At 41.1% G+C, this 105,436-nt stretch overlaps 1 protein-coding gene across 1 annotated transcript; it reads right to left on the reverse strand.

Moving 5' to 3' along the window:
- Window positions 1–2,192: 2,192 nt before the first annotated feature.
- On the reverse strand, window positions 2,193–94,371 carry SVOPL (SVOP like). The gene is made up of 14 exons (XM_052639047.1): window positions 94,290–94,371; window positions 94,022–94,113; window positions 92,178–92,276; window positions 90,196–90,267; window positions 88,305–88,429; window positions 68,816–68,879; window positions 64,120–64,245; window positions 62,911–63,039; window positions 55,082–55,155; window positions 52,071–52,276; window positions 51,163–51,274; window positions 50,288–50,369; window positions 48,119–48,208; window positions 2,193–2,327 (listed from the first exon to the last, which is right to left on the reverse strand). Exons 1-14 carry the CDS (start codon window positions 94,369–94,371, stop codon window positions 2,193–2,195), a joined length of 1,488 nt encoding a protein of 495 aa, XP_052495007.1.
- Between the last annotated feature and the right edge of the window lie 11,065 nt (window positions 94,372–105,436).

The raw sequence follows: 105,436 nt of genomic DNA on the forward strand, positions 1-105,436 counted from the left end.
TTTTAATTGTTTACTAGGTTCATCAAAATAAGTTTTTAAAGTAATTCTAAAGTGAAATTACTACTATTAACTATTGGCCAGGTTGGTTCATTCAAATTATTTGGGATGCTGTTGAAAGGTAAAATTTGAGGCATGTTTTAAACATTTTTAGAAGTTTTACTGTATTGGTTACTAGACAGCTTCATATGTTAAGTGCTCACAACACTGAGATATAGACATACACCTTCTGAGATTGGCCTGAAGACATACAGCCATTGAGTGGCAGAGCCATCAAAGGCTACATTCCCACACAAATATATTTATTGGATCTGCATATGAAAGTTGTAGGAACTGATATTAAGTCTTATAAACAGACATGTAAAATAATATCATTTCAATCAACAGAAAAGGGAATGGTTTTTGTCACTGGCTCATATGACTTGAATCGGAAATCCATAAAGCACGTGAGATGATGAGCCAGATTTCATTTTATATATATTATTACTACTTTAAAAAACCACCACCATAGAAAATTAGCATAAGATTTAGCACCACTTAATTTTGCAATCTAGTTTAAATTCCAGTCCCTCTGTATTTAGCATGTTCCTTTATACAAGTTTTGGATTTCCCTTGTGGCTTAGACAGTAAAGCATCTGTCTATGATGCAGGAAACCCGGGTTCGATCCCTGGGTTGGGAAGATCCCTTGGAGAAAAAAGTGGCAATCCACTCCAGTACTATTGCCTGGAAAATCCCATGGACAGAGGAGCCTGGTAGGCTACAGTCCATGAGGTCGCAAAGAGTCGGACATGACTGAGCAACTTCACTTTCACCTTTATACAAGTTACTTAACTTTCCCTTGCCTTACTTTCCTCAACTGTGTGAAGAGTGTGATAATCCTATTATTTAAGATTCAAAGGAAACATCTGAATCACCCAATACAATCCCTAGTTTTAAGGATTCAGTGATTAGGTCACCTTTCCAAGTAAGGAACCTAAACGAAGCCCTAAATTTCTAATTACTTAGCAAGTTATCTAATCTGTGATTAAAATGCATATTACCTTAAAGATTAAAAGTTAAAGGGAAAACAGAATAACACATCTTGAATCTAGAACAAGAAAAAATTGACACTAGCGTGTTGTGCTTTCCCTCTCTTTACTCAGTAGTGTTTTCCAACTACTCAGACAACAAAACACATCTGTACCAGGACAAATAATTAACATGTGCACATGATTCACTATAAATAGCATATGGGAGAGAGGGCAGGCTGCATTCAGCCAAACAAGCACGATGATTTCACAGTCCCATTTAGATGGGGCAGCTCAGATCAGCCAAACTACAGTTAACTTTCAAACAGCATGGGGTTGAATTGTGCAGGTCCACTTTTATGTGGATTTTTTTCCAACTGTAAATATTCTAGTACTGTATAATCTGCAGTTCATGGTTGGTTGAATCTGCAGATGTGAGGAACTGTGGACACTGAAGACTAAGTTTTTAATACTGCAGGTTTTGACAGCCTGGAAGGTTGGTGTCCTAACCCCTGTTCAATGGTCAACTGTATACACTAACTTCAGCTGTTCTCCCGCCTTTCCCATGTGTGCGTGTACACACATGCCCTTGCCTGCCAGCAATAAGCTTTGTATTTAAGGCAGGGAAACAGAGCCAACTGTAAGGGCAGAGGGCTAGGAGGAGCTGTCTCTCATACAACTTTGCCCCCGGGAGCACACTTTATACTTCTGGGATATCTTTTTATGTACTTTTTGTCTGACTGTCAGTATTGGATGGCAGCTGGTGCTGTGTGGAAGTTTTTGCCTCTACTCTTACCACGGGCAGTTGGTAAAACGGGGAAGATAGCGGGACCAACAGTAAAGACTCTGTGATCCTACAGGCAATGCAAACAGCTGTTTCTGACCCTATGGCCACATTTAGCTCTGCAGCACTGCTTCTATACAGAAGAAAAGTGGAAAGGGTAGAATGCTGAAGTATCAGTAATACTCATTTAGTCCCAGTTCAAGCTTTACAGGAAGCAAAGATTTGAAGTGAATAATCAGTATGCTGCTCAAAGTTACATGGAAGAACACTGGATACCCAATTTTTCTGCTGGAACCTGCTAAACAAATGTACCCTTGTGTGAGCACAGGCTTGGGCATTATCACCTCTACTTAAAAGAATTTTCATACTCCAGGCTCATTTCCTTTGGTCAAAAGGAGAATCCTTAGATTCCCACATCACTTACCTGTAGGGCCCGACCTTTGGTCTCAATGGGGAGAGTAAATGCAGAAATGGCACATACCACACAGACAGATGAGAAGAGACACAGGGCCCCCAGGAATGATGCACTCATAAGAACCTGAAAAGCACAAGGAATAACTCAATATACTGCACCCGAGTCACTTTTCAACTGATCTTCATGCCAAAGGGAAAATAAGGATTCATCCCACCAAATACATAAATGAAAGGCTTTGCAGCCATTCTGTAAATTGTGCAATTCTGACATCTTAGATCTAGTATTTATTTGGGCCAAGCTTTTGTAGGCATTTTGTGTGACTCTTCCAGAAGCTGGGAGTGATGTTAACATGCACCGGCCAGGTCAGACTTCTCCCTGCACCCACCCCTTGGCTATCACTGGAGAAACCAATACCTGGGGAAGATGAGAGAGCTGCCTGTTGTTATCCTACCCCTTCTCCTACCAATTCAGCTCGCTTAACCAGTAACCCTCTCCTTTCCTGTAATAACCCCCTCTGCTAAAAGTCAACTTGCCCTCTTCAGTTCTGACAGGATGAACCAAGAGGAAGTCTTTTGGGAATAGATGTAGTGTCTAGGTCCTGCCTTTACTGCCACTTCTATTTTAACACCAAAATTCCTACCACCTCCTGAATAATTCTAAACTAGCTCTACTTCATATCCTTTGCACCAGATTCAAAGTCCAAGATGGTGTGAGACCCTGCTGGGTTCAGTTGAGGTCACAGAACTGTGCTCCACAGCTAGAATCAGGGAGAGCAATTCCCTAGAGGGTTTTGGGCTCTGCTTGCTAGTGGGACTCCAGCAATCCAGCCAGTGTTACTGGATATTCTTTCAATAAAGTCTTCTATGCCTAAGTTAACCCAAGTCAATTTTTATTGTTAGCAAGCAAGAACTCTGATACCTAATTATAAAAATGGCCAAAGAGGAAATGCTGATGGCTAACAGGCACATGCGAAGATGCTCAACATCACTAATTATCAGGGAAATGCAAATCAAATCACAGTGAGATATCTCCTCACACCTATCAGAATGGCTAGCCTCAAAAAGCACACAAATAACAGATGTTAGCACAAATGTGGAGAAAGGGGAACTCTCGTACACTGTTGGTGAGAATATAAGTTGGTGCCACCACTGTGGAAAACAGTATCAAGATTTCTCAGATAACTAAAACTAGGACTACCATATGACGCAGCAATGTATTGTTGATATATATCCAAAACAAAAAACACCACCAAACAAGTGAAAAATACTAAAGATCATCTGGGAACTTCGTAGAAATGAGTCTTCAGGCTTCACTCCAGATTCACTGTATTAAAAACAAAGATCTCAATGTATGGCAAAACCAATACAATGTTGTAAAGTAAAAATAAAAAAAATAAAAACAAAGATCTGTAAATCCCTACTTCTAATAATCAGCACACACCAGGTACAAAGAGGGATATTACACAGTGATGAAAGATTCAGCCCAACAAGACAGCAGTCCTAAAGGCTGATATACTGAAGAGCTTCAAATTACATTCTTTCAGTAAAAACTGAAAAAGCCACTGTGGTGATTTTTCAGTAAAAAACCACTCTCCACAGTTGACAGAACTGCTAGACCAAAGATCAGCAAGGATAAAAAACTTTACAATACCATCAACCAACGGGAGTTCACTGACACTTATGGAACACCCCACCTAACACACAGCAGAATACATATTCTTTTCTAACCATGAAATATTCACCAAGAAAGACCTCATTCTGGGCCATAAAATTAACCTCAAAGGAATTAGAAGAACTGCAACCATAGAATGTGTTCTCTGACTAAAATGCTATCAAAGCTAGAAATAACAAAGATAACAGCAAAATTTCCAAACTCTTAAACAATCCATGTGTCGAAACATTAAGAAAAATAAAAAGTAACATTGAGGGGAATGAAAATCCAGCATATTAAGTTTGTTGGACACAGCTAATAGGAATACAAATAAAGTATTTAGAAATAAACTTAAGAAATGTGTAAGACATAAAGACTAAAACTCTACTAAGGGACATGAAAACTAAATTTGTTCTTAAATAGAAAAACACTATTGTTTTAAAAAGTAGTTCTCGAGGTAATCTGTAGTAACTCTAATGGATCTCAAGTAAAATCCCAATAGGATTTTTGAGTCAATTTGGAGGGGAAAAAAAAATTATTCTAATCATTAACATGTTTAAAACGCTCAAGAAACTTCTGAAAACATGTGTGGGTAAGGGAATCTTGAGGTGATTAACCCAAGAGCCACTAAACAAACTTCCAATCATTGGCAATATGATATTGATGCCAAAATAGATCAGTAAAGCAGTGAGTCACAAAATAGATCCAAGTATCTATGGAAATTGAATTGCCACAGTAGAAGCACGTGAATCAATTGAACTAGACAAATGCTTATGGGCCAGGAAAGCAGCTAAGCATTGTGTTGCTTTTTAAAGCTGGATCTTTAGCTCAGAGCTGAAGCATTAGTAAACTGTAAATAAAGAAATTAATGTTTTAGATGAAACACTGAAAGGCTTTGCTGTTTTAGAAATGTTTTTAGAAATATGGTTTAGTGGGTGCTGAAGGCCATTCAACATGACCCAAAACACTAACTCTCTAGGTGAAAATAACTGTTAAGTTGACAAAAAAAAGTTTTAATTTTATATGTCAGAAACTTGACTAGTAACATCTTAAGGCAAACCATGAACAAAGAAAAAATATCTCTAGTATAATAAATAGTTCATGGCCTGCAGAAATTCTGCAAATCACATAAATAAGAAAATTACCCCCAAAAAAAATACAAATGGATAATAAACAGAGGAGAGATGCTCAGCCTTACTAATAAAGTACACATTAAGACATGATATAATTTATTGTCCACCAATATCAAAAAAGGTTAAAAAGGGGATTTGACGGTGGTCAATGACAACCTAGAGGGGTGGAATGGGGCAGGAGATGGGGAGTTCAGGAGAGAAGGGAATATGTATACCTATGGCTGATTTCACATTAATGTATGGCAGAGGCCAACACAATATTGTAAAGAAATTATCCTCCAATTAAAAAAATAGAAGCAAAAAAACACTCAACATGAAAAAAAGGGGAGGGGTTCGTGATGATGGAAAGAAACAGATGCTTTAAGAGTGTGTTACTTATCAAGAGCATATAAATTTTTTAAATGAAAATAATTTGACAAGATTCATTGCAATTAAAATATACACACCCTTTGACCTAAAAATTATTCAATACACTTTTTCTACACAAGAACACTCTTCCTTAGACATCTGTGGTCACTCCCACATGACTCTGCCCTATTATAAATGCCCTCCCTAACCACCCTACACCTTATCACAGAAAATGAACCAATCTGATCACATGGCCCACATCTTGTATAACTCAATGAATCTATGACACATGCCATGTAGGGCCAACCAAGATAGATGGGTCATGGTGGAGACTTCTGACAAAACATGGTCCACTGGAGAACAGAATAGCAAACCAGTATTCTTGCCTTGAGAACCCCATGAACAGTATGAAAAGGAAGAAAGATAGGACACTGAAAGATGAACTCCCCAGGTCGGTAGGTGCCCAATATGCTACTGGAGATCAGTGGAGAAATAACTCCAGAAAGAATGAAAAGACCAAAGCAAAAACACCACCCAGTTGTGGATGTGACTGATGTTGGAAGTAAAGGCCAATGCTGTAAAGAGCAATATTGCATAGGAACCTAGAATGTTAGGTCCATGAATCAAGGCAAATTGGAAGTGGTCAAACAGGAGATGGCAAGAGTGAACATCGACATTCTAGGAATCAGCAAACTAAAATGAACTGGAATGGGTGAATTTAACTCAGATGACCATTATATCTACTACTGTGGGCAAGAATCCCGTAGAAGAAATGGAGTAGCCATCATAGTCAACAGAAGAGTCCAAAATGCAGTACTTGGATGAAGTCTCAAAAATGACAATGATCTCTGTTTCCAAGGCAAACCATTCAATATCACAGTAATCCAAGTCTATGCTGTGGCCAGTAATGCTGAAGAAGCTGACGAACAGTTCTATGAAGACCTACAAGACCTAGAAGTAACACCCAAAAAAGATGTCCTTTTCATTATAGGAGACTGGAATGCAAAAGCAGGAAGTCCAGAAATACCTGGAGTAACAGGGAAATTTGGCCTTGGAGTACAGGACGAAGCAGGGCAAAGGCTAACATGGTGTTTCCAAGAGAATGCACTGGTCATAACAAACACCCTCTTCCAACAACACAAGACTCTACACATGGACATCAACACATGGTCAATACCAAAATCAGACTGATTATATTCTTTGCAGCCAAAGATGGACAAGCTCTATACAGTCAGCAAAAACAAGATGGGGACCTGACTGTGGCTCAGATCATGAACTCCTTATTGCTAAATTCAGACTTAACTTGAAGAAAGTAGGGAAAACCACTAGACCACTCAGGTATGACCTAAATCAAATCCCTTATGACTATACAGTGGAAGTGACAAATAGATTCAAAAGATTAGATCTGATAGAGTGCCTGAAGAATTATGGACAAAGTTTCATGACAGTTGTACAGGAGGCAGTGATCAAGACCATCCCCAAGAAAAAGAAATGCAAAAAGGCAAAAGGGTTGTCTGAGGAGGCCTTACAAATAGCTGTGAAAAGAAGAGAAGCCAAAGGCAAAAGAGAAAATAAAATATATACCTATTTGAATGCAGAGTTCCAAAGAATAGCAAGGAAAGATAAGAAAGCCTTTCACAGTGATCAATGCAAAGAAGAGGAAAACAATAGAATGGGAAAGACTAGAGATCTCTTCAAGAAAATTAGAGATACCAAGGGAACTTTTCAGGCAAAAATGGGCACAATAAAGGACAGAAATGGTATGGACCTAACAAAGCAGAAGATATTAAGAAGAGGTGGCAAGAATACACAGAAGAACTATACAAAAAAGATCTTCACGACTCAGATAATCATGATGGTGTGGTCACTCACCTAGAGCCAGACATCCTGGAATGTGAAGTCAAGTGGGCCTTAGAAAGCATCACTACAAACAAAGCTAGTGAAGGTCATGGAATTCTAGTTATTTCAAATCCTGAAAGATGATGCTGTGAAAGTGCTGCACTCAGTATGCCAGCAAATTTGGAAAACCCAGCAGTGGCCATGGAACTGGAAAAGGTCAGTATTCATTCCAATCCCAAAGAAAGGCAATGGCAAAGAATGCTCAACCTACTGCACAACTGCACTCATCTCGTACACTAGTAAAGTAATGCTCAAAATTCTCCAAGCCAGGCTGCAACAGTACGTGAACTCTGAACTTCCAGATGTTCAAGCTGGTTTTAGAAAAGGCAGAGGAAACAGAGATCAAATTGCCAACATCCGTTGGATCATCAAAAAAGCAAGAACGTATACACAATGGAGTATTACTCAGCCATTAAAAAGAATACATTTGAATCAGTTCTAATGAGGTGGATGAAACTGGAGCCTATTATACAGAGTGAAGTAAGCCAGAAAGAAAAACACCAATACAGTGTACTAACGCATATATATGGAATCTAGAAAGATGGTAACGATAACCCTGTATGAGAGACAGCAAAAGAGACACAGATGTATAGAACAGTCTTTTGGACTCTGTGGGAGAGGGAGAGGGTGGGATGATTTGGGAGGATGGCATTGAAACATGTGTAATGTCATATAAGAAAAGAATTGCCAGTCTAGGTTTGATACAGGATGCTTGGGGCTGGTGCAGTGGGATGATCCAGAGGGATGGTATGGGGAGGGAGGTGGGAGGGGGGTTCAGGATGGGGAACACATGTACACCCATGGCGGATTCATGTTGATGTATGGCAAAACCAATACAATATTGTAAAGTAATTAGCCTCCAATTTAAATAAGTAAATTTAAATTTTAAAAAATAAAAATAGATTTAAAAAAAAAGACATGTATTAAGCAATAGTCCTAAGGTGAACCTTTGGAAAACCAAAATTCAGATATTAAGGAAATAATTTTGTTGTACCAATTCTGAATCATTCTAAAGCATGACAAATAGTTTTCTCTGTTGATTTATTTTTACATCATTTTATTGTCTCCAGCAGTGTCATCATTTAAAAACCAAATTAAACATAACTATGGGACAGCCAAAAGAAAAAGCAAGAACATTCCAGAAAAACATCTGCTTTATTGAGTATGCCAAAGCCTTTGACTGTGTGGATCACAACAAACTGGAAAATTCTGAAAGAGATGGGAATGCCAGACTATCTTACCTGCCTCCTGAGATATCTGTACGCAGGTCAAGAAGCAATAGTTAGAACTGGACATGGAACAACAGACTGGTTCCAAATAGGAAAGAGAGTACGTCAAGGCTATATATTGTCACCCTGCTTATTTAAGTTATATGCAGAGTACATCATGAGAAACACTGGGCTGCAGGAAGCACAAGCTGAAATCAAGATTGCTGGGAGAAATATCAATAACCTCAGACATACAGATGACAACACCCTTATGGCAGAAAGCAAAGAACTAAAGAGTCTCTTGATGAAAGTGAGAGAGGAGAGTGGAAAAGTTGGCTTATAGCTCAACATTCAGAAAACTAAGATCATGGCATCTGGTCCCATCACTTCATCGCAAATAGGAGGAGGAGGAGACGACAGAGGATAAGAGAGTTGGATGGTATCACCGACTCAATGAACGTGAATTGAACAAACTCAGGAGTTTGTGATGGACAGGGAGGCCTGGCGTGCTGTAGTCCGTGGGGTGGCAAAGAGTCGGACATAACTGAGTGACTGAACTGATCTGAACTAAACAACACTACACACCAGACCACCCCCACCACCAACTCTTTCCTCTGCTTTGTGTGTTTATATACATATTTTATATATTAGCAAACTGTCTCTTGCCTCTAGAATATCACTTCAAAGAATCTGAGGCACAGTTTTTACGATATTTGGAACATAAAAGAGCTCAATGACTAACACGGTTACACAGGAACAAAGGTTTGCGTGATGTTCAGGGGCCCCGTTGTTTGTAAAAGCAGAAAGAAAGAACATTAGAGTCAATTTCATCACCAAGGTAATGGCCATCTAATTATGTACATCTCTGCAATGGAAGTCTACACATCTACATAAAAGAATGAAGTTGATCTACACATACTAACATAATTATTAACGAGGAAAGACAGTTGCAATATGGAGATCTGTATATGGATGTGTGTGGATAGACTGATGGATGGACAGCTGTGTATAATGTTTGAACATGGACCTGTCTACATGTGTACTCACAGATGAGAATATATAGTGTAAAGAAGAGTCTGACTCCACTTCATGACAGCTGACAGCCATTAAGCCTCGCCCTCCTCACTTCCCTTGTACTCTAGCTCCTGAACAAACTGAAAAGAAAGACGGTGCTTCATCTTCGGTGCTAACAGGAGATTCAAGGCACACAAGCCCCTGACCTCACATGGGAACCCTCAAATCTGGCTGCAAAAAAAACCAACCAATCGCCTTGCCTGCTCCCTCAGAGACCTCAACTATGTAACTAAGCAATAAACCTTTCATACCCTCTTGGTATATGTATGTGTCATCAGCCTTGTTATGGGGGGCAGAGTTGGAGGGTGGGGGTGGAGTTCCATCTGTGTCTGCAGGTGACCATAACATGTAGATATGTAGAAAGATGTACATATTTATGACATATTTCTATCTACATATATAGAAGTATCTATGTATAATACATATGTAATAAGTTTATAGATGCACACATACAAACTGATATAATAACAGATAAGAGATATATCCATTAAAAAGGCATCTGGAAAAATACACCCCAAACTGTTACGAGATACAGCAGTTATCTCTACTGATAGAATTACAGGGAATTTTTCTTTTCTCAGTTACACATTTCTGTATCTGAAATTTTACAAGCAGCGAAGAGTACAGATGGGGGTCTCACCGCTAGAGTCCTGTAGTCCATGGTTGAGGATTTTGGTATTTATCACTGAGGAATGGCAAGGACAAAATGACAAAGGGTTTAAAGCATAAGAACAATATAAGATCTGCACAGATGCAGGGAGGAAAATGAAGGAGGTGGCTCAGACGGTAAAGTGTCTGCCTGCAATGCGGGAGACCTGGGTCGGGAAGATCCTCTGGAGAAGGAAATGGCAATCCACTCCAGCACTCTTGCCTGGAAAATCCCATGGATGGAGGCGCCTGATAGGCTACAGTTCATGGGGTCGCAAAGAGTCAGACACGACTGAGTGACTTCACTTTCACTTTCAAGAGCATGGAGAGACCAGGCAGGCTGCTATATTAGCCATCCAGTGAAAGGTGATAGTAGTCCAAACCAGAGTGGTACTGGTGCAAAAGGAGAAATGATTAAGAATTTTGCATCTGTTAGGATGTAAAACCCAGTGGCTTGGGGACTGGCTATGACAATGGGAGAGAATGGAACGGAGGACGGTTTTCAGGGTAGATACAGATGCCAGGCACCGATGGAAACTGTGAAGAGGAGTGGATCTGGGGAGAGATGTTACGCTTTTAATGCTGGCCTTGGTGAATTTAAGATGAGCTTGAGATATTCAAGCAGAAATGTTGAGGGGCAAATGGATGTGTGAATGTGCATCTCAGAGGAAAGCCCTGATCCTGAGATATAAAGTCGGGAGCCATGTGCACATAGTTGGTAATTAAAACCACAAAACTGGGTGAAATCACCTAAGTAGAGAGTAAAAATATGAAAAGACAAGGGTCTAATGTTGAGCAATAAGAATTCTCAATAATAAATTGCAGAGGCGGGGGTACCATGGATTCAGAAAGAGCAGCAGAGATGCAGGAGGAAGACTGCAGGTGATGGGTGCCACGGGAAGGGGAGGGCATGAGGGCATGGCCATCAGAATCTATGAGACGGAGCCATCCCGTGAGATGGAAGGTTAAAATGACAATTGTATTTGCAGATGTGGAACCAGATAGACCATAGCAAGAAGCATTTTGGTGGAGTCAGGATGATTGCAGCCAGGTTGGGACAGGAGGAGTGAGCAGGGGGAAAGAAATGAATACAGTGAAGAGAAGGAGTAGTGTGGCTGGAGAGAAGAGGAAATGGAGTTTTACAGTCTGCAAGCTATGGAATCTTAACATGCTGACCAAAGATTCAATGTGGAGGGATAGATTGGAATCACATGACACGTATAATGATAAACCTGAAAAACTCATGAGAATCAAATGAAAACCCATTGGAATGAGTTCAGTAAGCTGTTTGAAAATCCATAGACAAAAAACTTAATTGCCTCTCTAACTACAATTAACTAATTAAAATGTTAGACTAGAAGTTATAATGAAAAAAATCATTTATTTCCAATAATAATGAAAAGCCTTAAAATGCCTAAGAATAAACATAACAAGATGTACAGGATCTATTTGAAGAAAACAATAAAATCCCTGCAAGGAACATAGAATAAATGGAGAGAAAAACCTTGTTTTTACATGGGAAGGCAACATTAAGAGAAAAAAGTCAAATTTTCCCAAATTAACTGATACATTTAATGAATTAACAATTAGAATCTTAATAGGATTTGGGCAGACAAGGGAGGCACATTGCAAATAAATGATTCTAAAGGTTATCTGAGAAAGAATAGCAGTGAGATGGGGCATACACAGCCAGATTTGAAAATATACTATAAACCCCATCTGACTAATGAAAAGAATATGACAATGATGAAACCAGACAGATCAATGGACTAAAATAGCAAAGCTAGAAATAGACCAAGTAATTGTGGGAATATAAGTAGACAGTTCTAATCCACGAATAAAAAATAGGGTATTCAATAAATAGTGTCAGGACAACTGGGCTGCCATTCAGGAAATCATAAAGTTGCTTCCTGCATTTGACCTCACACTTTGATACTATAATGGCCTGAAAGAGGGCACATCAGATCAGGGATTTCTGGGTTAGAATCTGGGATGCATATCACTTTGTTAAAATGAAGCTGTAGACTTAATGATTTGAAACTTTTACATTTTATGTTGTGGGGGCTTCAAAGGTGGCTCAGTGGTAAAGAATCTGCCTGCCAATGCAGAAGACACAGGTTCGATCCCTGGGTCACGAAGATCCCCTGGAGGAGGACATGGCAACCCACTGCAGTATTCTTGCCTGGAGAATCCCATGGACAGAGGAGCCGGGTGAGTTACAGTCCACGGGGTCACAGAGAGTCAGACACAACTGAGCACACATAAGTATATTCAGTTCAGTCGCTCAGTGTCCGACTCTTTGCGACCCCATGGACTGCAGCATGCCAGGCCTTCCTGTCCATCACCAACTCCTGGAGTTTACTCAAACTCATGCCCATTGAGTTGGTGATGCCATCCAACCATCTCATTCTCTGTCATCCCCTTCTTCTCCCACCTCCCATCTTTCCCAGCATCAGGATCTTTTCCAATGAGTCAACTCTTCGCATGAGGTGGCCAAAGTATTGGAGTTTCAGCTTCAGCATCAGCCCTTCCAATGAATATTCAGGACTGATCTCCTTTAGAATGGACTTGTTGGGTTTCCGTGCAGTCCAAGGGACTCTCAAGAGTCTTCTCCAACACCACAGTTCAAAAGCATCAGTTCTCCAGCACTCAGCTTTCTTTATAGTCCAACTTTCACATCCATACATGACTATTGGATAAACCATAGCCTTGACTAGAGGGACCTTTGTTGGCAAAGTAATGTCTCTGCCTTTGAATATGCTGTCTAGGCTGGTCATAACTTTCCTTCCAAGGAGTAAGCGTCTTTTAATTTCATGGCTGCAATCACCATCTGCAGTGATTTTGGAGCCCCCAAAAATAAATCTGCCACTGTTTCCCCATCTATTTGCCATGATGTGATGGGACCAGATGCCATGATCTTAGTTTTCTGAATGTTGAGCTTTAAGCCAACTTTTTCACTCTCCTCTTGCACTTTCATCAAAAGGCTCTTTTTAGTTTTTCTTCACTTTCTGCCATAAGGGTGGTGTCATCTGCATATCTGAGGTTATTGATATTTCTCCTGGTGATCTTGATTCCAGCTTGTGCTTCCTCCAGCCCAGCGTTTCACATGATGTACTCTGCATAGAAATTAAATAAGCAGGGTGACAATATACGGCCTTGACGTACTCCTTTTCCTATTTGGAACCAGTCTGTTGTCCATGTCCAGTTCTAACTGTTGCTTCCTGACCTACATACAGATTTCTCAAGGGGCAAGTCAGGTTGTCTGGTATTCCCATCTCTTTCAGAATTTTCCACAATTTATTGTGATCCACATAGTCAAAGGCTTTAACCTAGTCAATAAAGCAGAAATAGATGTTTTTCTGGAACCCTCTTGCTTTTTAAGTGATCCAGCGGATTTTGGCAATTTGGTCTCTGATTCCTCTGCCTTTTCTAAAGCCAGCTTGAACATCTAGAAGTTCATGTTTTATGTATTGTTATACTTCAATAAAAAGTTTAGAGACTTTCCTGGCAGTACAGAGGTTAAGACTCGTGCTTTGACTGCAGGGGGCCTAGGTCTGATCCGTGGTGGGGGAACTAAGATCCCATATGCCATGCAATACAGCAAAACAAAAAATTTGTAGGCTTACACACCCTTTCTCCCAAAAAAACCACAAGGCCAAAGAAAAACTGGAAGAAAAGAGATGTGTATCCTTACCATTCTAATCACAGAACCCAGACACTGCAAATAAAAATATTGATATATTTGAGTGCCTATGAACTTTAAGTTCCTATACAAAGAAAGGGGAGCATAAATAGGAGTGAAAGACAAATGAAAAATTGGAGGGAATATCTGCAGTATGTCAGAAAAGTGAAAGACTTTATAGATATGAAGGACTGTCACAAATCAATGTTTTAAAACTGAATTTAAGATAGACAAGGAGTGGGCAAGCTAAAGTAGACACCCAATTAAAATATGAAAGGAACATTCAGTTTCATTCCTAACTGAAGAAATATGAATTATAATAACAAAGGGATATCATTTATTGTCGGTAAGGTTGGCAAAGATGAAAAAGATGAACAAAACCAGTTGGCAAGTATGTGAAACAGTGGGGCCTACCACTTTGGCACAGTCTTCCTAAAGAGAATTTTAGCACAGTGTATCAAAATGGAAAATGAGCAGACCCCCTGACCTACCAATCCAATTTCTAAGAATTATCCTAAAGAGATAATTGCATACTTTGATAAAAATGTAAGCACAAGGGAGCTTATAACTTGTTTATAATAGATATCAAATAGTCTAGACATTTACACAGAACTGATAAAGTGATTTAAAGTAACATTTGGAGTACACATATAATGACATTTTTCAGCATGAAAAAGGGCTTGACTTTTATTTTCATTGGCATGAAAAATGACTGTAACATATTGTTGCATGCCAAAAGTAGGCTATAAAAAGTTCATGAAGGTTTGGGTTCAAGATGAACTTGCCTCCTCTCATGGACACACTGAATCTAAACTACCGGCAAAACAATATCCTCTGAAAGAAACCCCAAAAGTAGCTTAATGACTCCTACACATCAAGCAAAGAAAAAAACCCACATCAAAATGGGTAGGACAGGCTGAGACACAGTCTTACCATGAACCCTCCCCCAGTTCATGCTTAGTCGCTCAGTCGTGTCTGACTCTTTGCGACCCTTTGAACTGTAGCCTACCAGGCTCCTCTGTCCATAGGATTTCCCAGGCAAGATAAAAGGAGAACTCACAAGTTTGAGCTTCTCCATGAGGAGTGATGGGTTTGAACCCCACATCTGGCACCACAGCTTTTAAGACCAGCACCTGAGAGATGAGCCCCCAAAACATCTAATTTTGAAAGCCGAAAGGGCTTGCATCCACGAGGCACATGAGACTGGGCTATCATAAACTGAGCATTGTTGTTAGAGTGCTCCCAAGGACTACCTAGCTATCCACCTGAAGCTCACACAGAGGTAATTTAACAACATCCATCTAGGAGCCTACTCTGCAAAGATACTCCGTAAACATGGAGGCTGGCAGGTGCCATCTCTGTGCTTTCTCTGTCTTGCTCCAGATCGCTGGTATCTCCCAGAAAGGAGCTTGTGTACATGTTCAGTGCAGTTCAGTTCAGTCGCTCAGTCGTGTCCGACTCTTTGCAACCCCATGAATCGCAGCACTCCAGGCCTCCCTGTCCATCACCAACTCCCGGATTCACTCAGAATCACGTACATCGAGTCGGTGATGCCATCCAGCCATCTCATCCTCTGTCATCCCCTTCTCCTCCTGCCCTCAGGGTCTTTTCCAATGAGTCAACTCTTCACATGAGGTGGCCAAAGTATTGGAGTTTCAGCTTTAGCATCATTCCTTCCAAAGAAGTCCCGGGGCTGATCTCCTTCAGAATGGACCGGTTGGATCTCCTTGCAGTCCAAGGGACTCTCAAGAGTCTTCTCCAACACCACAGTTCAAAAGCATCAATTCTTCAGCGCTCAGCTTTCTTCACAGTCCAACTCTCACATCCATACATGACCACTGGAAAAACCATAGCCTTGACTAGAAGGACCTTTGTTGGCAAAGTAACGTCTCTGCTTTTGAATATGCTGTCTAAGTTGGTCATAACTTTCCTTCCAAGAAGTAAGCATCTTTTAATTTCATGGCTGCAGTCACCATCTGCAGTGATTCTGGAGCCCAGAAAAACAAAGTCTGACACTATTTCCACTGTTTCCCCATCAATTTCCCATGAAGTGATGGGACCAGATGCCACGATCTTAGTTTTCTGAATGTTGAGCTTTAAGCCAACTTTTTCACTCTCCTCTCTCACTTTCATCAAGAAGCTCTTGAGTTTTTCTTCACTTTCTGCCATAAGGGTAGTGTCATCTGCATATGTGAGGTTATTGATATTTCTCCTGGCAATCTTGATTCCAGCTTGTGTTTCTTCCAGTCCAGCGTTTCTCATGATGTACTCTGCATATAAGTTAAATAAGCAGGGTGACAATATACAGCCTTGACATACTCCTTTTCCTATTTGGAACCAGTCTGTTGTTCCATGTCCAGTTTTAACTGTTGCTTCCTGACCTACATATAGGTTTCTCAAGAGGCATGTACCGTGCCCCAGTTTTGTGGCTACTGCCCAGAGGACACCACTTGATTGCCTGGCTCTGGTGGCCAGGAGAGTTTGTTTCTATGTATGTCCCACAAGATTATAACAAGCAGAGAAAGAATTCTTAACTACCTACACCGCAGGGCACAGCAGCAGAGACTCAGCAGACTGAAACATCTTTCTGGAAAGAGGGCCATTAGCTTATCTTCATAGCTGCAACCTGAGCGGCAGGCTTCCAGTTAAACACACACCTAGGGACCAACTTTAATCCTCTCCAGAGACTTAGAGGCTGGCTGGCACATCTTCCTGCTCTCCCTCTGCCCACTCCAAAAGTAATAAAAAGTAACTACAATAATGTGTTAGTGGATACACAAGACAGAAATACATACACTGTCATATCAAAACCAAAGCGTGGGTGGGAGTGAAAAATGTAGTGCTTTGGAAAGCATTTGACCCAAAATCACGATCAAACAAAGATAAAGTGTTGTACCTCTCAGATGTCTTATGTAAGCCTCATCATAGCATAAAGCAAAAAAGGTATTCCATGCTAATTGAAAAACCAAAGCTAAGACAGCTAGACTCTTATCAGACAAAAAAGAAGTCACAAAGAAGGTCATTACATAATAATAAAGGTGTCAGTCCTATGAGAGGATATAACATCTTAAATACTTATGTACCTGATACAGGAATACCTAAATATACAGAGCAAATGCTAACAGATCTAAAGGGAGAAATAGATGGCAATACAGAAATAGTAGGGGACTTTAATACCCCATATCCGATGAATGAAGAAGAATATCCAAAATATAAAAAGAACTCATACAACTCAATAACAAGAAACAATTCAATTTAAAAATGGGCAGAGGATCTGATAGACATTTTTCCAAAGATGACATTCAGATGGCCAACAAGTATATGAAAATATAGCCAACATTACTAATCACCAAAGAAATGCAAATTAAAACTACAGTGAGATATCACCCCATACATGTTAGAATGGCTAGTATCAAAAAGGCAAGAGATCACAGGAGTTGGTAAGGATGTGGAGAAAAGGGAATACTTTTGAACTTTAACACCCTATATTCACCAATGGTGGGGCTACAAATTGATGCAGCCACTATGGAAAACAGTATAGGAATTCCTCAAAAAAATTAAAAATAGAACTACCGTATGATCCAGCAATTGCAGTTCTGTTTATTGAAAAGAAGCAAAAACACTAACTCAAAGAAATATCTACACTCCTATGTTCATTGCAGCGTTACTTGCAATAGCCAAAATACAGAAACAACCTAGTATCCACCAGTGGATGAGCATATAAAGTAAATGTAGTATGTATATATACAGTGGGATATTATTGAGCCATAAAAATCAAGGAACCTGGGTCCTCCTTGGTGATTCGGTGGTTAAGAATCCACCTGCAAATGTAGGAGACACAAGTTCAATCCCCAGTCCGGGAATATCCCACATGTTTCAGGGCAACGAAGCCCATGCATCAAAGCTACTGAGCCCACTTGCTGCATCTACCAATGCCCACGCACCTGGAGCCAGTGCTCCACAACAAGAGAAGCCACAGCAGTGAGCCTCCACACCACAGCGAAGAGTAGCCCGCCACCTGCTGCAACTAGAGAAAGCCTGTGTGCAGCAGCAAAGACCCAGCATAGCCAAATACATAAATAAAGGCAGGAAGGAAGGAATTCCTGGGACTTGGAACAGCATGTATGGACCGAAGGGCACAATGCTCAGTGAAATAAGCCAAATAAAGACAAACACTGTATCATCTCCCTTATGTGAAATCAAAAACAAACACTCTCACAGATACTGAGAACACAGTGGTAATCGCCAGGGGTAGGAGGTAAAAGTGAAATGGGTTGTTGTTCAGTCGCTCAGTCATGATTCTCTGTGACCCCATGGACTGCAGCACGCCAGGCTTCCCTGCCCTTCACTATCCCCTGGAGTTTGTTCAAACTCATGTTCATTGAGTCAGTGATGCCATCCAACCATCTCATCCTCTGCCGTCCCCTTCTCCTCCTGCCAGCATCAGGGTCTTTTCCAATGGATCAGCTCTTCACGTCAGTTGGCCAAAGCATGGGAGCTTCAGCATCAATCCATCCAAGAATATTCAGGGCTGATTTCCTATAGGATTGACTGGTTTGAATCCCTGCCATCCAAGGGACTCTCAAGAGACTTCTCCAGCATCACAGTTCAAAAGCATCAGTTTTTCAGTGCTAAGCCTTCTTTATGGTCCAAAACGCACATTCCCTACATGACTACTGAAAAAATGATAGCTTTGACTATATGGACCTTTGTCAGCAAAGTGATATCTCTGCTTTTAATGGCTAGGTTTGTCATAGCTTTTCTTCCAGGGAGCAAGCATCTTTTAATTTCATGGCTGCAATCACCATCTGCAGTGATTTTGGAGCCCAAGAAAATAAAGTCTCTCACTGTTTCCATTTTTTCCCCACCTATTTGCTATGAAGTGATAGGGCTACATGCCATAATCTTAGTTTTCTGAATGTTGAGCTTTAAGCCAACTTTTTCACTCTCCTCTCTCACTTTCATCAAGAAGCTCTGGAGTTCTTCACTTTCTGCCATAAGGGTGGTGTCATCTGCATATCTGAGGTTATTGATATTTCTCCTGGTGATCTTGATTCCAGCTTGTGCTTCTTCCAGCCCAGCATTTCTCATGATGTACTCTGCATATGTTAAATAAGCACAGTGACAATATATAGCCTTGACATACTCCTTTTCCTATTTGGAACCAGTCTGTTGTTCCATGTCCAGTTCTAACTGTTGCTTCCTGACCTGCATACAGATTTCTCAAGAGGCAGGTCAGGTGGTCTGGGATTCCCATCTCTTTCAGAATTTTCCACAGTTTATTGTGATCCACACAGTCAAAGGCTTTGGCATAGTCTATAAAGCAGAAATAGATGTGTTTCTGGAACTCTCTTGCTTTTTCCATGATCCAACGGATGTTGGCAATTTGATCTCTGGTTCCTCTGCCTTTTCTAAAACCAGCTTGAACATCTGGAAGTTCATGGTTCATATATTGCTGAAGCCTGGCTTGGAGAATTTTGAGCATTACTTTACTAGTGTGTGAGATGAGTGCAGTTGTGCGGTAGTTTGAGCATTCTTTGGCATTGCCTTTCTTTGGGATTGGAATGAAAACTGACCTTTTCCAGTCCTGTGGCCACTGCTGCGTTTTCCACATTTGCTGGCATATTGAGTGCAGCATTTTCATAGCATCATCTTTTAGGATTTGAAATAGCTCAACTGGAATTCCATCACCTCCACTAGCTTTGTTCATAGTGATGCTTCCTAAGGCCCACTTGACTTCACATTCCAGGATGTCTGGCTGTAGGTGAGTGATCACACCATCATGATTATCTGGGTTGTGAAAATCTTTTTTGCACAGTTCTTTTGTGTATTCTTGCCACCTCTTTATATCTTCTGCTTCTGTTAGGTCCATACCATTTCTGTCCTTCATTGAGCCCAACTTTGCATGAAATGTTCCCTTGGTATCTCTAATTTTCTTGAAGAGATCTCTAGTCTTTCCCATTCTGTTGTTTTCCTCTATTTCTTTGCACTGATCACTGAGGAAGGCTTTTTTATGTCTCCTTGCTATTCTTTTGAACTCTTTTAAGTCAAAGGCTTTAGAATAGTCAATGAAGCAGAAGTTGTTTTGCTGGAATTCCCTTGCTTTCTCTATGATCAAACAGATGTTGGCAATCTGATCTCTGGTTCCTCTGTGTTTTCTAAATCCAGCTTGTACATCTGGAATTTCTCAATTCACAGAATGTTGAAGCCTAGCTTGAAGGATTTTGAGCATTACCTTGTTAGCATGTGAGATGGGCACAATTATACAGTAGTTTGAACATTCTTTGGCACTTCCCTTCTTTGGGATTGGAATGGGTGAAGGGGATCAAAAGGTACAAACCTCCAGCTGTAGAATAAATAAGCGTAGTTCAGCATGGCAACTATAGTTAGTACTGTATTACATACTTGAAAGTTACCAGGAGAATAAATCTAAACAGTCCTCATTATAAGAAAAGAAAAATGTATATGTATGGTGGTGGTGATGGATTTTAAACTGATTGTGATCATTCTGTAATACATATATGGAATCACTATGTTTGTACACCTTAAATTAATATAACATTATATGTCAATTATACCTCAATTAAAATGTTCATGAGGATGGGATCAAGATAGTGGAGGAGTAAGACGTGGAGCTCACCTTATCCCACCAAAACATTAAAAATACATCTACAACTGAAAGGATTCACCCAGAACATCTGCTGAATTCCAGCAGAAGACCTTAGACTTTCAAAAGGGCAAGAAACCTCCATTAACCAGGTAGGACAAAAGGGAAAAGATAAAGAAAGGAATTTGGGCAGGGCTTGCACCTTATGGAAGGAGCTGTGAAGGAGAAAAGGTTCCTACTCCCTGGGAAGCCCCCTCCATGGTGGGGGAGATCAGCCTGGACCAGAGGAGAGCTTGGAGCCTTGGAGGAGAGCTCAGAAACTGGTCATGGAAGGCAAAACTGAGAGCAACCTGCAGAGAAGGTCAGTATTGCTGCCCTATGCTTCCCAGGCTGAGATGCTCATCTGTCAGTGAAAGTGAGAGCTGGATGCTGAAGCTCAGGCTTCAGGAAGAGGACTGGGGATGGATGAGGAGAGACGGCCTGAAGAGGCTGGACTGTTGCAACTGAGGGTGTACCCTTAAAGAAGACTAGGCCTGCCATAGAGGCAAAGTGCCATTATTGGGGGACATAAGAGGTGAGGGGGCAGGACCACCATAAGAGCTTCTTTCCCCATGAGCATTCTCAGGCAATAGGCTACTACCTACAGGAGCTCCAGGGCTGAGCATGAATCTTTGCTACCATCATGGGCTCCAGAGGTGGGCATGGAACCGCTACAACTGGATTTCCACTACGAAACCCATGAGCAGGCACCAAGGACTGCCCCCACTAACCCAGGAGTGTGTGAACCACAGTCACCCCTAGGAGATCCATGAGCAGAGGAACCACCAGGGAATTTGGTTTTGAAGGCCAGTGGAGCTTGAGTGCAGGAGCTCCACAGGACTGGGGAAAACAGAGACTCTACCCTTGGAGGGCACACACAAGGTTTCACATACACTGGGACCCAGCACAAAGCAGTAACTCCATAGGAGCCAGGGCTGGACCCACCAGTCTTGGAGGGTCTCCTGGGGAGGTGGGAGTGGGCTAGGACAGTTGTGGCAGAGGCCCCACAGAATACTAATTGGTGTGAGCTCTCCTGGAGGTCACCATTTTGGCATCAAGACCTGGCCCTATCCAACAGCCTACAGGTTCCAGAGCTGGAACACCTCAGCCCAAACAATCAGCAGGTTAGGAACACACCTATCAGCAGACAGATGGCCTACAGCCATACTGAACACACAGCCACTTCTAAACACACTCCTTGACATGACCCTGTGCAACAGAAGGACAAGATCCAGCTCCATACATCAGTGGGAAGGCACCAGTCCGTCCCACCAAGGAAGCCTGTACAAATCCCATGACCAACCTTCCCAACCAGAGGGCAGACACCAGAAGCAAGCAGAGCTACAATTCTGCAGTCTGGGAAAAGGAGACCACAAACACAGCAAGTTAAACAAAATGACCTGGCAGAGAAATATGCTTCAGATGAAGGAACAAGATAAAAAACTCACAAAAAAAACTAAAAAGTGTAGACATAGGCAATTTACCTGAGAAAGAATTCAGAATAACAACAGTAAAGATAATCAAAGATCTCAAAAAGGGGATGGAGGCACAGATTAAGCAGATACAAGAAATGCTTAACAAAGGGCTCAGTTCAGTTCAGGCGTTCAGCTGTGTCCAACTCTTTGCGACCCCGTGAATCACAGCACGCCAGGCCTCCCTGTCCATCACCAACTCCCAGAGTTCACGCAAACCCATGTCCATCGAGTCGGTGATACCATCCAGCCATCTCATCCTCTGTCATCCCCTTCTCCTCCTGCCCCCAATCCCTCCCAGCATCAGAGTCTTTTCCAATGAGTCAACTCTTCACATGAGGTGACCAAAGTACTGGAGTTTCAGCTTTAGCATCATTCCTTCCAAAGAAATCCCAGGGCTGATCTCCTTCAGAATGCACTGGTTGGATCTCCTTGCAGTCCAAGGGACCCTCAAAAGTCTTCTCCAACACCACAGTTCAAAAGCATCAATTCTTCAGCGCTCAGCTTTCTTCACAGTCCAACTCTCACATCCATGCATGACCACTGGAAAAACCACAGCCTTGACTAGACGGACATTTGTTGGCAAAGTAATGTCTCTGCTTTTCAATATGCTATCTAGGTTGGTCATAACTTTCCTTCCAAGAAGTAAGCGTCTTTTAATTTCATGGCTGCAATCACCATCTGCAGTGATTTTGGAGCCCCAAAAAATAAATCTGCCACTGTTTCCACTGTTTCCCCATCTATATCCCATGAAGTGATGGGAACAGATGCCACGATCTTAGTTTTCTGAATGTTGAGCTTTAAGCCAACTTTTTCACTCTCTTTCACTTTCATCAAGAGGCTTTTTAGTTCCTCTTCACTTTCTGCCATAAGGGTGGTGTTATCTGCATATCTGAGGTGATTGATATTTCTCCCAGCAATCTTGATTCCAGCTTGTGCTTCTTCCAGCCCAGCATTTCTCATGATGTACTCTGCATATAAGTTAAATAAGCAGGGTGACAATATACAGCCTTGACGTACTCCTTTTCCTATTTGGAACCAGTCTGTTGTTCCATGTCCAGTTCTAACTGTTGCTTCCTGACCTGCATTCAGATTTCTCAAGAGGCAGGTCAGGTGGTCTGGGATTCCCATCTCTTTCAGAATTTTCCACAGTTTATTGTGATCCACACAGTCAAAGGCTTTGGCATAGTCTATAAAGCAGAAATAGATGTGTTTCTGGAACTCTCTTGCTTTTTCCATGATCCAACGGATGTTGGCAATTTGATCTCTGGTTCTTCTACCTTTTCTAAAACCAGCTTTAACATCTGGAAGTTCACAGTTCACGTATTGCTGAAGCCTGGCTTGGAGAATTTTGAGCATTACTTTACTAGTGTGTGAGATGAGTGCAATTGTGCGGTAGTTTGAGCATTCTTTGGCATTGCCTTTCTTTGGGATTGGAATGAAAACACCTTTTCCAGTCCTGTGGCCACTGCTGAATTTTCCAAATTTGCTGGCATATTGAGTGCAGCACTTTCACAGCATCATCTTTCAGGATTTTAAATAGCTCAACTGGAATTCTGTCACCTCCATAGCTTTGTTCATAGTGATGCTTTCTAAGGCCCACTTGACTTCACATTCCAGGATGTCTGGCTTTAGGTGAGTGACCACACCATCGTGATTATCTGGGTCATGAAGATCTTTTTTGTACAGTTCTTCTGTGTATTCTTGCCACCTCTTCTTAATATCTTCTGCTTCTGTTAGGTCCATAACATTTCTGTCCTTTATCGAGCCCATCTTTGCCTGAAATGGCTAGAATATTTAAAAAATAAACAGAAGAAGAATACAATAACTGCAATGAAAAAATACACTGAAAAATGGAAGGAATACAATGAAAAGTAGAAGGATAGCACAATAGCACAATAAATGAGGGAGAAAAACAAATAAGTGAGCTGAAAGACACAGTGGTGGAAATCACTTCCAAGGAGTAAAGAAAAAACAATAAATAGAAATGAGGATACTCTCAGAGACCTCTGGGACAATATTAAATGCACCAACATTTACATCCTTCAGCCTATTATGTGAAGGAAAGAGAAAGAGTTTGAGACAATATTGAGATTTGAAGAGATTATAGCTGAAAACTTCCCTAACATGAGAAAGGTATGTGGTACGTTCATGCTCAGTCATGTCCGACTCTTTGCAACCCCATGAACTGTAGCTTGCCAGGCTCCTCTGTCCGTGGATATTCTCCAGGCAAGAATATTGGAGTGGGTTTCCATTTCCTCCTCCAGGGGATCTTCCCCACCCAGGGATTGAACCTGTGTCTCCTGCATTGGCAGGCAGATTCTCTACCACTGAGCCACCTGGGAGTCCCAACATGAGAAAGGAAACACTCAAGTCTGGGAAGAACAGAAAGTCTCAAATAAGATTAACCCAAGGAGGAACATGCTGAGACACATATTAATCAAACAAACAAAAATTAAAGACAAAGAAAAAATATTAAAAGCAACAAGGAAAAAGCAACAAATAACATACAAGGGAATCTCCAAAAGGTTATCAGCTATTCTTTCAAAAGAAACTCTGCAGGCCAGAATGGAAGAGCATGATATATTTAAAGTAATGAAAGGGATAAACCCACAAGCAAGACTGTTCTACCCAGCAAGGCTGTCATTTAGATTTGACCAAGAAATCAAAAGCTTAACAAACAAGCAAAAGTTAAAAGAATTCAATGCCACCAAACCAGCTTTACAACAAACCCTGAAGGAACTTCTCTGGGTGGAAAAGAAAAGGCCACAACTTGAAATAAGAAAATTACAAACAGGAAAGCTCACCAGTAAAGTCAAACTTAAAGTAAAGGTAGGAAATCATCCACACACACAAATATGATATCAAAACCAACAATTGTAAGAAGAGGAGAATACAAATGCAGAATATTGGAAATGCATGGAAATTAAGAGACCAGCAACTTAAAACAATCTTGTATATCTTATATATATATATATATCTTGTGTATATATATGTATATATATATGTGTGTGTGTGTGTATATATATATATCTTGTGTGTATATATATATATCTTGTGTATATATATATACATATAGATATATATATACATATAGATATATATATACATATATATATATATATATATAGAGAGAGAGAGAGAGAGAGAGAGAGAGATGGCTATATCAAAAACCTCATGGGAGCCATAAACCAAAAATGTACAATAGATACACATACAAAAAACAGCAATCCAAACACAACATTAAAGATGGATATCAAATCACAAGAGAAGAGAAGAAGAAGAGAAGAAAAAAGACCTACAAAAACAGATTCAAAACAATCAACGAAATGGTACTAAGAACATACATATCATAATTACCTTAAATGTAAGTGGATTACATGCTTCAACCGAAAGATATAGACTGGTTGAATGGATACAAAAAAAAGACCCGTATATATGCTGCCTATAAGACACCCACTTCAGATCTAGGGACACATACAGACTGAAAGTGAGGGGATGGAAAAAGGTATTCCATGCAAAGGGATATTAAAAGAAAGCTGGAGTAGCAATTCTCATATAAGACAAAATAGACTTTAAAATAAAGACTTATAAGAGACAAAGAAGGATATTACATAATGATCAAGTGATCAATCCAAGAAGTTATTACAATTCTAAATATATATGCACCTAGCAAAGAAGCACCTCAATATATAAGACAAATGCTAAGATCCATTAAAGGGGAAACTGACAGTAACACAAAAATAGCGGGGGACTTTAACACCCCACTTACACCAATGCACAGATCATCCAGACAAAAAATCTATATGGGAACACAGGCTTTAAATGACACATTAGACCAGACAGACTTAATATGTATAGGACATTCCATCTGAAAACAGAAGAAAACACTTTCTTCTCAAGTGCACATGGAACATTCTTCAGGATAGATTACATATTGGGCCACAAATCAAGCCTCAGTAAATTTAATAAAATTGAAAATAATAGAAGCATCTTTTCTAACCAAAATCTATGAGATTAGAAATCAATTAAAAGGGGGAAAAACTGTAAAAATCAAAAATGTATGGAGGCTAAACTATATGTTATGAAACAATCAATGGATCACTGAAGAAATCAAAGAGGAAAAATAAAAAGTACCTAGAGACAAATGACAATGAAAATTAAATGATCCAAAACCTATGGAATGCAGAAAAAGCAGTTCTAAGGGAGGAGTTTATAGCAATACAATCTTACCTCAAGAAACAAGAAAAATCCCAAATAAACAGCCTAATCTTACACCTAAAACAACTAGAGAAAGAAGAACAAAAAAAAATCTTAAAGTTTTTGAGGAATGGTAATAAATCATATTAGAGCAGAAATAAATGAAATAGCAATGAAGAAAACAAAAGATCAATGAAACTAAAATCTGGTTCTTTGAAAAGATAAGCAAAATTGACAAATCTTTAGCCAGATTCACCCGAAAGAGAGAGAACTCAAATCCATAAAATCAAAAATGGACACCAAAGAGTTAAAATGGACACCACAGAAACAAAGGATCATAAGAAACTACTACAAATAACTATATGCCAATAAAATGAACAACCTAGAAGAGATGGATAAGTTCTTTGAATAGTACAACCTTCCAAGACTGAACCAGAAAGAAATAGAAAATATGAACAGACCAATCATAGATATTGAAATTAAAACTGATTTTAAAACTTCCAACAAAAGTCCAGGATCAGATGGCTTCACAGGGGATTTCTATCCAATATTTAGAGATGAATTAATACCTATCCTTCTGAAATTCTTCCTAAAAAATTCCAGAGAAAAAAGGAACACTCCCAAGCACATTCTATGATAGCACCATCATCTCAATACCAAAACCAGACAAAGATACAAAAAAAAAAAATTATGTATCAATATCACTGATGAGCACAGACACAAAAATACCCAACAAAATACTAGCAAACTGAATCTGACAATACATTAAAAGGATCACACACCATGATCAAGTGGGATTTATTCAAAGGATTCTTCAATATCCACAAATTAGTGTGATACACCATATTAACAAACTGAAGAATAAAAACCATCTGATCATCTCAATAGATGCAGAAAAAGCTTTTGACAAAATTCAACACCTGTTTAGGATGAAAACTCTCCAGAAAGTGGGCATAGAGGGAACTTACTTTAACTTAAAGAAGGCCATACATGACAAGCCCACAGCTAACATCATTCCCAAAAGTGAAAAGCTGAAAGCATTCTAAGATCAGGAACAGGGCAATGATATCCACTTTCATGACTTTTATTCAACATAGTTTTGGGAGTCCTGGCCACAGCAATCAAAAGAAAAAGAAATAAAAGGAATCCAAATTAGGAAAGAAGAAGTAAAACTATCAATGTTCAGAGAAGACACAATACTATACATGGAAAATCCTAAAGATACTACCAGAAAACTACTAGAACTCAATTAATTCAGTAAACTTGCAGAATACAAAATTAAAAACAAAAGAAAATCTCTTGCATTCCTATACACTAACAACAAAAGAGTGGAATGAGAGATTAAGGAAGCAATCCCATTTAATATCGCATCAAAAAGAATAAAATGTCTAAAAATAAACCTACCTCAGGAGGCAAAAAAACCTGAAAACTATTAACATAAGACACTGATGAAAGAAATCAAAGATGACACAAACAGATGGAAAGATATACTATGTTCTTGGATTGGAACAATCAATTGTTAAAATGACTATACTACCTCAGGCAATCTACAGATTCAATCAAACTGAATTCAATCAAATCTACAGATTCTATCAAATTACCAATGGCATTTTTCACAGAACAAGAAAATTTTAAATTTGTATGGAAACACAGAAGGCCCTGAATAGCCAAAGCAATCTTGAGAAAGAAAATTATAGCTGGAGGAATCAGGCTCTCTGATTCAGACTATACTACAAAGCCACAAATATCACAACAGATGGTACTGGTGCAAAAACAGAAATGTAGATCATTGGAACAGGATAGAAAGCCTAGAAATAAACTCACACACCTTTGGTCAACTAATCTATGAAAAAGGAAGTAAGATTATACAATAGATGGGTCTTCCCTGGTGGTTCAAAGGCTCCCAATATAGGAGACCAGGTTTGATCCCTGGCCAGGGAACCATATCCAACATGCCCCAAGTAAAAGTTCACACACTACAACTAAAGATTATCCACACCTCAACTAAAAATTCCACATGCCTCAACAAAGACCAAAGATCCTGCATGCCACCACTAAGACTTGGCACAGCCAAAAAAGAAATAAACAAAGAAAATACAATAGAGAAAGGACAGTTTCTTCAATAAATGGTATTAGGAAAACTGGACAGCTACATGTAAAACAATAAAATTAGAATATTTTCTAACATCATACACAAAAATAAACCCAAAATGGATCAAAGAGCTACATTTAAGACTGGATACTATAAAAACTCCTAGAGGAAAACATAGGCAGAACACTCTTTTACACAAATGACAGCAATAACTTTTTGATCCACCTCCAAGAGTAATGAAAATAAAAAATAAACAAATGGGACCTAATTAAACTTAGAAGATTTTTCATGGCAAAGGAAACCATAAACAAAATGAAAAGACAACCCACAGAATGGGAGAAAATATTTGCAAGTGAAGTGACAGACAGGGGATTAATCTCCAAAATATACAAACAGCTCACACAGCTCTATGTCAAAAAAACAAACAACCGAATCCAAAAAAAAAAAAAAAAAGGGCAGAATATCTAAGTAGACCTTTCTCCAAAGAAAATATACAGATAGTGAAAACCACATGAAAAGATGCTCAACATCACTAATTATTAGAGAAATGCAAATCAAAACTACAATGAGGTACCACCCCATACCAGTCAGAATGGTCATCACCAGAAAGTCTATAAGAATAAAGGCTGGAGAGGGTGTGGAGAAAAGGAACTGTTTTACACTGTTGTGATAAGTCACTTCAGTCATGTCTGACTCTCTGTGACCCGATGGACTAGCACTACAGGCTTCTCTGTCCGTGGGATTCTCCAGGCAAGAATACTGGAGTGGGTTGCCATGCCCTTCTCCAGGGAATCTTCCTGACCCAGGGTGAAAATTGGTGCAGCCACTAAGGAAAACAGTATGGAGATTCCTCAGAAAACTAAAAATATAATTACCATATGATCCAGCAATCCCAATCTTAGTATACAGACTTAGTCTTATATACAGACAAAACTATAACTCAAAAAGATACAGGTACTTCTATGTTCATAGCAGCACTAGTCACAGTAAACAAGAAACGGAAACAACCTAAATGTCCATCTACAGATGAATGGATCAAGATGATGTGGTGCATATAGACAATGGAATACTACTCAGCCATGAAAAGAACAAAATGCCATTTGAAGCAATAGGGATGAAGCTAGAGATTATCATACTAGTGAAAGCAGACAATAAATATCGTATGTGGAAACTAATTTTTAAAAATGATATAAATGAAGTTATTTACAAAACAGAATCAGACTCACAGATCTTGAAAACAACCTTTTGGTTACCAAAGAGGAAATATGGAGGGAAGAGATAAATTAGGAATTTGGGATTAACATACACACATGTACTACTATATATGAGACAGATAACCAATAGAGACCTACTGTGTAGCACAGGGAGGTCTACTCAATCTGTAATAAACTATACTGATTAAGTTATTATGAAAAAAATCTGAAAATGAATATATGTGTATATATAACCAAATCACTTTGCTGTACACCTGAAACTAAGAATAGTATAATTCAACTACACTTCAATAAAATTTAAAAATATAGATTTCACAATGTAGAGTCATCCTATGAATAATGCCATCATAAATAGCATGCTAACAACTGAAGAATTATTCCACTAAAGTATTTTAAATACATTAAGATACAAAAAGTATACCAACTATGATCATATTTGAGTATACTGTATATGCATATTTATATATATACACGCTTATACATATAGCAAGGGCTTCATTAACATATTTATATTTGTTGTTATCGCTACTAAAATATTAGGTAGTAATATTTTATTTCTTCTTTGTACTTTCTGTGTTTTCAAAGCAGAAGGAAAAAAAATCACATATGGTCAAAACTGCTGCTGAAATCTCTTAAATCACTGAAAATACAGTAAGTTCAGTTCAATCGCTCAGTCATGACTGACTCTTTGTGACCCCATGGACTGCAGCACATCAGACCTCCCTGTTCAACACCAACTCCCAGAGTCTACTCAAACTCATGTCCATTGAGTCAGTGATGCCATCCAACCATCTCATCCTCTGTCATCCCCTTCTCCTCCTGCCTTCAATCTTTCCCAGCATTAGGGTCTTTTCCAATGAGTCAGTTCTTCACATCAGGTGGCCAAAGTATTGGAGTTTCAGCTTCAGCATCAGTCCTTCCAATGAATATTCAGAACTGGTTTCCTCTTCTCCAACACCACAGTTCAAAAGCATCAGTTCTTCAGCGCTCAGCTTTCTTTATAGTTCAACTCTTACATCCATACATGACTACTGGAAAAAACAGCTTTGACTAGACAGGCCTTTGTTGGCAAAGTAATGTCTCTGCTTTTGAATATTCTGTCTAGGTCGGTCATAACTTTTCTTCCAAGGAGCTACTGTCTCAATTTCATGACTGCAGTCACTATCTGCAGTGATTTTGGAGCTCCCCAAAATAAAGTCTGTCACTGTTTCCCCATCTATTTGCCATGAAATGATGGGACCAAACACAATAAACACAGACGTATTTATGAACCAGGCTTCCCTAGATGTTCAGTGGTAAAGAAACTGCCTGCAATGCAGGAGTCTGCCTGCAATGTAACAGACCCAGGTTCAATCCCTGGGTTGGGAAGATCCTCTGGAGAATGAAATGGCAACCCACTCCAGTATTCTTGCCTGGAGAATCCCATGCACAGAGGAGCCTGGCAGGCTACCGTCCATGGGGTTGCTAAGAGTCAGACACAACTGAGCAACTAACCCTTGCACTTGCATGAATGCATAATTCGCTTTTATATCTTTGACAACATAGTTTCTCAGTAAGTTTATTGCTTACTAGAAATGACTTAAAGATTTGATTAAATTGTGTTCCCTCCCTGTTATTTGACCTGAGGCCAAACTATGTGGAGGGAATGAAGATAATGGCAACCTCCTTCCAAAGATCCCATGCACGCACTGCTACACTCAGTGCCCCCAACCATGCAGCAGGCCATGGCTGACCCACGCCTTCCCCGGAAGCTCCTGTACACTCACGGGCAAGTCTGGGTCAGTCTCTTGTGGGGTCACAGCTCCTTTCTCCTGGTATGCACAAGGTTCTGTTTGGGCCCTCGAAGAGTCCATTTCCCCTGTCCTGTGTAAGCTCTGGTGGTTCTATGGTGGGGCTAATGGTGACATCCTCCAAGAGGGCTTATGCTGTACCCCATCTACTGCACCCAGAGCACCTGCCACTGCAGCAGTCCACTGCTGACCTGTACCTCCTCAGGAGACACACAAACACAGTTCTGTCTCAGTCTCTGTAGGGTCCCTGGATCCTGGTGCACACAAGGTATGTCTCAGCCCTCCCAGTATCTCTGGCAGGTATGGGATTTGATTTTAAACCTAATTTAATCAAATCTTTAAATTGGATTAAATATTTACTGAGCATGGCCCCACTCATCAGAAGAAGATGCAGTTTCCCCCTCAAGCAGTCTCCCTCACCAGGAAGCTTTCATAAGCCTCTTATCCTTCTCCATCAGGGGGAAGACAGACTGAAAACCACAATCACAGAAAACTAACCAATCTGATCACATGGACCACAACCTTGTCTAATTCAATGAAACTACGGGCCTTGCCATGTAGGGCCACCCAAGACAGATGGGTCATGGTGGAGAGTTCTGACAAAATGTGGTCCACTGAGGAAGGAAGTGGCAAACCACTTCAGTATTCCTGTCTTGAAAATCTCGTGAACAATATGAAAAGGCAAAAAGATAGGACACTGAAAGATGAACTCCCCAGGTTGGTAGGTGCCCAATATGCTACTAGAGATCAGTAGAGAAATAACTCCAGAAAGAATAAAGAGACAGAGCCAAAGCAAAAACACCACCCAGTAGTGGATGTGACTGATGAAGGAAGTAAAGTCCAATGCTGTAAAAAGCAATATTGCATAGGAACCTGGAATGTTAGGTCCATGAATCAAGGCAAATTGGAAGTGGTCAAACAGGAGATGGCAAGAGTGAACATTGATATTTTAGGAATCAACAAACTAAAATGGACTGGAATGGGTGAATTTAAATCAGATGACCATTATATCTACTACTGTGGACAGGAATCCCTTAGAATAAATGGAGTAGCCATCATAGTCAACAGAAGAGTCTGAAATGCAGTACTTGCATGCAATCTCAAAAATGACAGAATGATCTCTGTTCATTTCCAAGGCAAACCATTCAAAATCATGGTAATCCAAGTCTATACCCCAACCAGTAATGCTGAAGAAGCTGAAGTTGAATGGTCCTATGAAGACCTACAAGACCTTCTACAACTAACACCTAAAAAAGACGTCCTTTTCATTATAGGGAACTGGAATGCAAAAGCAGAAAGTCAAGAAATACCTGGAGTAACAGGCAAATTTGGCCTTGGAATATGGAATGAAGCAGGCGAAGGCTAACAGGGTTTTCCAAGAGAATGCACTAGTCATAGCAAACACCCTTTTCCAACAACGAAAGAAAAGACTCTACACATGGACATCACCAGATGGTCAATACCAAAATCAGATTGATTATATTCTTTGCAATCAAAGATGGAGGAGCTCTACACAGTCAGCAAAAACAAGACCAGGAGCTGACTGGCTCAGATCATGAACTCCTTATTGCTAAATTCAGACTTAAATTGAAGAAAGTAGGGAAAACCACTAGACTACTCAGGTATGACCTAAATCAAATCCCTTATGACTACACAGTGGAAGTGACAAACAGATTCAAGGGATTAGATCTGATAGAAAAAGGGCCTGAAGAACTATGGATGAAGGTTTGTGACATTGTAGATGAGGCAGTGATCAAGACCATCCCCAAGAAAAAGAAATGCAAAAAGGCAAAATGGTTGTCTGAGGAGGCCTTACAAATAGCTGTGAAAAGAGAAGGCAAAGGCAAAGGAGAAAAGGAAAGATATAAGCATCTGAGTGGAGTTCCAAAGAATAGCAAGGAGAGATTTAAAAAAAAAAAAAAGCCTTCCTAAATGTTCAGTGCAAAGAAATAGAGGAAAACAACAGAATGGGAAAGACTAGAGATCTCTTCAAGAAAATTAGAGATACCAAGGGAAATTTTCATGCAAAGATGGGCACAATAAAGGACAGAAATTCTATGGACCTAACAAAGCAGAAGATGTTAAGAAGAGGTAGCAAGAATACACAGAAGAACTATACAAAAAGACCTTCACGACTCAGATAATCATGATGGTGTGATCACTCACCTAGAGCCAGACATCTTGGAATGCAAAGTCAGGTGGGCCTTAAGAAACATCGCTATGAACAAAGCTAGTGGAGGTGATGAAATTCCAGTTGAGCTATTTCAAATCCTAAAAGATATGCTGTGAAAGTACAGCACTCAATATGCCAGCAAATTTGGAAAACTCAGCAGTGGCCATAGGACTAGAAAAGGTCAGTTTCATTCCAATCCCAAAGAAAGGCAATGCCAAAGAATGCTCAAACTACCGCACAATTGCACTCATCTCACATGCTAGTAAAGTAATGCTCAAAATTCTCCAAGCCAGCCTTCAATAGTACATGAACCATGAACTTTCAGATGTTCAAGCTGGATTTAGAAAAGGCAGAGATCAAATTGCCAACATCAGCTGGATCACAAAAAAAAATCAAGAGAGTTTCAGAAAAATGTCTACCTCTGCTTTATTGACTATGCCAAAGCCTTTGTGTGGATCACAACAAACTGTGCAAAATTATTCAAGAGATGGGAATACCAGACCACCTTACCTGCCTCCTGAGAAATCTGTATGCAGGTCAAGAAGCTACTGTTAGAACTGGACATGGAACAATAGACTTGTTCCAAATCGGGAAAGGAGTACGTCAAGGCTATAATATTGTCACCCTGCTTATTTAACTTATAAGCAGAGTACATCATGCGAAATGCTGGGCTGGATGAAGCACAGGATGGACTCAAGATTGCTGGGAGAAATATCAATAACTTCAGATATGCAGATGACACCATCCTTATGAAAGAAAGTGAAGACAAACTAAAGAGCCTCTTGACGATAGTGAAAGTGAAAAAGTTGGCTTAAAACTCAACATTCAGAAAACGAAGATCATGGCATCTGGTTCCATCACTTCATGGCAAATAGATGGGGACACAGTGGAAACAGTGGCAGACTATTTTGGGGGGCTCCAAAATCATTGCAGATGGTGACTGCAGCCATGAAATTTAAAGATGCTTGTTCCTTGGGAGAACAATTATGACCAACATCAGTTCAGTTCAGTTACTCAGTCATGTCCAACTCTTTGTGACCCCATGAATTGCAGCACTCCAGGCCTCCCTGTTCATCACCATCTCCCGGCGTTCACTCAGACTCATGTCCATCGAGTCCATGATGCCATCCAGCCATCTCATCCTCAGTCGTCCCCTTCTCCTCCTGCCCCCAATCCCTCCCAGCATTAAAGTCTTTTCCAGTGAGTCAACTCTTATCATGAGGTGGCCAAAGTACAGGAGTTTCAGCTTTAGCATCATTCATTCCTTCCAAAGAAATCCCAGGGCTGGTTGAATCTCCTTGCAGTTCAAGGGACTCTCAAGAGTCTTCTCCAACACCACAGTTCAAAAGCATCAATTCTTCAGTGCTCAGCTTTCTTTATAGTCCAACTCTATATCTATGTTATAGACACCATATTAAAAAGCAGAGACATCTTGGCCAACAAAGGTCCGTTTAGTCGAAGCTATCGTTTTTCCAGTAGTCATGTATGGATGTGAGAGTTGGACTATAAAGAAAGCTGAGCACTGAAGAATTGATGCTTTTGAACTGTGGTGTTGGAGAAGACTCTTGAGAGTCCCTTGGACTGCAAGGAGATCCAACCAGTCCATCCTAAAGGAAATCAATCCTGAATATTCATTGGAAGGACTGATGCTTAAGGTGAAACTCCACTACTTTGACCACCTGATGTGAAGAACTGACTCATTTGAAAAGACCCTGATGCTGGAAAAGATTGAAGGCGAGAGGAGAAGGGGACGGCAGAAGATGAGTTGGTTGGATGGCATCACCGACTTAATGGGCATGAGTTTGAGTAAACTCTGGGAGTTGGGGATGGACAGGAAGGCCTAGAGTGTTGTAATTCATGGGTTCACAAAGAGTCAGACATGACTGAGCCATTGAATTGAACTGAGGAATCACTTATGAACCTGGAAAATTGATAGATTTTTCATCCCCATTAACTGGTGAAGTTCCATGTATCATCTGATGTGTTGATTCAATGTGTTTTCACGCCTCTGGAGTGTCAGGTATTCAACAGGCCAATAAAAATCATTGAATTGTGACGATTCAATTAGGGTTTTTTTGAAACCCTTAAAAAGTAAAGGTTTGTTTTTCATCCTTATCTTGTTTTTTTTGTTTTTTCCTTGGACAGAACTTTTAAATTTGTACATAGTCTTTCTACACTATCAGAAAAAGGGTGTTCCAGAATTCTGTAATCTCCTATTTCAGATGAGTACCTTATGATAAGTCTGCTCCCCTCTTTCTCTCTCCCAATCCCTTGTCAATTAACCCTTTAGCAACTAGAGTGCTCTTTTTAAAATACAAAAGCTGGTCACATTGCTGCTTAAAACCCTTCAATTACTTCTCACTTCTACAAAAACAAATCCAAAGTCTTTAGTATGCCTGGGAGACAGGTGCTAAGTCTTTTCAGTCATACCTGACTCTGTGATTCTATGGACTGTAGCCTGCCAGGCTCCTCTGTCCATGAATTCTCCAGGCAAGAATATTGGAGTGGGTTGCCATTTCCTCCTCCAGGGGATCTTCTGGATCCAGAGATCAAGCTTGCGTCTCTTGCATCTCCTGCACTGGCAGGCGGGTTCTTTACCACTCACTCCAACAGAGAAGCCCTGACTCTCCCATATCTCAGCATTTTGTTCACCATAGCTATCTTCTATTCCAAGAACACACTGAGCTCTTCCTGCTCCAGGACATTGGACCAGCTTTTATCTCACTTGACTGCTGTTATGCTTTACAAGCTGTTAGCTTCTCACACTTCAGGTCTCAACTCCCATGTCATTTCCCCAGAGAGGCCTTGTCTGTTCCTATAATTTTGTCTTATTGAAGTATAGTTGATATACAATACTATTTAAGGTACAGGTGCACAATTTTTAAAGGCTACACTTATACATACTATATAATATTGGCTATATGAAGCCTTGACTTTTATAAAGGACTGTCCCTAATGGAATGTATGGATTTTAATTCAATTTATCTTTCAGGAAAGTAATTTTGAGCCAAAGGACAGAGTGTGTGCCAGGGAAGGGAAGGCCTGTCATTCCTTATCATTGCCTCCAAATTACCTTCCAGTTGAGTGCTTTACAGCTATTCAGATAATTAAGATATACCAATAATTTATTTGACTCATTTTGATTTTTCTCATATATGTAAAGTGTATGTGCACTACTCACTCTGTTGTGTCCAACTCTTTTCATTTCCATGGATTGTAGCCTGCCAGGCTCCTTTGTCCATGGAATTCTCCAGCAAGAATACTGGAGTAGGTAGCCATTCCCTTCACCAGGGGATCTTCCCAAGCCAGGGATCGAACCCAGGTCTTCTGCATTGTAGGGAGATTCTTTACCATCTGAGCCACCTAGGAACCCCAGTTATAAAGACCCTCTTGAAATTATGCCTCTTGAGATCAAGAATCTTGTGGTGGCGTGCTGCCAAATGTTTAACAGGCTTTCCAAAAACAGTCCTAATATAGTATTTGCCTGTGGACATGGGATAAATACCACCACCATGCTAATTTCGAACTGCAATGTGACATCAACTAGATTGCAAAATTACTCCCTAAAAATTTAACAGTTTTCACAAGCCAGGGCAGGCCAGTTCTGGCACACCACTGGAACCTGGTCTGGCTTATTTACTGCTTTAAATAAAGAGAACAATGCCAGGCATAGAGTAAGCATGCAACAAATGTTGGTTGAATATTAAATTGGAATAAATTCTTTTTTTTTTTTTTTTGGCTGAGCTTCGTGGCATTCAGGATCTTAGTACCCAGACTAGGGATTAAACCTATGCTCCCTGAAGAGGAAGGACAGAAGTCCCTTATAAATCCTTGCTTCTATTCTATCAATTATAAATTGTAGCTTATGGAGTCCTTTTTGCATTCTAAATGCCAAACTATGAAGTGAGTACCTAGAGTTTGTAGAGAATTACTCTGAAAATAACTTGTCAAATGAGTCACCAAAGTAAATGAAAGACAAAAGACAAAGGAGGAGAGAGGGAAGGGGAGTTGGAAGGGAAGGAAGAGGAGAAAGGAATAGAAAGAAAAGGGAAAGTAAAGCCAAACTTCTCGTTGACTGCCACACCTCTCACTGGTCCACAGACCAATGACACTGGATTCCCTCTGTTAAAACTATAGGTGATGACTCTCATATTAAGAATCAGAATTTCTGGGTGAAGTCCAGGAATCTTCATGTTATCAAGTTACCCTAGTAATTCTGATAGGCACCGAAGTCTGACAACCACATCCAAGTGTACACTGACTAATGAACTTATGAGAGTGACACCAAGCTCTACTGTCTCCTTGGAACAGTCTACCCCACCCCAAACTCAAGGCAAATATTCTACAAGCGATCAAATCTTCCTAGATTCTAACTTCCCATTCTAAACCTGGTAAGGAAAGAAAAACATTCCAATTTCATTGTGATCAAAATAACTCAACTAGACCTGGAAAGTATTTTTGTTGTTGAAAAATACTTGTTTGAATATTTAATATCTTACATTGTCAGGGGACGTTCAGCTTTAAGGGATCCAATATGTTATTTTCTTTTGTGTGCTATTTCTCAAGGACTCTCTATTCCTTATCAGTTCCTGGAAAACAGGAATGAGCAGAGCTGCATGCAGTTCTCAGGACTGAGATCATGAGAAAGGGCACCTGCTTGGATTCCTTTCAGTGACTCCCTTCAGTGACCTTTTACTTAAAGGTAATCTGTTCAGTTATGCCCCTCTTACTCAGGATATGGAATGCTTTCTGGCCCTTTGAAGACTGTTGTTTACATGGCTTTGTTTTTGCTCAGTTTTTTTTACTGCCTAAAGCTGCCGAGGTTAAACCATCTGACTCCAATGCAGGAGACCCGGGTTCAATCCCTGGGTCGGGAAGATCCCCTGGAGAAGGAAATGGCAACCCACTCCAGTATTCTTGCCTGGAGAATCTCATGGACAGAGGAGCCTGGTAGACTACAGTCCATGGGGTTGCAAAGAGTCGGACACGACTGAGCGACTTCACAAAGCTGCCTTGTATAAAGATAAATGAACATGAGTTTCTGCAAATAAAGCACCCTTGTTACACTCGCGACTTGGGTCCCCAGCGTCCTTCTCATTGACTCCAGTCCCCAGGTCCCAGTCTACAAAGACCGTGACAGGTGGCGCCCGAACAGGGACCTGGTGAACGCCCTTGGCAAGTGGGCGGAGTGACTGTTAGGACCTACGGAGGTCGGTAAGGGTGGGGATATAGTACAAACAGCTGGAAAGCCCCACCACTTTTCTACTTTACTTCATTATTTATTTAAGGCTCAAGGACTTTTGGTTTTGCATCAACAGATAGAGGCTTGTCTCCAAACAGTGGTTAAATATAATCCCTGGTTCCCTGATGAAGGCAGTTTTGATTTAGAAATTTGAAACCGGGTTAAAGAAAATGTTGAACAAGTCGCAAGATGGGGAGAAAATATTCCAATAAATTTCTGGCCCTTGTGGGCCCTCATTAAAGCCACAATCTTGCCATTTCAAGGCAATTCTAGCCCCCCCTGATATTCGTCAACAAGCAGAACACTCATTATAAGAATATAAATTAGATGATGACTTTACAGAAGGCCCAATTAGAGTAACATAAAATGTTTCAAAACTTTCCCACCATCCCTGCTCTGGCTGTCCCAAGCACTCCTCCTCCTTCTCTTTTAATGGTCATGAAACTGAAGGTCCCCTCAACTAGAGGACAAAATGAATCTGATGATGATTCTTCTGATGTTCTCTTTGACACTAAAGCCAACAATACTTTTTTTGATGACAGTGATAAGCCCCTAACACACACTCATATTTATGAAAACAGATGACCCACTCATTTTCCTTCACAATGAAGGCTTTGCAATCTCTAGTCTCTGAGGCCGATGATCTTCTAGCCTTTCATGTGTTAGGAAATGTTTATCCTCAAGGGCAACTAATACCTCAATATGAAGGCATTGATTTTTCTCACATGCAACAGATGAAAAAGGCTGTAACTATATACAGCCCTCATTCACCTTTTACTAAAGAACTTCTCAACTCTATGGCATCTTCTACTGAAAATTTTATTCCTTATGATTGGCGAATTTTGATAAAAGCTCTTCTTAAACCAGAAAAATATCTTCAGTGGATAATGTGCTTTCATGATGTGACCTAAGATCACGCCAATTCTAATGCTCAAGCTGGCACTCCCCAAAACCAAACTACTTTAAAAATGTTAACCGGTATGGGGCAATTTGATTCAGTGAAAGCTCAGATACAATGCCCTCCTTTGTTGCATGAACAATTGAAAGAAGGTGCCCTTAAAGCTTGGGATCAAATTACTCCTCAAGGGGAACCTAAAAGTAACTACACAAAGATATTACAAGGGCCTAATGAAACCTATGTTGATTTTTTAACTAGACTGGAAGTTTCTATTTCCCATAATATTGTCAGAGAAGAGACAAGAGTACAATTAGAAAAACTGCTTGCATATGAGAATGAGAATCAGGAGTGTCAAAGAGCCATCACTCCAATTCGTGAGACTGGGAATGTTATTGATTATTCGAAGGCTTCTCGCAACTTAGGATCAGAAACTCAGAAAATGCAAATGTTAACTGAAGCAATGGCTGCTGCCTTTGAAAAGGGGATGAACAATGTTTTGTTTGTGGAGATAAAAGCCATTTTAAAAAGGATTACCCTAAAAAACACACAGAAAAAATTAAAACTACTAAAAAACCTCCAGGAGTCTGCCCTCAATGTCATAAAGGGGTACACTGGGCTAAAAAATGTCTATCTAAGTATGATGTTGAAGGGAACCCTATTTTGGGAAATTCAAAGATGGGGACTCCCCGGGTCCCCATCAACAAAAACCAGGGGCAAACTCCATCCTTTCCCTCAAAGCTTCAACATCCAGCAATGCTGCCATTGATATACCAGCCCTAAATGATTTTCTTCTTTTTCCTCAAGCAATCACTTCTAAAATACCTACCAGACTTTATGTACCCCTACCCCCACAAACCTTCAGCCTTATACTTGGCCAATCTAGTCTGACTTCTAAAGAAATTACTATTCACCCTGAAATAATTGATTCAGACTATAAGAAAAAAAATTCAAATTATGTCATCTCAGATACTATGACAATTTAAAAAGGGGGACAAAATTGTCCAATTACTTCTTTTACCTTACATTTATATTAACTCCTTTAATGGTATATGGACAGGTGGATTTGGTAGTACAGATCAAAAGCAATCCTTATGGACATCAATAGTATCTGAATATGCATGACCAAATATAAATAGCAAAATTAATGGCAAAAGATTTTCTGGTCTTCTTGATACTGGATCCGACATTACCATTATTTCCAAACATTTATGGCCCAAATCTTGGCCTATACAGAGAATTTCTTGCCAAATTGCAGGAATTTCTCAAACCAAAATACAAGAGGTTTATCAAAATGTCCAAATATATCCATACGAGGGACCAGAAGGCCAGCCTGCAGCCTTACAACCTTATGTGATAGATGCACCCCTTAATTTAATAGGAAGAGATTTACTTATGCAATGGCAAACTCAAACATATATTCCACATTTTCCCTAGGGGCCACTGCTCATTTAACAAACAATACAATTATTAAAATAACTTGGAAAAATGATGAGCCAATTTGCACAGAGCAATGGCCCCTTACAAAAGAGAAATTAGAGGCTGCTAAGGAACTTATAGATACACAATTGAAATTAAAACATATTGAGGAATCTTGTTCCCCTTGGAATTCTCCCATTTTTTGTAATAAAAAAGAAATCTGGCAAATGGCATCTTTTAACAGATCTTTGAAAAATTAATACATCTATGAAACCTATGGGTGCATTACAACCAGGAATTCCATCACCTACCGCTATTCCTCAAAACTGGCATATTATTACTATAGATATACAGGATTCCTTTTTTACTATACTTTTACACCCTCTAGACCAAGAGAGATTTGCTTTCTCTTTTCCTTATCATAATCATATCGGGCCTCATAAACAGTATCAATGGACTATGTTGCCTCAAGGAATTATGAATTCTCCCACCATGTGTCAATATTATGTAGCCAAAGCACTTGAACCTGTGAGGAAACAATTTCCTGACTTTCTTTTTATTCATTATATGGATGATATATTGTTTTCAGTTCCATCTATTTAAGAAACTCAACAGATGTTTGACATAGCTCAACAATGCTTAAAAGCTTCTAAATTAATCATTGCCCTTGAAAAGACTCAAACATCTACACCTTACTATTACTTAAGATTTGTTGTTAATAGACAACATATTACTCCCCAACTAACACAGACTCGTGTTAATAAATTATCAACCTTGAATGATTTTCAAAAACTTTTAGGTGATATAAATTGGATTAGACCCTCTTTAGACATTACAGATTATCAACTGACTAATTTATTTAACACTTTAAAAAGAGATCCCAATTTAAATAACCCTCGTTCACTTTCACAATAGGCATGAGAAAAACTCTAATACAAAATAAATTGCAAAAACAATTTCTTACTCGTATTAGACTTGATTTACCTCTAGAATTATTTATACTCCCCTCTCTCCATTCTCCCATAGGACTTCCTACCCAACAAGAATACCCAGTAGAATGGCTCTATACCCATGTTAGAGGGACAGTCACTTACACCCTATCTTGATTTGATCACTCTAATCATTATCAATGAAGAAATAGAGCTAAGACTCTAATTGGCTCTGATCCTCATAAAACTGTAGTCAGTCAGTTCAGTCACTCAGTCGTGTCCGACTCTTTGCGACCCCATGAATCACAGCACGCCAGGTCTCCCTGTCCATCACCAACTCCTGGAGTTCACTCAAACTCACGTCCATCAAGGCGGTGATGCCATCCAGCCATCTCATCCTCTGTTGTCCCCTTCTCCTGCCCCCAATCCCTCCCAACATCAGAGTCTTTTCCAATGAGTCAACTCTTCACATGAGGTGGCCAAAGTACTGGAGTTTCAGCTTTAGCATCATTCCTTCCAAAATACCCAGGGCTGATCTCCTTTAGAATGGACTGGTTGGATCTCCTTGCAGTCCAAGGGACTCTCAAGAGTTTTCTCCAACACCACAGTTCAAAAGCATCAATTCTTCATATTAATAAATTTCAATTTGAGAACGCATTACAAACTTCTACCAATTTCCAAATAGCCTTTCTGGAATATTTTGGAGAAATTCCATTTCATTATCCTTCTAACAAACTCTGGAATTTCTTTAAAAATACTGAATTTATTCTCTCTCACATTGTCACATCACAACCTATACCTCAAACTGATGTCTTCTATATAGATGGGACTAAAAATGCCAAAGCCTCATTCTGGTCTCTCAAAGAATATAAAGCCTTTTATACTAAGTTTCACTTTGCTCAACAAAATGAATTATATGCTCTCATTCAGGTTATTCACCTACATTCTTACCCTATTAATATAGTTTCTGACTCCTTATACTCAGTTTTTGTATTAAGAAATATAGAAACTTCTACCATAAATTCGAATCAATCTATTATCCAACAACTTCTTCTTGAACTACAATCTATTGTTAAGAACCGCACTTCCCCCATTTGTATTACCCATATTCAAACACATTCTTTCTTCCTGGCCCTATGGCTCATGGCAATAAACAAGCTGACAAACTTGTCTCTTTTGCTACTCCTGAAGAGCAACATGCTCTATTACACAATAATCCTGGCTCATTACATCAAATTTGGAAAATTCCATACCAACATGCTTTAGACATTGCTCTACTTGTAGGCCCCTACATCTTTGACCCATTGCACAAAGTATCAATCCTCGAGGATTACAAGCCAATGAACTATGGCAAATGGATGTAACTCATTGCCCTGAGTTTTCTCCCTCTTCCTTCTTCCCTGTCTCAATATAAATTCTTCTTTTATATGGGCCACACCTCCCTGAGGTGAAACTACAGAACATGTTATAACTCACCTATCAACTTGCTTTACAATAATGGGAACACCTAGTTCTATAAAAATAGACAATGGCCCTACCTATATTTCTAGGCAATTCAAACAATTTTTGTGATCATTTTCTATTAAACATATTACAGGTATTCCTTATAATCCACAAGCACAGGGCATAATTGAACAAGCACATCACACACTGAAACTACAAATAAAAAAATTTTTAAAGAGGGAACACACAGGAACACTTCTATCTTCCTTATCCAGAGCAGACTTTACTAGATTCCAATGCAATATATTCTTTATTCCTATAACTATTGTTAATACAGCTTTGTTTTAAATTTTTTAAACTTACTGCAAGGAGATAGTTTGACAAAAGCAGAAAAACATTTTGAGGCATTAAAGGATACCTCCCTTCCTCTGCCCATTTGGTATCAAGACAGGTTGACTAAACAATGGAAATCTGGAGAATTAATATTACAGGGAAAGGGGTATGCTTGTATTTCTCCAGATGGAGCCAACGAAATCAGTTGGCTCCCTCTTTGGAAGATCCACCCCAGGGGAGCCACCTGCATTCAAGATAGAGAAGAAACGGCAAAATCCCCAGGAGGAGAAGTTTCCAGTACAAGCCATGGTGGCTTTAAAAATTTCCAAGAAATGCCGCACTTGACGTCATTGACCTTATGATCTCCCTACTTGGGGACAGATAAAAACCTTTACTAATCAAGCTGAAAATCTGGTTTCTCAACAGGGAATGCCGAGGAATCCTAAAAACATTTTTGTCGCTATGCTTGCTTTTGCTTCCTCCACTCAGGCTGACTTGATTAATCACACTTATTGGGCTTATATACTTAAACCCCCTTTATTGCAGGTTATAGAATGGACAGATACAGTACCGATCGTATCCACTAATGACTCAGTACGTATGCCCCCTCCTTGGAGCTTGGAGGGGCCCTCTCATCCTGAGGAAGAAGGAAGGCTAATTAATACTTCTCTAGGCTATGAAATCCTTCCTTTACGCATGGGCCCAGCAGAATTATGTATTAATGTTAGTCGACAAACATGGGCTTTCGTCCTGCCTCCAAAAAAGAACTTCCACATTGTTTAGACTGTTTACTGCCCTGTCCTTTTATGAGAACCATGTCAATACTACCAAAACTCTAGGAAAAGGACAAAAGTTGGAATGTAAGGGGTTTACTTTTAAGGATTTTAAATATACTCCTGTTTATTGAGACACATGTCAAGCTAAATGTTTGTGGCCAATTACACCACTGTTGATTGGAGACCCTATGGTATGTGGTTATCTAACTGCTCAGATGATATTAATAGTACTATGTGTGATTATGTTACTCAAGTAACATGGAAAATTACCAACAGTTCAATGGAACACTTCCATGACAAAGGACTCCTTGGCTGGCTTGACGGCGGAATGGCACCTCCTTGCCCTCAAATCATCCTCAATAAACGAATTGGGCCTGAACAATGGGACATCTGGAAGCTTGCTACAAGTACTGAAAAACTTGGAACTTGGACTAGATATTTCACAGGAACCAGTCATAGTCATAGTAACTATTCCTTCCATTATAATCATTCATATTTTATACAAGCTGTGTTCCCCTTCCTTTTGTTATAGCCATAGGAAACTTACAGTTTAATAAGACTTTACGTTCTGTGACTTGTATAGATTGCAAATTGTATACTTGTCTTAATTCCTCTATTTCTCTAAAAAACAAATCCCTTTTGATTCTTCTATCTCGACGTAGTCTGTGGTTGCCAGTAGATCTCCACTGACCCTGGAAAGAGGGTCCCATGGCAAGACTTGCCTCCCGGTTACTAAATTACTCCGACGATCTAAGCAATTCATTGGATGGTTGATTCTTGTTTTGGGGGGGTTAATAGCCATTTGCACCACTGCTGCTGTTGCAGATATTGCTTTACAAACTTCAATTCAAACACAAACCTTTATTCAAAATTGGACTGAAGATGCTCATACTATATGGGTTACTCAGGTTCAGACAGATGAAAAAGTTCAAGATAAAATTCAGGAATTAAAAACAGCCATCCAATGGGTTTGAGATCAATTAACAGATTTTCAAAAACAAGTATTATTAAATTGTGATTGGAATTCTACTCAATTTCGTATCACTCCTTTTCAGTTCAACCATAGTGCTTGTAACTGGGAACAAATCAAATTTCATTTGCAAGATACACATAATAACGCTTCCTTAAATGTACAATTCTTGCAAAAGGAAATCCTTGAAATCTTCTCTAAGAGTCTACCCTTTTCCAACAACTTGGAAACCTTAGCTGAACAGCTAGCTGATCAATTATCTGGGCTAGACCTTCGAAGATGTTTTCAAAGCATTACACATAGTATTGGATCTGGAACTATAATGCTGATAATTATCCTGGTGATTATATTTGTAATATACCAATGCCTTTCAACTAAAATTGTTCAAACTAAACAAACTCAATTGGTCAGATACTTTTCACAAAGTATCTACAGTCACCCCCAATTATGAAAAAATAAAAAAGGGGGAACTGTCAGGGGATGTTCAACTTAAGGGATCCAATGCTATTTTCTTCTTTTGTGTGCCATTTCTCAAGGACTCTCTATTCCTTATCAGTTCCTGGAAAACAGGAATGAGCAGAGCTGCATGCAGTTCTCAGGACTGAGATCATGAGAAAGCGCACCTGCTTGGATTCCCTTCAGTGACTCCCTTCAGCAGCTCCCTTCAGTGACCTTTTTCTTAAAGGTAATCTATTCAGTTATGCCCCTCTTACTCAGGATATGGAATGCTTTCTGGCCCTTTGAAGATTGTTATTTGCTTGGCTTTGTTTTTGCTCAATTTTTTAACTGCCTAAAGCTGCCTTGTACAAAGATATATGAACATGAGTTTCTGCAAATAAAGCACCCTTGTTTCACTCAAGACTTGGGTCCCCTGCGTCCTTCTTGTCGACTCCAGTCCCCAGATCCCAGTCTATAAAGGCTATGACATTGCATTGATTGTTATTGATCATTGTTACTGTTATTAGCTAACACTTACTGAGGCCTTGAGTAAGTGTTAGTTGCTCAGCTGTGTCTGACTGTTTGCGACCCAGTGGATTGTAGCCCACCAGACTATTCTATCCATGGAATTCTCCAGGCAAGAATACTGGAGTAGATAGCCTATTCCCTTCTCCAGGAGATCTTTCCATCCCAGGGATCAAACCCAGGTCTCCCTCATTACAGGCGGATTCTTTACCCTCTGAGCCACCAGGTAAGCCCAAGAGACTATTTCTAAAGTCTGGAAAACCAACTATACCTCAGTCTGATCAATAGGATCAATATTTTACTGCTGCTGTTCACCATTTTGTTCTTTTCTGAAATGGTAAAATAATAAGTACAAAAGAACTCTGAAAAGCAAAATTGCAAGACCAAACCTGCCCTCATTTTAAATTAAGACAAGGGGGGTACTTCCCTGAGGGCCCAGCGACTAAAACTCCACCTTCCAAAACAGGGGACTTGAGCTCAACTCCTGGTCAGGGAACTAAGATCCCACATGCTGAGGGACTAGTGAGCCTGTGCTCTAAAGCTAGATAGAAGCCCTTACACCACGATGAAAGATGCCAAGTGCTGCAACTAAGACACGACGCAGCCAAAAATAAAAAAACTTTTAAATAAAGATGAGAGGGCAAAACATGGCCAAGATAGTCTTAAGAAAAAGGGTAGCAAAATCCTCTGTTAAATTGTAGGAAATACACATGACAGTATGCTCAGCCCACGCCAATCCAAAACTTTCTCCAAAAACTGCCCCCCCTCCCGCTGCCCCCCACTGCCCAGCTGCTTCTGTGCATAAGCCTGACTCTTGGCTGCAACTGATGTAGCTCAAGTATGAACACCTGACCAGGCCTGGCCAGTGGGATGCAGGGAGAGCAACTTTCTGGGATGTAGAGAGCACATTGGTATCTTCTGGTAGCTGGATCTAAGGAGAGATGTCTGGGATTTATAAGGCGGCAAGGTCCATGGGCAAGTACAACACACTGGTCTTGAGGGCACACAGTCTGAATGCTCAGTGACCACAGGCCCTAGACAAATGTGAGGAGGCAGAGCCTGGGTCCCCAACAATGTTCACGGCCTGGATCAGGCCCACCCAGGGCTCAACCTCACTCTTGTTTTTGGCTGCAGCCAGGGCAGGTGGATTTTCATTTATTGTGGCCAAAACAGAATGACCAGTGCAGAGGGGCAAGCCGTTTGGTCCCTCTGAGGAACCATGACCATGTGGGTTACCATATCTGCCTCTGATTCCCTCCTGAAACAAGGTCCCCCTACCATGGTCCCGATCACCTCTGGATTTTCTCCCAGCCTGCAGCTGGTTTGCCTGAGTGCTAGACTTGCCCTTCCCAGGGCCACCTCCCTGCACCCTGGTTCAGCCTCCCTGCATGTTTGTGTTCTGCTTTTCAGCTGCACCCTTGACAGCAGAGTTGGAGCCCACTGTCACTCAACGGCTCCAACTCCCCGTGTCATCTGTGTCCTTTGCATCTTTCGCCAACAATGTCCAGCAAAATCACATGACACAATACATGCTGTTGACTGGAAGCATTGATTTAGCCTCTTTTTCCACCAAATTCACCAGACAATGAGAAAACAGCACCTCAAGGAAACAAGCAGACAAATCTTTGGTTAAACCCTTAACCTGAAGGGACCCAGGCTGCTCTTCCCCCACCTCCCTTAGACATAATCTCCCTACCGAGACTGCTGGGCTGTACCTGGGATATAAATGGTGCCACCATTGCTCCAATGCGACACAGGGAACCGCTGGTCCCCAGCCCCAAAGCACGCATCGTCGTGGGGTAGACCTGGATGGGGGCAGTGCAGAAAGCACCCGTTAGTTTAGACTCCTCCTTTCCCAAGTCCTCTGTCCTTCCCTCCCCGGGTCAGGCTTTGATAATATATAAAAGGCCAAATAGTCTGTATAGATAGGATAAGAATAGATGTTCATTTTCTCAGGTACACAACTTTGAATTTTAACAGTATCAGATAATGAACATTTAGAAATTATCCTTTCAGTGAGCAAATTCCAAAATACGTGTTTAATACTCCAAATGTGATTTTAGAAAGCTAAACTTTGGAATCAGATAGAGTTCCACCTTAGAGCTATAAACATATAAGGTGGTTCTACTGAATGGAAAGAAAATACACCCCAAATAATAACAATCCAAGCAAATCTTTAATATAGATATAGGGCACTGACTGAAGTGTCAGATACATACCACACCATCCCCCATGTTTGCATTTTAAAACCATATGGCACAGTCTAGTTTCTTTCATTTATAGCAAGACCTCATTAATCTGCAATGCAGGAGACCCAAGTTCGATCCTTGGGTCAGAAAGATCCCCTGGAGAAGGAAATGGCAACCCACTCCAGTATTCTTGCCTGGAAAATTCCATTGACAGAGAAGCCTGGCAGGCTATAGTCCATGGGGTCACAACCCTCAGACATGACTTATTGATTAAACCACCACCAAAAATCTGTACTTCATTGATTCAGAATTCTTGATAGGCAAATATTTAATAAAGAAGATTATAGGAAGAATATATAGGGAGAATATATGAAAGAATACTTCTTAATTTTGGAAATTTTTCTCTGAATGCTATATAATACTGATCAGTTTTTATCAATTCACCAAAGTAAAGCATGTGACCTCTCTACACACCATCAGTCAGATGCAACAAGATGCTATCCTGCCCCAGGGGAAACCACTGTATTTATAAAAGGCGACCTGGGGGCTGAGTGCCTTTTCATGGAGTTCTTTTCTTTTTGTGGAAAATGAGGTTACTGGCTATTGAGAACAATGGATTCAGATAAACAGAGACGATCTTTGCTCTCATATCAATATTTTTGTTTTTTGACAATTCTAGGAGATGAAATAATCAAGACCATCATCTTTTGGTACACATCTTTGATCGTTTTTAAGCCATAAGTATCAGGGGAAAAAAATACTTAGAAGCAACCCTTTAAATGAACATGTTCCAAAATATGTTAAATTGAATATTCTAAATATAACCTTAGAGGTACATCACAATACATATAGACCTTTAAGTTCACAAATTCACAATAATTTTAGATTTTGTCAATGGAACTAAATGAAGAATTATGTATTGATATATGTCAAATATGTTATAATATCCTATTTTTAATCTGCATGAGAGGAAAATAATATTTTTTTCCTGTGGCTTTAATGATTTTGATATGTAATATCTGTATTCTGAACAGACTTTTACCTTTCCTGATATGAAAATGAATGCAGCCTTAGCAGTCCCTACAGCACCACTTTCTTTAGCTCAATGAAAGACAAAGACAGTTAGTTAAAATACTGTTTCCTATTCAGACATTGCTTATTTCTAGGAATGTTTGCTTTTTAAACTGGGGCTTTCTGAGGAGCCCCCTCAGAAGTAGATGTATTAAGTATATGGAATAATTCAATAAATTAAAGATAAATTATTCTTATATTTGAATTTAAGCCACACACAACAAACAGCAGAGTGGGATGTGATCTTTCAAAAGAAAAAAGTTGAAAAATACATTCTAATTTCAAAAAGAGAGAGAAATAGGGTGCTTTACATTTTATCAGCAACAAGCAGGTATCAGCCCTATTTCTTCAGGAAGCAGGGTAAGTGGGCAATGAGGGTTTTTTTTGGGGGGGGGGGGTTAACGTGAATGTGATTTACTGAGAAAGGGAGAAGGTCCTATCTTTCTTCTCAGAGACTGGCTTTCACTAGACCCCATGGGGCAGGAGAAAGACCACATCAAATACACCTTCTGGTGTCATTTTAATAGGATGTTTTCAGAAACTCATCAGAAGTCAGTAGAAGCCAGGGATGCGTTATCTATAGACGAACACCTTGATGTAAGCAACCCCTTCCCCAAAACTAACCTCAGCAGTGTAAATGTAGATGGTGTTGAAGTTGGCTGCCACCAGAGCCCTCAGCATGAAGAGGAAGCCGATGAGGCCGGCACTAGGGAACCGGAAGGGAGATATTACAAAGGCAGTATGGGAGGACCTTCTGGGGCCCCCATCCCGGTGCATTATAGCGGCCAACACACACACACCCGTGGAGACCAGGTCCCCAGGGTGCGGCTCATCAGCTGGCCAGACCATGGGGTCCTAAAGCAAAAGCCTGACTCAGACCTTCAATCCCATTCCCCCAAAGTGTGCCGTTCCAGCCTGTCCTCCCCCCAGTATGAGCACACCTCTGTGACCACTCCTGGAAAATAGTACAGTGTGCAGAATAAGTCATACATTTTATGAATGAGGCCCCCCTAGAGTCACAAATTGAGTGCAGTGAATTTTCCCACCACAAGTATGCTGCCTACAATCACTGTCTTGACAATGGTGCAGCTCATTTGGTCAGCGACTGGAGTCCCCATTCTCAAGGAAGCTTTGTATAAAGATCCTAAATATCTTGGTGAGCATACTCAATACCCCCAGACTAGTCCTGTTTCAGGGCCAAAAAAGGAGTAGGACGGGCAGAGGCAGCTTGTACTCTACTTTCCTAGGGAGAGGGACTTGTTCCTGATGTGCACTGAAGGCCATGGGTCAGGAGACCTCATTTTATTTATTTTACTTTTTTTTTTTCTGGCTATGGGGCATGTGGGATCTTAGTTCCCCAACCAGGGATCGAACCTGCACTCTCTGCAGTGGAAGCATAGAGTCTTAACCACTGGACTGCCAGAGAAGTCCCCAGGAGACCTCATTTTAAAACCACCACTCAAAACTAGATTGTTCCAAAGCAAAAAGAGAGCAAATACCTTGAGGTGCAAATATTGAGGAGCAGGAAGAATAAAGCCGTACATCCCATGGTAATAGAAAGGCTCAGCCGTCTCCCAAGGAAATTAATGCCCAGGATGTTTAAAGGATTCACTGGAAAAAAAAGAAAACAAAGACAATTTTCAAAACTTTGACAGCAAATGGCATGTATCCACACTGGCATGGGTTCCCCCTTGTCATTTCATAAAGAAACAGCTTAATCCAAACCTCATGGGCATTGCAGCCAAGACACAGTCACACTGTCATCAACATCATGCTCTTTCCACATCCTTTTCCCATGTGGGTCTGAGAAAAATAAGTATTGGTGTATGCGAAGTACATTTTATGCCCAGGATATGTATTACTGCATATAGGCCTATTGTAAACTGCCCACTTGTTCGATCTATAAATATTTTATGCTATTTTTCAAATTCAAAATGCCATGAATTTTTTTTGGGGGGGTGGTATATAACACAGTATGTGTAACTTCCCCAACTAGGAATCAGACCCACAGCCCCTGCAGTGGAAGCATGGAGTCTTACCCACTAGACCACCAGGGAAGTCCAAGGTGCCAATGATTAAGTACCATTATTTTATGCCTATTAAAGCAGAAACAGTGTTTCCAAAGGGAAATCTAACAAGTCACTGTAAGACATATTCCAGTTGCAAAGATATTACAATGTGGGGGAATGCATCTTAGAATTGATTGGATAAAGTTATTCAACGCTCTATGCCTCCAGACTTGTCCTCCCTACATGCATCCACACTGGAGACACGTCAGCATGATTTGGGGACTCGTCTAGTCCTACCAGGCAGGAGCCAAGTGTATGACAGGCCACCCTTCTCTGTGAGGCTTTGAGTTGCCTGTCCCCCACCCAAACAGAGAGCCACCCAACAGAGAGACATTTACAAGCAATTTCGCCAATGGTGCTGATAATCATGGTCCTGTAGTCGGAGGGGGCGAACATGTGGCAGTAACAGGGGCTCTGGCTCTCCTCCAAGACCCCCACGGTCACAGCCACCTCAGACTCAGACCGTGAGCCACAGACTAGGTCCCGCTCCAGCAGCTCGGCACTGGCCAGGATGACCCCGTAGTAGGCAAAAGAGATGCCCAGCCTGGAAGCAAAAAAAGATGGGCATCAGGAAAGGCTGTCTCCAGGCCTGAAGAAGGGGTAGCCCCGTGAGAGGTGGGGAGAAGCAGGGAGAGCTTTTCAGGTGGAAGGCACGGTGTGTGGGAGGGGAAAGGAGGGGAGGGGAAAGTGGGGTCACATTTCGGGGGGAGACAGGAGGGTGGCCTTCACCAGAGACTGCACGGGGAGAAACGGATTTGCAAGAAAAAGCAGAAAGGGCCCAGAGGACCCCTCAGGCCAGGAGACAGTTTTGTCACAGAGTTTAAACACCACGTTGAAACTGCCCCTCTCATTCTTTAGCTCATGTACTCTGTTACTTTAGCCCTGAATACACAGAGTTAACTATCAGAGCACCATTGCTTGTGCCCTAAAAACTTATTAAGTTCCCATCCCAGGTGGTCCCGGGTTTGTTATGGCTACTACTTGTAAGTAAGTTCATTTTCAGCCTAGAGACCTTGCAAATAAGCAGATAGGGGCGGTAGAGTAAAAATAACCAATATTGATTTGAAGTTTTGCAGAAACCTTGTGAGCAAACAGAAGAACAAAGAAATGTTAAGCTTCCCTTGAAGGCCAGTGGCTCCAAGAAGTCTGCAACCCATCGTGACCTTTTCATCTCAAACCCTCCCACCTTCATCTTCCCCTCAGCTAAAGAGCAGCCTGAAGGCTACTCTAAGTTAAGATGGTTCTTTGAAACTTTAGTCCGCCATCCTCTCAGTCTGCTGGCATTCTGGATAAAGTCGCTATAATTTGCCTCAACACCTTGTCTTCTACTTGCCTGTCATGCGGCAAGCAGCGCAAGCTTAGACTGGGTAACAGTTTCCTTCTCTGCAGCTACTCCAACATGCGAGCACAAACTTAGTGCTTTAAACAGTTCACAGCTATTATCTCACAGTCCTGGAGGTCAGCACTTCAGTGGGTCTGGCTGACTTCTCTGCTCAGTGTCTCAGGAGGCAGAAACGCCAGTGTAGGCAGGGCTGCTCCACTTTTTATGGGAGAATCCATCTTCAAGCTGATCCAGACAGTTGGCAGAATCCAGCCGCACAGGCTGAGGGACTCATGTCCACATCCTCGCCGGCTGCCGACCAGTGGTTTTCAGCTTCTGCAGGCTCCGCTTGTCCCTTGTCTGCGGAGCCAGCAAGAGCAGTCGGGTCCTTCTCGTGCGCCTGCCTTGCCTCACACTTCTCTTCTGCTGCAGCTCTGATTCCAGCTGGAGAGACTTCTCTACTTTTAAAGACTCGGGTGATTAGAGTGAGCTCACCTGCCTAATCCAGGTTACGCTCCCTGTTTTAGGTCTGATAACCATACTTAAGACATCCATGCCCTGCCTTCACACCCGCAGTCAAGTGAGTGTTTCATTAAATCACCAGGTGTTGGAAATCTTGGGAGTCATCTTTAGAATTCTGCCTTTCGGAGGTCAGGAAGCCATGCAAGGTTTTTTGCTTTTGCTTTATATTTCCTTCTTCTCTCTCTCTCTCTTTTTTTTTGGTCTAGTCTTAAACATTTTTATATATTTAAAATAAATATAAATTTTTATATATTTAAAATAAAATTTATTTTATTTAAATATAAACAGCATACAGAAAAGTTCATATATCAAACTGAAGAAAAAGAGTAAAGTCAGCCTCCTAGAAGCTCCACTCATGCCTGTTTTATGGAAATGGTTATTAAAGCCACAGGTAAAAGACATATGGGGACAATTAGGGGAAATTACATATATTCTGTACACTGCATGATACTAGTGATGATTGTTAATATTTTTTCGTATTTATTCGGCTGCACCAGATCTTAGTTGTGGTAAATGATATCTTTAGTTGCGGCTCTTTAATTGCGACACATGGGATCTAGATCCCTGACCAGGGATCAAGCCCAGGCCTCCTGCATTAGGGGTGCAGAGTCTTAGCCAATGAACCACCAGCCAGTCCCACAATTGTTAACCTTGTTGGTGTGATTATAGGGTTGGAATCACCTAAGAAAATGTCCTCAAGTAGTTGAGACTCCTAATGAAGTACCTGGGGATGAAACGGCATGAAGTGTTGGGCCTACTTGGAAATAATTCAGAACAGGAAAAACAGCCAAAGCAAATGGGTGAATATCTGTGATTGTCAGATCTAAGTGGCAAGTAAATCAGACTTCATCATGGTATCCTCTCTGCTCTCTTGTGAGCTTGGAAACTCTCATCATGAAATATTGAAATATTTAAAAAGAAAAGACAATAATCACCTTGTTATTAAGGTAGCTTTAAATTTTGCTTAATTTCCAAATACTGAGAGTATTTTAAAAATTAAAAAATCTCAAAAGGAGACACGTCAACATACGTTTAGTGATTATATCTGGGAAAGGCAGACAACCAATTTCCTGAATTCAAACACTATCGTTGTTTCTACTGTTCTGAATCTTTCTATAAGTGGAAGAGAGCAAAAGGTTAGTACAGAACTCAACTGAAAAAATTTTAAAAACTGGTTATAGATGATTTGGATTTTTTTCTCTCTTTTTGTATTGTTATTTTATATCTATTTTTTTGGTCTGTGGTGTTAAGCAAAAAGATAAGGCGTTCCTGGTGTCTGCCTTGTGTTTTCCCCCCAGAGCACTCAGGAGAGTTTACTTCAGTGGACTTTCTCCCACTGAAAATGTTTGTTTATTTGAACCTAGTTTTTTTTTAATTAGAGTATAATTGCTTTACAATGTTGTATCAGTTTCTACTGTACAACAGTGTGAATCAGCTGTAAGTATACATATATCCCATCCCTCTTGAACCTCCCTAAACCTAATTTTGAAATAATACCATTCTTACCATATGACCCAGATCTGTAACGTGGTCCGTAAATATTTAGCATCCAATAAGTCTGCAAATCTTCCTCTCTTTTCCTGGGGTAGTGAAAGGGGGAGACAGGACAGATTAAGTGGGTTAAGAATGGGCCAAGTTGACTCTAATATTTTAGATCAGAGAAAGCAAGAACAATGTGGGAATGTAGTGCAGAAAGACAGCCATTCCGCTCCCTGAATACCCTTCACCCAAACCGATAAATACTGGTTTAACACATTTGTCTCAATCAGTCTCTGCATACTTTTTATTATCACTGGCAAGAACCAAGACCCATTGAATTTAAGATTCTAACCCTTTCACTCTTCTCCTTCTCACCAGTATTGGTAAGAGGTAGACTAGAATACAAAAAATAGGAGGATACAAAAACAAATATGAAACTGATCGAGATTCTTTTAACATTCAGATGAAAAAACCCTAATATTAAAAAAGTGTAAGACTCGTGTAAAAAATAAGTGGCCTAAGTTTGGAAACAGGATACAGTGTCCAATTTCTTTGTGTGCCTTTAGTAAAAGTTCTTGTACATAGCCAGTGCCTATTAAGTATGTTTGGATCAAAATAAGGCTGAGTTATACAGGATTAGGCAGTAATGGATTCTTATGTAAAGCTAGGAATATTTCAGGTGGAGGGTGTTCAGCTGGAAACCAACTACTCTTTTCTCACAAATCCACCTGGGATTACAGCATCCCACCCTTGGCCCCCTGACCAAGGAGACCAGATGTGTGGTCTGGGAGTCCTGGATTTTGTTGTCACAGGAAGAGCTTCCAGAGAACTCAGAGGTCCTTTGCCTCCGTGACTTTCAGGCTCAGCTCCTAGATTTCACCGGGGGTGGACTCGAGCAACTGGCACTCCACTTTCATCTGCTTTATATCTCGGGACTCTGGTCATTCATCTTTGGAAAACCTCTGATCCAGCCCTATCCTCATATTTTCCAACACAGAATATATGGCCCAGAAAGGGTAAGTGACTTGCCTAAGATCACATAGCTGTTTGAAGACAGCCCATCTGGGTCTTTCCCACCTGCCTCTCTGCCATGGCCCCTGGGTTTAGACACAACTATGGTCCCCTCACCTCCCCAAGTGTCACTGGAGATTCAGAAAGCCAAGTTATATATAAACATATAAATTTTATCCTAATAAGTCATTTGGTTCTGAACCTTTGGCTATACAATCCAAATGGGTGGACTTATTCAGCTTCTTCATGGAATGGCCCCTCCTCAGACAGTCCCCAAAGCATCTCAGGATTGAAGCTGCGGAGGCTTCACTGCCCACAGCATCCTAATAACCACCTATGTGACCAAATTCACTGCTTATCTCTACCTTTGGTCTCAGCTCACACCATTCCTCCTGCCTGGCCTTTTTCCTCCCCAAGGCTGCCTCTCCTCTCAGTGTGCAATGTCTGCCCCACTTCTCCCTGCAGGTGGCTCTGCCAACCTGGCTCACAATCACCTCTCTGCTCTGATCCTCCACACCCTGCTGCCCGGGCCACTTGCCTGGTTCTAGGCATCTGGGTTCTGTTATGTTATTGATACTTTCCTATGTAAGTCTCACCTCTCTAACCAGATTTAGGAGACTTGAAGGCAGGGTGCCTTGCTTACAGCTCTGTATTCACAAGGCCTTGCTCAATAGACCACCGTGGAGAAGAACAAGATCATTTAATGGGCATGAGGCATGGAGGCAGCAAGCTGAAGTCAAGAGAAATGAATGGGGAAAAAGAAGGAAGGGGGAGAAAAGAGAAGGATGTAAGAGGAAGGAGGGTAGGGGGCGGTTGTAGAGATGACTGAGAATGGAGATGAGTTAAATGAGCTAAAATGAGGTCATTCGGGTGGATTGTAATCCAATATGACCGATGTCCTTACAAAATGAGGTCAGAATGCACACAGGGAAGATGACATGAAGATACAGGGAGAAGATGGACATCTAAAACGCCAGGGAAAGGAGCCTCAGAAGAAACCAGCTCTGCAACACCTTGACATTGGACATCTAGCCTCCAGAATTATGAGAAAATAATATTTGTTGTTTAAGACACCCAGTCTATGCTATTTTATTATGGCAGCCCAAGTGAACTAATACCCAGTGGGACAGGAGATGGAGGAGGAGGGGTGGGAGAGGGAGGAGGGAAAAAGGAAAGAGGAAAGAAGTGGACCTCAGTGCTCCTCAGTCCTGGAACAACTACTGGGTTAAAAAATAATAATAATAATACACGTCAGAGACTTTCCCTGATGGTCCAGTGATTAAGACTTCACCTTTCAATGCAGAAGGTGCAGGTTTGATCTCTGGTCGGGGAGCTAAGATCCCACATGCCCTCATGGCCAAAAAAAAACAAAACACAAAACAAAAGCAATACTGTAACAAATTCAATAAAGACTTAAAAAAGAATGGTCCACATCAAAAAACTCTACAATCAGACCCTCATGATCATTCAGCTGTCCATGGTTTTGTCTCTAAATTTTTTTCTCTCTGAACCCAATTTTATTTTTTATGCTGTTGACAATCAAAATTTCACAGCCAGTTAGAGATTATGTGCCAATTTCTACAAAGCATAATAGCTTCTTTCATTTAATCCTTGTTGCCTAGCAACTAGTCTTCCCACCATGCTTTGCATGATAAGATGTAATTGTCAGTATCTTGGTAGAAAGGTAGGAGAGAGCTGATACTGCCTAATAGTAGGGTCCTGACCTGTGAACCACGAATTTTTATTTCCAAAATCCAGAAAGTAAATTAGAATAACAGAAGCATCCTTAATTCTTTGGAAGAAAGTTCAAGGTTCCTGTTTCACAAGTGGGAATAATTAGGGGAAAAACTCCACAAAGCAAAGTGAGAACACCTTACCAAATGAAAACTGAATGTGAGGAAGTTTGGGGCATTTAATTCTAATTTTTGCATTATTATCAAGCACATTCTATCTCACAACACATCCAGCACCAGGTCAGGTGGCAGTGAGATTACAATGCTTTTGTCATCAGTGATGTCCTGGGAAAGTCAGGAACACCTAGAAAAGCCCACCTCTGACTTATGTGCTGGACACAGAAGACTGTACCCTTGACATCACCTTTCTGTTGTGGTCATACAATGCCTGAGGGAGTAAGATGTGGGGAGGTGAGTGGGGACAGCTGTTGCTGCCCTGGACCCATCTGAGGCATGGAGGAAGAGCCGGGTCACAATCAGGCTCTGCCATAGATTGGTGCAGCCACTGTGGAAAGTGGTATGGACAGTCCTCAGAAGATTAAAAACAACTGCCATATGATCCAGCAACCCCACCTCTGGGTATATATCCAAAGGAAATGAATATAGGGGCTTAAAGAGATCTTCACTCCCACTTCACTTTAAAGTTCTTCTAAAAAAAATCATTCAATTTTGGTTGGTTCACTTGGTTCATTTCCAAGGCAAACCATTCCACATCACAGTAATCCAAGTCTATGCCCCAACCACTAATGCAGAAGAAGCCAAAGTTGAATGGTTCTATGAAGACCTACAAGACCTTCCAGAACTAACACCAAAAAAACAAGTTAACAGCATAGGGGATTGGAATGCAAAAGTAGAAAGTCAAGAGATACCTGGAGTAACAGGCAAGTTTGGCCTTGGTGTATAAAACGAAGCAAGGCAAAGGCTAACAGAGTTTTGTCAAGAAAACACACATCACAGCAAACACCCTTTTCCAACAACACAAGGGATGACTATACACATGGACATTGTCATATAGCCAATACTGAAATCAGATTAATGACATGCTTTGCAGCTGAAAATGGAAAAGCTTTACACAGTCAGCAAAGACAAGACCAGGAGCTGACTGTGGCTCAGATCATGAACTGCTTATTGCAAAATTCAGGCTTAAATTAAAGAAAGTAGGGAAAACTGCTAGGCTTTTCAGATATGACCTAAAGCAAATCCTTTATGATTATGCAGTGGAGGGGATGAATAGATTCAAAGGATTAGGTCTAGTAGACAGTGCCTGAAGAACTATGGACGGAGGTTTGTAACACTGTACAGGAGACAGCGACCAAAACCACCCCCAAAAAAAAGAAATGCAAGAAGGCAAAGTGGTTGTCTGAGGTGGCTTTACAAATAGCTGAGAGAAGAGAAGTGAAATGCAAGGGAGAAAGGGAAAGATACACCCACATGAATGCAGAGTTCCAGAAAATAGCAAGGAGAGATAAGAAAGCCTTCTTCAACAAACAATGCAAAGAAATACAGGGAAACAACAGAATGGGAAAGACTAGACATCTCTTCAAGAAAATTGGAGGTATCAAGGGAGTATTTCATGCAAGGATGGGCATGATAAAGGACAGGAATGGTAAGAACCTAACAGAAGCAGAAGAGATTAAGAAAGGTGGCAAGAATACAAAGAACTATACAAAAAAAGATCTTAATGACTCAGATAACCACAATGATGTGGCCACTCACCTAGAATCAGACATCCTGGAGTGTGCGGCCAAGTGAGCCACAGGAAGCATCACTATGAACAAAGCTAGTGGGGGTGATGGAATACCAGCCGAGCTATTTAAAATCCTAAAAGATGACGCTGTGAAAGTGCTGCACTCAATATGTCAGCAAATTTGGAAAACTCAGCAGTAGCCACAGAACTGAAAAAGGTCAGTTCTCATTCCAATTCCAAAAACAGGCAATGCCAAAGAATGTTCAAACTACTGTATAGCTGTGCTCATTTCACATGCTAGCAAGGTTATGTTCAAAATCCTTCAAGCTAGGCTTCAGCAGTATATGAACTGAGAAATTCCAGATGTACAAGCTGGGTTTAGAAAGGCAGAGTTCAAATTGCCAACATTTGTTGGCTCATAGAGAAAGCAAAACATCTACTTCTCCTTCATTAAAGCAGACTACATTACTTACTAATTACTTACTACAGACTACATTACTGCATTACTAATTACAGCATACTTCATTGACTACATTAAAGCCTTTAAGTGTGTGGATCACAGAAAACTGTAGAAAATTCTTCAAAAGATGGGAATACCAGACTAGCTTACCTGTCTCCTGAGAAACCCGTATGTAAGTCAAGAAGCAACAGTTAAGAACCAGATATTGGAACAACTGACTGATTCAGAATTGGGGAAGGAGTACATCGAGGCAGTACATTGTCACCCAACTTATTTAATTTATATACACAGAACATCACATGAAATATTGAACTGGTTAAATCACAAGCTGGAATCAAGACTGCCAGGAAATATATCAACAACCTCAGATACGCAGATGATACCACTCTAATGGAAGAAAGTGAAGAGGAACTAAAGACCCTCTTGATGAAGGTGAAAGAGGAAAGTGAAAAAGCTGACTTAAAACTCAATAGTCAAAAAAATAAGATCATGGCATCTGGTCCTATCACCTCACAGCAAACAGAAGAGGAAAAAGTGGAAGCAGTGACAGGTTTTATTTTCTTGGGCTCCCAAATCACTGCAGATGATGACTGCAGCCGTGAAATTAAAAGACACTTGCTCCTTGGAAGGAAAGCTATGACAAACCTAGACAGCATATCAAAAAGCAGAGACATCACTTTGCCAGCAAAGGTCTGTACTGTCAAAGCTATGGCTTTCCAGTAGTCAAGTATGGTAGAGAATTGGACCATAAAGAAGCCTGAATGCCAAATAACTGATGTTTACAAAATGTGGTGCTGGAGAAGACTCTTGAGATTCCCTTGGACTGCAAGATCAAATCAGTCAATTGTAAAGGTAATCAACCCTGAATATTCATTGGAAGGACTGATGCTGAAGCTCCTATACTTTAGCCACCTGATGTGAAGGGCCAACTCATTTGAAAAGACCCTGATGCTGGGAAAGATTGAAGGCAAAAGGAGAAGGGGGCTGCAGAGGATGAGATAGTTAGATAGCATCCCTGACTCAATGGACCTGAGTCTGAGCAAACTCCGGGAGACAGTGAAGGACAGGGGAGCCTGGTGTGCAGCAATCCATGGGGTCACAAAGAGTCAGACACAACCTAGTGACTGAACAAAACAGCAATGACAATGAAAACTAGGTCTGAGAAAATAGCTTGGAAAATTATGAAAAAGAACTTTGATAACAAGTACATACTTTATAAGTATGAAACTTATTATAAAATACTATAATTGTTATATTAGTCCAACAACTAATGTTCTAGTATATAATAAATCCCATTTATATTTGAACAAACCTAATATTTAGAACATGCCTGCTAAGTTGCTTCAGTTGTGTCCAACTCTTTGCGACCCTATGGCCCATAGCCCACTAGGCTCTTCTGTTCTGGGATTCTTGAGGCAAGAATACTGGAGCAGGTTGCCATTTCCTTCTCGAGGTGATCTTCCTGACCCAGGGATCAAACCCACATCTCTTGAATCTCCTGCATTGGCAGGTGGGTTCTTTACCACTAGCACCAAATGGGAAGCTTATTTAGAACATAATATTCAGCAATAAATGTAAATACATAGGGGATGGATTATTCAATAAAAATACATCAGTGTTAGTTATTTGGATATGGCAAAGCTAGATCCGTTCCATGCTTCTTATATCCAATTAAACACACACAGATCCAGCATTTACATACTAAATAAGAAACCAAATTAACCCAACACAAAGGGGAGGGAGACAAAAAAAGAACTGTAAAGATTGAGTTTGACAACAATGAAAAAGTAAAAAACATCGATAACTCTTGATAGATAATGACCCTAAAAATAGAATTTAAATGCCAAATTTTGCTTTGAAAAAATCATTTATGAGGTTTATACAGTTGATATCAGTAAGACAAGGCCAATACAAGGAAAATAAAATTATAAAACAATCTCTTGGCTATAAACAGTGTGGCGATAACATGTGACTAGCTCTGTAAGACAGGTACTGTTATTTCCATTTTGTTGATGAGGAAAGTGATGGCAGGCAGGCGGGCAGAACAGCCATCAATAAAAAGTCTACAAGTAATAAATGCCAGAAAGGATGTGGAGAAAAGAGAACCCTCTTACACTGTTGGTGGGAATGTAAATTGGTGTGGCCACTAAGGAAATTAGTATGGAAGATCCTTAAAATACTTTAAAAATAGAATTGCCATATGATCCAGCAATCCCATTCCTGGGCATATATCCAGACAAAATTATAAATCAAAAAGATACATGCATGCTAAAATTTATTGCAATACTATTTATAATTGCCAAGATGTGGAAATAACCCAAATGTCCACTGATAGATGAATGGATAAAGAAGATGTGGTATAAATATGTGTGTACACACACACATACACACATACAGTGGATTACTACTCAGCCCTTAAAAATACTGAAATAATTGACCTGGACATTATCATGCTAAGTGAAGTTAAGTCAAAGGCAAATATCGTATATCACTTACATGCGGAATCTAAATATGACACAAATGAACTCATCTATGAAACAGAAACAGACAAATATAAAGAACAGCCTTGTGGTTGTTGAGGGGCGGCAGGGGGCAAGGAGGATTGGAAATCCAGGATTAGCAGATGTTGACTGCCTCATCTGTATAGCACATGGAGTTATAGTCAATATCCTATGATAAACCATAATGGAAAGGAATTATGAAATAATATATAACTGAGTCACTTTGCTGTGCAGCAGAAATTAAACACAACATTGTAAATCAACTATACTTCAATAAGATTTGGGAAAAAAAAAAAAGTGATATTGCGTTACTTGGCTCCACCAGGCTCAAGGTAGAGCTGGATTTAGGCTCATTTTCCTCCATTCTTTTCCTAGTCCTGCCCCTGGAGGGCTCAGGTCCCCTTCCCTCTCACCTTCCACCACTAAGGGGATTTCTGGTGACCCCTGGTTGGAGAAGGACTCACCAGGATGGGCTCCACCAGCTTCCCCTCCGGCATGACTGAGCGGTTCATCTTGGCGATGCGATCCAGTGTAGCCAGGGCAGCCTGAGTGTTCCCGGTGGAGACATTGAACCGCGCAGATTCAGGAATAAACTGGGCATAGGTGACAAAGAACATCAGAGCTGCAACTGCTGTGGACCCCAGAGATATGACCATCGCAGTTCCATACGTTACACCATCCCAGTGTCCAGAGAAGGTAAGGACGTGGCAAGCTCTACGGCAACAAGACAGCAGGCGCACTAGCGCAGTCCTGCTAGAACAAAAAGCTGCCGTCGCCTTATCATAGTCCCATCTAGGATGACAGTGGAGCCATACTAAGCTTCACACCAGCTTGGCCCAACCAACTTAATACAATGAAATTCTTACAGCCGATCTGTAAAGAGCTGCCTTTCAGGGCTCTTTCTACTGCTTTACTTTTTACTGATTTTCTACTCTTTCTACTGCTCCATCACCTAGGCCCTCCCCAGGAACCCCAGAACTCTCCACAGTGCAGGAGCCACAGGTAGAGAGCCACCCCAATTGTAGAGGCCTTTGACCCACTGATAGTGGCATACTCTGAACACCACACTCAGAAAACAGCACAGCCTTCCACTGACATGAGGACCTTGAAAATCAACTTGAAGGGCCCCCTGCCCCTGGTGCCTCCCCCAATGAAGACCAGTGGGTTCTTCATCAGCAAACATCTCCCCCAGCAGTATCCTCTTCCCCATTCCCCGGCCAGAGTGCAGTTCAGGTCATCCTCATCACCCACCAGGATTAATCTGATTGTTTCGAACTGCTTTTCTGACCTTTTCCATCTTCCCTCCCACCAGTCTCCACATAACCAAGTACCTGTTCCCCAGCATGCAACCCCTTTCACACCACCAGGGCCCCTGGTCCTCCAGGCTCTTTGTAACCTGGACACAGGCCTGTCTTTCCAGCCGGCCTCCCCCAGCACCCCTCACTCTACAACTCACTGCCTGCCTGATCTCCCCCAAACATATCCTGCATTCACAGCTTCGTGACTGGGCTTGTGCCTTAAATCTGCCAAAACACCCTTTTCACGGAAACCGACAGAGACAGATACTTAAATAAAGGAGAAAGGTCCCGGGCGTGAGAAAGATCTCTGCAGGCCAAGAAGGCCACTGGGCCAACCAGAGGGAAGGTTAAGACGGAGCCCACGAGCTTCATCACCTTGAAGGCCATGATGAGGATGATGCCAGGGATGGAGGCAATGCGGATAAGCCAGCGCCACCCGATGGTGGGGACGACCACAGAGGCCAAGCCAATGATGAGCAGGGATCCAGCCAGCCAGAAAACCTGGGACAGAGAAGGAAGTTTAAAGCCCTCCTATTTTCCAATAGTCACATGTGGATGTGAGAATTGGACTATAAAGAAACCTGAGCTCCAAATAGATGCTTTTGAACTATGCTGTTGGAGAAGACTCTTGAGAGTGTCTTGGACAGCAACGAGAGCCAACCAGTCCATCCTAAAGGAAATCAGTCCTGAATATTCATTGGAAGGACTGATGCTGAAGCAGAAACTCCAATACTTTGGCCACCTGATGCAAAGAACTGATGCATTGGAAAAGACCCTGATGCTGGGAAAGATTGAAGGCAGGAGGAGAAGGGAATGACAGAGGATGAGATGGTTGGATGGCATCACCAACTTGATGGATATGAGTTTGAGTAAGCTCAGGGAGTTGGTAATGGACAGGGAAGCCTAGTGTGCTGCAGTCCATGGAGTCGTAGAGTCAGACACGACTGAGCAACTGAACTGAACTGATTGAATGCACTCCATACCCCCACTCCAGGAGCACCCTGACCTGCATTGTAAGAGGAGGAGATGGGACAGAGGCTTTGCTTGAGGAGTGGCACCACCTCCAGGACTGGATGAATTGGCGAAGTTATTCACTTCTCCACGACTCCATTTGCTTGTCTACAGGTAGGAGGCTCAGCAAGACAGGGAGACAGCAATGCCATCAAAGCTTAAAAACACCTCAGGCCCAAGACATAGACTTTCTTTTCTTGACTAAACAATACAGTCACTGGTTCGTAACTCAAGGTACAAAAGAGAGCACTGTGAATATATTCCTCTTTTCTCCCAGTTTCCTTCCATCCAGTTCCTCTTCTCAGAAGAAACCAGTATCACCAGTTTCTTCCATCCTTCCAAAGCTGTTCTCAGCTCAGTTCAGTCACTCAGTCGTGTCCGACTCTTTGCAACCCCATGAATTGCAGAATTGCAGGCCTCCCTGTCCAACACCAACTCCCAGAGTTCATCTAAACTCATGTCTATCGAGTCAGTGATGCCATCAAGCCATCTTATCCTCTGTCGTCCCCTTCTCCTCCTCCCCTCAATCCCTCCCAGCATCATGGTCTTTTCCAATGAGTTAACTCTTCACATGAGGTGGCCAAAGTACTGGAGTTTCAGCTTCAGCATCAGTCCTTCCAATGAACACCCAGGGCTGATTTCCTTTAGAATGGACTGGTTGGATCTCCTTTCAGTCTAAGGGACTCTCAAGAGTCTTCTCCAACACCACAGTTCAAAAGCATCAATCTTTGGCACTCAGGTTTCTTCACAGTCCAACTCTCACATCCATACATGACCACTGGAAAAACCATAGCCTTGACTAGATGGACCTTTGTTGGTGAAGTAATGTCTCTGCTTTTCAATATGCTATCTAGGTTGGTCATAACTTTCCTTCCAAAGAGTAAGCGTCTTTTAATTTCATGGCTGCAATCACCATCTGCAGTGATTTTGGAGCCCAGAAAAATAAATCTGCCACTGTTTCCACTGTTTCCCCATCTATTTCCCATGAAGTGATGGGACCGGATGCCATGATCTTCGTTTTCTGAATGTTGAGCTTTAAGCCAACTTTTTCACTCTCCACTTTCACTTTCAACAAGAGGCTCTTTAGTTCTTCTTCACTTTCTGCCATAAGGGTGGTGTCACCTGCATATCTGAGATTATTGATATTTCTCCCGGCAATCTTGATTCCAGCTTGTGCTTCTTCCAGCCCAACATTTCTCATGATGTACTCTGCATATAAGTTAAATAAGCAGGGTGACAATATACAGCCTTGATGTACTCCTTTTCCTATTTGGAACCAATCTGTTGCTCCATGTCCAGTTCTGTTGCTTCCTGACCTGCATATAGGTTTCTCAAGAGGCAGGTCAGATGGTCTGGGATTCCCGTCTCTTTCAGAATTTTCCACAGTTTATTGTGATCCACACAGTCAAAGGCTTTGGCATAGTCAATAAAGCAGAAGTAGATGCTTTTCTGGAACTCTCTTGCTTTTTCCATGATCCAGCGGATGTTGGCAATTTGATCTCTGGTTCCTCTGCCTTTTCTAAAACCAGCTTGGACATCTGGAAGTTCATGGTTCACGTATTGCTGAAGCCTGGCTTGGAGAATTTTGAGCATTACCTTACTAGTGTGTGAGATGAGTGCAATTGTGCGGTAGTTTGAGCATTCTTTGGCATTGCCTTTCTTTGGGATTGGGAATGAAGACTGCCCTTTTCCAGTCCTGTGGCCACTGCTGAGTTTTCCAAATTTGCTGGCATATTGAGTGCAGCACTTTCACAGCATCATCCTTCAGGATTTGAAATAGCTCAACTGGAATTCCATCACCTCCAGTAGCTTTGTTCGTAGTGATGTTTTCTAAGGCCCACTTGACCTTAGACCTATTCCAGGATGTCTGGCTCTAGATTAGTGATCACACCATTGTGATTATCTGGGTCGTGAAGATCTTTTTTATACAGTTCTTCTGTGTATTCTTGCCACCTCTTCTTAATATCTTCTGCTTCTGTTAGGTCCACACCATTTCTGTCCTTTATTGAGCCCATCTTTGTATGAAATGTTCCCTTGGTATCTCTAATTTTCTTGAAGAGATCTCTAGTCTTTCCCATTCTGTTGTTTTCCTCTATTTCTTTTTCACTGATCCCTGACGAAGGCTTTCTTATCTCTTCTTGCTATTCTTTGGAACTCTGCATTCAGATGCTTACATCTTTCCTTTTCTCCTTTGCTTTTCACTTCTCTTCTTTTCACAGCTATTCGTAAGGCCTCCTCAGAGAGCCATTTTATTTTTTTGCATTTCTTTTCCATGGGGATGGTCTTGATCCCTGTCTCCTGTACAATGTCAAGAACCTCTCCTGTTCTAAACATATACAAGCTAATGAGGATATGTTTTGTTCTTTGCTTAAAATGGTAACATTGCATAAATATTTCTCAATACTGCTTTCTGTCCTGAAAAATTTATCTTGAGATTATTTCATATCAACAAAGAGCATGGCAGCCACCCTCATGAGTTGGGAATTAAAACATGTCCAAGTGTTATTGTGAGCATTATTTTCCCAGTGGAAGATGAAGAATAGATGATAACTCCATTCCACCTCACAGAGATGGCGAGAAGATAATATTTTAAAAGACCTTTTGGGCGGCCACTTACAGGGTAACTATTTCATCACCAAGGGAGTCTATTTTTAAAACAGCAAGAATATTTCAGAAAGTGGTCAGAGCTATGAAAGAAAGAAGTAATGTGAAAATGACTTGTGTGATCAGGGATGATCTTTCTGAAGAAGCAATGTGCAAGAAGGCCAGTAAGAAGCCACTGTAGCAGACCGGGCAACAGCATATGCGGCACTGAAAAGGATTTCAGTGGTGAAATGATAAGAAAAAAAATTTTATTTCCTGTTTAATGGATTTGGCACATATTTTGGAGGTAAAAGCCACAGGATTTGCTGTTACACGCTGCACCAGGGCTTCTGTGGTGGCTCAGTAGTAAGAAGATGCTCTTCGTTGTAGATAAATAATTTGGGGGTGCGGTGGAAAGAAACATCAAAAAGTTTATTCGGTTTATCCCTTACGATGTTATGGGAAACCCAAAATAACTTTTTGGCCAACTCATTAGCCACCTAAAACCACTGGATTCATCAATTAGATGACCCCAAAAGACCTGGAAAATAAAACCAGCAATGAGAAGATAAAACAATGTCATGACATGGGATCATGACAAAACCAATGGAAGTAGATGGAAGAGAAAATATTCACAGATGAGCCTGAACCAGATCATGTCTATTAAATAACATTCCATGTAAAACCCAACCCCTAACTATTGAAAGTGTGGGCATTTATCTCGACAAAGATAAGCAGAGAGCTGGGAGGGATATAAAGAGTTAACATTTGGTTGCTACATTTTTTATTGTTGTTGTCTAAATTTAGTGTCAGAAAAATTAATAATAAAAATTTAAACATTCTCCTACTGCTTTATTCATTGCCAAATATATTAATATATTTTTTGGTGGGAAGGGTCATCACCTTCCTGGGTCCTCTGAAAGTCAGGGCTTTAGGATAAACATGACATCAAAGATGATACAAGGGCACCTAGACTGATGGAGCTTCTGGATGCAAAACCTCTAGTCAGCAGCCAGCAGGGGTCTGAGGAGGGGTGGGAAACATCCTCATCTTTTCGCCTGGGGAAACGGCTCAGCTGGGAGGAGGATATTACAAAAGTGCTCACAGGTACAGGCCAGTTATGGACACTATTGTCCACAAGGGAGACTCTAGAAGGGGTGCTGAGAGTGTGACTCCACTAAGACTCAATGGGGAGAGAATGTTCATCCCAGATGCATTCCTGAGCGACTGTCATTCTAGTGAAACCAGCCAGTGGACTGTTTCCTGGGGAAGGGGTTACTGTGCTCTAAATGCTGCTGTGGATTAATGGATGATAGAAGTCCTGGCTCAGAAAGCCTTGGAAATGACCTTTGTGGTCCAGCATTCTTAATGCTTTTTGGCTGGTACCAAGTTCCAGGAGTGTGCTGATCAAAGGACCATCAACCAACCAGGAGAAAAACTGGGATCTGAAGAATGGGTGGAATTTGGCTTCACTCACCTGAGACAAGGGGAGCATGTAGCCTCGATATTTTGTAGGCAAGAATTCAGTCTTTATGATTAGCCTAAACAGGAAGGGGGAAACACAATTATGCTTTTATAAAACCAAATAACTCTTCTTATAAAACAGTCATTGGACTTCCCTGGTGGTACAGTGGATAAGAATCCGCCTGCCAATGCAGGAGACACAGGTTCAATCCCTGGTCCAGGAAGATTCCACATGCTGCAGGGCAACTGTGCCCACGTGCCACAACTACTGTGTGCCTAGAGCCCATGCTCTGCAACTCAAGAAGCCACCACAGTGAGAAGCCCGAGCAATGCAACAAACAGTGGTCCTTGCTCACAACTAGAGAAAGCCTGCACAAAGCAATGAAGACGCAGCACAGCAAAAAATAAATAGATAAACATTTCTTTAACCAAAAAAAAAATCATAATTTTTCTTTTTTCTTTGATAAAGAATTCAGAAAAAAAAAAAATCATCACTGTAAAACGATAAGAAATACATATGTTGGTCTCTGTCCCTGAAAGTGAAAGATTCTCAGTCATGTCCAACTCTTTGCAACCCCACAGACCATAGCCCACCAGACTCCTCTGTCCATGGGATTCTCCAGGCAAGAATACTGGAGGGGGTTGCCACTCCCTTCTCCAGGAGATCTTCCTGATCCAGGGATTGAACCCAGGTCTTCCAAGATGCAGGCAGGTTTTTTACCATCTGAGCCACTAGGGAAGCCCTGATGGCAGTTTAGTCACTAAGTTGTGTCCAACTCTTGCAACCCTATGAACTGTAGCCCACCAGGCTCCTCTGTCCATGAGATTCTCCAGGCAAGAATACTGGAATGGGTCACCATTTCCTCCTCCAGGGGATATTCTGGACTCAGCAATGGAACCCAGGCTTCCTGCAACGCGGGCAGATTCTTTAGCAACTGAGCTATAAGGGAAGCCCCCGGGAAGCCCTGGTTCCTGCTAATATTTGGTCTTTGATGCCAGTCCCTGACACAGAGTTCCTGAAAACCTTGGGATTTCCTGGATGATAGGAGCATCATTTATTCTAAGGAGGTGATGCTTGACACATCCTGGATGGTGGCTGGCCTTCAAACACTAAGGCATGATTAGAATCTTGGAACTTTCAGCCCTATCCCCCCTCCTCTGAATAGAAGAGAGGGGCTGGAAAACTAATTAATAATCAATCATGCCTACATGAGGAAACCTCCATAAAAATCCCTAACAAACAGGGTTAGAGAGCTTCCAGGCTGGTGAACACAGCTATGTCCTAGGAGCATTGTTCAGTTGTTAAGTTGTATTCAACTCTGTGACCCCACAAAATGTAGCATGCCAGACTCCCATTTCCTTCACTGTGGCATGGAATTTTCTCAGATTCATGTCCATTGATTTGATGATGCTATCTAACCATCACAAGAGAAGACTCTGCACATGGACATCACCATGTGGTCAACACCAAAATCAGATTGCTTATATTCTTTGCAGCCAAAGATGGAGAAGTTCTATACACAGTCAGCAAAAACAAGACCAGGAGCTGACTGTGGCTCAGGTCATGAACTCCTTATTGCCAAATTCATACTTAAATTGAAGAAAGTAGGAAAAACCACTAGACCATTCAGGTATGACCTAAATCAAATCCGTTATGATTACACAGTGGAAATAAGAAATAGATTTAAGGGACTAGGTAGATCTGATAGACAGAGTGCCTGATGAACTATGGATGGAAGTTTGTGACATTGTACAGGAGACAGGGCTCAAGACCATCCCCAAGAAAAAGAAATGCAAAAGAGCAAAATGGCTGTCTGAGGAGGCCTTACAAACAGCTGTGAAAAGAAGAGAAGCAAAAAGCACAGGAGAAAAGGAAAGATATATCCATGTGAATGCAGAGTTCCAAAGAAGAGCAAGGAGAGATAAGAAAGCCTTCCTCGGCGATCAGTGCAAAGAAATAGAGGAGAAAAATAGAATGGGAAGACTAGAGATCTCTTCAAGAAAATTAGAGATACCAAGGGTACATTTCATGCAAAGATGGGCTCAATAAAGGACAGAAATGGTATGGACCTAACAGAAGCAGATGTTAAGAAGAGGTGGCAAGAATACACAGAATAACTATACAAAAAAGATCTTCATGACCCAGATAATCATGATGGTATGATCACTCAGCTAGAGCCAGACATCCTGGAATGTGAAGTCAAGTGGGCCTTAGGACATCAATATGAACAAAGCTAGTGGAGGTGATGGAATTTCAGTTGAGCTATTTCAAATCCTAAAAGATGATGCTGTGTAAGTGCTGCACTCAAATTTGGAAAACTCAGTGGTGGCCATATGACTAATAAAGGTTAGTTTTCATTCCAATCCCTAAGAAAGGAAATGCCAAAGAATGCTCTAACTACTGCACAAATGAACACATCTCACATGCCAGCAAAGTAATGCTCAAAATTCTCCAGGCCAACAATACATGAGCCATGAACTTCCAGATGTTCAACCTGGATTTAGAAAAGGTAGATTTAGAAAAGGTGGATTTAGAAAAGGTAGAGGAATGAGAGATCAAATTGCCAACATCCACTGGATCATAGAAAAAGCAAGAGAGTTCCAGAAAAACATCTATTTCTGCTTTATTGACAATGCCAAAGCCTTAGACTGTGTGGATCACAATAAACTGTGGAAAATTCTGAAAGAAATGGGAATACCAGAAGATGGCAGAGGAATAGGGCAGTAAGACCACCTTCTCCCCCACAAATTCATCAAAAGAACATTTGAGCGCTGAGAAAAATCCATAAAACAACTTCTGAATGCTGGCAGAGGGCATCAGGCACCCAGAAAAGCAGCCCATTGTCTTCGAAAGGAGGTAGGAAAAAATATAAAAGATAAAAAGAGAGACAAAAGAGGTAGGGATGGAGCTCCGCCCCAGGAAAGGAGTCTAAAAAAGAGAGGTTTCCAAACACAGGAAACACTCTCACTGCCGAGTCTGTGGCGAGCCTTGGAACCACAGAGGGCAACATAATCAGGAGGAAAAATAAATAAATAATTAAAACCCACAGATTACATGCCCAACGGTAACTCCCTCAGTGGAGAAGCAGCACAGATGCCCACATCTGCCACTAGCAAGTGGTGGCTGGGCAGGGAGGCACGGGCTGCATTGCTTAGAGTAAGGACCGGGCCTGAATGCCCCAAGGGCAATCTGAGTGAACTAACTCGGGATAGCAAACCAGACTGTGGGATAGCTACCTCACAAAAAGCCCTAACCTAAGATATCGCCAGGCCCGCTCACAGAACAAAGGACTGAGCAGAGCTAGCCACCTGCAGACCGGCCCATCCCCTTCCGGTGACAGGCAGATGAGGGCAGCCAGAGCTGGAAGGGGACAATCATGGCCCCAGAGAGGCATTATCTACCAAACTGCAAGCAGGCTTCATTGCTAACCAAGACTTCTTGGGATTCTGGACGGTCAACATCCGCCTGAGAAGGTGCGCAGGTTGTACACCCAGAAAACCGAGCGACAGGGACAGGGGAGGCGATAAGTCACAGCGACCATGCTCGCCAAACACCTGGTCACCTGGGCTGCTCAGACCTGGGAAGGGCACAAAACGCAGGCCCAACCGAGTCTGCGCCTCTGAGGACTACCCAAGTGCCTGAACCTGGGCGGCTTAGACCTGGGAAGTGCATACAACCCAGGGCAGGCCTCATACAGTTCCCAGCAGAGTAACCTAGAGCCTAAGCAGTGTAGACAGGGAAAGCACACACACCCTGAGCAGGGGTAAACCCAGTGAGGCCAAGACACTGCAAGCACATGCCAGTGTTATTTGTTTGCAGCATCCCGCCCTCCCCACAGCACGACTGAACAAGTGAGCCTAAAAAGGTGTCCACCACCGCCCCCTTGCATCAGGGCAGAAATTAGACACTGAAGAGACCAGAAAATAGAAGACGCTAAAACAGAGGAGGTTTGGAACCTCCTTGGAAGTGACAGGTGCAATAGATTAAAACCCTGTATTTGGTACCAACTACATAGGAAGGGGCCTACAGATATCGAGAAATATAAGCTGGATCAAGGAACTATCTGAAAATGAACTGACCCCACACTGCCCACAGCAACACCAGAGAAAGTCCTAGAGATATTTTTACTATTTATACTACCATTCTTTAATTTTTTATTTTTAAGTCCTCTATTACTCCTTTAATTTTCATTTTTTTAACCTACTATTACTTTGCAAAAAAAAAGACCCTAATTTTTAAAGCAAACTTCATATATATATATATATATTTTATAATTTTTGTGACTTTTTTTTTCTTTAATATTGAATTTTTGAAAATCTAACCTCTACTCTAGATTTTTAATCTTTGCTTTTTGGTATTTGTTATCAACATTGTACCTTTAAGAACCCAATCTTCAGTACCCATTTTTACTTGGGAGTGAGATTACTGGCTTGACTGCTCTCTCCCCCTCTGGATTCTCCTTTTTGTCCACCAGGTCGCCTTTATCTCCTCCCTCCCCGTTCTCTTCTCTACCCAACTATGTGAATCTCTCTGTGTGTTCCAGACAGTGGAGAACACTTAGGGAACTGATTACTGGCCGGATCTGTCTCGCCCCTTTTGATTCCCCCCTTCTCCTCCTGGCCACCTCTGTCTCCTTCCTCCCTCTTATCTTCACTGTATAACTCCGTGAACATCTCTGAGCAGTCCAGACTGTGGAGGGCACATAAGGAAGTGATTACTGGCTAGCTTGCTCTCTCCTCTTTTGATTCCACCTCATCTCATCCTGGTCACCTCTATCTCCTTCCTCCTTCTTCTCATCTCCATGTAACTCTGTGAACCTCTCTGGGTGTCCCTCACTGTGGAGAAACTTTTCATCTTTAACCTAGATGTTTTATCAATGGTGCTGTATAGATGGAGAAGTCTTGAGACTACTGTAAAAATAAGACTGAAAACCAGAAGCAAGAGGCTTAAGTCCAAATCCTGAGAACACCAGAGAACTCCTGACTCCAGGGAACATTAATCAACAGGAGCTCATCAAATGCCTCCATACCTACACTGAAACCAAGCACCACCCAAGTGCCAACAAGTTCCAGAGCAAGACATACCATGCAAATTCTCCAGCAACACAGGAACATAGCCCTGAGCATCAATATACAGGCTGCCCAAAGTCACTCCAAACCCATTGACATCTCATAACTCATTACTGGACACTTTATTGCACTCCAGAGAGAAGAAATCCAGCTCCACCCACCAGAACATCGACACAAGCTTCCCTAAACAGGGAACCTTGACAAGCCACCCGTACAACCCCACCCACAGCGAGGAAACTCCACAATAAAGAGAACTCCACAAACTGCCAGAACACAGAAAGGCCACCCCAAACACAGCAATAAAGAAATAAACAAAATGAAGAGACACAGGAATACCCAGCAGGTAAAGGAACAGGATAAATGCACACAAAACCAAACCAAAGAGGAAGAGATAGGGAATCTACCTGATAAAGAATTTTGAATAATGATAGTGAGTTCAGTTCAGTTCAGTCGCACAGTCGTGTCCGACTCTTTGCGACCCCATGAATCGCAGCACGCCAGGCCTCCCTGTCCATCACCAACTCCCGGAGTTCACTCAGATTCACGTCTATCGAGTCAGTGATGCTATCCAGCCATCTCATCCTCTGTCGTCCCCTTCTTCTCCTGCCCCCAATCCCTCCCAGCATCAAAGTCTTTTCCAACGAGTCAACTCTTTGCATGAGGTGGTCAAAGTACTGGAGTTTCAGCTTTAGCATCATTCCTTCCAAAGAAATCCCAGGGCTGATCTCCTTCAGAATAGACTGGTTGGATCTCCTTGCAGTCCAAGGGACTCTCAAGAGCCTTCTCCAACACCACAGTTCAAAAGCATCAATTCTTCAGTGCTCAGCCTTCTTCACAGTCCAACTCTCACATCCATTCATGACCGCAGGAAACACCATAGCCTTGACTAGACAGACCTTAGTCGGCAACGTAATGTCTCTGCTTTTGAATATACAATCTAGGTTGGTCTTAACTTTTTTTCCAAGGAGTAAGCGTCTTTTAATTTCATGGCTGCAATCACCATCTGCAGTGATTTCGGAGCCCCCCAAAATAAAGTCTGACACTGTTTCTCCATCTATTTCCCATGAAGTGATGGGACCGGATGCCATGATCTTCGTTTTCTGAATGTTGAGCTTTAAGCCAACTTTTTCACTCTCCTCTTTCACTTTCATCAAGAAGCTTTTGAGCTCCTCTTCACTCTCTGCCATAAGGGTGGTGTTATCTGCATATCTGAGATTATTGATATTTCTCCCAGCAATCTTGATTCCAGCTTGTGCTTCTTCCAGTCCAGCGTTTCTCATGATGTACTCTGCATATAAGTTAAATAAGCAGGGTGACAATATACAGCCTTGACATACTCCTTTTCCTATTTGGAACCAGTCTGTTGTTCCATGTCCAGTTCTAACTGTTGCTTCCTGACCTGCATACAGATTTCTCAAGAGGCAGGTCAAGTGGTCTGGGATTCCCATCTCTTTTAGAACTTTCCACAGTTTATTGTGATCCACACAGTCAAAGGCTTTGGCATAGTCAATAAAGCAGAAATAGGTGTTTTTCTGGAACTCTCTTGCCTTTTCCATGATCCAGCAGATGTTGGCAATTTGATCTCTGATTCCTCTGCCTTTTCTAAAACTAGCTTGAACATCTGGAAGTTCATGGTTCACATATTGCTGAAGCCTGGCTTGGAGAATTTTGAGCATTACTTTACTAGCATGTGAGATGAGTGCAATTGTGCGGTAGTTTGAGCATTCTTTGGCATTGCCTTTCTTTGGGATTGGAATGAAAACTGCCCTTTTCCAGTCCTGTGGCCACTGCTGAGTTTTCCAAATTTGCTGGCATATTGAGTGCAGCACTTTCACAGCATCATCTTTCAGGATTTGAAATAGCTCAACTGGAATTCCATCACCTCCACTAGGTTTGTTCATAGTGATGCTTTCTAAGGCCCACTTGACTTCACATTCCAGGATGTCTGGCTCTAGATGAGTGATCACACCATTGTGATTATCCAGGTCATGAAGATCCTTTTTGTACAGTTCTTCTGTGTATTCTTGCCACCTCTTCTTAATATCTTCTGCTTCTGTTAGGTCCATACCATTTCTGTCCTTTATCGAGCCCATCTTTGCATGAAATGTCCCGTTGTTATCTCTAATTTTCTTGAAGAGATCTCTAGTCTTTCCCATTCTGTTGTTTTCCTCTATTTCTTTGCATTGATCCCTGAAGAAGGCTTTCTTATCTCTTCTTGCTATTCTTTGGAACTCTGCATTCAGATGCTTATATCTTTCCTTTTCTCCTTTGCTTTTCACCTCTCTTCTTTTCACAGCTATTTGCAAGGCTTCCCCAGACAGCCATTTTGCTGTTTTGCATTTCTTTTCCATGGGGATAGTCTTGATCCCTGTCTCCTGTACAATGTCACGAACCTCATTCCATAGTTCATCAGGCACTCTATCTATCAGATCTAGGCTATTTCTCACTTCCACTGTATAATCATAAGGGATTTGATTTAGGTCATACCTGAATGGTCTAGCGGTTTTCCCTGCTTTCTTCAATTTCAGTCTGAATTTGGTAATAAGGAGTTCATGATCTGAGCCACAGTCAGCTCCTGGTCTTATTTTTGTTGACTGTATAGAGCTTCTCCATTTTTGCTGCAAAGAATATAATCAATCTAACTTTGATTCTGACCATCTGGTTGATGTCCATGTGTAGAGTCTTCTCTTGTGTTGTTGGAAGAGGGTGTTTGCTATGACCAGTGCATTTTCTTGGCAGAACTCTATTAGTCTTTGCCCTGCTTCATTCTGCATTCCAAGGCCAAATTTGCCTGTTACTCCAGGTGTTTCTTGACTTCCTACTTTTGCATTCCAGTCCCCTACAATGAAAAGGACATCTTTTGTGGATGTTAGTTCTAAAAGGTCTTGTAGGTCTTCATAGAACCATTCAACTTCAGCTTCTTCAACATTACTGGCTGGGGCATAGACCTGGATTACTGTGGTATTGAATGGTTTGCCTTGGAAATGCACAGAGATCATTCTGTCATTTTTGAGATTGCATCCAAGTACTGCATTTCAGACTCTTTTGTTGACCATGATGGCTACTCCATTTCTTCTGAGGGATTCCTGCCTGCAGTAGTAGATATAATGGTATCTGAGTTAAATTCACCCATTCCAGTCCATTTTAGTTCGCTGATTCCTAGAATGTCGACGTTCACTCTTGCCATCTCCTGTTTGACCACTTCCAATTTGCCTTGATTCATGGACCTGACATTCCAGGTTCCTATGCAATATTGCTCTTTACAGCATCGGACCTTGCTTCTATCACCAATCACAGCCACAGCTGTGTATTGTTTTTGCCTTGGCTCCATCCCTTCATTCTTTCTGGAGTTATTTCTCCGCTGACCTCCAGTAGCATATTGGGCACCTACTGACCTGGGGAGTACCTCTTTCAGTATCCTACCATTTTGCCTTTTCATACTGTTCATGGAGGGCCTAGAGGAGCCATCCCACGTTGAAGGTCAGGAAGGGCAGCAGGAGGAGATACCCCTCATTCAAGGTAAGGAGCAGCGGCTGTGCTTTGCTGGAACAGCCATGAAGAGATACCTCATGCCCAAGGTAAGAGAAACCCAAGTAAGATGGTAGGTGTTGCAAGAGGGCATCAGAGGGCAGACACACTGAAACCATACTCACAGAAAACTAGTCATTCTAACCACACTAGGACCACAGCCTTGTCTAACTCAATGAAACTAAGCCATGCCCGAGGGGCAACCCAAGACGGGCAGATCATGGTGGAGAGGTCTGACAGAATGTGGTCCACTGGAGAAGGGAATGGCAAACCACTTCAGTATTCTTGCCTTAAGAATGATAGTGAAAATGATCCGAAATCTTGAAAACAAATTGGAATCACAGATAAATAGCCTGGAGCCAAGGATTGAGAAGATGCAAGAAAGGTTTAACAAGGACCTAGAAGAAATAAAAAAGAGTCAATATATAATGAATAATGCAACAAATGATATCAAAAACACTCTGGAGGGAACAATAGTAGAATAAGGGAGGCAGAAGATAGGATTAGTGAGGTAGAAGATAGAATGGTAGAAATAAATGAATCAGAGAGGAAAAAAGAAAAATGAATTAAAAGAAATGAGGACAATCTCAGAGACCTCTGGGACAATGTTAAATGCCCCAACATTTGAATCATAGGAGTCCCAGAAGAAGACAAAAAGAAAGACCAGGAGAAAATACTTGAGGAGATAATAGTTGAAAACTTCCCTAAAATGGGGAAGGAAATAATCACCCAAGCCCAAGAAACCCAGAGAGTCCCAAACAGGATCAACCCAAGGTGAAACACCCCAAGACACATATTAATCAAATTAACAAAGATCAAACACAAAGAACAAATATTAAAAGCAGCAAGGAAAAAAACAACAAATAACACACAAGGGGATTCCCATAAGGATTAACAGCTGATCTTTCAATAGAAACTCTTCAGGCCAGGAGGGAATGGCAGGACATACTTAAAGTGATGAAAGAAAATAACCTACAGCCCAGATTACTGTACCCAGCAAGGATCTCATTCAAATATGAAGGAGAAACTAAAAGCTTTACAGACAAGCAAAAGCTGAGAAAATTTAGCACCACCAAACCAGCTCTCCAACAAATGCTAAAGGATCTTCTCTAGACAGGAAACACAGAAAGGGTGTATAAACTCGAACCCAAAACAACAAAGTAAATGGCAACGGGATCATACTTATCAATAATTGCCTTAAATGTAAATGGGTTGAATGCCCCAACCAAAAGACAAAATGGCTGAATGGATACAAAAACAAGACCCCTATATATGTTGTCTACAAGAGACCCACCTCAAAACAAGGGACACATACAGACTGAAAGTGAAAGGCTGGAAAAAGATATTCCATGCAAATAGAGACCAAAAGAAAGCAAGAGTAGCAATAATCATATCAGATAAAATAGACTTTAAAACAAAGGCTGTGAAAAGAGACAAAGAAGGACACTACATAATGATCAAAGGATCAATCCAAGAATTATAAAAATATAAGCACCTAACATAGGAGCACCGCAATATGTAAGACAAATGCTAACAAGTATGAAAGGGAAAATTAACAATAACACGATAATAGTGGGAGACTTTAACACCCCACTCACACCTATGGATAGGTCAAATAAACAGAAAATTAACAAGGAAACACAAACTTTAAATGATACAATAGACCAGTTAGACCTAATTGAGATCTATAGAACATTTCACCCCCAAACAATAAATTTCACCTTTTTCTCAAGCGCACACAGAACCTTCTCCAGAATAGATTACATCCTGGGCCATATATCTAGCTTTGGTAAATTCAAAAAAAATTGAAATCATTCCAAGCATCTTTTCTGACCACAATGCAGTAACATTAGATCTCAATTACAGGAGAAAAACTATTTTAAAATTCCAACATATGGATGCTGAAAAACACGCTGCTGAATAACCAACAAATCACAGAAGAAATCAAAAAAGAAATCAAAATATGCAGAGAAACAAATGAAAATGAAAACACAACAACCCAAAACCTGTGGGACACTGTAAAAGCAGTGCTAAGGGGAAGGTTCATAGCAATACAGGCATACCTCAAGAAACAAGAAAAAAGTCAAATAAATAACCTAACTCTACACCTAAAGCAACTAGAAAAGGAAGAAATGAAGAACCCCAGGGTTAGTAGAAGGAAAGAAATCTTAAAAATTAGGGCAGAAGTAAATGCAAAAGAAACAAAAGAGACCATAGCAAAAATCAACAAAGCCAAAAAGCTGGTTCTTTGAGAGGATAAATAAAATTGACAAACCATTAGCCAGACTCATCAAGAAACAAAAAGAGAAAACTCAAATCAATAAAATTAGAAATGAAAATGGAGAGATCACAACAGACACACAGAAATACAAAGGATCATAAGAGACTACTATCAGCAATTATATGCCAGTAAAATTGAAAACTTGGAAGAAATGGATAAATTCTTATAAAAGGACAACTTTCCCAAACTGAACCAGGGAGAAACAGAAAATCTTAACAGACCCATCACAAGCACGGAAATTTAAACTGTAATCAGAAGTCTTCCAGCAAACAAAAGCCCAGGTCCAGATGGCCTCACAGCTGAATTCTACCAAAAATTTAGAGAAGAGCTAACACCTATCCTACTCAAACTCTTCCAGAAAATTGCAGAGGAAGGTAAACTTCCAAACTCATTCTATGAGGTCACCATCACCCTAATACCAAAACCTGACAAAGATGCCACAAAAAAAGAATACAGGCCAATATCACTGAGGAACATAGATGCAAAAATCCTCAATAAAATTCTAGCAATCAGAATCCAACAACACATTTAAAAGATCATACACCATGACCAAGTGGATTTTATTCCAGGGATGCAAGGATTCTTCAATATCTGCAAATCAACCAATGTAATACACCACATTAACAAATTGAAAAATAAAAGCCATATGATTATCTCAATAGATGCAGAGGGAGCCTTTGACAAAATTCAGCATCCATTTATGATTAAAAAAAAAAAAAAACCTCTCCAGAAAGCAGGAATAGAAGGAACATACCTCAACATAATAAAAGCTATATATGACAAACCCACAACAAACATTATCCGTGGCTCAGAGGTTAAAGAATCTGCCTGCAATGCGGGAGACCTGGGTTCGATCCCTGGTTCAGGAAGATGCCCTGGAGAAGGAAATGGGAACCCACTCCTGTATTCTTGCCTGGAGAATCCCATGGACAGAGGAGCCTGGTGGGTTACAGTCTATGGGGTCACAAAGAGTTGGACACGACTGAACGACTTCACTTTCACTTTAAAGTCAGGAACAAGACAAGGGTGTCCACTTTCACAACTACTATTCAACATAGTTTTGGAACTTTTAGCCACAGCAATCAGAGCAGAAAAAGAAATAAAAGGATTCCAAATTGTAAAAGAAGAAGTAAAACTCTCACTGTTTGCAGATGGCATGATCCTCTACATAGAAAACCCTAAAGACTGCACCAGAAAATTACTAGAGCTGATTAATGAATATAGTAAAGTTGCAGGATATAAAAGCAACACACAGAAATCCCTTGCATTCCTATACACTAATAATGAGAAAATAGAAAGAGAAATTAAGGAAACAATTCCATTCACCATTACAACGAAAAGAATAAAATACTTAGGAATGTATCTACCTAAAGAAACAAAAGACCTATATATAGAAAACTATAAAACACTGGTGAAAGAAGTCAAAGAGGACACTAATAGATGGAGAAATATACCCTGTTCATGGATCAGAAGAATCAATATAGTGAAAATGAGTATACTACCCAAAGCAATCTACAGATTCAATGCAATCCCTATCAAGCTACCAATGATATTTTTCACAGAGCTAGAACAAATAATTTCACAGTTTGTATGGAAACAGAAAAAACCTCGAATAGCCAAAGCAATCTTGAGAAAGAAGAATGGAACTGAAGGAATCAACCTGCTTGACTTCAGGCTCTACTACAAAGCCACAGTCATCAAGACAGTATGGTACCGGCACAAAAACAGAAATATAGATCAACGGAACAAAATAGAAAACCCAGAGATAAATCCACACACCTATGGACACCTTATCTTTGACAAAGGAGGCAAGAATATACAATGGAGAAAAGACAATCTCTTTAACAAGTGGTGCTGGGAAAACTGGTCAGCCACTTGGAAAACAATGAAACTAGAACACTTTCTAACACCATACACAAAAATAAACTCAAAATGGATTAAAGATCTAAATGTAAGACCAGAACCTATAAAACTCCTAGAGGACAACATAGGCAAAACACTCTCCGACATAAATCACAGCAGGATCCTCTATGACCCACCTCCCAGAATATTGGAAATAAAAGCAAAAATAAAAAAAATGGGACCTAATTAAAATTAAAAGCTTCTGTACAACAAAGGAAACTATAAGCAAGGTGAAAAGACAGTCTTCAAATGGGAGAAAATAATAGCAAATGAAGCAATTGACAAAGAATTAATCTCAGAAATATACAAGCAACTCATGCAGCTCAATTCCAGGAAAATTAATGACCCAATCAAAAACTGGGCCAAAGAAGTAAACAGACATTTCTCCAAAGACATACGGATGGCTAACAAACACATGAAAAGATGTTCAACATCACTCATTATTAGAGAAATGCAAATCAAACCACAATGAGGTACCATTTCACACCAGTCAGAATGGCTGCAATCCAAAAGTCTACAAGCAATATATGCTGGAGAGGGTGTGGAGAAAAGGGAACCCTCTTACACTGTTGGTGGGAATGCAAACTAGCACAGCCACTATGGAGAACAGTGTAGAGATCCCCTAAAAAACTGGAAACAGAACTGCCATATGACCCAGCAATCCCACTGCTGGACATACACACCAAGGAAACCAGAATGAAAGAGACACATGTACCCCAATGTTCATCACAGCACTGTTTATAATAGCCAGGACATGGAAGCAACCTAGATGTCCATCAGCAGACAAATGGATAAGAAAGCTGTGGTACATATATACAATGGAGTATTACTCAGCCATTAAAAAGAATACATTTGAATCAGTTCTAATGAGGTGGGTGAAACTGGAGCCTATTATACAGAATGAAGTAAGCCAGAAAGAAAAACACCAATACAGTATACTAATGCATATATATGGAACTTAGAAAGATGGTAACAATAACCCTGTATGAGAGACAGCAAAAGAGACACAGATGTATAGGGTGGACTTTTAGACTCTGTGGGAGAGGGCAAGGGTGGGATGATTTGGAAGAATGGCATTGAAGCATGTATAATATCATATGTGAAACGAATTGCCAGTCCACATTCAATGCATGATACAGGATGCTCGGGGCTGGTGCACTGGGATGACCTAGAGAGATGGTATGGGGAGGGAGGTGGGAGTGGGGTTCAAGATGGGGAACACGTGTACACCCATGGCAGATTCATGTTGATGTATGGCAAAACCAATACAATATTGCAAAGTAATTAGCCTCCAATTAAAATAAATAAATTTATATTTTAAAAAAAGAAAGAAATGGGAATACCAGACCACCTGACCTGCCTCTTGAGAAATCTGTATGTGGGTCAGGAAGCAATGGTTAGAACTGGACATGGAACAACAGACTGGTTCCAAATAGGAAAAGTAGTACATCAAGGCTATATATTGTCACCATGCTTATTTAACTTATATGCAGAGTACATCATGAGAAAAGCTGGGCTGGAAGAAGCACAAGCTGGAATCAAGATTGCTGGAAGAAATATTAATAACCTCAGATATGCAGATGACACCACCCTTATGGCAGAAAGTGAAGAACTAATGAGTCTTTTGATGAAAATTAAAGAGGAGAGTGAAAAAGTTGACTTAAAGCTCAACATTCAGAAAACTAAGATCATGGCATCTGGTCCCATAGCTTCATGGCAAATAGATGGGGAAACAGTGCAAACAGTTGCAGACTTTATTTTGGGGGGCTCCAAAATCGCTGCAGGTGGTGACTTAAGCCATGAAATTAAAAGATGCTTACTCCTTGGTAGGAAAGTTATGACCAACCTAGACAGCATATTATAAAGCAGAGACATTACTTTGCCAATAAAAGCCTATCTAGTCAAAGCTATGGTTTTTCTAGTAGTCATGTGTGGATGCGAGAGTTGGACTATAAAGAAAGCTAAGAAAATAAAGTCTGTCACTGTTTCCATTGTTTCCCCTTCTATTTGCCATGAAGTGATGGGACCAGATGCTATGATCTTCATTTCTTGAATACTGAGTTTTAAGCCAGCTTTTTCACTCTCCTCTCACCTTCATCAAGTGGCTCTTTAGTTCCTCTTCACTTTCTGCCATTAGGTGGTGTCATCTGCCTATCTCAGGTTATCACTATTTCTCCTGGCAATCTTGATTCCAGCTTGAGCTTCATCCAGCCCAGCATTTCACATGATGTACTTGGCATATAAGTCAAATAAGGAGTGTCTTGGGACTGAGCCTTAAACCTGTCAGGTTCCACTAACCCTAGTGAGGGTCAGAACTAAATGTTGATGTTCTGATGTTGGAGGACACCCAGTTGATGCTGCAGGATTTGTTGGTGTGTTAAAAAAAATTCCACACATTTGGTGTCAGCAGTATTGTATTTAAGTGAGTATGTAAAGAGAAACAGAAGCTTTCCCTACGCAATGATACACCAAAATATAATCATTAACCCATAAAAGAAAACATAAAAAATAAACTTCTAAGTGCTCTTCTGCTTACATTTTTTATTCCCAAAGTTATTTGAAGCCTTCTACCATTTAAGAGATATTAGCCTTATTTCTTTCACCAAGAGAAAGAAACACTGGCAAAATGTTTTGTCAAGCCTGATTCCCTTTTCTAAAACATATGTGGGAAATTAAAATACACCCAAGAGAAGGTAAATAGTTTTTCCAACCAATTATGACAGTCAAAGCACAGGTTTCTAATTAAGTCCATATTAGTTTTTTGAACAGCAGAATAAACGGACTTCCAACCCACCCATTTTCTAATTGTTTTTCTCTGTTGATGTTATTAACCAGGGTTTGGAGTTTCAACATATTTATTGAGCTGCTTCCTAAGGGATGTGTTCAAATTCTACTTCTACTCCATTAGAGTGCCAGGGCGATGTTTAATTTATGCTCCAGGGAAGAACAATTCTTTCTCCAAATCATTTGGGTAATAATTAGGTGCTTTGATTTCTCCTAAGTGAAGAGGAACTAAAAAGCCTCATGATGAAAGTGAAAGAGGAGAGTGAAAAAGTTGGCTTAAAGCTCAACATTCAGAAAATGAAGATCATGGCAACTGGTCCCATCACTTCATGGCAAATAGATGGGGAAACAGTGGAAACACTGTCAGACTTTATTTTGAGGGGCTCCAAAATCACTGCAGATGGTGATTGTAGCCATGAAATCAAAAGACACTTACTCTTTGGAAGGAAAGTTACGACCAGCCTAGATAGCATATTCAAAAGCAGAGACGTTACTTTGCCAACAAAGATCCATCTAGTCAAGGCTATGGTTTTTCCAGTGGTCATGTATGGATGTGAGAGTTGGACTGTGAAGAGAGCTGCTGCTGCTGCTGCTGCTGCTGCTGCTGCTGCTGCTGCTGCCGCTGCTGCTGCTAAGTCACTTCAGTCATGTCCGACTCTGTGTGACCCCATAGATGGCAGCCGACCAGGCTCTGCCGTCCATGGGATTCTCCAGGCAAGAGCACTGGAGTGGGTTGCCATGTCCTTCTCCAATGCATGAAAGTGAAAAGTGAAAGTGAAGTTGTTCAGTCATGTCCGACTTCGTGACCCCAAGGACTGCAGAAGACCAGGCTCCGCCATCCATGGGATTTTCCAGGCAAGAGTATTGGAGTGGGGTGCCATATTGATGCTTTTGAACTGTGATGTTGGAGAAGACTCTTGAGAGTCCCTTGGACTGCAAGGAGATCCAACCAGTCCATTCTGAAGGAGATCAACCCTGGGATTTCTTTGGAAGGAATGATGCTAAAGCTGAACCTCCAGTACTTTGGCCACCTCATGCAACGAGTTGACTCATTGGAAAAGACTTTGATGTTGGGAGGGATTGGGGGCAGGAGGAGAAGAGGATGACAGAGGATGAGATGGCTGGATGGCATCACCGACTGGATGGATGTGAGTTTGAGTGAACTCTGGGAGTTGGTGATGGACAGGGAGGCCTGGCATGCTGCTATTCATGGGGTCGCAAAGAGCTGAACACGACTGAGTGACTGAACTGAACTGAACAGAATATATTCTAACGGCAACTTTCTGCAAGGCACCCAGGAGAGAATAGCTAGAGGAGCCTTGTTAATTAAAGGGAGGCTTCCAAGTTGTTGAACATTATGTATAACAACTTTCCCATTGGAAAAGAAATGCATTTTGTATAACAACTATCCCCATGGAAAAGAAATGCAAAACAGCAAAATGGCTGTCTGGGGAAGCCTTGCAAATAGCTGTGAAAAGAAGAGAAGCAAAAAGCAAAGGAGAAAAGGAAAGATATAAGCATCTGAATGCAGAGTTCCAAAGAACAGCAAGAAGAGATATGAAAGCCTTCTTCAGGGATCAATGCAAAGAAACAGAGGAAAAGAACAGAATGGGAAAGACTAGAGATCTCTTCAAGAAAATTAGAGATACCAAGGGAATATTTCATGCAAAGATGGGCTCGATAAAGGACAGAAATGGTATGGACCTAACAGAAGCAGAAGATATTAAGAAGAGGTGGCAAGAATACACAGAAGAACTGTACAAAAAGATCTTCACAACCCGGACAATCACGATGGTGTGATCACTCAGCTAGAGCCAGACATCCTGGAATGTGAAGTCAAGTGGGCCTTAGAAAGCATCACTACGAACAAACCTAGTGGAGGTGATGGAATTCCAGTGAGCTATTTCAAATCCTGAAAGATGATGCTGTGAAAGTGCTGCACTCAATATGCCAGCAAATTTGGAAAACTCAGCAGTGGCCACAGGACTGGAAAAGGGCAGTTTTCATTCCAATCCCAAAGAAAGGCAATGCCAAAGAATGCTCAAACTACCGCACAATTGCACTCATCTCACATGCTAGTAAAGTAATGCTCAAAATTCTCCAAGCCAGGCTTCAGCAATATGTGAACCATGAACTTCCAGATGTTCAAGCTGGTTTTAGAAAAGGCAGAGGAATCAGAGATCAAATTGCCAACATCTGCTGGATCATGGAAAAGGCAAGAGAGTTCCAGAAAAACACCTATTTCTGCTTTATTGACTATGCCAACGCCTTTGACTGTGTGGATCACAATAAACTGTGGAAAGTTCTAAAAGAGATGGGAATCCCAGACCACTTGACCTGCCTCTTGAGAAATCTGTATGCAGGTCAGGAAGCAACAGTTAGAACTGGACATGGAACAACAGACTGGTTCCAAATAGGAAAAGGAGTATGTCAAGGCTATATATTGTCACCCTGCTTATTTAACTTATATGCAGAGTACATCATGAGAAACGCTGGACTGGAAGAAGCACAAGCTGGAATCAAGATTGCTAGGAAAAATATCAATAACCTCAGATATGCAGATGACACCACCCTTATAGCAGAAAGTGAAGAGGAGCTTAAAAGCCTCATGATGAAAGTGAAAGAGGAGAGTGAAAAAGTTGGCTTAAAGCTCAACATTCAGAAAATGAAGATCATGGCATCCGGCCATCACTTCATGGGAAATAGATGGGGAAACAGTGGAAACACTGTCAGACTTTATTTTGGGGGGCTCCAAAATCACTGCAGATGGTGATTGCAGCCATGAAATTAAAAGACGCTTACTCCTTGGAAGAAAAGTTAAGACCAACCTAGATTGTATATTCAAAAGCAGAGACATTACTTTGCCAACAAAGGTCTGTCTAGTCAAGGCTATGGTTTTTCCAGTGGTCATGTATGGATGTGAGAGTTGGACTGTGAAGAAGGCTGAGCACTTAAGAATTGATGCTTTTGAACTGTGGTGTTGGAGAAGACTCTTGAGAGTCCCTTGGACTGCAAGGAGATCCAACCAGTCCATTCTGAAGGAGATCAGCCCTGGGATTTCTTTGGAAGGAATGATGCTAAAGCTGAAACTCCAGTACTTTGGCCACCTCATGCGGAGAGTTGACTCATTGGAAAAGACTCTGATGCTGGGAGGGATTGGGGGCAGGAGGAGAAGGGGACGACAGACGGCTGGATAGCATCACTGACTCGATGGACGTGAATCTGAGTGAACTCCGGGAGTTGGTGATGGACAGGGAGGCCTGGCGTGCTGCAATTCATGGGGTCGCAAAGAGTCAGACACAACTGAGCAACTGAAATGAACTGAACTGAACTGATAACAACTTTCACACCTTGTATGATGAGACATTACACAACTAACCGAGGGCAGAGAAAAAGCCAAAAGCAGCCCAGCTATTTCAATATGTCTCACCTGCTTTGCAAGTTCACTTTGCAATGGTCTTCAGTTACAGGGCCATGGCCCTTTAAAATGGTTATTCCTGAGTGTTACAGTGGCCTATGGTCAAACTAAAGTCTCCCAGAAATTCTCAAGAAATTGTGTTTGGGTTGAAAGGAAGTAAAACTATGTTTGGGTTGACACTTTTGTTACCTACTTTGTATGGCACTTTTTGTTAGCAGTTAGTCTCACAAAAATATTATTTATCTTTAAAAAATGCCTATCAGCCTTAGGAACAAGGAAATTAACACATCCTCCATCTAATACCCTGCTAGCCTCACCATCAAACATCATTTTCATGGGCAAAGAACTTCCAGTGGGATAAGCAGCCATCACCAGAGGGGAAAAAAGCTCGAAAAGATTAGTACAAGTGAAGTCTATACATTTGCAACTTACTGATGTTCTTAGTCTCTTAACCACAGTGAATGTGACTATAGGTGTTCATAATATCTCCCTCAGGGGGCCTCTAGGTAAAATCTTTACCCTTGTGAATGGCCAGACACGCCACAGCCCACCATGGTTCGCAGGAAGACAAACCAGATGTACGATGGAGAGAATGAAGTCAGCAAGGAGAAGTAAGCTCCCCACAGGAACGAGATGAACAAAATCTGAAGCAACAAAAGGAGACGTTAATTGGATCTGCCCCCATGGAAGGGCAGGAAGACACTTAACTCCTGAAGGTGATTTTTAATCTCATCCAAATATTTGCTTCTCTGTGGAGCTAAACTTTAGAGAACTCACTAATCTCTTATAATCATCAGAAAATATAATCCATTTCATTTTATTGTCTGAAAGCCCCAAGTTTCTAAGTTTAGACCATTCATCAAAACTCGTTCAAGATGTCCACCCTCATAGGTGGCAGGAAAGTGAACATGTAAATCAAGATGCAAAACTCACCCTCCCAGCAAACAGGGATGGCAGGACCACAACAAAACATGAGTATGAGAATATAAGGAGAATGAGTACAAGGAGAAATTTTAAGGGATTTTCTTTTTTTGTAATTATAAAAGTTTATAGCAGAAGATATGGAAAAAAGAAAAGATATGCTTCTCCAACCCAGAGAAAATACTATTAACACAGTTTTACCCTATTTTCACTGATTCTAAGGGAAAATATATCCTTAATAGTTGCAAAATATTACAGTGAAAAGACATACCATAACACACATAATATAATGAAATGCATAAACCTTTCCCCTATATTGACTGTTGGGATGGTTTTATATTTTCTATTAAAATCAGCTGAGACACTGTGCATAAATCTTTGGGATTCTCTGATGGTCTAAATAGAATAGATTTCTGGAAGGCAAACTGTCAGATAGGGAGAATGGGTATTCTCAAGATTCTTGGTTTATGCTGCCAAATTGAGGGTCAGAAAAATTATATCGATTGTTCATGAGGGTGTCTGGACACTTGCAGTGTTCTTCAAGAAAAAGAAAAATTCCTTATGGATCTGACGTTTGATATGGCTTTGACAATGAAAAAAATTGTCTTGCTATGTAATTTTGCTTCTGATAACTCCTGTGATTGAACGCTTTTCAAGGTTTCTTGACAATTTGTATGTCTCCTTTTGTAAAATGCCTTTTTGTGCTCTCTACTTTTTTTTTTTTTTTTTGCAAAACTTGTGTTTTCATATTCACTTGTCAAAATCTATGATATTTTGTGCACTTTGAAACACACATCCAAGCCTATGACTGCTCTCGTTTGTATTTACACCTAGAGAGGTCTTCCCTACCAAAAATCAGACAAGATAGATAGATCTGGGTTTATTATCAGAAAACATAGTTCTGTGTCTTGATGTTCAATTTCAGTATGTGTGACATCAAGCAAGTGGGTTAGTTTCAAAGCTATACCCAAGTTAACTAATGTGAAACTGCTTTATACATGTTTATACATGCAGTCCCCACATTTTATCTGCTGTGTTCTAACTACGCACATCCATCAGTGGCACACCTGGGCTACAGGGATCAGCTATGGGAACAAAAATCTTGGGGAAAGATGACAAAGCAAAAAGACAAGCTGTCGGAGGACATTTCCATACTCTCTCACTTGGGTAGTTATAGAAAAACGTCCATGAAAGAAAAGCAGTGGTAGGCCTTCCCTGGAGGTCAGGTGGCTAAGACTCCAACCTCCCAATGCAGGGGGCCCTGGTTTCATTCTGGGTCAGGGAACTAGATCCCATACAATGCAACTAAGAGTTCACACACTGCAACTAAAGATCCTACATACCACAACAAAGATCAAAGATCCGGTGTGCCCCAACTAATACCTGCTGCAGCCAAATAAATAAATACCAAAAAAAGAAAAACAGTGGTCACGTCACCACAAAAGAATACACAAAAGAAAATTCCTGATAACCCTTAAAGCCAGCCTACCTTCCAGCGGCCATATCTGTCAGCCAAGAGGCCAAAGAGGATGCTGAATACCATGTAGCCGAAAAACACCATCTGGAGGAAGGGTGAGAAGAAGTTATCCTCTAAGCAGCATTTTTACAATGTGTTAATTTATCGCATTAAGCATTCATCCATCTAAACAAAGAAGATTGGAAATGTGGGTGGGGTTGGAAGTTGAAAAACAGGCTTTCACAAAACTCTCCCCTGACTCCTTTTTAAGATGTCAGAGGCTGATGATTGCCACACCTGAAATCGTTGACACCAGGTAGAAGCAAGGGTCCTAGGGAAAAAAAAGCATTTCTTCCACAGGGAACTAATAAAAAAAAATTCATATTTATACTTGAAAAACAAAAGCTGTCCTTTCCTTCTGTGCACTGTTCTCTCTAGGACATGACTGAGGAGGGAAAAGCCAATGTTTTCAATGCCACGCCTGGGACGAATGCCATACCATGACAAAATCTAATCCTCAGCAACATGGCAGAAATGAACACAGTCTGCATAAACCCAAATTCATTAACTATGAAGGGCTCTTGCTCTGGAGTAATTTTCTTTCTGATAATTGGTATTCACATGGCCTTTTTTTTTTTGAAAGATGATGATCATTGATAGCAAGATTTTCTGCCTCTTGGTGGGGTGTTAAAATTTTCCCTCCACCCTTCTATACTCTATGGCTGGTCTAATAATTAAATTGATTTAAAATAAACTGACACATTGAGGGGCTTCCCAGGTGGCGCTAGTGGTAAAGAACCTACTTGCCAATGCAAGAGATGTAAGAGACACAGGTTTGGTCCCTGAGTCGGAAACATCCCCTGGAGGAAGGCATGGCAACCCATTCCAAGATTCTTTTTTTTCTTTTTTCCACTCCAGTATTCTTGCCTGGAGAATCCTATGGACGGAGGAGACTGGTGGGCTATAGTCCATGTGGTGGCAAAGAGTCAGACCCAACTGAAGCGACTTAGCATGCAAGACAGCTTGAGAGGAGAAAAGCAAGTTTAATTTTATATGTACAAGAATCCCATAAAAATATAAGACCCAAGGGCACATTGGACAGTTGAAGCTTATATGGCACTTTGAGCTGAGGAACAGGAGGGCGCCTGGGACTTCAAAGGGGAGGAGGGTCATTCACAGGACAATGAGAAGAACAGATGTCTGGTAATTAGATGTCTGTGCTGCCACATGGATAGGTCATTCAGATGAAAGTTATCTCTGGCAATAACTCTCTCTCTCTGAGCCAGGCTCCCTATCTAAATTCTTTTATGTAGTTAAGGGAAATTGAAAAGTTTCTCTTGAGTCTGCTTGGTCTCAAGTGCCTTCAGTTCAAAATAATCCACATGCCAAAGCAGTACACTTTGGGGTCACATATCCTGCTCCCTTTTGGTTGTTGTTATTCAGTTGCAATATCGTGTCCACTGTTTTGCAACTTTATGGGCTGTAGCCTGCCAGGCTTCTCTGTCCTACAGTTTTCCCAGACAAAAACACTCAGGTAGGTAGACATTCCCTTCTCCAGATAATCTTCCCAACCCAGGGATCAAACCCATGTCTCCTTCATGGGCAGGCAGATTCTATACTATCTGAGCCACTAGGGAAGCCCCCTTCTCCCTTTTACTCTTCTTCTAATGGCTTTCCTTGTCAAATATGTATCTCTTTTAATGTCAACTCTAGGTCAGCCACTTGATTTTTTTTTTTTAACTCGTATCAGTTTGTGAATCCCCAAATTTGGCTAAGGCTCACTTTCTCTGATTTGTGTCTCTTCTGGGCTCTTGCTAGGGTCTGGAAAATGAGCAGTTCAAGGTTATCTCCCTAGAGGAAAAGAGAAAAGGGAGAAAGGCCTCAAATGCTAGTTTGGGAACCAAAACAGCAGGTGGAGAGGGACTCTGTGGCCCTCCGGCAGGGGGATGAGGAAGGGGAGCAGAAACCCTGGGTCCTCAGTTGCTTCATTCTCAGCACAGGAAGCAGGCACTCACTGTGGTCACGAGTGCCACCTGCCAGTTCTCCAGCTGCCATTCACAGCGGATGACAGGAGACACAACCGCTATTAACATGATCTCCATGGCCTCGGCAACCTCAAAAAGAAGGAAGGAAAACACTGTGTCAAAGTGCTAGCCTGTTGTCAGTGCTTCCCATGTCTGCCTGTCATCCTTCTAGTCCTAACCTCCTCCTTCCTGTCCCCCACTTAGGGAGGATTTACCTATTATATACCCACTCAGCCCTGCTGATTGGATAAAGAAGTACAGAACAACTTTGGCTTTCATGGATGTAGCATTTATGGTTTGAACAATTTCGAAAGGCTCCCTCAAAATTTATGACATGTATTCCCTTGTGATATTTCATGTTTTTGCATTTAACACTATGAGGGTGTTGTGTTGGGGCCATTTAGTTGGTAGCTGACCCAAGTTATTCAGCAGCATCCACGTCAACCCAACATTGCTGTCGTATACTTGTCATCCTTGAGATCTCAGGGCATATCCTTTGAAATGGATTGTTGAAATAGTCCCTGATTTCAAGAGGCTGCAATGGGGAGGCAAGATTCATGAAAGTTGGAAAATAAGCAACGAATACAAAACAATAAGACCTCATCATCAGGGAAGAATGACTGCTTAGTAAAATCAGTGTAAGATGTGTTACTAAATATTTATATTTTCTATTGAAAGAAATATCTTCCTCTGTCCATATCTTGTAATTCATTCCAGGATGAGTTTATCTCCCAGGGAAAGGAAGAAGTAGATGCTAGATGATAAAAATTCAATGCAATAATGAACAAGGAAGATTCCAAGATCATTCTGAGGTTTTCTACCTAGAGGAAGAGATGAATAATGATATGATTGACAGGGACTGAAGGACATTAAGAGAAAAAAAGGGAAATTATAGGGAGGGAAAGGTGCATTTGTGTGAGACACATTCTATGAATAATAACAGGATATTTGTATGGGGTGTTTATTATGGCACTTCGTGTATTTGTGTAACTTGAAGGTCTGGGATGAAACAGGCATGGCTAATGTTAGCTAATATGCAGGAATTTGAAATATATCATAATGGCTCAATTCTCCTTGGAGAGTATTATAGTCATGTTTAGAATTCAAATAGCTGGTATGTTTTAGTCCAAAAAATATCATGTGTAAGAGGTGGCCTGATGATCTCAGAAGAAAACTTAGGTATTAAACTTACCTCCTTTACTAATAGAGAGCAGTTAGGTCAGTATTAATCTGGACTCCACTCCTCTCAAGAGTCTTGGAAGGAAATAAGTCAATAAGGGATAAGGCTCTGTCCCACTCTGATTTAACAGCCGTATGGGAGAAGGACCAGCCAGAAGCTAGGGGCAGTCATGAAGGAGCAGCCCTGCAAAAGAAGATCTCAGAAGACCTTAGAGACGCCTGAGACCTAGGGGCCCTTGTCATGACTGAGACTGTCGTGCTGCCGTTACACACACATCCCAGACACATGGGGCCCTGGACTCCAGCTACCTTCAGTGGCACCAACAAACCTTCAGGGGTGCCAGTTACAGGGTCGGTGAATCTATAATCACAGCAGCTATCCAGGTTATAGTTATGCATAAAATGTTGAGAACCATGCGTCTAATTTGACTTAGAATGATACCATAGGTTTCTCTTTCTCTTTCCAGTGTTTAAACCTTTTTTAAAAAGTGAGTATTGACAAATGAACTTATTTACAAGACAGAAATAGACTCGTGACATAGAAAATAAACTTCTGATTACCAGAAGGGAAAGGGCAGGAAAGGGATAAATTAGAAGTCTGGGATTAACAGATACACACTCCTATATCCAACTGTAAATCAGCTCTAAGCACTCACCCCTGTGCTGCCCATGATCAGAAACAGGGCAATGTGGAAACGTCCGAAGCCGATGGTCTCCACGGCTTCTTCCACGGTGAACGTCTTTGACTCTAACAAGGAAAAACAAGTGAAAGGAACAGCCTCTGTGGGGAGGCAATGTGTATGGCTTATCACTCACTCTGGAGGACGTTGGAAAACCAATTTGTTGCTATAAAAATAGTAAATACAGAGAAGAGAGGGAATTCAGCAGTAACTTGAGGACCGGAAACCTCTGTGGTCCCCTTACCTCTCGGCCGTGGCTCTGGGGTCGCTAGGTTCAGCTCCCGAAGGCTGATGATCGTGACTGGCTCTGTCTGCTTGGCTGTCATCTTTCAAACGGTGTGGATGCCCCACACGGCTGTCCTGCAGGAGACAGGAGAGGGAAGATGCAGGGAACTGGGGAAGGAAGAAGGAAAGAAATAAAATCGCGTGCATATTCTCCTTTACTCTTCAAAGAAAATCAGTACAGTCGGCATTGTAATTTATCACCATTTTACAAGTGGAAAACCTGCAACATGGAGAAGTTAAATCATGGAGAGGTTGAATGGCCAAATGAAAGAATTGAGTCCTAGTGGCTAGTAATCAACCTGGAGGCGGGGGCCAGGTGAGCTCTTGACAGTTTAACCAGTAGTGTTCTCTGACTGGGAATGAGGGTGGGCTTTGCTAAAGAGAAATAAGCACAATAGCCAATGTTTACTGCTCCATAAATGCTATGGTTTACAGTATAATCAGATATTATGGCGTGCTTTCTCACCTTATTTTCATTTAATTCTGACAAAAACCCATAGAGTTCCTTTTTATCCCTTCACCTTGGGTATTTAATCCTTAAAAAAAAAAAAAAAAATTAACCCTAAACATCAAAACAAGAATAAAACAAGGAAAGCTGAAATTAGTGGGGAAAAATTTTGAATAGGTTTATAATAGTAATTTCACTCTACAGCCCTGGTAGAATAAACAGACACCCTAATCTATTCTCACTAATTATACTGTTAGCAATAATGTTGGTATCATTATTTTGATACCTACATATTGTAGGATAAAGCAATTATGTTATTATTATTAGGAACCAAGATTTCAGTGTAAGAGAAAAAATATACAAAAATCAAAAGTTATGTGAACACTTTACTTATAATTTTGAATTGGAAATATCCATGAATTCATTATGTATTATAGACACACACACATATATATATATACATATATACACACATATATATACATATAAAAAAGAAAAATTGCTGCAAAGAATTAAAGCCCAAAGATATAAAAATCCAATGTTCATAGGATTACTAAAATGGTAATCTCACTGATCATCTTTGGAGAATACTAAGAAAACAACTCATTCTGAAAACTAGCAAGTATCTTGCCTTTCTTGTACAAATTGTCTGTATTTTAGAGTAACCAAACAGTCTGTGAAAGAGAAGTATTCTTCATTTCAGCTAAAACATACAGAAATAAGGATGGAATTAAAGTTAATGATTTTGCAACTCCTAACAAAATAAAGGATCCAGGTAATGATCATCAATGGCTGATAAACTAGGTAAAAAGCTGATAGAGAACTTTATTCAAATAGATAAGACTGATAACACCCCTGACCCCATTGACATTGGCCCCTCATGCCACTGAAGATGATCAGAGGCACCATGGCTCCTGATGAGATGCCCAAAGGAGAATATACAACATTACCTGTGATGCAGTCTCATAAAAAGAAACTGCCGGTGAGTCTGATTGAGCCTCTAGCTCTACCTACCATTTTATACTTCCTGTAGCTCAGAAGTACAAGACTTCCTTGTAGCTCAAATGGTAAAGAATCTGCCTGTGATACAGGAGAGCAGAGTTTGATCCCTGGGTCGGGAAGATCCCCTGGAGAAGAGAATGGCAATCCACTCCAGTATTCTTGCCTGGAGAAGACAGAGGAGCCTGGCAGGCTACAGTCAATGGGGTCACAATGAGTCGGACACAACTGAGCGACTAACACACACACACCATTTTATACAGAGAATGAAGAAACAATGCTAAACTACACAACATGGATGCAAAAAGAAAAATCCAAAATGCCAGAAGTTCTACAGGTTAATGACCCAACTTCTTCAATAAATAAATGGAAAGAAGAAAAAAGGAGAGGAGAACCTATAGACTAACAGAAAAGAGACAAACCAACCAAATAAATAAGTTAATTTGCCTGGATCTTCAGTCAAACAAATCAACTATAAAACAACAACAACAAGAGAATGAGATGACAAAGATGACAGAAAATCAGGGAAATTTAAGTTTGGGAGTTTGATGATATTAAAGAATTACTGATGACATCATTAGGTGGGACAATGACATTATGACTATGGTAGAAAAAAATCCTTATATTTTAGAGATATATGCTGAAATATTTAGATACAACAATGTTTGGGATTTGTTTTAAAATAATTCAATGGTGGGTTAGGAATAGAGTGCAGAAGGAAATGGATGTGTAGATGAAAAAAGAATGGCCTTATAGTAAAAATTATTTAAGAAGGGTAGTGAGTACATTGGGGTTTGACTGTCCTCTGCTTTTGCAGATGTGTAACGTTTTTCAAAACAAATGGTTCCAAAAAGGAGGTTCTGAGATTTGTATGTAACTTTTCCAATATCAGACCACTAGTTAAGTAGCAAAAGCAGAACTCAAAGATCCCCTTTTCCCAGAACATAAATAGCTGCAGAGCATTTGCAGAGAAGCAAGTCAAGGTCATCAATGTTTGCCAAGTGCCACCTCTGTATCTTTGTGTGGGCTCCTGTGGAGGGTTTGTAGGAGCGTCCAACACACTCCCTGCCCTAAGGAGCTTTTAATCTAGCTGGGGACACCAAAGATACACATAAAAACAACCATACTGTAAAGTAGATATTATTTGTTTCCTTAAAACTCTGTCACAGACACACAAATATTCCAGATGGAAGAGAAATCAATAATGCTCAGAAATGAGTTCACAAAATCCTCTCTCCCAAAGGAGATCATGAAAAGTACAAAAGGCTGTTATTTTCACAGAGTGGAAAAAGTAAAAATAATTGGTCTCTTGGACCATCTGAGAGGCTGAAATTCACAAAGATGGAATGTTCCAGAAATTCCTAATGCTCTCTTTCCAAATGTTGTCCAAATACCTTTTGGAGGGGTGTTCTTTACCTGGTAACTTTTTTAAAACTTTTGAGAAAAGTCACCTTTGGTTAATTATCAAAAGGACTTCAGTCCACATTAAAAATTAGCTATGACTGAATATCATGTTTCCAGATGAAATGAAGTACTAACTTAACCAAAATATGACAATGAGATTACTCAGTGAGAATTAGATGGTGGTGATGGCTGTACAAACTTGTGACTATACTAAAAATCACTGAATTATATATACTCTAAAATGGTGAATTTTATTATATGTCAATTATATCCAATTTTTTTCCCCTAAAGAACAGGCATGCATATCATGACAGCAGACTTAAAAACTGAGATTGAGTATGGCCATTTACAGTGTTAGAGTGGATCAGACAGGAAAGAATCTACCTGCAATGTGGGAGACCTGGGTTCAGTCCCTGGGTTGGGACGATCCCCTGGAGGAGGGCATGGCAACCCGCTCCAGTACTCTTGCCTGGAGAATCCCCATGGACAGAGGAGTCTGGCAGGCTACAATACATAGGGTTGCAAAGAGTCAGACATGACTGAGAGACTAAGCGCGGCACCGTGTTAGAGAATAAAACAATTTAGTCTGGTGGGGAAATAATTTTTTTAAACCCCAGTAAGTTCATCTTAAGTTCAGTTACAACTAAAATGCTTAACAGTAAATTCAATCTTCAATCAACACTTAATCTCTGCCAGTCGAGTTTTATGACTTCTCATAACAATCTAAACATGTTTCACAATTTTAACGATCATAAAGGCTTACATTTTAGAAGAGTAATAAAGCAGTCTTTCAGCGAGTCTGCTTACTAAAATATTGAGTGGCAGGAAGAGAAACCCAGGAAATCTACCACTTACTACCAAGTAGATGAGTTTTAATTTAATGTGTTTGTTTTAACTGATTAGGTAGCTCTGTGGGTCATAAACACCCTACAAACTTCCCTTCTCTTATCAGCAAAGTGATTCATCACAGATGGCCTGGCAAAAGCTGTCAGGTCCATGATAATTGCTTCACAGTATCTCTTGAATTAAAGCTGATCACGGGAAAGGAGATTCACATTTGTGATTTCATGTTTCTCTTTTTTTTAGTATTTTTTTAAATGTATTTGGCTGCACCAAGTCTTAGTTGCAGCACACTGGATCTTCAACCTTCATTGCAGCATGCGGGATCTTTAGTTGTGGCATGTAGGATCTAGTTCCCTGAACAGGAATCAAATCCAAACCCCTGCATTGGGAGCACAGAGTCTTGGCCACTGGATGACCAGAAGAGTCCTCATCTATGTCTTGACTGAAGAAGAGAATCGTAATATTTGCTTTCCATGATATAGCAAGAACTATGCCCTCAAATTAAAACAAGTTACCATTCTCCTCTATTGAATTTGAAAAAATACAAAAGATCAATTACACCCAGTGTAGGAACTCCCCTAGTGGTCCACTGGTTACAGCTCTGTGCTTCCGATGAAGGGCGCGCAGGTTCCATCTCTGGTTGGGAACTAAGATCCCACATGCTGTGCGGTGCAACCAGAATAAACAAAAAAACAACACTACCCAGTGTAACTGAAATAGGCACTTATATTGATAGGAGAGTACACGGCTACAGCCTTTCCAGAAGGCAGTTGGGCAAAGATGAAAGAATGTCGACTAAGCAGTTTCACTTCTTGGGTTCATCCTATGAGATAATCAAAAAGGTAGATGAAGATAGTGTATGAAAACTCAGCACACTATTATTTTAATGACGATTGTCGAGGAGTGACCAAACAAATTATACTACAATACACTCTTAGAATGCCATTTAAAAGCTCTTAGGTGAAAGTCTATTTGGTGCTAAAAAGCATTTCCCAAAATATATGTACCTAAAGCATATACAGTGTCAGACTTTACTTTTTGGGCTCCAAAATCACTGCAGATGGTGACTGCAGCCATGAAATTAAAAGACACCTACTCCTTGGAAGAAAAGTTATGACCAACCTAGACAGCATATTCAAAAGCAGAGACATTGCTTTGCCAACAAAGGTCTGTCTAGTCAAGGCTATGGCTTTTCCTGTGGTCATGTATGGATGTGAGAGTTGGACTGTGAAGAAGGCTGAGCACCAAAGAATTGGTGCTTTTGAACTGTGGTGTTGGAGAAGGCTCTTGAGAGTCCCTTGGACTGCAAGGAGATCCAACCAGCCCATTCTAAAGGCGATCAGCCCTGTGTGTTCTTTGGAAGGAATGATGCTAAAGCTGAAACTCCAGTACTTTGGCCACCTCATGCAAAGAGTTGACTCATTGGAAAAGATTCTGATGCTGGGAGGGATTGGGGGTGGGAGGAAAAGGGGACGGTGGAGGATGAGATGGCTGGATTCCATCACCGACTCGATGGACGTGGGTTTGAGTGAACTTCGGGAGATGGTGATGGACAGGGAGGCCTGGCGTGCTGCAATTCATGGGGTCTCAAAGAGTCGGACATGACTGAGCGACTGAACTAAACTGAACTGAACTGAAAGGATATATACAATGATCCCAGTTCATAAAATTTCATTTAAATATGTACTCATATAGAAATTTCAGGAGATATGTCTGAAACTGTGTTTTGTCTTTCAACAAATATTTATGGAACATCACCATGTATCAGACAATAAAATATAGTGAAAAGGGTTCCTGTCCCCAAAGCACTTACAAATGGGGGACAAAGTCAAGTATTCAGATGGGAGCCACGTGGTCCAGGGGTGGTAGGCAGAGGTTGCTTTGGCAATGAAAGTGAGGCCCTGCTCTGCCCAGTCCTGGGACCTAGGGCAGCCAGTCTTAAAGGACTGAGGTCTGAAGGACGAGAATTTGGCCAAGAGGAAAAGGTGAGGAAAAAATTACCTGGCTGGTAGAATTTAGGGTGGCTTTTTCTTTCTTCCTTTTATACTTTTCTGCATTGTTTAATTTTTAGAAAGGCTATGCCTGTTACCATGAAAGTTCTGGAAGAAATGAACCAATGAAGATGCCCAGCTGATGTGTCACAGGGCTCCCTAAGTCACTGACACCTGTGCCAGGAGCCCCACCTGCCCTCCACCACTGGCCTTAACCTCCTGGGTCAGGATAGGCTCTTGACCTGGAAACAATCAAGTCATTGGCCACAAGTCTAGAGGGTGGCCTGGCACAGAAAGCCCCCATTGCTAGTGCTGGTGGTTGCACAATTTTGTGTAACTAAATTATAAAATTAATGCCACTGAACTGTTCATTTTATAATTGCTGCAAAGGTAAATTTTATGTGTATTTTTAGCACAATTTCAAAAATTAAAAGAACAAGAAGAGCCATTATATAGGTAGTAGACGTCTGCAGTTGATATAAACCATAAATTCAAGAAAAAAATGTTAAGATCCTAGTGGAATAATGAGCACATTATATAACCAGGCAATTCCCAAGAGAAATTGCAAATAAAACTGGAAAAATGTTCACACCTGTAATAAATGACCAAGTTATAGAAATTAAAATCTTTAGGTATCCTGTGTGTGTGTGTGTGTGTGTGTGTGTGTGTGTGTGTGTGTGTGTGTGCGTGCGCACGTGCGTTTGCTTAGTCGCTCAGTCTGGTCTGACTCTTTGTGACTCCATGGACTATAGCCCACCAGGCTCCTCTGTCCATGGGGATTCTCTGGGCAAGAATATTGTAGTGAGTTGCCATGCCCTCCTCCAGGGATCTTCCAAACCCAGGGATCGAACCCACGTCTCCCACATCACAGGTGAATTCTTTACCATCTGAGCCATAAATTAAATGTAGGAAGAAGGAAGAAGAGAAGAGGAAGAGAGGGAAGAAGGAGAGAAGGGGGAAGGAGGAAAGAAAAGGCAGGGAGGGAAGGGAAGGGGGAAAGGGATGGAGAGAAGGAAGAAAAGGGGAGAAGAGGAATTAGAGGTGACAAGGAGGGAAGAGGGGAGAAGGAAGGGTGAGAGGAAGCAGGGAGGGAGAAACAGAAGTCAGCAGCATGGTGACATAGCGACTGAAACTCTTCTGTTCCCTCACCGGAAAATAAAATAATACCCTCTACCTTCAGGAGAAGCAGCCTGCTGCCCTCCTAGTGACAAGTCATCCCTGAACCTTGCTGATGGGGTGGCCACTGAGATACAGGTTGAGGTTGCTGGGGAAGGCTTCTGAGAAAGTCCTCTTTTGCCCCTCTGTCTCCTCCCTGGATCACGGAGACATGATGGCTGGTGCTTCAGCAGCCATTTTGGGTGGTGATACAAACATGAAGTTGGAAAGATGGAAACTCTCAGCCAAGTCTGAGCATAAGCTAGAAAAGAGCCCGGGACCTGACGACCATGATGTGGAGCTCTTCTACAGCTTTGACCTGTTCACCTGCAGACGTGTTTTCCATGGGGATGAAAGGAAGCTCGCTTTTGTTTGTGTGTCTGTGTGTCCGTGTGTTTTCTTTAGGCTAGTCAAGTGAAGCAGTGGAGTAGAGAAGGAATGAAGAAGTCTGTAACTAGCTATGATTAATTGTAAACACCAGTATACTCAGACTAGCCAGGCATGTGTGACTTTTAGCTGATAAACTTCGTTAAGTGCATTATAAGGATTAAGTGAAATGATGCTTGTGTAATATGACACAGTGCCCACTGCAACACAAGCACTCGTGATAGTACTGTTTCTCATCAAACTACTAACAAAATTTCTAAAATTTCACCACAATCACAAGTCAAATACACTCAGGGTAAGTTAAGCCTCTACAGAGTTATCAAATCTGTATTTCTCCAAAGGCAATTATTTCTAATATTCAGCCAACATGAGAACACCTAGGACTCAAATGGAAAACTATCCAAATTGGAGGGGAGGGGTAGCTTGCTTCCTAAAATAGATTGATTACACTTCAAGAGTCAACTTAAGTGGTGATAGCAAGACCTCACATGTGCCATATGCCTATTGGAAAATAAGACCAAAAAAACTCCAATCAGATATTTAACACAACATCCACCCTTTTCAATCACCTTACACATATGAAGGGCAAAACAGAATGGATTCATTTTCACTAAAAATGATCTTGTTGTACATTGCTTTCAGTTATAAAATCAGTGTATTTTACAGAAAGATCTTTTGAAAACGGAAGAAACGAGCTGCTGCAGGGGTGAGATGGTGGACAAAACAGTGGGCAGTCACGTGTGACTCACTCAAAGGAGTGAACCTGTTCAGTTTCACCGACTGTAATATCAGTCTCTCTTGAAGATGTCTTGACTCAAATGCAAGACCAGCCCTTGAAGATGATCAAGGCTCAGATGCATTCTCTATGTCACTGGAGGTTGCTAAAGGGTTGGGGGGTAAGAAAGCCAAATATACCAACTACCTGAAACAGAAAAAGTCCTCATTCCTGCCCTAGTAAGTTATACAAGGCCTTCAACAGCAAGATTCCTTTGGCGGGGGCATGCTGGTTGGGGGGGAGGAGTGCAGGGGTGTTGATTGGATATTTTTAGGATTTTGGTATTCACATTTGTGAATTATAAAGGGGCTTACATTCCAAGTCATTAAGAGGACACTCAAATACTAACTTGAAGTTAACAGATAAGGAAAGTATTCTCTGTTTTCTTGAGTTTCCACCAGTTTCATAAAATAAGCTTTCATAAACAGGACAAAATGTTTCAGAGATGGATATGAGTGAGACATGTTACTGAGAGACAGAGCTTGTAATCTTAATGCTGAAATGGAGCTTTGGAAGAGCTGAGTTGGCATTTTCTGTTCTTTGGCTCCCTAAGTCATTCTAAATCCCTTCTAGCCTAGGAAGAGGTTGGACAGATGGATGGATAGAGGGAGAGATGGAGTGATGGATGGAGGGACTGGTGGATGCATGGTGGATGGACAACCCATCAGACCAATTCCAAAGAATATAGATTAACGTGGGGAAGACGCTCCACATCCTTCACTATCACTCCTGAAAAATTTCAGTGGAAAGTAACCATTGCCCACCTTCAAAGAACTGACACATCGGGGATTCACTGTGAAACTCCAGGACTCAGAAGGAGTTCAGGTTTCATTAAAAAAGGAGTTCAGGACATTCCATTTTATTGCATTTTGCTGTGCTTAATTTCTTAGCCAGAGATGATTGAGCCATGTAGAGCTTTTAAAAACTGAACTTGTGTGTGTGATGTAATTTGTTTAGCAATATCATCAGTAAGAAGAGCAAAATTTTTATACTCCATCTGTATTCAGCCAAGCACTAATGGTCAAATTCCCTCAGCCCCCCAGAGCAGAAAAAAACCCAGAACTATGTTGCCCATCAGAGTTTCTTACCTCTGTATACTTCCTGGAAAACTTTCCTGTTTCGAGCTCTTTTTCTCTACCTTACTGCAGCCAGGTCTTACATAAAAGCTGGACCATGCATGGCCTCTTTTGGGCTTTTGGACTTCCCTTTCCAAGAAGCCCGGCTCTCAGATCATCTCTCCTCCTTTCGGCTCAGTTCTCTGAACAGATTCTTTGAAGAACAACCCTGCGTCCTGAGCTAATGAGTGACATTCAGGTCACACCCTCTTCTCAGCAGCCTTTCACCCAATCCCTTTTTAAAGAGGAAATTACATCTCTCATTGAGAAAGAGACTGCCAATCCTTGGAGGAAACTGCTATGTTGATCCCAGGGAGACTGCAAATTTCTGAAAGAGCAAGGGTCCAGGCAAGGGGCAGAAGAGACAGCTTTGCTCCTTCACGCCTGTTCTCACAATCATCACTGTTTAGAATTACAGGGCAAAAGACTGTGATTCACCTAAGCATCACATATTTTTAGATAGCCATTGAGAAGGGCAGTGATGAACTGAGAACCTTGAAACCATCTGGTGACCTTGGCAGCACGGGGATTTATGGACTTACAATTGCCACTTACACACAGCTTCAGTCTGTCCTTTCCTTCCACCAGTACCATTGGCTGAACACCTCGTCCATACCTGGTGCTCTATGACCGCACCTCCCTCCCCAACCCACAGGGGTGGAGAGTGCTATTTACAGTTTGGCGGTGAGAGAAACAACTCCATTTCCTGCCCAAGAGCACACCTGATGAAGTACCAGAGTGGGAGCTCAGACATACATCTTCTGACTCCAACTATTATTCCTGGGCTCAGCCTGTTTTAATCACTAAAGCAATACTTGTTGAGCACCTAACTGGGCCTTAAATTGTGCTGGACAAGTCGTGACGCTTGGCATGGACGGTGACATGGACACTTCCATGAGCACCAGTCAACCCCACAGTACAGAGAGGCCGATGGGAGCTTAAAAAAAAAGGTCTGTCCAAAAGACGATTTGGCGTCTGGTCAGATCCTCTGAAACCTGATTATGAGTTAGATGCTATGTAAAAGTGCTCTGCAGACTATAAAGCATGACACCGATGTTAATGACACTTGATTCTTCCCATGTGCTCCGTCGTGTCTGACTCTTTGTGACCCCGCGGACGGTAGCCCTCAAGGCTCCTCTGTCCATGGGATTCTCTAAGCAAGAATACTGGAGTGGGTTGCCATTTTCTCCAGTAGATCTTCCCAACCCAGGGGTCAAACCCACACCTCCTGCGTCTGCTGCATTCACAGGCGGATTCTTTACCACTGAGTTACCTGAGAACCCCATAGTCACCATAAAGACGGTAATGAACCTGGATAAAGGCCCTTCAGACTAGTTGACAGAACACATATTATTCTACACCTGGCTCTTGGAAGTTTGCCAGTGTGGGTGCCTAAGAAACGTCCCAGGGGCCGACTGACCCAGAAAGCATCAGGACAGGCTGTCTGGCCATCTCCTTCCCTGCAAGCCATTTTCCAGAACCTGCTGAAGCCTATGGATCCCTTTCCCCAGTTACCCCAGCATAACGTGCATTGAAAATAAACAAAATCACTGTTGAAGGTTGTCACACTTCATTCCACAGGATTTAATGATTCAGAGAGCCACACTGGGGCCAGCCCTCCCTCTCAGCATAGAATATTATCTGTTCTTCCTCACCTGGAGTGAAAATTCATGAGAAAGTTCCTAATCCTATAAAGTTTAGCCCCAGACAAGGAAAAGAAGGTGTTTGAGGAAGGAGGAAATGAAGAATTAAAAAAGCATAATCCTTCCCTAGGATTTGTTTGTATAACTCTATTGTTTAGCTTTGGCCTATCATTATCAGTGCTAAATTTTACAGAATAGTTTTCTTTAAAAAAAATCTTAAAGAAAGATTGAATGGCCCAAAAGTTTAATTACATGAAAACATGAGTTTGGCACTCCCCCCCTCTCCCCGCCGCCCCATCGCAATCATTTTAGTATTCGACAATAGGCCCCAGGTTGAAATGACTTG

The sequence above is a fragment of the Budorcas taxicolor genome, chromosome 4, assembly GCF_023091745.1.
Source record: "Budorcas taxicolor isolate Tak-1 chromosome 4, Takin1.1, whole genome shotgun sequence".
Lineage (NCBI taxonomy): Eukaryota > Metazoa > Chordata > Mammalia > Artiodactyla > Bovidae > Budorcas > Budorcas taxicolor.

Coding starts and splice junctions, on each gene's coding strand:
- SVOPL (XM_052639047.1), bottom strand. CDS start 94,371: ATGACAGCCAAGCAGACAGAGCCAGTCACGATCATCAGCCTTCGGGAG. Junction 88,430..90,195: donor ACAGATATGGCCGCTGGAAG/GTAGGCTGGCTT, acceptor TTGTTGCTTCAG/ATTTTGTTCATCTCGTTCCT. Junction 48,209..50,287: donor TCTACATTTACACTGCTGAG/GTTAGTTTTGGG, acceptor GCCCCCATCCAG/GTCTACCCCACGACGATGCG.